We start from the raw sequence: 133401 nt of genomic DNA, 5'->3' as shown, positions 1-133401 counted from the left end.
CTTTTTATAGTAAGTTCGAGACCTTCAAAATTAAAGAGAAATCCAACAGTTCCCACAACAAGCAAGTTTATTGGCGACTGTGCAGAGAAAAAACTCTTTAACTGGAAATTTACCTCTGGCTGAACCAGACTCAATGTGGGCGGACATCTGCCTTGACCAGTTGGGCAGAGCAGAGAATAGTGACTGTGAAAAGATATCAAACTGGATTTGAACAATGTCATTGACTGAATATGATGACAGACATCATAGTATTAATTAGGTCTATGATGATGATGATGATGATAATGATGATGAAGATGCAAAACATGCCACATATTTCTGCACTCAATTCAGAGCATTTGACCCTTGACTCCATGTTCATTTTTAACCTGACAGTGAAAAAAGAGGTTTGACTCAATCACGCAGAGCTGGATGATGGCATCCGAGCTTTGGACCACACAGCAGCAGCGTAGCCAACATACTTCAGCATCACCTCTGACCAGTTCAAGGAGTGAGGGGTTTTTTTTTTGCAGACCAGGGCAGGTTTTGAGTCTAATGTCAAACTGGCATTTGCAGCAGCAGCAGCAGCGTTTCTGTAATACTTGTTCAGGCTGGACCTGCCGCTGGAGGCTGAGTCTTCCCAGGTTAGAGGTCGCTGACTGCTGACTGGGCTGCCCTGCCCAAAGTTCAGAGGCGGATACACCTGGCTAAAAACCATTATTTAAAACAGCAACATTTAAATCATAATAAATCAACTTCAATTTGAGTGTGCACCCCCCCTTGTAAAGGTCTTTGGTGTCTGGAAAACCACCAAAAATATTACTGTTTTCACAAAAAAGACATATATTGATCTCCTCATCAAAATATAAAAAATTAAAAATAAACATTTTAGAGCGTTTCTCCATTTTGTAACAAACATTGTTTTGCACAAGGGCTTAGGTTTGGTTTTGTCCTTGCTAAAGACATCTTTTGTCAGATTCTCTATGTGTTCACCAAATGTGCTCATAAAGAGTCTGACTCTGCAGAAAGTTCACTTGAATTGAAAATGCTTTTGCTGATGTGGACATGGAAATAGACGCATAGAACCCCACAGGTTCTGTGCTACTCTGAACCATATTCTGTGAACCATACACAAATCTCATTTTGTTCTGGGAACATTCATTTACGTTTTCAATTCTGTGACATCTGAAACCTTTAACCTATGAATATTGAGCGTTTACGAGCATTTGATCGCTTGTGGAGGCTGAATATAGTCCTGCCAGTAGCCTAACCGATTCTGAGAAGACTTAGGTATTCAGTTCAAACATGCTCTAAGACAGGACTTGTGAAGACTTTGTCTAATTGGAAAATTACCAAAGATAAGGTTTGTAGAGTCCAAGTTACAACAGGCCTTTGGAAGTGAGAGCTGGAACCAAATGTCTCAAGTGAGAATTGTCTCAAACCGCAGGAGGAAGGAGAAAAACATTCATTTAAGGGTCACAGTACAGTACTTTTTATCCAGAGATGCTGTTCCATATTCTTTTTGGCCAATCCAGACTCCGCACCACAAAATATTAGACCCTTACCACCACTGACCCACAGAGAGTTGCAATGTGAATCCTAAACATGTGCTGATGCTTCTTCACAGCATAAAAAACAGTGTCAAAAGTTTGTGATCGACAACATAAAAAAAATCTCCTTTCAAATTCATCAAAATAAAAAGCTCTCTAATGACAAAAGATACTTTATCTGAGCCTCAAAAACAGTGATCGGTGGGAGACTGACAGAAAGGCCCATAGAAAGGGAGATAAACAGGGGTTCAACACAAACGTCCAGATAACTGGACAGATTGAGGTTGATCTGGTAGGTAAACAATGGACCCCCTGACCTCCCACCATCTCCCTCCTCAGTACCAGCTTAGCCTGCCTGAGTCAGGGCCACATTCCTAGCAGCTTTTAGCAGATAGTTGCTAAGAGTCCAGTGGGTAGTCTGAGCTCTGGGTGAGAAATATTTCCAGAGCGTGTGCTATGTACCTTTGTCCAACTGCAGGACCTGTACAATGTGCTATAGTTCTTTAAAACACACAATGATCTAGAATGGCACTGAGTAGAGCACATACCTCCACCAGGGCCCAAAGAAAATCACATTTAGATTCAATTGATTTATTCTGTTTTACACACACTCCCCTAAAGATGCCAGATTTCATTATTCTTTGTGAAATAAAGGTAAATGTTCAAAAATGCCCTATCTCGCAATTTTAAAGAAAGTGATAAAGAAAGTCCTGGATCCGTCCCTTGATCTGGATCAGCACCACAATTGAATGGGGTTCTCCCTGAGCCCATACTGCATCCCTCCTATACAGTAGTTTTTGTGTAATCCTGCTAACTAACAAATACACAAACGCAGATGAAACCTTTAGAGAAATCGCCTTTCTAATGAACTATGAGGTTGTTTTTTTTACTGAAGAAATAGACTCCTTTGGTTTTCCACATGACTGACACCAGACACTCATTGATTGAGCCCGAGACCCAGCACATACATTTCCATTACTACACATGACGTGAGTGTGATGTGCAGGCAAATTCCAATTAAAATCCGAGTCGATCCATTTATCTCGTGCCAGTAATTTGTCTGCTTCCATTAACCAGGAGGGTTTCATAAATTAGGCTGATAATGATTAATGTAAGGAAAATAGATGACCCCTTGTTTTTCAGGTTGGTGTTAACACATCATTGCTGCCAAAAAGTGCAACACATACATATGGATAAGTGGTTAGAAACAAACCACAGGTGACGTTTGGCAGGAGATGAATTATTACAAACTTTGTGGAAGGAAACAAATCTTGAAAGTATTTCCGTTTCCTCTATTTTAGTTTTAGTTTCTTGTATCTTTTAGTTATTGTCTCAAATTCCTCAATCTCGTTTACAGTATTGGAGTTTGGTCTTACAAATAGGAAGTATCTTTCTCCCTCTGCAGGTCAGTCTGTGCTGATAAATGCTGGGGGGACTTTTCTTGTCTTTTCATCCCTGACAGGGAGCGAGTGAAGTGAACATGTCATCACCTTATTTTAGGCCCTGGTGAGTCGCTGTGAGACCCTTATTAATCCTCAGGAGGAGCTGATAAGCGTTGAGGATTAGAGACCCTGAGATGGGCTTTCCATTGAATCTGCCTCCGGTCTGCTCCTTGTGACTGAAACATGCCAGGACAGGATAACAGGCTGACTGCGAGGGAGAAATATGCATTTAGGGTTTCAGGAGGAAGAGGCAAGTGACTCTTCCAGCTTGCCAAAAAGTTGATTGATGTACGTTTAAAAGGAAAAATGCCTTTCTTCTCTGCGGCCTTTGTGAAATCACCACCACACAAATCGCACACCGCCGCTTCCTAATGGGCTCGTGATGTCATTCGGTTGGATATTATACGATAAACTTTGTTATTACTTTCTGTCATTGAGATATAATGATAAAATGATGTTTGTGTATCTGAGTTTGGGGTTCGTGTGTGGTGGAGTCCGACAGCCAATCTGTTATCACTTCATTTTCATTTTTATAGCAGAATTATCACTGAACCACAGATGTTTGTTTGATTTCCAATGTTTGTCTGCAATGCGTGTCACAGTGGTCTCCGCACTAATGGGAGGGAAATAAAATGCACGATGATGTAAAAATGCGGCAAGAAAATGAGAACAATTGCCCATTTGTGCATATTCCAGTAAAACCCCTGATCTGTGACAGCTCCTCAGGAGAAATGGAACTGTGCCACCCACTGAGTGCTGGTGAGAGTATCCCAATAAATCATACAGCATGTGCTCTTACATCAGAGCTCTCACCAAACCACACCTTCAGATGAAAAACCAGCCTACGACTGGAATTCTGGGCATACCTGTTCCATGAGTGCGGAGTGTGCACATTAGATGGAGTACAGTTGCTTGGTATTTCATCATTGCATTGCATGAATCTTATCCCAGTAGTTTTTAAACTTTCTTTCTGCCGCCCGTTCGAAGCCGAAAATGGTTCATACCCCCCCCCCCCCCCCCCCCCCCCCCCCCCCCCACCTCCCCATTTTTATCAGAAGGATACTGAGGGATCCAAGCAGAATTTCAGAGAAATACAGGTCAGCACAATTGCAGCAGTATACTCCTCTTTGTGTATCGTCCTGACATAAATCAAATTCATTCACTCAATATTTTTCCCCTGCTCGTCGGTTTCTTAACCACTGCTTCAACCAGTTTTGGTGTTCTGGGGGGGGGGGGGGGAAACGAGCTTTATACTTCAGTTCTGCTGAAAGGAGCAAGATCCCTATCGGAACTGGATCTGTGCAGGGATTGGATGCCGAGCTGCACTATCAGACATATTCCTCCACACAGCCAGTTGTAATTAAGTTGCTAAACCAGAAATGGGAGCCTCCACAGGAAGGCATACAGAAATGTTCCCTTTTCCACTGCGCCAGTGAGGGGTGGGGGGGGAACTGCCAGTCTGGTGATAATTATAATCATTAGAGATGACGGGAGACTCAGCTAATTAACATCTAAGGACCATGTCTGTTAAATGAAGTGCTCAAACAAACAGACTAAATAAAGTCAACCGGCGGCCACACTCGAGCTCTACCCTGCAGTGCAGCCTCCTTCACTGTTGGTTTACAGCACGAAGCAGCGGGATTGTGTTTTGTTCTCCAAATGGCAAGGCAATGCAGTTGATCAGTGGTGTTTGCAGGGGGGGGGGGGGGGGGGGGGGGGGAGGGGGCACTTAACGGTAAAGCAGGTGACTCCAAATATGATTCTTTAAACTTCAAAACACGTGTGGAAGCCATTTAAAAAGTAATGCAAATGTGATAGAAAATAGTTAAAGTGTATTTTACGGTTACGGCTATAGAGTGCATGACAACTTTGAGAGTATAAGCGAAGGATTTGGTCGGAGGAGTTCTGCAGCAGGGTGCCACAGTGCCAGAGTTCTCCTGCATGGGGATCTGTTTGGGTGCTTTGTTTGCCTGAGATCGGATGAAGCTGGCACGACGCCGCCGTCTCTTTGCTTTCTGTTTTCACACTGCCCTCTGAATAACCTACAACTTCTTTAAGTTTCATGAAGAAATCTAGTGCCAGAAAAATCTTTGCCTCCAAACTACAATCCGAATGTCCCTGTCTGACTGACTGATGCTTTTCAACGGACATGCGCCTGAGAATGTACGAATGACAAGCTGTCACTTTATGCATGTTTCTAATAATGCCATTCACTGGTTGTCCACTGGCCTCAAAGCTCTCTCTGTGGAGTGTTCATTATGTGTGGTCTGCAGCTACAGCAATCATTTTTCACTCCTCTCTTTTGGTGTGGCTCGTGGGCCACTCTTGTAGCACTTTATCTCAATTAACAGTGTTCTCTCTCTCTCTCTCTCTCTCTCTCTCTCTCTCTCTCTCTCTCTCTCTTTCTTTCTCTCTGTGTGCGGCTGCAGAACCACTAAAACCCTCTCCCAGCTCACTGCTTTCTGAGTCTTTGCGCCCATTCTCTCTCTGCTTTTAAGTCTCCCAGCCGCCCACCGACCCCCAGCTCCCCTATCCCTCTGTCCCTTTCTTCGCCTCTATTCTCATGAAGTTTACATTCCACACCTCCTCTGCAGACTACACACAAAAGAGCAGAAAGCGCCACTCCTGACCTGCGGCAAACATTCCAGTCTCTCTCCGCCAGAGTCCCTTGTCCCTCCAGTAGCATCAGCCACTCTGTCTGGATTGCTAGTGCATGAAGAGGGCACTAACAGGAGCATTAAAACAAGTGGGTGATATATGCAGTGGAATAATTGTGAAATTGTACAAATTAGTATATATACATTTTTTATATTTTGAATTAATAAAAACAAAAAATACTAATATATATACTATAATAAATGACTAATGCTTAATTGATTCTCTATCTAATCACACCATCCATCATTTAATTAGGATGACTCAGAACAGACACTGACTTCATAAAAATCAGCTGGACAAGCAGACCAGGACCATCTGCTCGTGCATCTTTAAAGTCAGGACACAGGAAATTGTCTATTAAGCTATAAAAGTGGGTTGGGGGGGTGTGATTTTATATTACTTGGACTTTTATAAAGAGCTTAGAGATGCATTGGGCCCAGGGCACATCAGCTGGAGAATTCTCAGAGATGTCAAAGAGAACAGGCCAAAAGTTTTAGGCGGATGCTGAAAATGGTTTTCTACTGGGAGGATTGGGTGGGGAACGAAGAGGAGAGAGATTGAGGTGAGAAAGAGGAGTGTTTACAACAGGGGTTTTGAAAGCGGAGAGAGCACGTGGCATGAAACTAAACATGCATGGGCTTGTATTTTCCTTTTCTCTTTGTCTCTCTCCTCACTCCTTCTTGTGTCTCAGTTCCCCAAAACCTCAGGAATTCCACAGCAATAGCTCGGAGGCGGGTAGACGTCTCTGGCTATACCCAGCACACCTCCACGCCTCCGTCCACACCTGCATGGCCACTTTCTCTGGAGGCACAGGGGGGAAAGCACGCAAGGAACGCCCCTGATCACTTACGCCTCCGATTTACACCAGCCCATTTAGCACCGTATCCAGCAGTGGACTGACCATCTGGACTTTCAGCAGATTTCCTGCTGGGTCATAATTGGGTTGATGTAAGTTTGTGCTTTCTTGTTTTGTGTCACAATATATAATTAGGGGCCAAATAAGTTAAATCAACACTGACTTCAAACACAGGATTTGGTTGCAAAATAGCCAAAGGGTTTTTCCTCCCTCTCTGGCTGCTGGCTCAGTGTTGGTGGGCTGGTCCGGGTCAAAGGCTCACGGCCTTTTCTTTTCATTCCCTGTCCCTGACCATGACATTTGCTCAGTCAACCTCAGACCCTCTGACCTCCAACAGAAATGCACATTAGTGGAAATCTATAAATGCGACAAATTCACTGCGCAGTCTCACGAATTGGGAACAGACTTAAAGGCACTGCTTTTCATTTTGGGTGCTTTTGATTGTGGTTATCTATTCCGCCTTAGAGCGTCAGCCAAACATAAATATACCGACTCAAATGTCACCGCAGTGCAAGTTGTGCACGCTGTCGGTGATAATGCAAATCATCCTTTTGTTATCTCATTGTTAACTTCTGCTCTCCAGTGAGAGAAATGGGTCATGGTTTAGAGATGTTCTAAATAAGCAGACTTCGGCTTCGCGAGGCAGCAAGAGGAAATTGGGTCTGAACTCAGTGTTTCCTCTGCTGTCAGCGTAATGCACAGTTTATCACAAGCAGAGGTAATTGGAAGTCTATGAAATTGATTTTTTTCATTGTGTTTCCTCATATGCTGAGATACAAATGGATCATATGCTTGAGGATGATTTTTTGGCCTGGCTTGGTTACTGGCTGCTCAGATAAGTCCTCCCTATATGAAAGAATCTCTCCTTTCAAAGTTGTGTTGGGAATGACAAACTGCTCCGTCCTTACATCACCTCAGTTTACCTTTAACTGGCTAGAAACCTACAAACTGTTTTCTCCAACTCTTCTTCTGCTGATCTGTGAGTGAGAACCAGTGTGCTCTGCTCTCACCTTTCCTCCTGTCCTTTCCAATGCCGTGCATTTGATGCTCTACACTGAGTTAAAATGGGAACAGGGTTACAGGGGTTACCCAAACCGGAGGATTAAAACATGTCATCATTGTGTGCTTGTGTTCACAGCTTTGTTTAAAAGTGCAGAAACTGTTTTGTGTCATTAAATAATCCAAAATGATGTGTTAGTTTTGGTTACAGCAGCAGAATCAGGTTTAAAACTGAGATGTGCCACTCGTGGACCTTAGCCACATGTATAATTATTATCTTAACAACAATTATAAAATGTCATAACAAAGTATAGTGTCTTATCCACCTGAGCTATTTCCAAACAGGAAACAACAACAGGCCACCATGTTATTCCACCATGTAATGATCACATTAAATTCATTATACACTGTGTTTTAAAACATTAAACATTAAAAATTTATACATAGTAAAAAAAAAAGGAAGGGGGTCAAAAATCTAATCACAAAATGTCCTTAATCGGGTGAACCAGCATTTGTGTTTGAAATGTCCATTTTGTAAAGGTGACAGGGCATTTGACGTGTAGATATGTCCTCGGTCAAAGTGAGGTAAAAGAGGAGGATATCAATCTCATATTTCTTTCAACACATCATTCAGTTAATAATCACTCCGGACTGCTCTTTGGGCCGTGCACTCATCCCTGGTTTTAGAGCCAGCGATAAACTTTAACTTGCTGTTGCTCTTCTGAACCTTTTAGTTCACACTGGGTTGCATCACATTTACCAACAAGTCCCAACACGGCACTCTTGCACTATGGCCTTTAATGAAAGAAAAAGAAACAAGTCGGGTTCCAGATCTTATCTCAGGCACTTTGACCTCTTACAACATCCATCAAGGACAGGGTCCACTACTCATCAGAACAGCTGACGGACTCCAACACAGCTGATAAGCTCAGACCACTGTTCTTATATTCCTCTACGTGTGTTACACTGATGTAATTAGTCTTATTTAGTTGATGAAATATTATCCTCTGAGTAAGCCTGAATGGTTTTTAAGTGTGTGGCACTTTTCTTTAACACCAGATGGCAGTACAATGCAGCGTATTAAGTTACTATAAACAACACCTCCCAAAATAAAGGTAAGCAGACTTATAAATAAATCTGGAGAGAGAGAAGGTTTACAGTCTGGACAACATGGAGCAATAGAGAGCATATTAGAATGAGGGTGAATAATAATAACAGTTTAGATCTCGTGTAAAATATTGTGTTAAAAAGTAGTCAGAGAATGAAAGGTGATTTAATTATTAATTGTTCACTAATAGTAAAATAAATAAAAGGTACGCTACCATAAATAATATATCATAAAACTATAAGTCATGTTTTTATTACTATTATTAACAATTCAATAATAGTATTTAATAATAACCAGCATCATCATCATCCCCATTTAACATCTTGTGTTAATCAATCAGATAATTAAATGTGATTTAATTCTAAAATGTAGACAACCATTAATGATATGTTATAAAACTATAAGTCATATTATCATTCATAAAATATGAATTAACTGTACTATTGGAGTGAGCCGGAAGTGACATCTGACAAATGAGTGAGTGATTACTGTCTTTAGCCTGATATTTGTTGTTGTGGGGGGGGGTCACCAGCTCAGAAATCAAATAAGCACTGCCCCCCCCCCCCACCCCACAACAACACGCACGTGAACGCATGCACGGCCACACATTATGAAGGAACTAACGTGGTTTTGTAAGCAGGCGGCTCCAATCAAGTTTAAAATCTGTGTGCGCGGAGGTCTGCGTTCGATGCCACGTCTGTTCCCCGGCCCCTGATTCTATCGAACATGTGACTGAATTAGACGCTCACATGGCCGCCGCGGCTGCATGATCCGCTTTACTTTTTTAAAAGTCCGGTGATCGGTAGCTCCCCTCGCCAGCGACCACACGGAGCAGAGGACCGCCGCAAAGCACAGCGCCTACAGCGGACAACATCATGGCGAACAGCGGGCAGAAAGTTGTGCTGATCACCGGCTGCTCCTCCGGCATCGGGTTACGAATCGCCGTCACGCTGGCCAAAGATGAGAAGAAGCGGTACCATGGTAAATTGCACTTTCTTCTACATTATTCACGTCATCGAACCCGAGCAGCGGAGCCTGCGTTAGTGCGGTTCGCCTGCACGAAAACACTCCGCCGCCACCGCCGCCGCACCGAGCCTCCTTTTACGCACCAAGTTCGGTTGAGTTTCATGCGCAACGCTGCGTCTTAACGCAAAGTACGCGGTTTTCGTGTAGTTGTCCACTGCGACAGCGAACCCGAGTGATATCGGATCCATATCCCCTTTTGTGAGCGCCGGCATTCAGCGGCTCCTCTGGGTCAACAATTATCATGTGAAAGCACCAGTTTCCAGTGTCGGTGCTCTGCGAGGATGCCGCTTGCCAGGCGGAATCATAAAGGGAGTCTTGTCAGTTCTCTTTCAAGTGACTTCTCCTGCACAAAGGCCCCTTTTATCGCACTGAATTGTAGACCGCCTGCTCCGGTTTAGTGCCGTGTCTAATGTGCCTATAGTCCCCTCAGTGGAGCGACTGTTGAAAGGGGGACAAAGTTTGAGACCTGTACAAGCAGGGTTCACTCTGAAGCAAGGGCCTTGTTTGAAGTCTTCATTGATGCACAGTGGACTTAGTCGGGCTGTCCCATTTCAACATTGTCGGTCGGTGCGTCTCGTCTCCGGCTTCCCAGCCATCATTAATGTCACTCCAGGAGCTGGGCCCTTTCCACGTCATGGAGCCGGAGAAAGAATAACATTAGGCCACCTTCCCACCCCCCACCCCTGTTGGTAGGAGTTTGCCTGCATCCCCCCCCCCTCCAATAAACCGGTTTCTGTTGTTAAACGTGACTGCCTGCAGAATCACTCATTCGCTGTTGGTCTACAGTGAGTTCATAACCTTTTCCCCTTTATCATCCTATGTAATACACTCATTTTAATCCTAAAGCATTAGAGTCATTTTCCTACTTCAAGATCAACTGCAAAGTGAAGTTAAAATCTTCTTTTTCCTTCAGGGGCCTAACTGTGTCGACCAAACAATGAAATAGATGCGGAAAAACAAAAGCGATTAGCTGCTCCCTCAACTCTGGTTTGAGCAGATCTTCTTTTTTTTTTCACGTTCATTGTGACCTGCTTTCAATAAGGCCACCTCTGAGCAACGAAGCTGATTCGCTCCTTTCCTGGGGTTTTAGGAAAATCCGGCAGAGATTAAATATTGCATTGTGCATAAAGTAATAATTAGTTGCAGTATAACATGCTCCAAATTCGGAGAAATCCCCAAAAGACCTCTGTGTAATGCAGTGTGTGGTTCATTCAAGAATGTTTTAAGCTGCCCAAGAGTAATTCCTGTAGGAGCCAGTGGAACAATGGATCTCTTGTTCCCTGCTCTACCAATACGTAAATCTCTTTGTTGCTCCATGGACGAGCGGTCCTCAAATCATAAGATAAGACTTAAATAGAGTTCACAAGACATTGTTAGTTTACGGTGAGTGTGTTTGAGTAGCCTACTTGCAAAGACAAGTTGCATGACAAGCAACATTTTCTTAAAGAATGAATCTACTTTCATCGCTATTCAACATGAAACGTTACATCAGTAACATTTTCCAGCAATGCAAAAACTCAGCAGCACCTCGGCCCCTCTTCCACTCGCTCTTATCCAGCCCCCGTCTTTGTTCAGACAAGAACAAAGTGAGAGTTTACTTTTATCTCGTCGAGGACATCAAGTAGATTTAGGTGAATGTGTGAATAAGAGGTTGATTACTCCTGCTGATTTCCATTGTGCAGGAGCACTGTCTCTCTTCCCCCCCCCGCAAGATAACGTCACTCAGCAGAACACACAACGCGAAGGAAACCATGAAAGCCAAGCCAACGCTGTGCTGATAGCTGCTGTCACTGGCCATGATAGATTAAAGTGGCCTGTGTAGGTTAATGTTGCCCAGCGTGTAAAGTTCAGAGGGAATCAATTCTGTGTCCTGTAAACCGACAGGCGTGGACTTTTCTGTGAACTCTGACCCGTACGTTTGATTCTGTCTCAACTCTGAGTGCTTGTGTGTGTGTGTGTGTGTGTGTGTGTGTGTGTGTGTGTGTGTGTGTGTGTGTGTGTGTGTGTGTGTGTGTGTGTGTGTGTGTGTGTGTGTGTGTGTGTGTGTGTGTGTGTGTGTGTGTGTGTGTGTGTGTGTGTGTGTGTGTGTGTGCTACTTTCTGTCGCCTCTTTAGGACCCTTTCCTACATAAACACATTAGACCTCATGGGGACTAAAGCCTGGTCCCAATAATTTCTGACGTCCTGGTTAAGGTTAGGGTTAGGCATGAGTTTGTCATGGTCAAGGTAAGGGTTAGGTTTGGGTTAGGCTGTCCACAACGAATGGAAGTCCATGCAAAGTCCTATGTTTCACAGTGTTACCTCATCAATGTGGCCGTGTCAAGTTAAATGTGATCTCATTGCTGATGATTTAACGTGTTCCACATCGTACAAGTTTGATGATGTCTCCCTCTCCTCTGTCTCTCCAGTTATCGCCACCATGCGGGACCTGAGGAAGAAGGACAAGCTGGTGGAGGCAGCAGGAGACGTGTACGGCAAGACCTTGATGTTGCTTCCACTGGACGTGTGCAGTGACGAGTCGGTCAAGCAGTGCATCAGCAATATTCAGGACCGCCATATTGATATCCTGAGTGAGTGGGACACACCTGAACTTGACCTATATCTGGTTTATAACAACAATAATAATATTAGTAGTAATAATATAATAATTTATATCTATAGCCCTTATCTTTGCAAGTGCTTTACAAAATACATGCAAGTTAAACAACACAAAACAAAAGTAAGAAGGATAACATGAGATATTAAATACAAACTTTAGTTAAAACCAGTTAAAAATCAGGCATTAAAAGGCTTTCCTATAAAAATGGGTTTTAAACAACAATTTAAAAACAGGTAAAGTGCTAGTAAGTCTAATCTCCTCAGGCACGGAGCTCCAGAGCCTCGGGGTCCTGATGGCAAATGCCTGGTCACCCTTAGTTACCAGCCTTAGTTACCAGCCTTGACATAGAAACTATACTAGCAAGTGTTGGTTTGAAGATCTTATTATGGCTTGGAGCGAAGGGAGTTGGCAGCCCCATAATATAACAGGGGCAAGTCTGTGTGGAGCTTTAAAAGTTATTAAATAATCTTAAGATTAATTAACTGGCAGCCAAATCACAAGCTTTGAATGAAACCTATCCCCTATGTAGACAAGTGTCTTATATTTTAGAACAGTCAGAAGTTTTTGTATTAAAGAAAAACCTAAATCTTTACGTAATGGTATACTCAGTTTCCTAACTCTGCGTAGGAATGATAACCAAACACAATCCTCTACAGTCGCCTTACAGTCACAGTAATATTGTGCTTTTAATGAGAGAGCAACAGTAAGAACCTTACACACATATCAAGAGAAAAAGTAAAGTATCATACCACAGTTGAATTACTGTACTTATTCACCTTCAGGTCAAAAGGTTCAGAGGATTCATAACAGAACTGTCTTGAAAACAGCGGTGACTCTATTGCAGCACTGGCCTCTGTGGTTTTGCAGTTGACACTGAGAGTGGGGGAGGTGGGGGAGGAGAGTGGGAGAGTCTTGAAATTCCAGTGGGCAAATAGATTCTGCAAGAGAACAGAGAGGAGCGACATGCTAAAGTCCTAAACATGTTAAATATGGCTGAAGCCAGCCCTGCAGCTCCATCTGCCCCCAACAACCTCTTTTGCATGTTGTTTATTTAAGGTTGGGATCATCACAGTTTTTTTTATTCAGGCCCCGATATCTCACCACATCACCAACATTTCACTGGGCCCATGGTACTGATCACTCTATAAAAGCCTTTAAGTCATTTTACAGCCTTTGTCGGCTTAATTACATGTCGCCGGTTGAATAACCTCAGGAGAAGGTGACCTCTCAAGCTCTTGTGTTGAAACCTTTAGTCCGGATAATAGGTTCTACTTGTGAAACTCTCCATCTCACTAAATCCAACGTTGCATCCCCCTTCACCTAATTACTCAAGACCCAGAGGCCCTTTAACATGGAGAGGTGTTACATCACACCTCTCTGTTGTAGCCACATACTGACATCTGGTGGCAAAACTAAGTAATACATCTGTCATGTGTTCTTATGGTCTTATCTCATGCAGACGGGAGAAGTAAACAGACTGAGCGAAATGAGCAGTTATCAGTTCATACTGAGTCAACAGCATCTTAACAGTTTAGAAGTCGTGATAGTTGCAGCATTGGAGAAACAAGCAGGGTGTCATCTGCATATCTGTGTGTGTGTGTCCTGTCAGTCAACAATGCAGGCGTGGGCTTGCTCGGACCAGTGGAGAGCATCAGCATCGAGGAGATGAAAAGGGTGTTCGAGACCAACTTCTTCGGTGTGGTCCGCATGATTAAAGAGGTGATGCCTGACATGAAGAAGAGGCGTTCGGGACACATCGTGGTCATGAGCAGCGTCATGGGTCTGCAAGGTATGACATGTGTGTGATTATCAAAAAACGGAGAAGAAAAAGCTGCTCAAGCTTCACGCAGACTGTGAAAACACATGTTTAAAGAGCACCGCACTCAGATAAAGTCAAGTCAAGTGTCAGAGTTTATCTGCGTGGATGGAAAGCAGGAGAGTTTAATTTTAAATGTCTTCACGCGGAGAAAACATCTGACGTGACGTGTGCTCTTTGCTTGATGGTGAAACTGAATAAAGGGAGTGTCCGAAATTTGAATTCATAATACTTTTCAATGCAAAACAATTCAATTTCTTTTAGTTTCATGTTTCCAAGCAGAAGTGTGCAGAATGTTTACAAGCAGTTTTAGGTTAAAGGTTCTTCAGAATAAAAAATATTGTAGTGAAATCTGAACTCGTTTTATTTATTCACTAATGGTCTGTGCTTTTGCATTTCTAGTAAAGGTCTGGTCATGTGACCTTGGTCAAATAATATTAATTTCTCTTCCAGGAAATTCTTAGTGTTTGTTTTTGCTTGTTTGACGTGCCAGGTGGGTGGGGTACACTAAACCGATTCCATATCTGTTCTGACTTTGTGTAAATCATGTTTCATTGGTATCTGCTGATTATTGGAGCTTGACAGCACAGTGCAGTGATGTTGTCCTCGATCTCCCTGCTTTTGCTCTCGCTTTTCAGGAGTGGTGTTCAATGATGTTTACACGGCCTCTAAGTTCGCCATGGAGGGATTCTGTGAGAGTATGGCCGTGCAGCTGATGAAGTTCAATATCCGGTAGATTACCCTCTTCCCCCCCTGTTCTTCCCTCACATCTGTCTTTGCTTTGTGTTGTACATGCTCCCTCACGGGCCTTTGTTTGCCCCACTCCCCCCAGGTTGTCCATGATCGAGCCCGGCCCGGTGCACACTGAGTTTGAGACGAAGATGATGGAGGATGTGGCCAAGATGGAGTTTCCAGGAGTAGATGCAGACACAATTCGTTATTTTAAAGATGTTTACCTTCCATCGTCCATAGATATTTTTGAAGCCATGGGCCAGACACCGGAGGACATAGCCAAAGTAAGGGAAACGTTTTCTGACTCACATTTCTCTGAATCTATCTCAGGTTAGAAGAAATCACTGTCCTGTTTCTCTGATCGCTAACTGCCTCAAACAGCCTTTACAGTGATGGAATCAATCAACAACTCTTCTGTTTCTCATCTCTCCCAGTGCACTAAAAAGGTTATTGAGTCGAGCAGCCCTCGCTTTAGGAATCTGACCAACAGCCTCTACACACCCATTGTTGCCTTAAAGTATGCAGATGAGACTGGCGGCCTGTCTGTCAACACCTTCTACAACCTTCTCTTCAATTTCGGCCCTCTCATGCACATAACCATGAGCATCCTCAAGTGCCTGACGTGCAACTGCCTGCGTAGACGCACAATCTCGCCAAACTGAAGTGGGTGTCCGAATCGTGTCCCTGACCCTTACCCTCTCCAGTTTGTTGACCCCAGTCGGTTCCTCTGTGCCTTTTTTCCCCCGTGAGGTTTTGGGTGAAGCAGGTAGACCAGAGCCAGTAGCCTGGAGCCAGGAGGCGCCTTTCTGTTCTAAGCCACCTCCACGATAAGCTTTGCCGGACAACATGCACAATTGCACAAGTTTGTCAGAGAGATGCAGGATGACCTCGCATACTCTCACAGAAACACAAAAGTACAAACGTCACACACCAGATTATTGTACATACATTTTATAAAAAGATAGATTGCTATAGATAGGTGGATATAGATGTCTATTTCGTTTGAAAGAGAACCTACATACAGAAACGTGAGATACAAGTCCCGTGGACAGACAGCAAAGCACAAAAATGAACAGAGAGAAACACTAGAATCTGAATAGAGATGATAATGCTATACTTTGTAGCCTAGATAATCTGACACTCAGGCTGACTAGAGTTATAACATGGAAGACAGAGTCAAGAAGAATATATCTGCTTTTATTGTGTTGTGCCCTTAATTTCATGTTCGCATTAAATAGTGTTCTCATGGTCATAACTGCTGTTGAATCATGTTTTTCAACTTCTTTTGATAAACTGAATGTGTTTTTAAAGGTTTGTGAAGGGGTGGGTCAGCTATTTTTAATCCAGCAACTTGATTTAGAAATAAACTGAATTATGATTTACTCTCAAGGGTTTTGTTTGTGTTTGTACCGTATTGATAAGAAAATGTGACCAATTTGACTCAGTCGTTCTCTGCGAGGTGTTTCTTTCTGTCTGCAATACCCCTCTGCTACCAAGAGGGGGTGGTATTTCATTATCTTTTTCCCTTGGATCCAACTTGTGGATTTCCCAGGATCAGCAGCGACCAGAGTGTAATGTAAAGGAATTTGTCCTCAGTGGTCTGAGACGGACAAGTGCAATAGAATTTGTTAGTTTGAATCTTTAGTTTGTGATCATACTTTGTTGCAGGCACATACAATCATGTTTACATCATATGCATGTAAAATGTGTGTGTTTTTAACAGTATATGTTTCAATCGCACACCAGTTTAAATCAATTCCTACTGATGATTATTCAAGGTTAAAGTGGAACCATAGATATTCCTTTGTGGAAATCACTTTAGAAACAGTCAATAGACTTGCTGCTGTGCCCATATTCAGGTGAAGACGTAAAATTGAACACGACTGCGGACCTCGTACTTGTATTTGAATACGCATTTTGTGAGTGTGCATGTCTGTACACATACACACACATTAGCATGTGTTTGCATGCATGCGTGTGCGTGTGAATGTGTTGTATGAGCATGTCTATGGGCCAAGTTAGTGATCTGTTGATGGATATAAAGAGGTCATGGCCTGCTCCCCATCAAAACCCCTCCCTTGAACCCCCACCCCTCTGGCACACACACCCTGCTTTGTGCCGTGTGAGAGAATGTGACCTGGTTCCCATCCCTGAGGAGGGGTGAACCCTAATGACGGCCTCCTCAGACACATTGCGCAGCCCCGAGCCTCCCTCTCCAGCTGGCCCCCTCAGCTCATCGGGCCGGGACCCCCTGGTCCACACTGGAAGAGGCCTGAAGTCTGGCTTGGATGGAGTTTGTCTGGTGTTGGCATCCTGTCCCATCCCACCCTGCCGTGTCCAGGCCAGTTACATTCACCTGCCTCGAATGCATCACCAGAGGACAGTGCAACTGGTCGCGGACCTGTGGTTTCTGTGCAATGTACAATGAGCACAGTGCCTCAGCTCCGTGTTTGTGTCTTCATCAGAGGCGACAGCTCCACACAATGGAACAAAGACGCTGTCAATCACAATCAAATGGGTGTGTGTGCAGGGGGTGTAGGGGAAGGGGGAGGGGGGGTGGGGTCCGAGGAGGTCGGGGGAGGAGTTTGTGTGTCCTGAATGTTTTGGGGGATCCCAAGACCCAATGTGGGACGCTGAAGGCTAAGGGCAGGGGGTGGACTGGAGGGTCCAGGCAGCAAGGGGTGGGGGTGTGTCGCATTTGGGAAAATGAGAATTGGGGTGCCCGGGCCTGAATGGAAGACCTGTTTACTAATTGAATGAAAACAGGAGTTACAGCAAAGTCTCACTAAACAAGAGGTCTTATCAAACCATTGTGATGCACCTTTGTTTCACAATCAAGAACATAATTACAATATAATGAGGGCAGCATGATGTGGTTAGGTCTTCCCTGAATTGCAACCCTGTCATACTTACTGAACCACTAAACATACATACGCTCTTCCTGCATTCAGACTCACTGTGCACTGACTCACATGCAGGGCTGGGTCCGATTACTTGGAAATGTAGACACTCATAGTACAGATTAGATCATTTGTAGCATTAACCATTGGATTACAAAAGACCAAACATTGAAGATATTGCTTCTCATCCTATATTTATGGACCCAGCCTCAAATTTCGTAAAAATTCCACATTTATTGCCTCTTGAAACATCTCAAAACCTACTTGATACAAATTTGCATATTCAGCATATTGAGACATGGCTATTATAAAAGTCAAGCTAATTATATTTACTTCCTTCTTCCATGTAATCCATTTCAACCCCGCCCTGCTGATGTTCCACTGGTATTTTTGGATAGTGAAAGAGCAAAGAGAAAAAAGGAAAACTTCAATACTTATCTTAGCAGGATGCCTTGAAAGCCCTCTGCCTGCTATGTTGCTGGGTAATCATCAGCAGAAACCACGCGTACGCCTGACGCAGAGAGCGATGAGATAGACTGTGGAGTCAGACATCAAAAACAAAAGGGAGCTGCGGAGGTCTGTAAATTCTTCCACAGACAAGATGAGAGGGAAAGCGTGAAAGAAACATATTAAGCAAAAGAAAAAGAGAGAGCGGTTGTGTGGGGACGCTGGCATTAAGTGGCGCTGATGTCTAGACAGGGTGCTTCAGCCTGATCCCAGGTCAGGATGGATCTAAATCAGCCTCCTCTCAGCTGTTTCTGTCGTTGCTTCTCCCGCTATCGAGGATCCATTGTGGATAATTGTGAGGAGTGTCACAGAATGGTAAACAGGTTCTAAGTACGACAAGATCTGTGGATCAGAAATATATCCGAGGCATAACAAGACTCGTGAAAGCTTCAAAAACAAGGTTGGAGGTCAGACACCATTTAACGTGGCTACATGTGACTGGAGATGTAGCCACATGGGACGTATTACTATCCAAAGAGCCAACCTTGGATCTGAGGGCAGCTATCAATCTTTATATAGTCAAAACAGGAGAAGCCCTAGTTGCCCTGTGGCGGCCAAGTCCAAAAGGGCAGCAGAGGCCACGGGGGAGAAACAAATACACAACCTCTATCTCTCCTTCACCCTCCCTCTCTGGCTATTCCCTTTCTCCTCCTTTCTCACTCTCTCTCTGAGGCCCACTATCTGTCTGCCCTCTCCTCCGTCCATCTTCGTAACTCCGCTGTGCAGTGACCTCTCGCAGACCCAACGTGGGTCACTTGTTTATTCACCCACCCAGGGGGGGGGGGGTGGTGGTCATCATCCCTCGTTCTGAGTAGAGCTGCTTGTTTGCAGGACCGTTCCTGGATCGTTCGGAGGTCGGAACATAAATCAAAAGAATCTTGGCTCTCGCTTGCCAGTCATACACATTGTTTTACAGACACAGACCCGCTATTGTCACCATCGTTACAACATTAGCGCTGTCCCCTTTTCCCCCACTGCTCTTCCAGCACATAAACAATCCAGCGGGAATTTCCAGACTGGGTCTCAGTTTGCCCACTGCTGTGTTGCTGCGTTCCGCTCTGTTCACTCTCTCAAAACTACCAGTTCCACTGACTGTGAAACTCTGTGATTAGAGGATTGGATCTGTGTACAAGGATTATAAATCTCAAACAAGGGGTTGGTGGGTGATTGCGCTGGGCTTAGGGATGATGTAATCGTAGCTGGGGTAACACGATCCTCTTGTTTTTATTGTGGACAATGAGGTACGATTGGTGTTATAGTCCACAAGAATGAGTCTGACAGCAAAGCCCCTGATATCAATGCACAGATTTCAGTCAAAACCTGAAACTCCTGTTTCTGAGCAAGGCGAGCCGAGAGGTAGGGCAGAGTTTAGAAAGCATAAAAAAAAGTTGTTAGACAGATAAGGGAGAAAACAACACACTGGTACACTGGGTGCACCAGTGCATGTTAAGTGGGCATGCCCATAAACAAATTGCACTTTTCTCACCATTCTGTGCACTCACATTTCTTCCTCTAGCATATCATCTTTCCTTTGGGTTCTAACCTCTTCCACCACCGATCAGTTGTTTCTCTCTTTCAATCTTGTAATTAGAAGTCTGGGAATCTTCAGCGCAGAGAAGCATTTATATTTTTGATTCATGAAAAATTTACGAAAGGCTTCGCTCTCTGGTGTGACCGACGCCAAGGAAGGGATATTTTTGTCCTTTTAATTTGTTTCCCAAGGACGGATGTGTTTTTCTTATACTTCAGGCGGCTTGTGAGTGTGTTGATGAGTAAGAGGACTGTAAGACAGACAGACAGACAGACAGACAGGGAGACGGTTAGGATTTGTGTGAAAGAGAGAGACCTCATCAGAGAGTCTATCATTATCGAAGTTTGTCCTCTCCCTGGCAACCCTGGCTGCGTCCCAGCTTCAGTTCCCTGCCAGAGAGAGAAAACCTCGCTGTGGACCCCACCAGCGCCACCATGGATCTGATCTATTCACTGTCGCCAACCATAAAGATGAGAATCCAGAGAGGCTGCGGTCACACCCATGCCAGGAAGCCTGTCTCAGCCCAAAGAGACCTCATCATTGTTTGTTCAGCTTGAGTGCATCACACATCTTGGCAGCTTGGGTGCGAGTGAATATTCACAATGTCGATTCCCAGCGTGGCTCACTTAGGCATAAGGAAAAATAAAAATGGCTCCTGTGCACACTTTCTCGCCCGAGACTCTAAAACCAGCAAGTATTTTTGGTCATCTGCTTCAAGAGCAAAGGAACGGTAAACTTTGTGCTGCATTCATGGATCCACTCCGGGCTGATTATTCCCCCCCACCACCCCCCCCAATCAAAACAAAAGAATGCCTCTGTGCCTCTATTGACCGTGAAAAGATGTTCGTAGATTTGTCCCCAGTGAAGAGATGTCTTTGTTGGTTATCTCCATTGGTGAGCCGCCTCCATTTGGCTCAGACTAATCAGAACACAAACACGCCTCTGTCATTTGGCTGCTCTCCCTCTCTCCCCCCCCCCCCCCCCAGCTCTCCCCCACTGTCACTCTACCTCTGATTAACTAACATTATAAATTCGATTCTATGTTTATCTCTCCCCTCCCTTCATTTTCAACTGAACTTTTTTTTTTATGCCCCCTGTCATTCTAACACTTATGTTTGTGCCATAGAAATACTGTTATTAACTCTGACCCTCTTCCTCCCACCTTGGCCTCAGATTTATTTTCCTTCTTTCATCTTCCTGCTATCTAATCTGATCATCTGGGTGGTGTGTGTCTCTCCCCGAGGCACACACACTGGGACCTGGCATGGATTAACTCTGCTTGTCTGTGCACAGCCTGGTTTCGGTTGCTGGAAGGGAAGTGTTGCGATGTAAAGAGAGTCCCTCAGGGAGAAGTCTTTCGCTGGATTCCTGGTGAGGTGGTCACATCCTGAATATGTTTCAGGTTTACTTTCTTCACCCAGAGGAGCTGCGTACGTACTGTACTGCTCGCGTACAGTTGAAAGGAACGCTACAAAACCTGAATCAGCACCAGAACTAAATCCGTTTTACCTGCAGTTCAGCAAAAGTTTAGCATTAGAAGTTTAATATCCCATGCACAAATGTTTGAGACTAAATCGCAGACACATTGAACCTGTGTAACAAATGAAGTCATGCCTGTAGAAGTGCACAAAAGCACGTCATTTGAAATACTACACTGCAAAGTGCAGCATGTGGCTATCGTCCGGCACATTTTACTGTAACAGGCCTAGAAGAGTTCCATTCAGTGTTTGAAGTGAAATGACTGCCAACCCATTGCACACAATGTAGTGTGGTCATATTGATGTGGGCCCTATCCACATCTGAAAGCCTCACTCCATGTTCTGCATAGTGTCGCTGGGTCTCATGGGAGGAATGATTGATTTTTTTCTGTACAACCCACAGCTTATTCTCTATTTACTGTCCTAATCGTTTGTCCTTTTATTGTACACGTTTTGTTTTACAGCTTTGTGTTTGTGCGTTTAGAGCACATGCATTGTGTATAGGTCCTGGGTAGAAACCCAACTGGGGCCTGTATGTGTGGAGTATTCATGCTCTCCATGTGTTCTCATCAGTTTCCTCCAGATGCTCCAGTTTCCAACCACCATAAAAATCCTTTAATATGTATCCTCCTGCCACTGCCCTGATCTGCCACTGGCTGCAGAGCTGGAATTGGTCCCAGGACGATTTGCAGTGGCTGCCAACTGCTCAAATAGCTTAGGCCCAACGCTGAAGACGAGCATGGTCACAGGAATGAATAAGTAATAACGGAAGATACCGTTTTTCAATTATACTTTTCAATTACTGTAGTTTTAATCTATATGTTTTTGAACAACTCTAAACAACATCTTGTGACAGATGCTGCATGTTTCTGTACCAAACATGTATGACCGGGTGTAACCAATACAGAATGTTATTCAGCCCATAGCATTTAATGTGACAGCTGAAATTCAAATACACAATGAGATGCTCCTGTGAGCACTAAATAGATAAGATTTTCCGTCCTCAGCTAATCCACAGCATTAATTTAGAATAAGAGATCAGTTTCGACAACGCTCTTCATCCTGAAAATGACTTGAACAGCGTATGAGTTGAAAACCTTATAGTGAATACGAATAGGAAATATCCTATCAATCTTTTTTATAAAAGATATTAGTTACTCCAATATTATCTCATTATTCAGGAAGAAACCTGCGGTATAATTCAACTCATCAACCCACCTGCCTGTTTGGAATGGGTTGTTCGTTTGGCCTGTGGTGATGCCGGTTGCAGCTTTCTTTCTGAAACTGTAAAAGTGACCTGCAGTAATTTAGCCACGGCAAGTAAAGACCTCCTGCAGGACTCAGTTCACAGAACCTGGAATCCGCTCCACCGCTGCAGCACAAAGAGCTGTTCACCTGTTTATTCAAAGTTCAGTGAAGCTCAACTCAGTACGCGGAACCCCGAACTGGAGAATCGGTTGTTGCTGCATTTGTCGTGAATATCGTGAATTTTGTCTTGATCGACAACGTCACTTTAGTTGATAAGTTCCAGCCGCTGCTACAGAGGGCTGGTCGCCTGAACGCTTCTCGAGATATGCAAGCCACATACAGAGATTTCTGGAATTATTAGAGAGATGTTACACTGTGCATATCTTGTGTCATGCAGTCATGAATGCTGTTGAATGTAAAAATATTTTTGATGTAATAAAACCCAAAGGTTTCGATGCCATATCACAGAAACCAGTCCATTCTCCGACTCCAGGCCCTCTTCATATTTCCCCTGACCTGTGGAGAATGGCCTAACTGTGGCATTTGCTGAAGGTCAAGTCCGCCATGTGTACTGGGCAGGACCCCACTCATGTGATCGCCCACTTACTTGGATCCTTTCCAGGAAAGAACAGAGTGGTGTGTCTGGTCCACGGTGGGAAAAGCATCCCTTGGAATGTGACTTTGAGGGGACTGTGTGGGACTGGCGAGAGGGTCTTCCCTTTCCCAGTGAAAAGGTCTCTCCTCCTGAGGCTGTGGGATGGTCGGAGGTCAGATGTACCCAGTGCCCACTCTGTGTAGCACACAAAACCCACAGCTGATGCTGCTGCTCCGTTCAAAAAGCCCCTCAGGGCAGCGGTGAAAAAAGATTGGCTACACAGCGAGCACCGAAAAACAATTCTTGTTAAACTCAGTCTGCCGAAAAACAAAGTGCATTTGAGACTGTCACAGGGAACGTTATAAACAAATATGTTATTTTGGGTTTTACACATTCATCTTGACTAAACATGTGATACCTCCCAACGGATGAGTAATGGCCACTCAGTCATGTGACACTAGTTCAAACCTACAGCCGAACTAAGGAGGACGTGATGTAAGCTAGGATATTCTTGCATGTCCATTATGCACAGTGTGTGTGTGTGTTCTTCAGTATTCAACGCCTTTCTTTTGTAGCTTTGTTTTCTGTGTTGTTGCCCGAGGTAGTGTCCTCCTCCAATGTTCTCTCCCTGACATAAAGTGAACCAACTAGTGAAGCAACACAGGGACATTGCAAAACCACTTTCCCCAAACTCCAAACCTAGTAGGGTAACATAAACAAGATTCTAACCAGTATCTGCCCCAGAGGACGCATGTTTCCCATTTTTTATTCAAGACTTATTCAGAAACACATCATTCCAGTCTCGGGAGGCATTAGTCAATGAAACATGGGAGAATATTCCATTTTGACCTCCATACCCTGGCCTCCCCCCCCTTCCCCCTCTTACAACACAAGTCCTCACAGGAAAATAATAAACAGATGAGTAGGATGGGAACCGCTGTGAGCAAGAGCAGCCAGGCACTAACGCAAGCAGGCATCGCAGCTCTGGTTCCCAGGCTGGAGGGAAGAGGGCAGGCCTCAGCTTGACTGCCCCAGTCCCTGAGCAGAACCAGAAAAACCGGACAGAAATCAGTTACCTGTCACTTTTCATCCCCCGACCTACCCACTGCACGCACTTCCCTCGCACAAGTCAGGACACACAAACTGAGAGTGAAACAACAATTTCTACGTCGAAACCATCACTTGTTCGGTCTTGTGCACCGTGTGTGATTTTGTGACACAAACCTCACTGTGATTGGGTGCTATCGTGACGTAATGTGCTCACAGTCGGGTTAAAACAGCAGAAAAACACACTCTGTTAACGATTCAGTTTCACAGTAACACCCCTCCCTCTACGCTCCCTTTCTGCATCCTCGCAAAACAAACCCACTTACTGGAAAATACAGTAGGTGCACAACTTTTTTCCACGGGCAGACAGAACCACAAGAAGTTTCTCAAAAGCAGCCACATACACAAAAGGCCGTATCATCCTCAAGAGAGTTCAGCCACACAGGTCTGCTTGGCACTTAAACACAGAGAAAAGTACTGGCTTCATTTCCCCCCCACTCCCTCTGTCTCCTTCATTCTCTTTCTGTATTCTGGCAAGGTCCGCTTTTGCAAATTAAACACAGATCTCCCATAGATGCTCGTCTGACAGTCCCAGCTACGTGCCAACACTGCTAAATATCTGGAGGTCAGCGGGCCTAGAAACACAGGATTATCCCCTCTGACTCCCATGAGCCAGACGAGTATTTCCCTTGGCTTTGACTGTATATGTTTTGTGTCACTTGGATCCATCTGTTAGCCATTTGACAGATAGAATAATAGGCTTACGACGTTCGCAACAGCATTGACATCATATAAATATTGAATGACACGAGGCTGTAAAAACACATATTCACACACACACACACAAATCACACACACTGTAGCCACACAGTGTATATGTGTGCCTGATAAGTGAGCGCAGACCCATATTGTAGGGCGGTGCAGCGACATCAAGGCAAGCGTGAAGTGATGAAATCAAGGGTGTCTGGACTTGATCAGTGTGCACTTGTTTGTTTGCATCGATGAGTCATTCTATTGTCTAAATGTCTGGCGTGTAGGAGTCTCCTCCTCAGATTAGTTCTTAAAGACGTATTTCCACTATCAGGAAACCGATACCATGCCTGACTGTATGTCACTGTGTGTGTGTGTGTGCGTGTGTGTGTGTGCGCGTGTGTGTGTGTGTGTGTGTGTGTGTGTGTGTGTGTGTGTGTGTGTGTGTGTGTGTGTGTGTGTGTGTGTGTGTGTGTGTGTGTGTGTGTGTGGGGGTGTGTGTGTGTACTTGTATCTTTGTGAGAACCATTTTGAGCATAGACCTTTTTGATTGAGGAATAAGGTTTAGTGTGGTTTAGGTTAGGGGAAGAGTGTGTGTGTGTGTGTGTGTGTGTGTGTGTGTGTGTGTGTGTGTGTGTGTGTGTGTGTGTGTGTGTGTGTGTGTGTGTGTGTGTGTGTGTGTGTGTGTGTGTGTGTGTGTGTGTGTGTGTGTGTGTATTGAACTGAAACCCAGGTTATAACCCCATTCTTGGCCCTCTGCAGTGGGGTTGTGAGGGAGGAGTTTCTTTCCCCGGGGTCCTCATAACCTAAGTCTATTGGAGCAACTTCATCCATTGGGAGCCAGGAACATACAGTATATGTATTGAATGCAGGAAAAAAAAGAATAGAATGGCACTCAGCAGAGTGAATACCTCCTCCAAGGCCCCAGTCCCCTTAGATTCACATTAAATTTCATAGTGTGGTGTGGTTGAGTATTTTGAATTATTCTCTGGAGAATCTGGGAAAATGATGCAACATCAGAGACAGTGATTAAAAAAAATCCTGGATCAGCTCCTTTGTCCGGATCCATCCCAAAATTCAATGGGTTTTTTTCTTGGCCCATCTCCCGACTTTCTACACAGTTTCTTGGAGTAATTTTTGCATAATCTTGCTGTAAAGAAAACAAACACACAAACAAACAGACAAACAGACAGGGAGGAAAACATAACCCTCCTTGGCGTAGGTAAAAAATTGGACCTCCCTTCACATGTGGCTGCATGTGCATCCAGTGTTCGCACACAACGAGAGAGAATGCCACACAACACAAGCACACAGAAAATGCCACAGGAGTCTAGTCCACATGACAGCAGGCTGGTTACTGTGGCGAGCGTGGTGGAGGGTTTTCGGCGCGGAGTTGGGTGCAGAGAACAGGACCTTGTATGGTGAAAAGATGCAGCCCTTCATTCCTATGGCCTCATGAAAGACTATTTTTGGGGCATTTTGAACTCTCCCACGCAAGCACAACAATTTCAGGCTTAGTTCATTTATTTATCTTTTGTGTTTTTCCATCTAATGAAGCCCAAGGGAGAGGACATGTCGAGTTGTTCTTGGCCTTTAAGTCAGGGAGAAGAGGAGGGGGGGTGTGAGTGTGTCTGCGTGCCTGCGTGTGTGACTGTAGCCTGAACAAATATTGCGTTCGACACTTTAGCGCCTTACACCAAAGCGCCGCCGCTGCTATGACTCAGCTTTCCGATATGTAGCTTATTGCAAAAGGTGTTTCTGTTCTGAAACAATGCTGAGCCAAACGCTGTTAATGTGACAGAGTGAATTTTTGTAGCTCTGTTCCGGCTGACGCTGGATGTGCCTGTGATTTATGGTCATTCTCGTATACCGAGCAGGGAAAGGGGGGAATGGGGTAGAAATGGCGTGGGACCCTGGGGAAAGAAACTCCTCTCTCACAACCCCACTGCAGAGGGCCAAGAGTGGGGTTATAACCTGGGTTTCAGCTCAATACAAACACACACACACACACACATTAAGAAAAACAAGGGAAATGAGTAAAAGAATAGTACATCGTTGTGGCTAGACCTCTTTTATTTTGAAAATCATAACTTTCAAATTTGTCTACAGATATCGACTGGCTTCAAAAACATGGAAATGCTAAGTGGCCCCACATTTTAGAGATTATAACTTTTTATTTTTCTACCACAAGTTGTTGCTACAGCTATGACGAGTGCTCTATTATTGTTGTAAACACTGTCATACACTATTCTTGACATATTTATTTGCAGTGCTCAGTTTTAAACGAGACACTGCTGCGTGAACTCTCTGCTACTAATCTGCAGAGCGATAAATAAACTTCACCCAGAAAATAAATCAAAGATTAAAAAAGAGTACACATCATTTCCCATCACTTCTTTTCCTCTAATGGAGTCTGATGTCATCGTGATAGTGTGCACAGTGCATTTATGTCGTTAGGCACGAAGTTGAAAGGGTCACTATGGGCCATTTGGATTGTGAGTTATGGGCCATGACGGACTTTATCAAATATTTCTGTTACGACTAAGACCCTCATGGAGTTGTGTGTGTTTTTGAAACAGTCAGCCACATGAGACGAGAGGCTTTCAGCGGCAGCAGGGTGTGTGACAGGCCGTCATCGCGGCTGCTGAAAGTTCTGCTGTTGCTACAAACTCTGACAGAATATTTCCAGTCGAACTTATAAATATAATGCACATGTTCATATTCTTATCCTGCTAGATGTATTAACCATGGACTGTTCAGTTTCGGGTTTTTTCATTTTAGATCGGAAAGAATTTGATAAATTACATATTGTCCGTGGTGGAATAAATGTATTTGTTGCCTGAGGTTGTAAGAAATTTCCCCTTTTAATATCTCATTCATTGATATTTGTGTGGTGGTTGTAATTTCCCACTTGTGGCCCACCCTTTCTTACAGGGATGGTCATATATAAGCATATGTACTGCGTAGAAAAGGTATAAACGTATTATTACCAAAATTTACTTCAAATATCCTAAAGAAAATCAGGTTTCATTAGTTACACTGTTACTGGATTATTACTGATGTATTCATGTTGAATTGCATGTTACTGTGGGTTCAGGAGATCATATTAATGTTTAATGCAATTGGATATTCCAGGGCATCATATTTTGACCTCATCCGTATCTGAAAATTAATCAGTTTGTAAAACTGTCAGGTTATTGCAGTATTTTAAACATTTAATATTGTTGTCTAACTTGTAGATAATTAGAAGTGGCATGACACAGAAATACTTAAAATCAAATTTGTACTTGAGTAAATGTACTAACTTACATTCCAGCACTGCTTATTCATATTTCTTATAGTTAATCTGAAACAATTAAGAACCAGGACTTATCCAGCTCTACGCTGATCTTGCTCTTGACTATGAAATCCTCATCTTCCTCCTTACCCTATTCTTCGTTAATGTAAACTTCAACACACTTCCATGAACCCTGATGTGGGCCTTCTTCATGGTACGAGAGCTAAGACTGCGGGTTGTAGTGAAGTCTTTCTGATGTCAACTTTATCAGAGAGGCCCCATGAATGGGCCGGCATAGTTTCACTGAAAGTGCAACAATAACACACCTATCAAACTCCATTCGCCCTCTCTCTCGCTCTCTCTCTGCTGGATGAGTGTGAAGGATAAACTGTCAGGCTATCTCACAGAGATCAGGTTCCATTCCACACCATCAAGCCTAAAAAAAAAACTCTCCGAGCAAGATAAAGCTTGCACTGTACATACATCTACAAAGGGAAAGAAATGACTCTGTAATATCTGCACAAAGTCAATGTTCGCGGGAAGACTAATTGCTCGTGAAGTGACAGCCAAGCTCCGCAAAAATGTTTATTCAAGCTTTATATCCCAAGCAACGTATGCAAAGATAAGTTTCTTCTCTCCCGCTGCGCAACGCTCTCACCAAAGTTCTTACCACCCCGCAAACACTGACAGGAAGTGATTACACTAAGTGGATCTATTTCATTCTGCGGAGGAGTCAAACTCACACATCCTCAGGGAACAGACCCCTGACCTCTTTGTGCAGTCAGCCAGGAGACTCCTTCTCCTCGCTCTCTTCTTCTCTCTCTTTCTCCAGCCCGCTTGTTTTCTCCCTGAAACCCCCAACTCTGTATGCATCCCACAGAACAACATTTCTGGCTTTTCTCAGAGTGTTGCCGTGTTGTTGATGGAGAGAATGACAGGTGAAATGGGAAAAGCGGCAAATGTTCTCACTGGAGAATTGGATTTTCCAACTTTTCCCAGTGTTGAGGACCCTCGATAGGAGTGTAAGAGCGTGTGTGGGAGGAGAAGCAGAGAGACAACTTATGGTTGTAATTTGAAAAGATGCTTTTTTTAGTCACCCTTAAATGTGGGAAATTCAATGTCAAAGTCATTGAGCTTGGGGCGTCTGTGGGAAGCCAAGCTTGGGATCTGGGAAAAAGGGAAGTTTACATCTCCTGGTGGAATTCTCTCACTTTCAACTAAGGGGGGGGGGGGGGGGGGGGGGGGCTTTTGGTTTTCGGGGGGGCCATAGGTTTTGTTGAAAGTCGGGAATGCTTATTTACATTAGATTGATTCAGTCTGTCAGAGTAAAGAGGGGAGGCATACAAAGTTAATCTGCAGGAAACGGAACAAGCAGCCCACACCACATGCAGTTCTCTCTAATGTGGGAATCGGGAACCACATGACGCTGCAAATGCTGGAAGGCGGCCTGGAGCAGAACCACAGATTATAGTTTAACCAGGGGGTAAAAGTCAAAAACTCAGTGCAATTTGGTGTCATCTTGCTGTGTTTTTGTGTGTGAAAGAGAAAGAGAAAGAGAGAACAGCGAGAAAGGGAGGGAGAAAATAAGAGCGACAGACGGAGTTTGTGTGTGAAGGAGAGTGAGATAGGAGCGAGCGGGAAAGAAAATAAGAGAGAGAGAGAGACCACGCATAGGCTTGTAATGGAGTAAAGTTCATCTTAGCCTTTCTCGCTGGTTCCCAGAGTCTGAGCCAGCTGGATGGTAACTGTTGAGTCTTTGCTGCACAGCTGCCCTCCAAACTGATTAGAGAGAGCTGGCTTCCTTCTCCAGCAACCATTGTGCCCTTCTATCCAATGTGAGGTTGAGGAGGAATGTGAAAATACAAGACAGATTACTCTGGTGCAGTTTTTCGCTCTCTATTGTACCTTGACGATATCAGATGTGCCCAGACGACCTGGCTTTGACGTCCTCGTGAGCGATTCCCGTCTGTGAAATCAGAATACCACAAATTTGTAAACGGGGGGGGGGGGGATTCATGTGAAAAATGATGCAGAGAGATTAAAATTGTGAACGTGCATATTCTTAAAATCCAACTTCAAAAAGAATTTAGCTGACAGATGTGACGGTTGACCAATGACATTGCTGAGGTACATCTGTTATGCGCATTTTTGTTTTTTAAAGTGGCTGAAACGCAATCTGCCCATCTGTACCAGGGGCCACAGCAGTCTGCTCTCGCCGGAACACAGCACGGTGAAAAACGGCATCAAATTGGCGTGTTAATTCACAGTAAATCCTCTTAAAAGACTCCGTTCCTTGCTGTCACTCACACACACACAAGGGTCACAACCTCCGGAGTGTATGGCTACAGAAGTAAAAAAAAAGAAAACCAGAACGAAAATGTCACAGTCCAGCCACAGGCCCTAAGCTTGAGCATGAGAAATAAGATACCCACAAAATGGACCTGCTGCGGAAGAAATAAAACACAAAGGGGGAGGAGGGGTTCAAAGAGACAGGCATACAGATGAGGAGTCTGAGAGGAGTCAAGTTGAGTGGGGAACGTGAGTTGGACTGATGTGGACGTCACACAGGCTTTGTTGTTCGAGGAGCCAAACCTGGGCTGGACTGGGTGGTGGCAGGTGGTGAGCAGATTTTGTTACCTGGTCATGATTTCAAAGTGCAGTTGGCTGAAATCATCACCAATTAACATGAAGGAATTGAACTTGACGTATTTCTCCTTACAAATGACTCTCCGTGTCTTTCAAGTTTGTCTGATAAATAATTAAAACTTTTAACCTCATGCAGGGCGGAAAGAAACTCACATAAAAACTATTTTCAAATGCCACTCACGCCTACATTAGAAAGAAAATCACAAAACAGAATCGTGTGACTCTTCCCGTTGCTCCTTCATTATGTGGCCACGGATGATTACTTGTGTTGCAGGAATCTAATTTACAGGCCGAAGCTCTGAGTCTTTCCATGACTGTGTCCAGCGCTGCCACTATCAGTGTGCATGGTTGGTTTCAACTTGGCTAATCAGATTCAGTGTTGGTCAAGTTGTGTTATCGGGCCTGCCACGGTCCACCAGTCCGCCCATTCTGTGAGCTCTTAGTGGGAGTGCAGTTTCCATGCAGTCATGAACTATAAAGGGGAAGTCGCGCTGGCCTCCTGCAGCACTGTGGGAAAGTGCAGCTCCTGCTTCCTCTGCTTATTTGGACCAATCTGGTTATAAATGGACATTCACAAGCAGGCGGCCCTGCAAGGACAGCCCAGGGCCCACTGCTCACATTAGCCTCTCAAATATATCTCAGGGGACCAGTGCTCTGTGGAGGCGCTGCGGACCATGCATTTTTCCATTCAGCACAGCAGAAAAAACTGTTTTGTTTTTCTATAACTTTCTTTAATATTGCAAGATAGGTTTTTCATCATTTTCACTTATTTTCAATTTTCACTTATTATAGGAATACTTCATGGATCTTGATGAAAAAAATCAGGCATCTTTAGAGAACTGATATCTATGAGTGTGTGTAATTTGGTGCAGGTTGATTGAAATGAAGGTGACTGTTGGGCCTTGGCGGAGGTATGCGCTCTTCTGAGTTTATTCTCGTTCTCCTCTGTATGTTCAGCATATAGAGATAAATGAAGGATGTGGAAGATAATTAAGTGAATCAGATACAAGATTTAATCAGATGCTCGGCCTGTTGCTCATTTGTAAAGTCTTACAGTGCAACTGCGTAAGACTGAAACCAAGCATTCTTGTGCAAGTTGCATTCCTGGAGCTACTACATCACCACAGACATATTCCATATCATTAGATTACAGGCTTGCTGAGGTCAGGGCATCCACAGAGGAGCTTCATTGTTATATGTGGTGTCAGATCTGAAGCCAGTGGGAGGAGACGAACTAGGTTCTGGCCTGTGTTCCCGAGGTTCCGATTGGACCCACAGCTGCATGGGCAGGGGTCCTGCAGAACCCTGGGCCTGAGCTGAGCCCTGACAGGTGCCGCATTAAAACCGCTGTGAAACCGCTCTCTTTGGCTTAACGCTGATCCTCTCATGCAGTCGCACGCAGAGTGGCACTCTCTTTGGCCTGCTGTTAAACCGAATGCCGATCTGTGACGAAAGCACTGGCCAGCATAACATCAGGCCTGGAGACGGCCACTATAGGAAAGAGGAAGAGGATTGGACAGAAGTGAAGCAAAATATGAAAGATTCAGAAGAAAAAACGGACACTGGAGAGAAGGAACACCCTCACTCCATTTTCCTGCCTCATTTTTGGCTGAATTACGGAGCATTCTTCCTCACTCTGATTTATTTCATTCAGACAATCCCTATTGTCTCCTCCCCTCCCTTTCCTGTCTTCACTTACACAGTCTAATTTACTCCAAAAATCTGACACCACACAACAAAACAACACCACAGCTCTGCACTGAGAAAGGGAACAGAGTAGAATCCCCCGGTCCTCTGGAGAAGTTGTCTCTGTGTTCCTAGAACCCCTCAGTTGGACGTGGTAGCAGCAGCTGTCACTGTCCCTCTCTCTCCAGGCTGGCGCAGAACAGCATTATACTTTTAATGGGTGATTAGTGTCAGATATCTGGCTGTTGCTGCCTGAGCCTCAACTGTGGGAAATAGTCGTGCTGGTTGCACCTGATCCAGGGCTCAGTTTAGAGTTTCCTCCTGTCTAAAGAGGAACACAGGGATCCGGCACACACACAAAACCCGACTTAAAAGATCGACTCTACAAAATGGTATTTCATCAGGATAAGTACAACTTTGACACTCTGCTGGAGATTCTCCAGCCATCGCCGGGCCAAGGGGCAGAGAACACAAGTTAACCCAAGTATTTTTCAGCCCCAAATCCCTCTTTTCATTACACAATAAGAATGTTTGGCCTGTATACTCTGTGGCACTGAAGAGGATACTGACAGTTATTGTGTGCAAACATTAGGGTCAGGTCAGGTGAGTTATTTGGTCTGGTTAGTCACAGCTAATGTTCCTGGTGTACGAAACCTAAAAATCAAGACTTGGAATGCACTGATTTTGGTCTGTAAGTAATAAGCAAGGGAACTAGAATAGAATAAAAAGAAACATTGAAACCTCTTTTGGCAAAATTGTATTATATCTGTAACGAGTATTGTTACAATGTGTCTGTTTCCTTTAAAACTTGCATCCCACTGCAGATAAAACAAAGGGATCTCATTGGTTTTTTTTTTTTAAAGTTCTGTGTTTCGAGGGGATCATGGTCTAAAAGAACAATAGCTCAGATATTCTGGTTCCACTTATCTATAATATCAAATTTACTGGATTTGGCCTCCTCCCTTTGTGTGTTTCGCAAGGATTTGGAAACTCGGACCCCCGGTGTCTCCCCAGCAGCAGCGGGCTGAATCGATTACAGCTCTGAAAGAGAACTGCCACCTAATCACCTGCACGTTGCACAATGGCAGCTGTTCAGGGAACATTGTAGTGAAGAAAACTAGCAGAAATACTGATATTTACATTTGCAGGCTATTTTATCTGCCCCTTCATTTCTCCCCCATTTTCAATCCACCTCTTTGTCTCTCTCTCTCTCTCCTTCTGACTCCACTGGCACAGCAGCATGTGAATGATGTCCCTCGCCGCAGCTGAGAGCAGCGAGTAGACGGCAGTCTGTGTGACGGCTGCGGTATCCTCTCTAAGACAAAGGGAACTTGGCAGGCTGCTGCGCTGCGGCTGGATCAAACAGGCCCTGTTTATTGGACCTCTCCCTCTTTGCTCGCTGCTCATCAGCGGCTGTGTGTGCGACTGCAGTTTGAAGTGTCTGAGAGATCTGCTCACTCCTCGAAGACGGGAACCACTCAGACCACACACAGGGTCGCTTCAGCCACCACAAAGGAGGGCCAGGACAGAGGCCGACACACTCACTGTTCATATGCTGTCTTTATGACTTCTTTAAGGCACCCAGTTTGTATCTGTATTGCTTTGAAACAGCCTCGAGGAAGAATTTATTTCTCTCACTCCTGACCTTTTCTTTAGTTTTGGCCTGTGGTGTTTTACAATCTTATTTTTTCTCTCCCCCCCTCCCTCTCTCTCTCTCTCTCTCTCTCTCTCTCTCTCTCTCTCTCTCTCTCTCTCTCTCAACTCCCCTCAACAACCCCCTGCCTTTCTCTCTTTCTGTCCTAACACTCACTACGGTAACAATGTCCCACTCCTAGATTGCATTTTCCCATGGTGCTAGCCCTGGAATGTGTGCCTGTCGAAGGTGATACATATTTGCTTTCGGGCAGAGAGGGAAGGCCCTTATTACCGTGTGATGCAGATAGAAGGGAGCAGTCGAGGCTGAACACAAATTCCCAGAATCATTATTCAGCAGCAGCCTTCACTCTGCCAGCAGGAATGACATCTGAGATTCGTGCAGTTAAGTCTCCCAGTGGTAAATCTTATAACAACATGACAGCAGCGGGCAGAGGGTGCAATAAAGTGTGATAAGGATCAGCTTGACAAGTTTGAATGTAATATTTATATGGAAAATCACGTATGAACAGGTCGCTGTTTTATCCTTGCATCTACCGTTGGGTTCCCATAGACACACTGGCAGTCATTGCTGACGCATGTACAACACAAAGGATATTAAATTAGAGTGACGAACTTCCCTATATCCTGGCCCCTCTCCTCTAAATGTGAAAAGAGTTCTTATCCTCCCATATCTTCCTATATCTCTGGCCTTGATTCCCACACTAAGCTTCATCACTGATGGGAAAGATCCAACGACACAGGAACACCCAAAATATTCCTTCCTGTATTATATAATCTGTCGCACGATCTTAAAATGGGGTAAGAAAGACTGCAAAAAAAGTTTTTCAGGCTTAAAATCTTGTGTTGACAAAACAAATTCCTTTGTTTTGAAGGTAGATTGCAGTGATTTATATTTTGTAAAATTTTATTATACGATTGTATAGCAAATGAACTGTAAAGAAAATCTGTGTCATTAATGCACAGCAACACCTTTGATTTAGCTTTCTTCATAAAACCTGTTTTATGAGAATTTCAAAGTGGGTAAAGGCCAAGTGTGTGTGTATTTATCCTATATCTGCTTACTTTCTAATTCTGTTGGACAACTTTCTTCTAAAGCACTTTCCACATCATTCAGCAAAATATAGAAGTCTCATGAAACTGGCATCCATGATGTTTTTATTTCTGTGAAGCGTCAGTGGCAAGTTCTTTACAACTTACCCCCGTGGAAGAAGGTGCTGACAGAAACATCGAGGCTCCTCCAGCAGAGTTTTGTAACTTTGTACGAATGGGAATAACGAAATAGTGGATATTGCACTTTTGGAACCGCGGCACAATTGTTTGGTTTCACAAGACTCTGATTACACCGCACAAGCTGTTTGTTGTAGGTTTATGGGATTTTTGGACCTCGACTGACCACATCTGCTGTTTTGGAGAAGGATAGAATAAAGCAGCTGCAAAATCGCTGTATATAAGTCACTCTGACCAGTTATGTGGGTTATACATGGCAAAATTGTCATTTTTATCTGATCCGTTCTACAGTCTAAATTCTGTCCTATTTTCTGTGGCAAAGTGAGCCATTCTCAGGGTGACCCTCTGCCGCTCATATTATGGAGACTTTGCAAAGTAGGGAAGAAGTTCTCACACAAGAAAATGATTTTCATGCATGCTCAAGCAAGGCCACTGAGCACTCTTATCTCTCCCTCATCGATCCCAGCCATGGAGAGCAGCTTTTCCCACACAGAGTCCCCTCACCCAGCAGCATAAACAAATACACACAGCCTGCCATCTGCATGTGAACCAGCAGAGCCGAGCTGAGACACACTGAGGCCTCATTTACCGAAACATCAGGGCTACCGAAACCTGAACATAGTAACCTGACCGTGACATGTCTGGTAAGGACAGGGGGTTTAAAGATGAGAGTCTCGTGAGAGTAATGGTCACAGGAGGACGAAGCGAGCTGGACGTGACTGACTGGGGGAAAACATCTGAATGTGCAGGTTGCCAGGCTGAGTCACTTTGGCCCATAAAGCCACACAGAGCATGTGTTTCTGTCATCAGGAGGATTGTATGCCTCGAAAGCATGTCACTTTGGGAGTTCTCGTTGCTTTGAACACGCCAGCGTTCGGGCCTCAGCCCCCATCAGGACAGAGAGATGAAACACATTTTAACCTTGTTAAAGCAGTGCTATAGATCTTGTGTGAGCCACACGTGTGTGGACGAGACTAAACATCCAAGTACATTTAAATCCAGAGTGTGTAACAATGAAAGCTCCACCTGTTCAAAGGTTTCACTCAGCTCAGTCAAGGTCGAGCCTGTTCCCTCCAAATATCACATTATTTAAAGTCTTAAGCGGAACAATTTGGATTTTGAGTAATACATTTCAGTGCTATTTCCAAAAAGTAAAAGCAGGATAAGGAAAAGAACCCATTTTGGATCAGATCCAGATCAGGGGGGAATCCCGGATTCTTTTTTTGATTTATTTAACAAGATAGAGCATTTTTCAACCTTTTATTCGATTTCTCAGAGAGTGTTAAGGGACTAATATTTATGAGTGTGTGCAATTTTGGGCAGATCCAAATAAAATTCTGGTTCTAGTGTATATAAATGTGGTTTTGCAAGGAGACTGTTGGACCTTGGTGGAGGTATGTGCTCTACTGAGGGCTTTTAAGATAAGAAGTCCTTTATTAGTCCCACAATGGGAAAATGTGCTAGTTATATTTGTAGAGTTGCAAAAACCAGGCCTTGTACATTTCATCCTGCAACATTCATAATCACTCACTAAGACTAAGACTTCTAAGACATGACATGATGGAAAATGTATTATTTGCGAGGGCTGTGCCGAAAAGGAAATCCAGGCATTAGTCACTCGGGCCCCTTCAGTTGCAGAAGGGACTTTCTCAAAGTAAATGAAAGGATTCCTAAGGAGTTGCCACATTTTGGTCTTCTTTGATGTATCCTCGCTGACGATCACATGTGATCATTATTTAAACAGTGTCCCACATTCATTCATTTAGCCATGATTCCAGCAACAGCCGCAGCGGCGGCGGTGTTGAAATGGAGTGTGATGAATGTGGAATCGTAACCGATCCAGAAAGTTTCTTTACACTTTTCTTATACTGTGTTTTAAAATTTGCTTACTTTGCAGATCCCTCCTACACACTGTCACCGGGACCAGCATCACACATGGAAACATTAGAGTTGAGGGTAGAAGCAGCATGCTCAGAGGAATGAGATCTTAACCAAGGACTTCAAACGGTCTGCGGCTGAAGGCCAGTTTGCGTAAAAACCACAAAATGAGTCAGACCCCATGTGAAGGGGAGAAATTCCCTAGTATATGAGGGCGTGGGTTACCCATTTCCGTTGTTTGCGACCCCCTCACTCCTGAGCCTCAAGCCCTACTGTGATTGCACTGACCCTCTTCCTCCTTGTGCCCCTGAGGCTGCTCTTATTGTAGCAATGTGGGGCTTCGGTGCTTCCTCCTCCCTGTTTGTCCTCCAGGAGCTCGGAGAGACGGGGGAATTAGAACAAGCTGTCGAAACAGCACTTCCGTGGGAGTGCCGGTCAGGGAGACCCCAAAGATGGCCTTTCTCACATATGTGAAATCTACTTCCCAAGCCCATGCTAAGGAGGAAGGAGTCTGCGTGCCGTATTTTCACAGAGATTCAAACTAAATGTTTAGGTTACAACAGCCCAACAAGGACGGTGGGGCAACTCAATGAAAACTTTGAATGAGGCGCTGGGTTGGCACAGCAAAATAAATTACCGCATTAGTGACGAGACAAACATTTTGTGTTGTGTGAGTGGCACGGCCGGCGCTGTTTACTCTGTGTGGAGTGTGTTATTGTAGAAGCATGACTGAGTGCATGCATGTGCAATGCAGACCGGGGAAGGAAATAAATCAAATGGCATCCACCAGAGTCACAGAACGATTCCCAGTAATTATGTCCCATGACAGAGCCAATAGTGTAATTAGGGGTTAGTACAGAGCAGAGTGTGGACCACATCTGGGCTCCCTCAGGGACTTCACGTCTCAACATGCTCACAAGAGTGTGAGAACCTCAGCCCATGAGTACACCTATATAGTCCGGGTTGCTCCGAATACAAAAACGATTAATATCAAATCAAATTGTAATAATAGTCTGTTTTAAGCGCGGCTCCCTCCCATGTGTCAGGAGGAAGCCGAGAGGTCCCCCACACATGAGATGTCATGACATGCAGTCATCTCGCTTTGTTTTGACTTCAGAAATATGACTGAACAAGCAACAGGTTCATTCCGGTTTTTCTCCTTAAAGCTGCATGGGCCTGCCACAGTCCAAACCACACCGGCAGGAGCTTTGACTTTTCAGGGTGAGCGAACCACATAAGCTGCGTTCAGACATGCACTGAACTCTGGATACAGGGTGGCTGTATTTGTGTACATAACCGGGTCGGGTGCCATACATGGTAGAGCACGGCAAAGAAGATGTCAACATGGAAAGATAAAGAGATCAGAGAACCAGTGGTGATAAGGGCCCACACGGTGTTGATGTGCTGTGATTTCTGCAGCGAAATGTACACATCATGTGCTGCCTCCTCCTCCCTCTTCCCTGGTGCCAAGCCTCGCCTGAAGGCTCCGGACATTTTCCTGATGTTGTCGATGCATCTGACGTCTGACCCGAACAATTTCCTGCTGCGTTTTTTCAAAGGTGATGAGAAATATATAAATACCAATTTTGCTGACTTTAAATGCCAAAATGAACAAAAGCCTGATTCTATCAGTTAAATAACTTCTTTTTTTACCTATGGGGTCTGCATTTCCTCTTTCCTGTAATCCCACCTTCATTTTACCTGCCTTCTGTTGAGACTCTGTGCCACACCCTTGGAAAGATAGTGGACATTGGTTGCCCTCACCCGCCTCCACCTCCTCACCCTGCCTTGATAGTTGAGGGTTTGCAGGGCCTGACAGCTGCCTCTTAAATTAGAGGGTAGGAGAGAACACAACAGAACCCAGGAATGTCTCGAGTGTCTGGATGGCCTTTCTCTTCCGCTGAACCCTGGGAAGATGGCTGCAGCTATGTCCAATATCGGTCAGGATGCTGGGTAATCCAGTACATCGTATCTATGCATAATGCATTCCTGACCTCATATTCTGAAAATTCCTCTGGAATTGCCAGCTGGTCTCAGAAGCATCAGGGGGTTACATGGGCGGGCAACGAATATTAGAAGATTAACAAAACTGAGCAGCAGGGACAGACAGACGAATTGAACATGTTAGTTATTTGTGAAAGGCTGATGGTGTCTGCCCTCGGCCCAATAGTCACACCATCCTGAGGTGAAACCTCCTCTATCATGCATTATCACAGTCCCTTCATTAGTTGCTGGGGAGACAGTGACCAGGTCACTGGGGTCAGTGCTGCCAGAGGCACGGTTGTAAAATTGCCTAGACAATAAAGGCAGCCTCAATAATGGTGTAGTAGCCATTCAGGAGAGATTAGCACGACACAGCCGGGATCCACCCAGGAACACACGCTTTACCTAAAGCTGCAGGGACACCCAGAGCAAACACAGGACAAGACAGGCGGTAAGGGAGGAGCATCACAGAGTTTCCAGACGGCAAAATCAGTGGAGTTGTGAGGGGCTCACATGAGGTGGATGAAGATACTGAAGATAGTGAGGCATGAGACAGGAAATGGAGGAAGAAGAGATTGATAGAGTGGGGGGCGAGGAGGATGGGTGGGATAGAACAAATGAAGACAGAGAGATTAAAGGAGAGGGTTGAGAAGTGAAGGCTGGACAGCTGTTTGAGCAGCAGTGGACGGAGGCGGCGTAGGACGATGATGGAGAAAGGAAGAAAAATAGGAAGGAGGGCCTTGAGAGGAAAGATGAAACATTCATGGAAGCTTAGAGGCACAGGCTTCCAGATAGTGAGAAGGAGGTTGGATCCATCCGTCATGGTGATTTTTTCCCCTCCTCCTGCCATACACCAGCATGATGTTTTTCTTCAATATGTTTAATAAAAGTGGAATTACTGCAAGCCCTCCTCTCTCCTCTGGCCCTGGGTGGTGTGGTGTGGAATGTCTGCTGCTGTCAGCCTGCCCTTCCACACACTCTACCTCACAATCAAGCCTCTCATGAAAAGCTACTTGCTTCAAACATACGCTTAACCTATGTGACCCATATCTACAGAGCAAACTGATGACAGAAGAACAGGAGAACAGTCAGCTGCCTTTAAGATGTGCTATGTTTCATCTCGGCATCACAGCATCAAAGCAATGGAATTAGGATTGTCCTCGTACAGACAACAATTCGCAGCTCTCTCGAGGAGAGAAGCTAGGAAGGCCTTGTCACAAGAGATAATCTAATGGGGTCGTGTCTGCATGGGTGAGCAAGGATGGTTTGGAATAAACAACGAAAACAGTGGTCAACAGTCCTTTAAGAGATTCCTTTTCAAAGCATGGTAGTCATCCCTCAAGGTACAGAGCACTTGAGCCATATCTACCCCAAACACTTCTTCCTTGACCCACCCTGTCTCATACCACTGCTCCCTTCCTTATCACCAAAGTGTGCCTCTAGTCCAGCCATCGCCTGAGGGAGGAATGTTGCATGAGCTTTTCAATCTGTGTCTGGTAAACCTGCCATCTCCCAAATTCACCCCTTTTTTTCTTGAATTGATCCTTTCACTCCCCGTGCTGACCGCGGCGCATCATCAGCCTCTTTTTTTTTAATGTCCACCAGCTGCTGCGGCGTGTCTGCGTCAGATAACATATTTGACTGAATCTATTTCTGCTCCTGCTCCTCCACAACCAATCGAGAATGATGAGGAGGAAAAAAGGTGGGGGTAATAACCACACATGTAATCTCACACCGCTGTAGTGGGTTTGGACAAACGGGGCTGGCGGCTTCCTTGGCATACTTTGCGATCAGAGACCGCCCGGCAGACGAAGTGAACAGGAGTGTTGATTTTGGCGGGGAATCGGTCTCACGTGAGACAGTGTTAGAGAGACTCATGCTAGCCACAGACAAATGGCTGCCGTCCATCTACAACGCCATAATATCACAGCAAAACCTGTTAGGTCAACTTAGCAAAAGAAAAGAAAAAAAACATCAACAATGCAACAAGGCAATGTTATCTTGATGTAAACAAAGATTGATGTGATTGTGGGAGAAAGCCATTAGAAGCCATGTCCATGTTTAGATGAAGCAGGAGATAGGTTTGGGGGTATAAAGACAGGTACGGGCCAATTATCCCGTTCTTGGTTTCTTTAGTAGTAATTATACCTTAGAATTGTTATTCACTGGCTGTTGTTTTGATTGCGCACTAGCTGGGCTTAGTGTTTTCTCCCCGTTCTTTTTCTTAAGGAACATCCAAGCTCAGTCGGGCTCTGCTGGGACTTGCAGAGGCACAGGTGGGGCTGTGGGTGTAGCCTGTCTCACCTCAGTGTGTAAGTGTGGGAACCACTCAGCCACAAGTAGTGCATGAGTAACAAGGACCCTGAGGGAGTGCGGCGTAATCTCCTCTAACGCTTCTCTTTCTCTCACTCAGCCAAACACACACACACATTTACTGAGAGGAAGGAGTTCGCTCATGCATTTATCTCAATCAGCGCACATTAGCAAACAGCAATCTTCAAATGAAAGCTCAATGTGAAATCACACAGACACAGACCTGTTTGTGTTGTAAATACAGTCACGGCCAGGTAAGTCATAGCCTGCGTTGATACCATTGTTGGGCCTAATTACTGAACCATGCTGAGGAAGCTTGCATGACAAAATGCATCGCACAAATTCATCATGTGGACAAGTATGTTACATATGGTTAAGTTGTAGCTAAGCCATTCTTATCTCGCCTGAACATGTTAACGCCATGCAGAGTTACAATGCATTTCACATTTTCAAAAAGTATACATGCAATGTCAAAGTTTCTTGAATATCACCCCAACATATCAACTTTTGCCTAAGTATATATATATATATATATATATATATAGAGAGAGAGAGAGAGAGAGAGAGGAGAGAGAGAGAGAGAGAGAGAGAGAGAGAGAGGAGAGAGAGAGAGAGAGAGAGAGATTGATTCATGGATAGATTCAAAAAAATACTTGTTTGTGATGAATGAGGATGTGATGACCATGGAAACAATGATCTAATAATCCTTGTCATGATTCCCCTCAGTGTGGCCTCCTAGATTTAGCAAGGATTTCTATATTTCAGATGGGGGAGAGTAAGTATCATTAAGGATTATTGTAATTTATACTAATCACCAGGTCATTAAGCCTTATTTTCATCAGCACACTATCATCTTCAGCTCTGGGAAGAGTGCTGGAACATGGCTTCAAAACAACTCAGCCACCCCACTGAGAGAAAAATTACATAATTGCTATACAAGTGCAAGCAAAAATGAATGACATTTACCCTAAATGAATAACACTAGCAAAACACACACCGCAGAAAACTACATACATGAATTTTTAATACTTTTTCACCCGAGAACATTGTTCTCGGGTGAAAATGTAAAGTGCTCATCTTTGTGAAGGAATGCAAAGGAATGACAATAACTTGCTGCTCTAATACAGATTTTATTGAGCTGTGTTGGTGGGGCAGTTGGGGGCAGTGGGCTGGCAGCTGTTGCTGCTGTGCAGGGGCCCTCAGGTCTCGGCCTACTCCTAATGGCCAGACCAGCTGTCGGAGTTCTGTCTGTAGGGGCGCGGTGGCTTCAGGAGGCGGGTGAGGGCATGAGAACTTCCACCCCCCCTGTCCTTGGGGGCGGATCCCTGCCTTGTTCTGCCCTCCTCTGAAAGGGGGTGATTGATGGCGCAGGGTTGACACCATGCTTCTCCAACAATTGACTCAGGAGGGACAGAGGATGAACAGAGAGCTCGGGACCCCTCCACGTCTTTCTCCTCTGGTTTTCAGAGGCAAATGTGGGATCAGTCGCAGTTATAATTCAGTCATTTTTCTCAATATGTCTTTTATTTGACATTTTTAGTGGCGCATATGCCACTGGAAACACTTTTCAAGGCTGTCACTGCAATAATTCTGCTGACAACCTCGAGTTATTTTCTGCTTTATATGTCAGATTACATGGATTTGAACACATTTTTGTCAAATAGCTTAAATGACCTTCTGCCTTTCGTTAAGATAAGCCTTCTTGTTGCAGCATGCCTCCATTGCCCTCTTCCTTACACCGGATCAATTAATCCTGCCAACAAAGTGAAGATCCATAGTGGTGGACAGCGCCCCAGCCTTAAGTGTGAGTGTTGGGTCATCAGCGGGTACCGGCTCAGAGACTCGGCACCGCGGCCTGCTAACACAGACCTGACCTTTAGCACTAAACCCCGGGATTCTCCCTGGATCCCTTTCAGCAAGTCGCCAGCACCTCCGTTCTCCTTCAAGATTTACTGCCCCGTGGAGGGAGAGGAGGAGGAAGGGGACGGGTGGGTGGTTGGTGGTGGGGGGGTGGCACTGTCCGGCAGCTGTTCACAGTGGTCTTAAGTAGCTATTTCACACGGAAACAGTGTCATAGCTTTCTGAATTCCTCCAGCTGGCCAGTCTCCAGCTCTGTCTGTAATACATTCCTGCACAGAGATGTCTATTGCACTCTCCATTCTCACTGCTCTGTGAATGCAAATGCTTCCAGACTCTCCACTGAGTGTCAGTCAACCCCTCTGTTGATTTATATCATGGAAGGGAAGGGAAAAATTCTTCAATTTTTATTAATGACAGCGGAGGCTGATCTTGGATAGAAGGATATCATTCGTACAAATTCCAGAAGACCTCTGTCTGTCAGTTTTCTGGGACAGCACTTCAGCAAGAAACACAGACAGTGAGAAAAGGTATAGAGAATTAAAAAATACCATACGTACAAAATTATATTTCCGTCCTCGTCTCTGTCCCTGTACTCGACAGGAACAAGACGTGTGCACACATAAAGGATTTAATAGCCGTTTGGAGAGCTTGTGTGAAAGTCAAACACTTTTTCCCACAATCCAAAGAAAGATCCATCATTCACATGTGTTTACTTTAGGTAAAAAGCTCCAGTCACTCTGTGTGTATATACGTGTGTGCATGTGTGCATGTGTGCATGTGTGCATGTGTGCATGTGTGCGTGTGTGTGAGTGTGTGAGTGTGTGTGTGGTCCAGGTATTACTCATGTTGTGGGGACCTAAACCTGTTTACACAGTCCCATTATAGGGACTTGTCTTCCTCATGGGGAAAAAAAGAAAGCCCCTGAAACGGAAATCATAATATTTTAGGGTGAAGGCATGTTTTACGGTTAGGTTCATGTTTAAGTTAGGTTTAGGTTAAGAATTAGGGCAAGTAGTAATATGGTTAAGAAAAGAGTAAGTCTCCAGAAAATCAATATTAGTTCATGTAATGTTCTTTAAAGTCATGGAGACATGACTGTGTGTGTGTGTGTGTGTGTGTGTGTGTGTGTGTGTGTGTGTGTGTGTGTGTGTGTGTGTGTGTGTGTGCGTGTGTGCTTGCGTGCATGTACACACCTTTAGTTATGAAAATTATTAGAGAGATGTTGTGACTTTCTAGATGACAAAGTGATGATCAGGACAAACAAAACCAAGAATTACATTGTGTGAATCTAATTCTATAAACACAAACTTTTCATGATAATGTCACAAGGTAAATATCCAAATACTATACTGTGTTAATAAATGAGTCTCGATACCACATTAATATTTCCTGCTGCTTCTTTGCTTTGTGTTTTCTTTAACAAAGTGAAACACTTTGTTAAAGAAAACAAAGGAACTGTGGGGAGGGAGCTAAACAAACAAGAGCACAGGATCCTGGCAAGAGCTGAGATGTTCCTTTCCTGATTGGAGCCTCCGGCATTGCACAACAGAGCGAAAGATTGGTTATCTCATCAAGTCATCTTATCACTTTGAGATGCAGTTGATTGTGTGTGTGTTGTGTGTGAATGTGTGCATGGGGGTGATGCTTGTGCCTCTGTCACACACATCAGGAGTGTGCCTGTAGCGTCTCTTCAAATCTCAGAAGCCCACTTCACTTAAAGCTGAAGTGCTTATACCCGCGATCCCTGAATTGATCCTAAAATACAAGACATCACACAATTCTGAAGCAGCAGGATCATCAGCTTCAACGCTGCCCTGCAATTGGCCCTCTTTTCTGTCCGTAGGGGGTCTCAGCTGCTGATTGGCCGTGACCAGTTTTGAAGAGGGGCTTCTAATCCTCTCCACACTCTCTGTGGGTGCTCGCGGGGCTTTTCCCACATAAATCAGTCTGGCCTGGGTGGTAAAGTCATCACGTCCACTGGGTCCACTCATACTGCCTGTTAGCACCCGTATCACATGGAGCGTGCTACCTCTGAAAGGCCACCGAGCATGAAAGGAGGGAGCTGACCATAACTGTGTATGTAGACTACGCTTGACACTGCGCTGCTGTTCTAATCAGAGACAGTACGCAAAGGCAAAATCCTGAAAGGCAAACACAAGCGTTATCCCTCAGGAGTACGCCATGCCAAACTAAATTGTTAAAGACATGTGATGTTTTATTGACCTGAGTGACCCCTGCAGTGTACGGACACACTCCCCCGCTGTGTGAGTGCAAAGTAAGCCTGTGTTCTCAAGGGTAGGGATAACATGAGCACACCATTTTACCTCTCATCCATGGGTGGTCCCAGAGTTAGTTAGTTTTCCCTCCTGACAATGCAGTCGTACAGTACCATTCACATGCAGTTCTGGATAAAAGCTGCTCTGTCAGGAATGTGTCACAATAGAGCGCGTTATCCCAAGGTATCAAATGCTCAATGGGAGGAATCACTGGGTAATTTGTATCAAAGGTGCTCGTACAAGGGCATTAAATGTGTACACGAGGACGTCCTGATTGAACGTAGCCTGCTATTTCCTCATAGTCACGTCGACCGACTATGAGCTAACAACTGTTCAAAGAGGAGCCTCAATCTCTGTCCAACAGAGAGCAGAGTTATAAATCCTGACCCTGTCACATCTCTGTTTGTGTGATTGGAGATTCCCCCTGAGTCCCGTGCGAGAATTTTGTCGCCAGGGCTTCTACTCTCACACTTTCTCTCCAATACAAACAAACCCGTGATTTATTTGTCCTGTGTGTGTGTGTGTGTGTGTGTGTGTGTGTGTGTGTGTGTGTGTGTGTGTGTGTGTGTGGGTGTGTGTGTGTGTGTGTGTGTGTAAAGAACGAGTGAAAGTGGACGAGAGACATAAAAGTTAACTAGGTTAACAAGACATTACATATTAAAGACTAGAACAAAAAACGTCCCTTTAAGAAACCAGAAGCCGCCGTTGTTCAGGCAAGAATTAGTTCTTTCATTTCTTAAACAATCGAGGAGAGGTCGTATTTCCAGAGGGACGTGCCGAAGCAGCCACTTCCACTGATGAGGAAGAAGGTGAACTGTAATTTTCTTATTGGCTCTTTATTTTCTCGAGTCAAGCAGCATAGATGTTAATCCTCTCAAACAAAGCATTCTAATTTGGGAGCGACGACACTTGGAAGTCTCGCGGGCCAATCAGCAGCAGGCTTCCAAAGTCTGAGGACACAGGGAGGTTGATTCATTAACAGGAAAATGCAGCTTTACTGGAATACCCGAGTTGTCAAGAGAATTAAAAAAAAAGCTATTTAAGGTTCCATCAAAACACGTTTTAAAAGCTGTTCTGTTTCCCTGTCTGTTCCTGCATTAGTAAGCACCAATAATGACATTTGTATATTCAATACATTCTTGTGTTCATTGACAACAGCCTTGTGATATTCTGTTGTTAAAAGCTTGTTAGACACAATGATGCCAGCAGCTGTTTCCACGGAACGACCGAGACCTCTACGTTTTCCAGAGGGATGAGCTACGCGAGGCATCTGTGGACTCTGAGTGCCGAGATAGGAGCATACTGTAAATACAACCTGTCTGCCCCTGAGCACACTGAGAAATCTCTCCCTGGGACGTCCTCCAACTGGAAGTCAGTCAAGATACTGCCAGCACCTGTCAGACTGAGGCATGAGTGCATCTCCCACATCCCCACGGGGCGAAAGCCATGATTCACAGCCAGATGAAAACACAAAAAAATCTGCTTATTACACCTATTTGTGAGTTAGATTAACTCCATCACACCTTCCTCCTTTGCCTCAAGCTTTCACACACAGCCAGACACACAGTGAGACACGCACACGTAGCCTATATATTATCTTGGATACGAGCCCGCGTGAGATTTCAAAGGGGAGCTGCGGCAATATCCAAATGCACAGAAAGAATACAGAGGCAGTCTAATCATGTCATTGTGCACAAAAAAAACTCAATCAAGCCATTGAAAAACTTTGCACTGCCCCAACTTTCATCACACGGTTGGTGCCAAGGGAAGCAGGTGTCTGTGAGGCCTAAGAAGCTCTTTTCACTGACCCCTATAGATGACGTCACACGCACTAACGAACTTCACTCCAAACCAGCCTGCTACATTCATGGCCCTACCCATGTCTGTAATTTATTCAAGGCCAGGAGCAGGAATAGTGTGACGGGGAGACGGTGGGGTGGCAGCAGTGTGCTTGAATATTAGTGTGCAACCCTCCCCTGCAGAGAGAAACTGTGTCATAATGCCGGACTCCTTTTATGATTCAAATCAAGGCTATTGTCTCTGTAAGCAACCGGCTCCGCTCTGTGTTCTGCAGAACAACTGAGGCACTATACACCGGCTGCAGAAAATGAGTCCACTGCCATAGGCTGAGGAGGCGCAGGCTCTGAGAGCAGGACTGAGACTCGGTACATGGGCCACGGGGATAATAGGAATGTTGTCTGCCATGTAAACACAATTCACTCGCTTATCTGCAATTCATCAACTGTAAACACGCAAACAAGCAAGTGAGCTCGCACGGGGTCAGAGAAACTGCAGTCTGCCACTAGAAAACTGAGGCGCTACTTCACGGGCATGATGTGAGGCTTTGTTGTCTGGATTATAGATTTCAAACGAATGCAATTTTAATAAGTAATTGCCGTTAAAAGCACTTGCAAGAGCACCACCCTACATTTGGACAAACCTGTTTAGTTTTATTCATGTGGTCATAGTGTTGATTTCGAAACAGACTTTCTCTGGTTCAGGACTGGCATTTTTCACAAGGTACCTGATCACACTGAATAACTAAAATCTGTTTCCAACTTGAAAAACCTACTGAGAAACACATTTTTGTGAAAGTTATCAATTGTGTCAATAAAACGTATTTAGTTTTAATAAAGATAAACTTAATTTTACCAGCTGAAGTGTTTTTTTAAAAGTTGGTCCTACAGTTTCTCTGTTTTTTAGCACAGCTTTTTTTTCGAGATTTCTGACTCTCCTATAAGATCCTTGTCAATACTGTGGGTCCAGCAGTTTAACCATTACTTTCCCACAGACTGTCATTTGTAACCCACAGAAATCAACTGTGCAGATTTTGAAGCAAGGGTCAAATCTGCTATGGCAGTTAATCTGCGTTTATTATAAAGCAGGAAAGAGCCCATTTGTTTTGATAGATTTGTCCCAGAGCAGCTCGATGATGTGTGGAACTGTGGTCTCTGTATTTTCCTGTCCCAACTTTTGTATAATATTCAGGGAGTGGAACACATCAAACTTTTCAGTGTGTGTGGGGTTGTGTGAATGTGTGTCTGTGTGTGTGTGTGTGATGGGGGTGTGGGGGTGATGGCGCTGGGACGATCCAGTGTGGAGGAGAGAGAGAAAGAGAAAGAGAGAGAGAGAGAGAGACAGAGGGGGCGGGGACAGGAGACGCTGGGACACATCGGGCAGGAAAAGTTTAGCAGAAGTTTCAGGAGGCGAACCGAGACTCACAGCAGCCGTGGCCGAGCTGCGGAGGATAACACGGGATTGGGAACTAACGCTACTCTTTCCGGCTGACTTTATGAGAAACCCCCCATCGACTTTGGAGCCGTTGTTTTTCTGTGAACTTAACAAAGGATGTATTTCTACTGAAAGAGCCAACTTGAAACGCTGGAAACTTTTCCACCGAAATGGAAGGGAATATTCCATGGATTATTCTGTCATTTTTATTTTTCCTGCATATTTGTGATGGTAAGTTTGTTTTGTTATTAAAGTCTATTCAAACTTGTAGGGTGTGAACTGGACACTCCATTCAATGCCCAGTGTCCCGGTCCAAAAAGGCAAAAGATGACTTGACTGGCTACCACTGACATCTTTGTGCCAAATTTGATTTTACGTTTACTTTTAATGTTCTGTTTTATGCTGCAGTTTGAGTTAAATTTATCAAAAAATCATCAGAGTTTTCCAAAGAATAATTAAAGAGCAACAGATAACAGATTTTTTACGCACATCACGTGTCAAAATATTACGCACAGAGGCACACGCAGTTTTTTGTGGATACATCTGAATACTGTATAGCATCTTGTAGTCCACAGGTATTTTTATCTAAAAACAAATGACCTCGGATCTAAGCGCAGTGATTGGTTTTCCTCTGTGGGAAAAAAGTGGGATGACTCTGTTCTGTGCTGCTCCGCCGAGTGAACTAAACCCTGAACGAGGTTCCTCTGACACCAGCAGCCCTGTTAACGTTTGGCTGAGACGCGTGGACTTGAGCGATGAGGATGTTTAACCTCACAAGTTTCCAAAAGTGCATTTACTGTAGGCCCCGTTCAGGAGGAGGGAAGGAAGGCGAACATTTGTTTAACCTAAAGCAGCGGGCGATGAGCCGGAGTCCCCCGAGCTCTGTGTGAACAAAGGCCTTTCTAAGCAACTGGATATCTGTTCCCACGAAGCGGCTGAGCAGTGACTGTCAGATAAATGAAGGTTCCTAAGACAAAATGTTTTCCAAGCAGGGATGAATCTCAGCATCATCTCAGCATGTATCTCCATGCAGGAAACACAAAGGTGTATCTGCTTTTGACTAAGTAAACAACAAACATGCGGGTGTGTCTGCAAGATGCCACAAGTGGCCAAGGCCTGATGTCTGTGCTTTAAAATGTATCAGGGACAATAAAGGAGCATTTCCACCATCTTTTACTGAAAACAAAGATTTCCCACACAGACACTGACCCTGATAATGGGGCTTTTTTTTCTACTTTTGCTGTAATTTACTGTCAGAAAAAAGTGGATTCCATCAAATCATTCGTCAATTGTTTGCTTCTCTAACAGTTTTTTCCCAATTTCCACAGGGTTCCGTTGCGTGGATCAATACAGACCCTGTGAAAACGGAGGGACATGCATAGATTCACCTGCTCGATGCATGTAAGTGAAACATCATGTAAAGTTGTACCAGGATAACACTTGTGGGCCAATGTTTCTCCTTCCTCAATACTTCATATTCTCAGTTTATTAAAGGCTTTTGACGAAAGCAGAGGCCTTGTGTGTAAATGTGTGTTCACTTGCTGCCATTTGTTACTCGGCTGTGGAAGGTTTCCCGGTAAAGTTTCGTTCCCAGTTTCACAATCAGTCTCATATCCTACTGGATGTTAATTTACAACATTCACATAAGCGTGGTGAAAGACAGGCACGAATTGATTAGGCCGCCCACAGATGAGCATCAGCACGCCTCGACGTGTTTGGCTGCCACACTCATCTCCTGCACCTGTTACGGAGCTTTGTCAGACATAAATCACGTCACTATGCTGCACATGAGTAAAGCGTGGTGTTTATCTTTGTTGCAGACTTTTCCTTCTACAAGCAACATGAGTTCATTTCAAAGGTTTTTTAACTAATTGTTTTCTGTGCTTTCTTTCGTTTCCCGCCTGCTTTGGGCATTTTTGAGCTCTTGCATCTTTTGGCAGTGATGCGGCTTTTGTTTTCCGAATTTGAAGGGGGGGGGGGTTGTGTGGGAACCTAGTACAATACTCCAGTTAAATAGCCTACAGTGTCTTGCCTGGGGGTCATTTGCCCTTTTTTAAAGAACCTTTTAGCTTAGGAAACAGCCCCCAGTGTTTCAGATGAGGCGATACAGTCATCTCTAGAACAAAAAAAACTCAGTGGTTGCCAGCTGCTTCCCTCCAAAAATGGCAGATTTATTATTTTATTGGTGTGGGCCAGCAATTTACCCTACAGTAGGGGTCAAAGTTGGGCCATTACCATGAATGCACTTTTCACAAGCAAATAATAAGACATAAGAATTTATATATGCACTAGCCAATGTGTAACTAGAATCTGAGTCTAACTAGAGTCCCTGAAACAAGTAACCACCACCCTCATTTTTTTCAATCATTAGCCAAGATGAGCGAGTAAATGTGTAATTTTATGGAGAATGTCAGACACAATTTGTCTGAGGGTGTATAGATATACAATTTTTCTCCTTTTAGCGAGAGCCACATTATAATCTAATGTTTTGTTTAGTTTCTCCATTATTTACAGATTTAATGTCGTCACAGGGAATAATTTTTGGCAGATGCTTTGATTCATTCATCTTTTGTGCTGTGTACACGTGTTGTGTGGTACATAGGAGTTGGTAGTCACTATGCTGGTCCAGTGCCAAGAAAAAGAAGCCCTTTAAGTGCAAAGCGAGAGGTTTTCGTATGGAAGGGGACAAATGTCATAGCACACACTGAAGAAAGAGTCCCATAGCAGGGCCGAGCAGTGGAGCAGAGCGTGGCCACATTAGAGTGGTCAGACCAGTCCGACACTGAGGTGAGCGGTGGAGCCACCCCACCCCTTCCACTGGGAGCCCACGGAAACAGGAGATTCAAAACAGCAGAAAAGATCCTTTCTTTCACCAGATACCTGGCTGTAACCCTGCACCATCAGAACAGAGCCGAGCAGGGAGCGAATAAAGGCCCCAGCGAAACAAGGCCAGTGCGGAATAGAAACACAGAAACTAATGCATATACAGATACACGTTTTGGCATTTGACAGGAATTTGGAGAACCAGTGAAAAAAACAACCTTGCTAGAAATCACCACAGTTGCACAGAAGCACACACACATTGTTCTGTGCAATGAATGGTCATCTGCTCCTGCTTCCTTCTCAGCCACTGTGTTATTACATTTTTCTTATGGCTTGTAACTTCACAAGTGACAGTAATACCATGTGGATGGGAGGTAGGCTGCTATTGTTACTGTCCCAGATACCGATGTATCCTCTGTCTTGTTGGCAAACACAGCTATAATACAACACTACGGCTGTAACATGAAAGAAATCCCAGGGTTCTCATAGTAGTCTGTCTCGTCAGTTTCTGTGTCTGCCTCCTCCTCACTCCCTCCTCAAGTGACTGGGTAAAAGTTACAGTCCAGAGTTGCTAATAGGGGATTACAATAGTAATCCTCTGGAAACTGTTCAAGTGAACAAACTTTCTGATGCCCATGTCATCTGTTTCAGTGACCCGGTAAAGCTTAGTTAATGCTTCTAGTCTGAAAGGGTTGATTGCTCCAACCAGGCTCCATGACTCTGCTCCCAGTGCAGGCACTAACTGGCTGTAGTTGCTGCCTGCAACTGCAAGTCAGCGATTAATTCCTTCACTTGTGATTGCAAAAGACCACGAATAAGTGGTTGCATTCACTTTTACTAAAGTGTTCAAATTAAAAAAAGCAACTTTGCACAAAAATCATCTCCACATGCTGGTTCCAATTGGAAACCGTATAAACCAGGATCACTGCAGCATCATCAAAAGAGAAATGGTGTAATTAAGGTAAAATAAGTTTGATAAAGCATTTCCTAACTGTGAGTATTGTGCTCCGAACCTCTCAGTGTCTGAGTCTGTGAACATGTTTGTGTGCACTAGTGGGACGGTTGCTTTTACCAAACCAGGCTGTGTTTGATGCCTTCAGATAAGTACAACATGTAAGTGAGATTTTGAGGTTCTGCACGTCTGCTCTGGAGATGAAGTTGCTCGGATGCACCTGATCTGCAAATCCCAGCTTCACTGGTTTTCCAGTTCCAAAGTACAACCTATCTTTGTAATGTGAGGTTTTCTTTGCATTGTACGACACTGTAGTACTTGATGCACCATTAATATTTTTTAAGTATATTCTCTGTGAGCTTAGTGTGACCCAGAGTTTTGAACTTGGCAGTGAAGGATTAATCGTCAGGAAGTCCTGTTGAAGTGTCTTTGGCCCCTCAGCGCTGCCCTGTGAGCAGAACGTGCGGTGTAGAGAGGGCCACGGCGGCGTGGCCAGAGGAGAGATAATTAGGCAGATTGAGAGGGTGTCATTCAGAGAGGATCCAGCTGGAGGGATCCGACTGGGGGTAGGGACCGGGTGGAGGGAGGCTGGGTAGGAAGCAGGGGGGTGGGGGGGGGGGGGGGGGTGAGGCTGCGTAGAGGACAGCTGGTGGATGTTGTGATGGTAATCCAGTGAAGTCAGATCTTGACAAAGGGGAAGCATAGGGCCAGGTGCTGCCATTGAGCAGTCAGCTGCCCCCATACTGTGAGAGACAAGCTCGTGGTGGAATGAAGCTGGTAGCTCTCAGCCCCTCTTGCACATGTTGCTTCTCTCACAGTGCAGCAGCGAACACGTCCACTCTCTCTCTCTCTGCGTGTTGTCCCAGCTATGGCGGCTCATCCTGTGCCCCCCCCCCCCCCCCCCCCCCCCCCCCCCCCCCCCCCCCCCCCCCCCCCCCCCCCCCCCCCCCCCCCCCCCCCCCCCCCCCCCCCCCCCCCCCCCCCCCCCCCCCCCCCCCCCCCCCCCCCCAACACAGTGGCAGATTATGAGTAACCCTTTCCTCTCAGATCCCCTAAAACCGAATGGGGAAATAAATGTGAGGCTTCTCTGCTGTGCGAGGTCCACGGATGGATACAGTGGTCCTCTTTATGAATGCTCTGCCCTTGGCTCTCAGTAGCAGAGTCACCATATAAATAGTGAGTGTTTTGTCATGACCCTGACTCCCAGCCTCTTAGAACATGATTAAAGAGACAGATTTGTGACTCTGATGGGGAGCAGCCTGTCCAGACATTGTCCAGTGCTGTTTTTCCAGTAAAATGTTTTTATCTACCCACTTCATGAAAAAACACACACTCTCAGAATAACACGTTCCCAGGAGAGATTGCAATTTCGCAAATGCAGCACAACCTAACGGCGATTGGACTCTTTTATCAAAATCAGATGAAGAATGCATTTCTGAAAAACACAGCTCACTAAGAAGTGGGAATCTACACACATGCCAAGGCACAGAGAAACACATTAGATTGTTAGCTTAGCGGAGAGAACCTCAGGGCTGGTGTTTTCTTTGGCATCTTTATGGTGGATTAGAAAGGAATGCTTACTAAGATTCCTCCTGCCCCACTGGTGCTTTCAGGTTATTGTCCATACCTCTCATCCATTCACCCTGGTAGCCCCTTCAGGAATGCCTCTAACAATACTGTCAGCCTAGTCTCATTGAAAAGGGGATGTTTAGAATGACTTGTTTGATTTGCAATTAGTTACTCTGCATTTTTGCGAGGCTATACGTAGCCTATATCACTCCCGCTGCCCTGACAGACGGATGGAGCCATTGCCGTGCCATTATCCAGGCAAAGTGATGCTTTGCAGACCCAGTAGTTACAATAAATGTATATGACAGTGGACAGTGGTCATGTCCATGTGGAGATGAGTGCTATCCGGCCAAGAGGTTACACCATCATAGGGAGGATGCTTTGGTTTTGTTGTGGCTTCTTCTCTCTGGGTCATGACTGGAGACTCGGAGCTGTGGTTCCCAGGCTCCATCACAGGAAGTGGTGCCTTCTGACCTCCCTGCTACGCACATCCTGTCTTATCAAAGCTTATGCAGCTTAGTGTGTGCACCCTGGGTCTCCATGCTTCTCAACTTTTCGCTTCTACTTCTTAATTTTATATTATCCCACCTCTCACCACATGGCTACATGGTGCTGAAATTGCTTCATCCTTTATTACTTGGAAGTCACAGATCAAAGTATGTGGGAATTTAAAAGAAAGTGTGTGCTCACTCACATGTCACATCAGGAAACTCATCCTGTGTGATAAAAAACGTCAGTTTTGCTATTATTGTGAGTTGGCACAGGAACCTTCAGTTGGAATTTGTGCGTTATTATTCTTTCTGGAGTCAATGTATGTCTGAACCACATACTTATGTAGGGATAAGCTCTGTCTCTGAAGTCTCATCCCCTGGCTGTTCGTTCTGATCCGGGAGACTGTGACCTCTGAGGAGACATTCAGGCAGACCTGATTGGAATAACTGAGGTCTGTCAGCAGAATTTCCAGAGTCTCTCCCTCAGTTTAGAAGAGGAAGGGATGGGTCCGTCATTAAATAATTCAGGAAAAGGCATCCACTTTTCCACTAAGCACACTTTCCACAGACATCTTGATTTTAACCAGGCAGTATTTTGCCTGTGTTAACATGTCTTAATGAAAAACTTTCATTTTAATACATTGCCACAATTATTAACTTTATTTATAGATTACTATCTTTGCAAGGGCTGCAAAATAAAACAGAGCACACTCAAAAATTAAGGAATCACAAATATTAAAAGACAGAATTCATTTAAAAGAACTCTAAAAGACATTGAATTCCTTAAATCAATAAAAAAAATTGAATTCATATATAAAATAGAAGGTAAAATCAGTAAAGGCTCACTGATAAAATTATGTTTTAACAAGGGATTTAAAAGAGATCACTGACTCAGCTGACCTGATTTCCTCAAGCAGATCAAATAACTAAAGCAACAATGCTATATTATTGTAACTAGTTTTAGATTTATGAAATGTTTCATTGGTACACTGGCCCACACCCTTGTAAAACATCTCTAGTACTTTCTTGAGTGACAGCAGTTGAGATAATGGACATTCTCTGGCTCTTTTCCTGGCGTTCAACTTAACTTATCACTAAGAACCTTTGCCAGTGCCCCATAAACAAATCTTATTCTTTTAGCATGTGAGAGTCTACTGGTCTCAGTCAGACTGTAGACGTATCCTGTCAACATGATTAAACTGGAGTGTGGTTTATCAGATATTGTTGTAGTTCTATTTAATCCACACTCATTGTGCAGCAAATGTTTGCCGTGACACGAATAGCAAGTCATTAGAGGCCCTGAGATATTTCTGTCACATTGAGTTTTTTTTTTTTGTTAAGGCAACTTGAGAGAAAACGTTGGACTGGAAATTGTAGTTGGTCTTTCATGCTCGGTTTGGGATAGGGTCTTTTTAAATTTCAATTTCAAAGTTGCACAGAAATCTGGTTTAGTTTAGGTGGCTGGGTGTGGTTATTGTGGTGGAGTTCAGAGGAGAATGAAAGCTTTGAAAGACCCCGACTCTGGGACTCATGCAATGTGGTCATGGGCAAATGCATATGAAAAATGTCAGGGAGGAATCTTCCAAAAATGTGTTAGACACTAGAGGCGAATTTGTCCGGATAGTATATAAACTACAAACGTAAAAATGACATGCTGTTGTTCGGCCTTTTTACAGCAGTATAACCGAGCACTTAGCAACAAGTTTCATTCTCTTCCTGCGGCGGAGCTCCGCAGTTCCCACTGCCAAGGAAATGCTCCACATTTCTATTCTTCGTTTATATCCTTATACATGTAGATCTGAGCATTGAGGGGCTATCAGAGGTGAGAAGGATGCACTGACAGCCTTCCTTGCCTTTTGGCCAGATTCATTACTGCTTTTCATCCGGAGAAAGTTAAATGTCCTTGTATTCACATGTTTAATATTCATGCTCAGGGGGTGCTCTGGAAACCTCCCTCTGGAGATTTCAATACCTCCATTGTGTGTCTTAGCACAATTGTTGAAACAAACTTTGCACTGTGAAACACACATCCTTTTAGACGTGATTGTACTCAATTACCAGACTGAATTGGCCGCGGACAGTGCTCAGTGCTACCTGCGTATGTAGGGGATCAGTCCTCCGATGTGCTCCAACTGTCCTTACGAAACCCTGTCCCTCATCACCCCTTTTCTCTCACTCTGGTTCTCTCTCACCATGGGTTACTGTTGCCAGGCTACAGCCCAGGCCTGTTGGTCCGTGTAAGCTCGGGCCTGAAAGACTAGCTGTTTGGGTCACTGCCCCCCCTCCAACCTCCCCCCCCCCCAAACACTTTTATACAAAGGAGTTCTGACTACTTTAGCTCTTTTATTTGGGCCACAAAACACTCCCCAACCCCCAATCTGGCTCTTTGCTGAGAAAGGGAGAGCCAAGCTGAGGAGAGCAGAGGAGGCTGTTGCAAGGGGTGGGTGGGGGGTGGATGGGCTTCTGTTGGCAGTGTGGTGTCAGTGCGGACTCAAATAAAGCAGTAGAACTGATTCTTGGTCGCCTGTGGAAGGACAGGGGGGTGGTAGGGACAAGAGGGTTGTGTTGAGAGAAAGATACGCTTTTGAAAGGATTTCCAAGATCCCAATATTTTTCTTTTCTAGCAGCATCAGGCTTGACAGAATTTCCTAGAAGTTCTCATGCAAAACAGAAGTGGAAATTAAAAAGATGGGAGTTGTGTTGTCACTCCTCCCCTCTGTTTGTCTTAGGAAATGCCCTGTGAGATAGGAAGACTCCTTTATACTTGTTGCTTTGTGGACCATGACAGTGTGTATGAACCATGTCAGAGATTACAGACTCTTTGTTCGCAGGTGAGTCGCCCTCTGACCTCTGGCAGAGTAGCGGCTATTGTATAGGAGAGGATGAGCTCAGGTTACCCTGCTTCAGTGACCCAGAAAGCAGGAAAACTGGCATTGTGTTACACACGTACAGGTGACAGACCTCACTTATACATAAATCAAATGGTCAGGGGGAATCCTCCTACTTGATGCAGAACTGAGAAATGTCACATGTCGATAATGTTTTATAATATCATTTGCTCTTTAAACTCTGCTTCATCAAATGTTTGACAGCATTTTATAATTTCCTCAATGGATCTCTTCTTTTATGGGTTCACAGTCCTACCTTTCCTCAGACGCTGAGGATGGTTGTAAGTCTCTTTTCTTTGTGTCTGGGTGTGCAGTGATTGTTGCATGTGTTTGCTTTGTTGCAGTGGTGCCGTTGCGTAACAATCTTTAAAAGTGTGTTAAGAGGAACTGTTAATGCATGTGTTTGTGGCGGATGACCACATCTCCAGAGTGGTGTGAAATGTTCCTTGTGTGAGAGCGTGGGTGTGTTGGTTGCTGGACTAGTCCCATGGGCAACACGGCACAGTTGCTTTGGCTTAAAAGTCTGGCAGGGGAGGTAAATGCCAGACACCCAGAGGTGCCCTGACAGATGTGGACAGATGCATGGCAGCAGCTGGCCCAACCGCTCATATGTGTTGACGCGGAGAGATTACCCACCCTCGCCATCCCTCCGCTGCACCCAAAGACCTCCCCCTCATCTGCTGCACTCTCTTCCTCAAAGGTCAGAAGTCAACACTCACTAAATATGACTCAGGGGCCCGTTGCACAACAGCAGCCCGCACCTGCTTTGTACATCCGCCACAACTAAGGCTGGGCCAAGGCGAAGGCACAGGTCCTGCCCTGCTGTTCCCAGAGGGTGCGGAATCCACAAGGTTGTAAAGAGCCTGATAAGGAGGCTCTCATGTGCACCAGGACCAAGTTTCGCGTCTCTCACAGTCTCTGCACTGATACCACTGTGATTTGTGTGTTATGGGAGTAGCATGCTGGCAGTTAGTCAGGTCTAGACAAAAGAATGTGTGTTTTGGCTTCTCAGTTCACTGTGAATTTGTAAGGGTGGACAAATAATTTATCAGACATAACTACTATTGTCGTTCTTACCCACCCACACACATGCACACACATCATCTAATGCACACAAATATTTACCAACACTATTAATTCTCATAGCTGAGCCAGTATTTTAGTTTCTGTAGTGCCACATCAACATGCACTTGGACACACAGTACTTCATGGAATGAGTGGTAAGTTATTCTCTGTCCACATAGAGTCACAACAGCCTGAGTGATGAAAAATATAGACTGTATAGAAAAACCTGTAGCTCTATGGCTTTCATCAGCAAATGTCCACAGTGCAGATCAGCTCCAGAAGAATTTGACTGTCAGTTGATTGTATTTTCTATAAAAGCAACTTCTTTTCAAAGCCTTCTTTGTGCCACATTTGTGTTTCATTTTTAGTGATACCCTAGATTCCAGACATAGTTAATTTGCCTCTAAATAAACCCAGCCAAGCCATGACAAATAGCCATGGGGACCACGGGTGGGTGGTGAGGGGAAGGGGTGATTGGTTGGGTGTCAGGCCTGCTTGTTCGTCTGCGAGGTTGCTAGGGCAACAGAGATCGTGCATTAGGAGCGCATGCAGTGTTTTTAGAGCAGGGGACGAGGGATTACAGGAAATATGACATGACATTCTTGCTGGACTAGACCGCTCTCTCTCCTCCTCTCCGTCGCCCTCTCCACCAATTCCACCTTCTAAAGACATTCCCTCCAGCAGAGCAGCCCCACCCCACTCTCCCTGCAGCCGTGACATTATCATCACAATCAGACGGGGGACCTCTGACATCTGACCTCTCAGCACGTGAGAGGAGGGGGTTGTTAGGGGGAAAGGCAAGCTGGCGTTCAGGGGGGCTTTAGAAGATGGAGGAGTAGCTGTAGTAACTGTGCAAACTCTCCCCCAACATGCCAGCTCTAGTGTTGCTTAACTTTAGTGTCCAAACCAAGTTTCAACACTGTAGTGAGGTCCTTGTACTATAGCCATGGTCATGGGAAATTCATCTTTCCCTATGGCATTTATAGCTGTTATGTTTAATTAATTATTATATACCAACAAATTACTACTTTGGAGACATTTGACTTTTTTGCACAGTTTCTGTGTATATGCACATTCTTGTGGATATGCCTGTGTGTCTGGCTCCTTCATGCTTAGTCTTGTGGCTCCTCTATTTCATTATTGACTTTGTAAAGCTGGAAAAAAAGCCAAACAAAACTGAGCAGTCTCCATTTTTCCTGAGGCAGAGCATTCTAGTCAGAAAGAAAACAGGCTATTTCAGTGAAAAGCCAGATCTGGATCTGTTCATCCTCTTTAGCCGACCTGAAGCCGTTTCAGCCTCCGCCTGGGGCAAGTGCCAGAAAACTATTTTAGCTTTGTTTTAGCTTCTTTTTTTTTTTAAAAGGGAGGGAAAATCCAAAAAGTAAAAGATGAACTGATACCAGAGTAGTGGTAATGCTCCTGTTCAGGAGAAAAGATGAAAACCCATTGTTGATCCTGCCCAGGGGTTCCTCTCCAAAGAATGAGAGGACAGAGCCCAAGGGTGGGCCAAAACCCAGCCGTCACTGCTCTGTCATCAGCATCAAACAGCCTGTTTGAAGAAGGGGTTTGTCCGCAGCCAGGGGCTCCACTGTGGGTGTAGAGTTACCAGCTCATAGTGACCTCCTGAGTAAGTCCAACCCTTACCTAAACTCCCATAAGGCCCCTGATGAGAGCTATAGGAAGCCCTGTTTATATGTTTATCTCTCTTTATATGTTTATCCTCTTTTAGAGGAGCAGGTTTAGGTCCAGCCTGCACAATGTCTTTACAGCCCATGAAGCTTCAAGTTAGCAGAGCAGCAGCAGCAGCTCCAGTGCTCCACCTGTGTCTACACAGAATGTGTTCAGGCACAGTATTGAGTTTAAGTCACCTGGGTTTTGAAAGCACTCAAGAGGCTAATTCATAATCATTGTAACACATACTAATTAAGTCGTTTCACACCTGCATAGTTAAAGTACATAATAAGACTAAAACAGTAGCATCGTGTAGAAACCACCATGTGTGAAGACTGTCAAGATAATGCAGATAATCAGATTTTCTATCAAAAAACTGTTACTGATAGGAGTATGTGTTGTTTCATTCAAAAACTCTATCTGGTTCTCCTATTCGCTTTATGCATGTACTGTGTGGAGTCCCCATTTTTCTCATGTCCACATTTGTTGGCAATTGTTAAGTTTCCAGACTGCTGTTTCTGGGTGTGTTCTTACAAGAACAGAAACAAAAGCTGAGGTGCGGAAAAAACTGTAATAGTGCAGGAATGTTTGCCGCCATGGAGAAAACTGAAGCTTTCCAGCTGGAAAGTGTTTGCTTCTTGAGACACAGAAAGATGGCCTCCCTCCATCTTCATATTTTGAAGTTTGTTTGTGAGTGTACTGGATGTGCATCTCATTTCATGAACAATTCATTGCATGGTTATTACTTGTTGCTGTTTTAATACAAATGCATCCCAGGGCCCAGAAGCATTGTTCATGCCAAGGCATGAGTCAGGTCACAGGCCTTGCCAGGGTGTCATTGAGCCTTGATTGTTAAACCTAGACGATGATGGCTCCACTAGAGTTAGAGTGTCACAGCTTTCTTTAATAGCTTAGTGTGTCAGCTTTTGACCAGTTTCCTTGTTTTTATGTGTGTAAATGTGTTTGTTCAGATGTCGTCCCGGCTTCATTGGTCCTCTCTGTCAGCACCTGGATCCCTGCCATCGATCACAATGTCTGAATGGAGCCGCTTGCAAGAGCCAGGTGGTTAATGGTCTCCCACAATACTCCTGTGTCTGCCAGAGAGGGTTCAGAGGTACAGAATTTGTTTTCATTATGAAGATCATATTTGACAATAGAAATTAAACGTACCTTAATTGACTGAACACAATTCTCTATTTACTCTCCAGGCCAAGAATGCGGAAACATTGATGCCTGTGCCACCAGCCCCTGTGCCAACGGGGCCCGTTGTGCCAACTGGAATAACCACTACAACTGTTCCTGCCCACCTGGCTTCCAGGGAAAGAACTGCCGCAATGACATTGATGAGTGCCGCAAGCCTGGCGTGTGCCTCAACAGGGGTCTCTGCATTAATACCCAAGGGTCCTTCCGCTGTCAGTGCCAACCTGGATACAGTGGGCGCACGTGTGAGGTGTCCACCCTGCCCTGTGCCCCATCTCAATGCCTTAATGGAGGCACCTGTCGACAGACCAGTGACCATTCTTATGAGTGTGCTTGCCTACCAGGTAAGACAGCTCTCTGCAGCATAATAAAACATGCACATACACACTAACTCAAAGTCAGTTAGCAGACCCACGGTTTTCCCAGGCCCTCAGCATGGGGCTAAAGGCATACAGGTTTTCTCAGCCTGATGACGTAGCTGTTAGTGCTTAACGCTTTCTGTCCCAGGTCAGCTTCCTGTCTGCTATTAATAGCTGCTGATGGGAGATGGGATGGTGGGAGAGTTGAAGAGGCAGCCCGCCTGTACTCCTACTCTACATTACTCTGTTCACAACAGAAGGAATTTACTTTATGGGCCTCCTGGTTTCCCACTGGGGAGCTGGCAGGAAATGTCTCTTGCCGGAGAGGAAGTCATTGAAACTGTGAGAGATTATAAAACAAGCAAACACTGCAGGGAGTGTAGACCTCTGAAGCAGTCAGGAGTCACGGCTGCTACTGGCATCGTATGGGAACCGTCATGTGAAGATGTAAACAATCAGACACCCCTGAACCTTTTACTGCCCACGTTGCCCCTCACTTCATATACTGTGGGAAAAATGACTCAAGGCTATCAGTAGAAATGTTTGAACTCTAGAGCAGGGGCCATTGATGTTTAATAAACTGAAAAATCGTTGTTACTGTGTGTGTTGTAACTCCTCTCTCTCTCTCTCTCTCCATCTGTCTCAGGGTTTGAGGGACACAACTGTGAGAATAATGTGGATGACTGTCCAGCACACAAGTGTATGAATGGAGGGATATGTGTGGATGGAGTCAATACCTACAATTGCCAGTGCCTACCAGAATGGACAGGTACAGATCTTTTTATCAAATGAACTTGAACAAATATGTACGGTGGTAAGTCTGTGTGACATTATTTGTCATGTTACAACTCCAGGGCAATACTGTGCTGAGGACGTCAACGAGTGTCTCATGCAACCAAACGCCTGTCATAACGGGGGCACATGCTTCAACACCATCGGTGGCCATACCTGTGTCTGCGTTAATGGTTGGACTGGAGACGACTGCAGCGAGAACATTGATGACTGCGCCATAGCCGTCTGCTTCAACGGTGCCACCTGCCACGACCGTGTAGCTTCCTTCTTCTGCGAGTGCCCAGTTGGAAAGACGGGTAAGTGGGTTTGTCAAAATGTCCCTCTTATTCCTGGCAGCTAAGTTGTTGGGTAACTGACATGGATTTTGTCCCCGTGCTTCCACCTCAGGTTTGCTGTGCCATCTTGATGATGCATGTGTGAGCAATCCCTGCAATGAGGGGGCAGTGTGTGACACAAACCCGCTCAACGGCCGTGCCATTTGCACCTGTCCTGCTGGTTTCGTAGGTGGTGCCTGCAACCAGGACATGGATGAGTGTTCTATTGGTGAGTCATTTGTCAGTGCCAGGGTAATTTACTCTTGCTTCAGCTTTCTTTTGAGTGTTAAGGTTAAGGCTTCTTTATTGTCTCCTGTGGGAGAAATTAGTTTTGAACTACTGGGGATGCTGAATCTAACCAGACATTGAGTAAAAACATTAAATATATTAAATAAAGGGATACCATTTATGAGACAAAAGAGAGCCGTTTAATTAGTGTTGGTCATGTACTAATCCTCAGCCTTCTGCCCACAGGTGCCAACCCGTGTGAGCACTTTGGTAAATGTGTGAACACTGAGGGCTCCTTCCAGTGTCAGTGCGGTCGGGGATATGCTGGTCCCCGTTGTGAGATCGACATCAACGAATGCCTGTCCATGCCCTGTCAGAACGACGCCACCTGCCTGGACCGGATCGGAGAGTTCACCTGTATCTGTATGCCAGGTAAACAGACCCATCCAATTTCAGCAGCGCCAACAAAACAATTTGGAAAGCCTCAATTCACCCTGGTGTCATTCACATGGGACAGCCCGAGACCAATGGAACCACTGATTATTTAAACCTGACCTTCTAAAGAAGCATTATCTGCAGCGCTGCCATACTGACTGCCAGTGTAGACTGTTATGTAATACATTCTCATTAACATTTGGGGTATGGGGGCACTTCTCTACACTCAATGCACTGTACAGCCAGACAGGGTCTTAGCTTGGACTAAGTGATGGTTTGGACACTCGGTAACAAAAACACAGTAAAACTCTCACGCACAGTCCTACATGCATCCTGGGGTTTTGGGAACTATACAAATTAGAGCTGGGAGTTGTGTCTATAGGACTGGATGTGAGAGAGGGCGAGCAGTTAGGGGGAGGAGTGTGCTGTGAATACTAATGAGGGGTAGAGTGGTGGGAATGGAGGGGAACAATAGGGCCCCTCTGTGCTCCACTTTGCACCCCTCATACACACAGAGAGGGAAAGAGGCCTTTTCCCAGAGCCTCTCCCCCTCCCCCTTCATTTCCAGAGACAGGCCCTTCCTCTTCACCCTCCTCTTCATCAACCAGCCTGGCAAAGCTCATGTGGAGCGGCTGATTATTTCTGATTCCACGCTAGCCTCTCCCCAGGGGCAGCACTCTGATCCACACTCTGCTTAACCTCAATGAAGGAGCCCTCCATAGTTTGCTGACAAAGAATGTATAACATGCATCTGGTGAATGGGACACTGACCTAGAGAGGGGTTATGCCCTATGGACAGTAGGGTGTGGTGACTTTAGGTCATATGAGTGGGAACAGTAGGGATGCTCTCGGGATCTTTTCCACGTCGCAAAGTGTATACACAACCGCATACACACCATACAGGCTTAAATGATGTGCTGTACATAACTGTCTCGTGTTCAGCTGCAAGAGCCTATGCTGATTCAGTTGGAACTTCTGTCCTCCAGGCTACATGGGGACTTACTGCGAGATTGACGTGGATGACTGTGAGAGCAACCCGTGTGTGAATGATGGCATCTGTCGGGACATGGTCAACGGCTTCACCTGCACCTGCCAGCCAGGTGAGCCCTTTTCTGACTCCTTTTTTCTATTCCAGTGTGTTTATTTCTATCCCTGTTAACAACTCTGTTTCTGCGTCGGCAATAGTTGTAAGAACACAAAGCCAAAGTTTAAATGTCCCCAGAACCAGAGGAGGGAGGGTCACCCTTGCTACTTTTGCCTTCTGGTGTTTAGAGCCACCACTGTTATAAAAAAAGCCAGACCAAAAAGGCTGCCTATCCTCTTGCCTGAACAAAGACACTATTGTGACCCCCGCTCCCCTCTTCTGTGGAATGTGGAAGGGACAGCAGTCTCCCTCATCCTACCCTGGTGGTGGGGGGGAACAGCAGTCCTGCTAATGAGATTCTTTTCCAGGTCCGCAATTTACATCTGGGACAGACGTGCCCCCTCCACCCCCCATCTAGCTATTGAGCCAGTGGAGCTGATGCAGGAAGGAGGGGGTGTTCTCCAAAAGAGAAAACAATCCCACTGTCTCCTCCAACCCCCTCCTTAGCACCCCAAGCACCAACACACAGACCATCCTGACACTGTTAATCAACTGAGCGGTGTGCTACCAATGCACCAATTCACCCATGTCTGGGCACCGTGCCCACTGATTTCAAGCCTGTTTAGTTTCTCAAGCTTTTCAAGCTAGTAGATTTGACATAATAATAACAATAACTAATAATGTTTCTCCACACATTCCATGTAATTTTATATCACACAGTGTCGGGCCACTCCAGTGTAGGGTAGGAATTGTGCAGACACTCTGAAATGTGCCATAACCTGATCGGAGCTGAAGCCGAATAAGTTGCATTTGGCTGTCCAGACACTCCACGCCACAATAATGGTGTTATTCATTTATTTTCAAATCTACATTATGTGCACATCATCAAGGTCACAGTTTTTCTATTGCATTTTGTAGTGGTCATCCCAGCGCTGGTCCAAGTGCACAGATGACATCCTTAACCAGTCGAGACGCTCAATTCCAACCTTAGCCAGACGTCACTAACCTTGTCAAAGACCTCTGCCCTTCTAAGAAGAGATAGAACTGTCCTCTGACCTGAGTGTGGCCTCTTCCTCTGGACTTTCTTTCTGACCCTTCACCTATGTGTTTGCATGTCCCAGGGTTTACTGGCACCATGTGTCAGATCGACATAGATGAGTGCGCCAGCACACCCTGCCAGAATGGAGCAAAATGCTACGACCGGCCCAATGGATTTGAGTGCCGCTGTGCTGAAGGTAAGGACTTCTGTACTTCATAGTTGTAAGTGGAGATTTGTTAGACAGAACAAAGCTCAAGACGTCTTCTCAGACAGATGGGCAGATGCGCCTTAAACACTTGTTGGGCCTTGTTTGGTCTTTGTTAAGTGTTCAGTGTTTTTGGGGGGGTCAGCTATTTCTCTGGATGTCTGCTGGCAAAGCAGACTGACTTGAGGCCCCTAATCCCCCACTTTCCCTCATCGGCTCTCAGGATCATGGGGTCACTGAGGACCAGCAGTTGCTAAGAAAAAATCCTTGGTCATCACCTCGACATCTGTTCATCTGCTAAACCCCCACACACCCCCTTATGCTGCATCTTCACACTCATTCCTTCACATCCATCCATGTCCATGTATAAAACCTAAATAAAACGAGATAAAATAAAGTTTGTCACATAGTCTGCATGTCTGAGCTGCATTTGTATATTTATATATTCATATATATTGATATTTAGCATGTTTGTTTGGACCTGTGCCTACGGAGGAGCCTGCTTCATTGTTTCAGTGGCCAGCTGCTTGGTATTCCCAGTGTTTGTGGGCCCCTTGTGTTGAGTGAAGTGGCCCTGTTTGACGTGGTGCAGTCCATTGTTACTTCCACCACTGAGAACAAAAGCAGAATTGGGAGGCCTGTGTAGGGCCCTTCTTTACAGCTCTGCCCAACTCAGCACTGGGCTGCACACATGCCACACAAACCAACACTTAGCACACAGACACCGTCGACATGGAAACCACAGTGATCAGACCCCAAAACTTAGGTTTTATTACTTAGGTTTTATTAAGAAAAACTGGAAGATAGATAGATAGATAGATAGATACTTTATTGATCCCAAGGGGAATTTAGTAAACAGACAGAGGAAGTAAAAATTTATTTTATAAATAATCTGGGGGGAAAGAGGAACATTTAAAATTCTTGGAAAACGTTTTCCTTAATACACTTCAAAACTGTATGACTGCTGGTGAATAATCCTCTTTTCTCTACTTGTGCCACTAATTTAAAATGTAAAAAAGTGATATGCAACAACAAACTGCAAATACTAATTCCCCAAAACATAATTGAAGAAATTTATAAGAGAGCAATGGAATAAATGATTAGTAAATTAAATGAAAACTTTCAGATATAGCTGCCAGTTACTAATGTATGTACAAACTAATCCAGGGCAAGATCAGCAAAATAACTGGGCTGAACACTTGAATATTCAGTTATTGTGCAACTGACAATTATCCATATTTCTGGCAGTGCGTCTCACCACAGCAGTGTTGTGAAATGGTCTGTACAGCTTCCATCAGGCAATTTAAGAAATTCTGCAATGTTAGCACCAATGTGCCATTCAAACAGGGGGCGGGTTTGCAGGACGTAGCCAGTCGTCTCCCAGCTCTCCCTCATAATGAGCGCTAGATATACTGTAGCTCAGGACTATAGAAACTGCAGGATGGTTTCAATGAAGTTGCCATTTGCTTTAGTTATTTCTAGCTTGTTCGCTGTTCTGTGGGAATGGGAAAGAAATTATTACAGCAGTGTAGTTTTTTTGTTTGGTCTAGTGACAGTTTTCCCGTCCTTTTCCTTTGTTATATCTTTATGGTAGAAACATGCTCATACCATCTTTACAGGCTTCATCGTGTCAGCAACATTTTCATAATTTCCCCCATATTTTGCAGGAAAGCCCAAAATACTGTCACACCCTTAACTTAAATGCAGGTGGAGCACTTTCTATCCTCTATCTGCCGTCTTTAAGGAGTGTAGGACCCAGGATACTGTTTATACGACAAAGGCAATTACGCCCTCTGCAGTACAAAGTATGGAATAGGATGGTTATATAATTATGTTATCATTTTAATATAAAAAGTTGTCAAGGTAATGGGACAACATGATATATATTGCGAAATAAATAAATACATTTTGGGTCTTCAATTTGTGATGATATGAAATTTCAATACATTTTCCCATCCCTACTTAACATCAATCTCCGTTTATGCTTTTTTCCTCTTTAAGGTTATGAAGGAACACTCTGTAAGAGTAATATTAATAACTGCGAGCCCGACCCATGCCACCATGGTACATGCGAAGATGGCATTGCCAGCTACAGCTGTAACTGCGATGCTGGCTACACAGGCTATCGCTGTGAGAACCAGCTCAATGAGTGCCATAGCAACCCTTGTCAGAACGGAGGCAAGTGTGTTGACCTGGTCAACAAGTACATCTGCCAGTGCCAACATGGAACCTCAGGTAACAGGAAAAACTCCATATACACATGGTTGGATATTTTTTATTTAAAGCTAATTTACTACAACTCCAGGCCAAAGTCTGTTGTATGCTCACAATGCTGTTGAGGGTAATACCAGTATTTGGACTGATTATATCATTATGTTGTAATTTCACATTTTCTCCACTGAAGACGTTTTCTGCCAATTCTAAATGTTTAAAATTATCCTGCACATTTTCTTTGTCAACACAGGCACAAACTGCGAGATAAACTTTGATGATTGTGCCAGTAACCCATGTGACTATGGCATCTGCAAAGATGGCATCAACCACTATGACTGTGTTTGCAAACCTGGCTTCACTGGTAAGACACTCTGAAAATGGAAGTACAAATGCGAGATGAAAAAAATAAATCCTTGTTGGAAAGGGTGAGAAACACTTTTTGATTGTGTCTATGATCTCTTCTGCCAGGTTCCAAGTGTAATGTGGAGATAGATGAGTGTGCCTCTAGCCCCTGTAGGAATGGGGGGACATGTGTGGATGAGGAGAATGGATTTCACTGCCAGTGTCCTGCTGGCTTTAAGCCCCCTTACTGTTACTCCCAGGTGGACGAGTGTGGCAGCAGCCCATGTGTCCATGGCTCTTGCAGGGATGACATCAATGGGTATGAACTGTTACAGCTTTCGTTACAGTCTCACATAGCTGCGTGATATCAAGCAGAAACTTTGGCATGACCATCTTGCAAGCTTGTAGCTGATCCTACAGGTTTATTTCTCTTTTGGGATTATTAACTGTTCCTGTATTTCCAGTTACCGCTGTGACTGTGAGCCGGGATGGGTGGGAAAGAACTGTGACCTGGACCGAAACGACTGTTTGCCAAGTCCCTGCCAGAATGCTGGCACATGCATCGACCAGCTCAATGGCTTCACCTGCAAGTGTCGTCAAGGCTTCAGAGGTGAGAGGGTGGCGTAGTAGCATAACACCCCGCTGGAGCCATTCACATCACAATGTTCGGCACAAAGACAGGAATAAATGTGCAACACAGAAAGTTATGATGGTGTATCTTAAAGGCCAAGTGTTTTATTGTCTCTTCCTCTCGCCAACAGGTAACCTATGCCAGGTGAACATCAACGAGTGTTCTTCCAGTCCCTGTCTTAACAAGGGCACTTGTGTGGATGGGGTGGCAAGTTTCACCTGTCTGTGTGAGCTTCCTTACAGTGGACCCACTTGTGCTGAGGTCCTCACCCCTTGTTCCCCTAACCCCTGTGCCAATCATGCTGTCTGCACCAACACAGCAGACTACATGGGGTATCAATGCAACTGCCTGTCAGGATGGCAAGGTTAGCAAATTTAGCAAAAGATCGCATAATTTCAGTGCCTGTTCATCTATCGTGAAGTCATCTGTGTGGAAGCCTAGAGAAACATATGCATCCACCAATAATCTTGAGCATAACCTTATTGCCCATGTCTTTTGCATTTGCAGGTCAGTTGTGTAATTTAGATGTGAACGAATGCATTTCGAACCCCTGCAAGAACCGTGGGACTTGCGCAAACACAGTTGGAGGCTTTGTGTGCTCCTGCAGAGCTGGATATACAGGGCTAACCTGTGAAACGGACATCAATGACTGTGATCCTAGTGAGTGGCCATGCAATCTAAATGCACCCTATTACTGTAATTGTCTGTTCATATCATGACAATACCAGGTCCATGTAGATCTTCTGTTCTTGACAAAGTCTTCCTCTCATTTCCTTCCAACAGATCCATGCCTAAATGGGGGTTCCTGCACCGATGGTATGAACTCCTTCCACTGCAGCTGTCTGCCAGGCTTCACTGGGCCCCGTTGTGCTTTGGAAACCAATGAATGCCAGAGTTCCCCCTGCAAAAATATAGGCACATGCACAGACTATGTTAACTCCTACACCTGCACCTGCAGGCCTGGCTTTACTGGCATTTACTGCGAAACCAACATCCCTGATTGTACTGAAAGGTCAGTGTGTTTTTGTGCAATGGAAATATATGATGATGTATTTTTTTGCTTACATACACGTTTGTCTTTTGAGTGTGACAATCAAATTTGAAGATTCCAATCATATTTTTACTCCACAGCTCTTGCTTCAATGGAGGGACATGCACGGACAAAATCAACGGCTATCTGTGTTCCTGCCGCTCAGGTTTCACCGGCTCCCACTGTCAATATGAGGTCAATGAGTGTGACTCCCAGCCATGCCTAAACGGAGGCGTCTGTCAAGATGCTCTCGAGTCCTTCCGTTGCTCCTGCCCCAAGGGCTATACTGGCAACCGCTGCCAGGTACACGCACACTTGTTGACTCTGTGTAAAGGGCATGTTAAGGCCTCTAGTCTACCTATAGATTTTCTAGAACAATAAATGCTGATCATTTCTCCATCTTCCCCTTGTCTACTCAGACACCAGTCGACTGGTGCAGACGCTCATCTCCCTGCCAAAATGGAGGACGCTGTCGCCAAAAAGATGCTTCCTTCATCTGTGAATGTGCTAATGGGTGGTCTGGACGCTACTGTGACATCTCTAGGGTATCCTGTGAGACAGCTGCTCGCCAAAGAGGTATTTTTATGTCAATTGTGAATTTTTAATGCATGATGACATTTGCCCTCGTGGCCTGTTAGTGTTGCGATGGAGTAAAGTTCATTGTTCCCCCAAATCTTTCTCATCAGGGCTCCAGACAGATGAGCTATGTCACCATGGTGGTCACTGTGTCAACACTGGGAATACACACTATTGTAAATGTCCTGCTGACTACACTGGAAGCTATTGCAAAAGCCAAGTGGACCACTGTGAAGACAAACCCTGCCGCAATGGCGCCACCTGCAGAGGATATGTTGGCGGGTACCAGTGTGACGTGAGTCCATTGCTTTTCCAGTGTTGTGTGCATCTATTTGATATTTCAGTTAAGTCAGTATTCACACAGTTCTACATATGCATTTATGATCTGAATGTCATTACAGTGTATGCCAGGATTTACTGGGCAGAACTGCGAGATAGAGATCAATGAGTGCCAGTCCCATCCTTGCCAGAACGGAGGCACTTGCATTGATCTGGTGGGACATTACATCTGCTCCTGCCCCCCCGGCACACTGGGTAAGCAAGCACATTCAACAGAAACCCACTGTTAATTACTGAGGAGTGACTAAATCATATTAAATATATATTCTTCTCCCGTAAAGGGGTTCTCTGTGAGATCAATGAAGATGACTGTGCTCCACCTCTGAGGCTGCGCAGTGCTCCTCCTAAGTGCCTGAACAATGGCACCTGTGTGGATCGAGTGGGCGGATACCGCTGCAATTGTCCTCCTGGATTCACCGGAGAAAGATGTGAGGGAGACATAAACGAGTGTCTCTCTAACCCCTGCACTCCCTCCAACAGTCTTGACTGCATCCAGCTGCCCAATGACTACCAGTGTATCTGCAAGCCTGGCTTCACAGGTTAGAAAACTGCCAGCAGGTCCCCCCTGGCCTCTGAACATGGATTCTCTTTGTGTAAAACACATAGTGTGGAGCTTTAACATCAATGTGTTGCTTTCAGGTCGGAGGTGCCAGAGCAGGTTCAGTGCATGCGAGTCTCATCCTTGTCAGAATGGAGGAGCCTGTTCTTTATCAAGCAGCTCTGCACTGGGATACACCTGCACGTGTCAGCTCGTAAGTTAACATTAATGATTTAAACACCTTATATCCTTTTGCACTTCATGCATCACATTATTTTATTTTGTGAATTGAAATATTGCATTCAAGTGCCTAAATGATGTCTGTCTTTAGGGTTATACTGGGCCCAACTGTGACAGAAGCATGTCTTGTCGGGAGCTGTCCTGCTACAATGGAGGTAGCTGTGCACCTACCACAAGGGGGGCACGTTGCTCCTGCCCTCCAGGTTACGGCGGGACCCAGTGTCAGCATCGTAGTAAGGACGGATGCTCCTCCCAGCCCTGTCGGAATGGAGGGTTGTGCACTGAAGAGACCAGCTTCCCCTTTTTTCACTGCCAGTGTCTCGGCAGCTGGACAGGTAAACGATGCGAGCAGACTAGCAGAGCCCCTGAACTCCCAGCAGTCCTGTGCCCTCGAGCAGACTGTCAAGGCAAAGCCAATGATGGTGTTTGTGACAAGGAGTGCAACACATTCCCTTGCCACTGGGATGGTGGCGACTGTTCACTGGCAGCACAGCCCTGGGGTAGTTGCACAGACCCTCGCTGCTGGCGTGTCTTCAATAACAGCCAGTGTGATGAATCCTGCAAAACCGCAGACTGTCTGTACGACAACTTTGACTGCAAAGCCAAGGAGAAAGTCTGCAAGTAAGTAACAAGTGGTTACATTACATAAAAGTTGTTTTTATTCTGCACTGTCTCGAAAAATATTTGCTGATCCTTGCGTTTGTGTTTTTTCCAGTCCAATATATGAAACCTACTGCATCGACCACTATGCTAATGGGCGTTGTGACCAGGGCTGCAACTCAGAGGAATGTGGCTGGGATGGCTTGGATTGTGCAGGGAATGTTCCTGAAGACCTCGCTGATGGAGTCTTAGTTTTGGTAGTCCTGCTGCCTCCAGAGGAGCTCCTCCGCACCAGCAGAGCTTTTCTGCAGAAATTAAGCGCTATCCTACACACTACGCTGCGTTTCCGGCTCGACCACAATGGAGAAGCCATGATCCGCCCCTACACTCGCCAAGAGGCACGGCTCAAGAGGGAGTTACAGCCTCATCATGAGGTCATCGGGTAAGTCAGTCACTCAACATAAAACAGAAGTCTTTCCACCAGATTGTACATTACACTAAACATCTGGCTCTCTGCTATTCCTGTAGCTCCAAAGTGTACTTGGAAATGGACAACCGTCTATGCGTTCAGGATTCTGGGGAATGTTTCACCACAGCCGACGGTGCTGCAAAGTACCTGGGAGCCCTCTCCGCTGTAGAAATGCTCCGTTTCCCTTATCCCATCAAAGAAGCGCGTGGTGAGTTGGGATACATAGTGAACACAAGAAAAATGTAAGACTAATGGGATACAATTATCTGATCACAACCTCTCTTTTCACTGCAGGTGAAGTACCATTTAATCCTGAACCTATACCTCAATGGGCCAAGCTGATGCTGGTGGGAATAGCTTCTCTTTTCCTTTTAGTCATCCTTGTGATAGGCATGTTGATTGCTCGTAGGAAGAGGGAACACAGCACCCTTTGGTTCCCCGAGGGCTTCTTCCTCAAAAAGGAACCCAGCAGCAACAAGAACCGCAGGGAACCTGTTGGCCAGGATGCTCTGGGAATGAAGTAAGTTATTTCTCTTTAAATGTTGACACCACTAACATTTGGAATTGTTTTAGGGCTTTGTATTCGAAAATTGAATTTGTTTCCTGGGTTTAACATTGTATCACACTTTCATATGTAAACAGAAATATGCCAAAAACTGTGGAGGAATCTCTCCTTGGAGATCACAGCGACCAGTGGATGGACTCAGACTGCCCAGAGCCAAAAAGGATCAAGGTCAGTTCCACAACTTCTACACATTTACATACACACAAGCAGGAGAATGTGCTTGTGAATTTTACAGTAACGTGTCATCCTACAATTAAACTAAGTGATGAAACCGGGTTTTGTCTTTCTGCAATCCAGGTTGAGGAGCCAAGCATGCTCTCAGACAGTGAAGATGCAGTGGACAGCAGACAGTGGACACAGCATCACCTTGCAGCTGCAGACATCCGTGTGCCTCCCACCATGGCTCTCACCCCACCTCAAGGAGAATTTGAAAGCGACTGTATGGATGTTAATGTCAGAGGACCAGGTTGGTAGTGATGTCAAGTTTTGGATTGATTTGTGTATTTATACCTCTTTCTACTTTCTTTGAATGATTTGTTGTCTTGAGCATGTCTGTTTTTTTTTTTATCTCCTACCAGATGGTTTTACACCTCTGATGCTGGCATCCTTCTGCGGAGGCGGCTTGGAGCCTGAGATAACCGAGGAGGAGGAGAGTGAGGAGTGTTCAGCCAATATCATTTCTGACCTAATCTACCAGGGCGCATCCCTTGCTGCCCAAACAGACCGGACTGGTGAGACAGCGCTCCACCTGGCTGCACGTTACGCTCGTGCTGATGCAGCAAAGAGACTGCTGGACGCCGGGGCAGACGCAAATGCTCAGGACAACACAGGACGTTCCCCACTACATGCTGCAGTGGCTGCAGATGCACAGGGCGTCTTCCAGGTAAACAAACACACACTCTTTATTTCTCACATCAGAGGTAGAAATGCATAAAACTCAATTTAGCCCATGTATTATATAAGTCATAATGTTGAACCCATCCTCCTAGATTCTGATCCGAAACCGGTCTACGGATCTCGACTCCCGTATGTATGATGGCTCTAGTGCACTGATCCTGGCTGCACGGCTGGCAGTAGAGGGCATGGTAGAGGAACTCATCACTTGTCATGCTGATGTCAATGCCGTCGATGAATTGGGTAAGTGTGGGGAATTTTTTCACTCAAGCCAATGTCCCGATGCAGATTTTCCTGTGTTGTTGATATTTACTGAAACCATTGATTTTTAATCTCATTGTTTTTCATCTCTTTTAGGTAAATCTGCTTTACACTGGGCTGCTGCGGTTAATAATTTGGAAGCCACTGTTGCCCTGCTGAAGAATGGTGCAAACAAAGATATGCAAGATCTCAAGGTACAACATCTCCTTGCACTGTAACCAGCATTCTGCATTATCTTTAATAGAAACATATTTGTGTGTAACATAGCTTCTCTTCTGTTTTTCTTTCCAGGAGGAGACCCCTCTGTTCCTTGCTGCTCGTGAGGGCAGCTGTGAGGCTGTGAAAATGCTTCTAGCTCACTTTGCAAACAGAGAGATCACAGATCATATGGACAGATTGCCAAGGGACATTGCTCAGGAGCGCATGCACCACGACATTGTTCAGCTTCTTGATGAGTACAATACAGTAAGAAGTCCCCAGAGCCATGGAGGACACCACCTTGCTGGGGGACACACCCTGTCTCCTCTCATGTGCCCTCCTAGTGCCTTCCTGCCGAGTCTGAAGAACACCCCACAGGGCAAGAAGAATCGTCGGCCTGGAGCCAAGGGTTCTAGCCTGGGAGGCCAACATGCTGCCAGTCTGAAGGAGTCGGTAAAGGCTCGCAATAAGAAGCTGACCTTGGACATGCAGAGTGCCTTACTAGAGAGCTCAGTGACCCTGTCCCCAGTTGACTCACTGGACTCACCCCACGGGGGAACGAGCAATGCTGGCTACATCACCAACCCCACTTCTCCTGTGGCCATGCAGTCACCAGGGCTCTACCACTCATCCATGTCAGTTCCAAACACTCCGATGGTACATAGTAGCATGTTGGAGGGAGGTGGCCCTTTTGCAGTGTCTCTAGCACAGCTCAATGACCTGGGAGCTGGAGGAATGTCCTTGCAGGGACGCATCGCCATGGCCTCTGATGTCAATCATGGCTATGTGCTGAGTTCAGGCCAGATGGGGATCAACATGGGCATGGTCAGTCCTGTCAGTGTGCCCTTTGACTGGCACAGCCGGATGACCCCCTCGTCCCAGTGTGGTCAGCAGGTGGTGAATCTTGTGCAGAGTAGCCAGGCAGGCATGCACCCACAGAGCCCAGCCATGCAGCAGCAGAATATGCTGATGCACCAACAGCAGATTTTCCGTAATTCAATGCTGCAGCCCACGCCTGTTACCTCCACACCCACTATCAGCCCAGTCAAGCTGCCCTCCATCGCTGAGCAGCAGCAGCAGCAACAACAGCAGCAGCAGCAGCTCATCAACCACACGATCAGCAACCAGCACCGCATGAGCACCTCCACCCCACCGACACCCCAGACCTCCCAGCCTCCGCCATCTTTCTTTCAACAGCAGCAGATGCCTCAGCAATCTTCTCAGCCCCAGCCTCCTACTCAGCCCTCAAAGGCAGCCACGCCAGCAGCACAGCCCCCTCAGGCTCTGCCCTCCCAACCAAGTAGCAGCACTGCAGGAACGGAGGATTACCCAACCCCTCCCTCTCAGCACAGCTATTCCTCCACACTAGATGCCACGCCCAAGCATTACCTCCGTTTGCCCAGTGAGCACCCATATCTGACCCCCTCTCCAGAATCTCCTGAGCCCTGGTCCAGCCCCTCTCCTCACTGCGTCTCCGATTGGTCAGATTCCACACCCAGTCCAGCAGTTGCTGGCCCTGCCCAGACCCAAATTACTCAAATCCCAGAGGCCAATGGCAAGATGCAGGTGTTTGCATGAAGGTCCAGTTGCCTCTGATTGAAAAGGGACCTGAGGTAAATGAATTTGACGACTGGCTCTTGGGCCTGTCTTTGTTTAATGTGTCAGCCAGTTTCCAAGATTTTCATTGGATTTGGATTGACCGTGTATCACGAGGACCGTCTGCTAGTGATTTTTGCAGAGAAAAAAAAGTAAAGGGAAATGTGTGTTGTCTGAAAAAAACAGCAGACAATTTAATGAAGTAATTCTGTCACAGATGGACTTGTTTTTTATTATAAAAAAAAAAGTATATGAAGAAAACCAAGTCTTTCATTTCAAAGACTTAGGGATGCTCTCCTGAAAACTAACAAACATTTAAAAAGTAGATAAGAGAAAAAAAGTAAAATGTTGAAGGGAATTCTTTTATTTTTATTTATTGTTTTTATCTCTCTGAACAGATTATTTTCTTTAGGTTTTTATCACCCTCTTTCTGTCCTGTGCCACTCACTCATGTTATATACAGACCGCCTACATTTCTATTTAGCCAGTGTGGCAGGTTCATTATTTAGACCAGTTAACAGACAGAGAGAGGAATGTTCACCTCTTGACTTATATTTATTCAGGCCAACAACAGCTGGTAAAGATGATAAACTGGTACTTGCAAATATATATTGAGAGATGCTCAGCAGTAGTAATGTGTTCTGATTTGATTGATTTGTGATTATTTTCCATATGAGTATTATGAATAAGAATGTAGATGAGTGTTTCTGAAGCACTTCAAGTGAACAGCTTCGTAGGGCACGTGTGGGTAAAATACAACATTTAACTACAATGGATATTTATAATGCATGGGCAGCCTTTAATTTATGGTAATTTTACTTCACTCTCAAACTAAAAGAGCAGAGTAAAATTGCAGGTTTAATGCTCCCATTTCAACTGTAGCTTCTCACTGACTTTATCGTTGGGTTTGCCGCAGTAGTCAGTGTGACTGGTGTTCAGGCACCTACCGATTACATAACTTGCCCAGCGGCCCCATCGTCTGTTTCATTTTTTTATAGACATAAAACATTTTTTTTTTTTAATTTTTATCAGTGGTAGTGTCCAAATTCATCAAATAAAAAATCTCTAATTTGTAACATACTAGTTACTAATAGTTAGTCTGACGCTGCAGTTAAAAACTGAAACTTTCTGCCCCGTGCAGCAGCAGAGTCACATCACAGAGTCTTGAGCGAGTGACAGCGGTGCAGTGAAATGCCGTAAAAGCAGTGAAATCCAACGTTACAGAGCTCAGTGAGCGCCCTACGGATCCTGAGCCAACACGTGTTGTCACAAGATTATTACCCAGTTGCCACACCATGGCATCCCCACTTTATAGGACTCCTGCCTTCAGTTTTTAAGCTTCATTTCATTCACTTGAAGATACTGCCTAAATTCAGCCTCTCACTGCCCTTTTTAGTTTATGTATTAATTTCTTTTGTTTGTTTCTCAAATTGTTTTATACTCTGTATATTTGTGGAAACCATGGATACCTGTTTTAATACATCACTTCAGATGTACAAAGCTATGCTTATCAGCTGCTATTTTATATCACTTATCCCTGCAAACATTCCTACATTTTGCCTGTCTCGTCGAGTCTGGACGCCATGCACTTCAGCAGCGCCCAACGCAGAACACAACCAGATGACACACGCAGGTGGAATTTAAATTACCCGAGGTCACGTCACGTCCTCCGCTGGACTCGATGGAAACATTCCTGGACTATCTGGGGTCAGTGTGAGGGTGTGGCTGCTGGGCTGTGACTCCTGTGCCCTGTCACTCCTCAGGGAGGTGTTTTATGGCATGCAGTGGGACAGTTCCCCTGCATCTACAGTAGCTTCCAGTCCAGGGGCGTGGGGTTGCATCTTAAGATGATTGTTAGAAGAGGCTGAAGTTAAAAACACTACTATGTAGTGCTGCACCCTTTAACTTTTTTACAAAATTCTGAGAGGACACTCCCAGTCATCCAACTAACACCTTGTGTAATGTTTGACCAACTCCTTATCCTGACGTAACCTGAGTGTGTAGAATAGAGGTCATCCTGTACTTTACATACGAAGGACATATGAGAATTAAGTCAATGGATGATAATAGAATTTTGATAAAGTAACTTTTACATTTTATCCTGTAACACCATGAACAGAAGCTACCAGACAGCCACTCTGAGCTTTTACTTTTGTGGTGAGGAGCTCCTTGTTGTGTCATAATCTTGATAACATTTCATGAATGGTTTGATCCTATTTACCATGGGCTTTGCCACTGACAGACCTTGGAAACGTGTTGTTTTTCACAGTCCGATTCAAATTTTACTCACCAGGAAAACAGTTTTTTATTTTTTTATATATATATATATCTGGTCTCTTTGATTTCCCTACCAGGTCGCACTAAGTGTTTTGAACATGTCAACCTCCCAACTTGTGTTTGTAAATATGTTTGCTCTGGGTAGATCTTTGCTTGAGAAGTCTTATGTTTCTAAAAATGATTGTTATGTACTAAAAAGGACAAAAATAAAGTGTACTTCATTTAGCATTATTTTAAGCTGAGGCTGTGACTGATATTTTATTGGTCTTGTGTTATTAGAACAGTCATAGATATTTTCCATAATTATTAATTTCAATACTTGTTTAAAAGTAGTTCAAAATCATTGTACATAAAACTTTTCCACAGTTTTTCCTTTCTACAGTCAAAAGTTGTAAAATAAGTTACTTATAATAAAAACTGTAGGAAACTACATTTTTGTGTCTTCGTGTTCAGTGATTGTTTCAAAACTATGAGATGTGTTTAAGGTGATTTAGCAGTTTTGTATTTACCTCCTCCAAGGAGGTGTTGTTTTCATTTGTGTTTGTTTGCTAGTTCGCAGGATCTCTCCAAAGCTCAGAGACGAATTCATGGATCTTATTGAATAAAACAGGCCCGTTTAAAGGACTGATACTGAGTGTGTGAAATTTGGTGCAGAGCCAAATAAAAAAATCTGGATCTATTTCATTCAAATGTGGTTTCACAAGGAAGTGTTGGGCCATGTTTGGTGGAGGTACACACTCTACTGAGTGACATTCTTGTCTGAAATGTTACTTGGTCAGTCCAACACAACAGCCCTAACCCTACGAAAAATAATATATTGGTGATTTTTCGTTTTAGATTTTTGAACTTAATATAATGTTGGACTGCTTTATATTCTAAGTTCCCTTGTGTTTTAGGTTTCAAATTCAAGCTGCAGCCTAAACAGTTACAACAATCAGACACCTCTTCGATTGACCGACTGATAAAAATTATAAGTCTCACAATGTTAATATTAGTTTAATTGTTATTATATTACATTAGGAAGGATATGCAGGTGGCTGGAATCTTGTCTCCATGTTCATTAAATGTACCTGTTTTCTATATTATTAATTCAAAATGAAGATAGAGAGGGAGGGTTAAAAATAACCTACTCACATGCCTCTTTCTGAATATGTACAGACTCTCATCTTATTTTTAGAGTGACCAGCTGCTGACATTAGTCATTTCACAATACCCTGAAATCCAATAACACTTCAATGTGTTCGAGGATTTGCACAGAGACAGGTCTCCTCTGTTTACTCTATGTAACAACCAGAAGATTCAGGATTACCGCAAAATAACTGCATTAGAGCAATAATGGTGAGTTCTGTGTGACTGATGCAATGACGTTTTTAATGAAAATATTAGGAGTGTAAAACATTGTTTCGCTGGTGCTCAGAGCAGGTTTTGTGTTTTGATTGCAGGGTTTTATTGTTTTACTTCTTCTGATCCCAGCTGCGATCTGCTCACCAGTGTTACTTCCAGTTGACTGCAATGACGTGTACAACAAAGGTTTTGGTAATAGTGGGGTGTACAGCATCTTCCCAGGAGGACCGCTCTCCCCTGTCCAGGTCTACTGTGACATGGGCTGTCAGGACAAACCTGATGGTGGTAAATGGACAGTATGTGGGTTTGTTATTTATCATTTAAGTGCTGTTCAGCTAATATTTTTGATGCACTAACAACTTGGTTTATTTAAACATTGTTTGCAATGCAGGATTATCTCATAGCACTTGGTGTTATAGCCTTAAAAATGTTAATTTATTTGATATCTATATCAAAAATTTAGAAAATTGGTTGTTTTTCTGTGATTTAAAAAACATTTAATGTGAGATTAGCCAAGTTACCACAAACATTCAGCCAATGGAGCAGCAGGTCGTACTAAAAGTGACATAAATATAGACATAAATGAAGAAAATATTAAGTCAGGACGACACACAAACTACTGGAAGGATTATCATGAAACATGGTGGAATAAAATTAAATTTTGGTCTGGATCTGGATCTAAGGGTTGTATCCAGGAAATGTATTTTCATTTTATTTAACATTGCAAGATTTATGTGTGAATCTTGATGGAAAAAATCTGACATATTTTGGTATTAATGATTAAATCAAAATCTGGATTTAGTGGATTTAAATGTGGTTTCAAAGGGTTATAGTCTTTTTCAGCCACTGTATGATAACAAATGGGGCTGCAAACCTGTAACTAACAATGTTTAGCAGAGAAATGTAATGTTGTCTTATTATAAAGCCGGTTTTATTTTAGGGGGACGATTGCAATTCTAGTTTGTAGCTAAAATCACTCACAAGTTCAGCAGTTTTATAGATTGCTATGATTTGAACAAGATGCATTGACTCACAGTGAAATTATATGTTTTATATTATATTTCCTGTTTAAAGCATAGCTGTGACAGATTATATTAGAGCACTGACCCTAACAACAGATTCCAATCCAGATCCTCCAGAGAAGAAAGGATGGCACCATCAACTTTTATCGTGGATGGGACCAGTACAGAACTGGATTTGGACAAGCATCTGGAGAATACTGGTTGGGTGAGAGTTAAGCTGATGATTCAGACTTTGGTATAATTTCTATTTCTATTGCTTCAATCAAATGAATTCAAATGTCGCTATGCATATGCTACTGCTTCTTCCAGGTCTGGAGAACATCTATCTCCTAACTCTAAGTAAGAGCTATGAGCTGAGGATAGAAATGGAAGACTTTGAAGGGGCAAAGGCTTTCGTCCACTATTCCTCATTCACGGTGGGTCCAGAGCACGAGGGCTACACGCTCACCTTCAGTGGCTTCAAAGATGGAGGAGCTGGTGAGTGAAACGACAGCCTCAGCTTCTGTGACACTAGTCGAAGGCTCAGTGCGCTGTATTCTTTTTCTTTTATCCACTTATTTTTTTCAGGAAATTCCCTGAGTTCACATAACGGTCAGAAGTTTTCTACATTTGACAAGGACCAGGACACTTATTCTTCAAACTGTGCCAAGACCTACTTCGGCGGATGGTGGTACGGAGAATGTCACGCCGTTAATCCTAATGGTCTTTACTTGTGGGGCAGCTCAGCCTTTGGGATAGGAATCAATTGGCATTCTTGGAAAGGATATGAGTACTCATTGAAAGAAATTGCAATGAAGATAAAACCCAAACTGTAATATTAATAATGAACTAATAACTCTTTGATCATGTGTGGTATGACCCAAGGAAAAATCCATGACATTTTGGTGTGGATCCGTATCCGGATTTCTTTTTCGCTTTCTCTTTGGAACAGATAGAACTTAGAGAGTGAGTTTAGATATGGTTTCATTAGGGGACTGTTGGGCCTTGGTGGAGTAACATTCTAGTTTGTCATAATGTTTTGCTCATATATTTCTTTGTTTGTTTGCCAGCCTGTCTGCTAATAGGATAGATCATATGTATTCCTTAGTTAACCGGTTTTGCAATAACATTATAACAAATCGTCTATTCAATTAATGAGAGTAGAAAATCATGCAAAAGAGTGCATGTACTTCACTTTTCTGTCATTACACAGTAATTAATTTTTACTAGTTTGCAGAAAGTTTGAAAGCTTTATAATATTGCTCAGTGAGAAATGCTTCATGTACACACTCACAGTACACATCAAATTACTATTATCACTGTAGTTACTGTCTCACACAGATAACAGAAACATGTTCATTCACCTCACAGCTGGACGTCATTCTCAAAGAATAGCGACAACAAGTTGTGTGTACAGTCAGCCACTGTTTCCTTCGGAATAACATCCATAGTGTTTGCAACCCGACAGCCAAGTTATTCATTTGTCTCCTCCTCTTCGCTGCAGCATTCGAAGCAAGGCCAGAGTAGCATTGAGCACCCGGTCGTGTTTAAAGATCAACTTGTGAAAGGTTTCCAGAGGCAGGCGACCGGTTGGATCTGCATGTTTCAGTGCAGTCATGGGCATGTACAGGCGGTTGGTCTGGTGGCGCAGAGGAGGTTCCTTGGCCGTGATGACTTTAACTGTTTGCTGCAGGATAATAATACAAATATTTGACACACATGACATAACACACATGATGCATTTTCACCTGCAAAACTTGTTTTCGTGACTATTAAAAACCAAATAGAAAAACAATTACATCGCCGTACATCACTTGCCTCGGCCACTTCTGCCGGTGTCTGGCCTAATGAGGCAAAGACCTTTTTCGAGTATGGCAGGTAGACTTCATGGAAGATTTTGGCCGTCTCCTCGTCTGTCCCTGATAGATCCATCTCCTCGGCATCTTTGTACACTTTTCTTTCAAACTCCGTCACCACAGGGCCAGGTTCCACAAGAGTCGTCCTTGTGACAGTGAAATTTCAAAATACGCATATTTTACCGCTGCTTTTAACATTGTCAGCTTACTGATGACTTAAGGTTTGGATGAGTGTGTGCATTAAACATGAGGACATGTGATTACTTGATGTTAAACTTCATTGCCTGCACTGCCAGACTTTCACAAAATCCTTCCACAGCAAATTTAGAGGCAGAGTAGACGTCATTGAACAGAAGCCCTGTGTAGAAACAGAAATAAAGAAACCTTTTATCCACCGCCTTGTTTCCGTCTTCTGTAATTTCACAGACACCAAAAGAAACGCACCCTGTATTCCCATGACGCTGCTCATCACAACGATATGGCCGCTCTGCCGTCGCTTCATGTCGGGCAGCACCTCTTTCACTAGCCGCGCCAGCCCGAAGAAGTTTGTGTCGAAGAGCTCCTTCATGGCAGCAATACTTTGGCACTCCAGTGGCCCGATCATGCCAACACCTGCATTATTCACTATAAAGGCATGATATCTCACATTATTATACTGTAGGCTTGTTTAAAGAGCTTAAATTGCGTATATATGAGAAGGGACAGACCAAGAATATCCACCCTTCTATCCGGCAGGCTGTTGACACACTCTCTGATGGAGGCTTCACAACAGACATCCAGCTGTTTGATTTCCAGGGTCTTGTTTAAGGAAGCTCCTGCCGCCTTTTCCAAGGGCCCCCGTTTTCCGAGATCCCTCATTGTGGCCACCACTGTCACAGATAAACGATGAACACACGGGCTGTCGGTAGCTGTGGCTATTTCTATCATCTACTGTAGAGTTGAAGAGAGGGAGTGGCTGACCTTTAAACCGTCTCAGCTCATCTTTAGCCAGCCGTGCGGCCACAGCCAAGCCAATGCCGGAGGAGCATCCAGTCACCAGCACCCTCCTGGTCCCCATGACTCTTTGACCTCTGACCTCAAGGCTCAGCAGGATCCTGATTGCTCAGTCAAAAAATGCTGTAAACAGGGAAATGTCATTCAAAGGATATTCCTCTCACAATATGATGTCATCTCTATTCGCCATTCTGTGCAGGGATGATGTCATTTTGTGTCTTTTTCATTAAATGTGCCACATGTACATGAGGTTCAGTGGTTCGGTTTCTAACGATGCCTTGAATGCTTTTTAAACTGTTGATGAACATTATAAGTTTTTAAAAAAAACTTTTGATGAGGGTGTCGGTGAATTTAGCAGGTCCAAGAATTTCTGGATAATAAAAATCTAAAATAGGAGTGGATGTGCAAAAACACAACAAAAATATGTTGCATTGGATTATGGTTCAAACGACATTACTGTAAGTGGAGCAACTGGTATCACGGCTTTTCTTTTATTAGCTCTTATCTCTATTTGTTAATTTGTTTACTTGTTTGCTTGCAGGAGTACGTGGAAAATACTCATCTGATTTCCATGACATTTTGTGGAGGGGTGGAGCATTACTCAAACATTTTCATTTTTTTCTTTTTCATTGATGGAATAAATCATGGATCTTGTTGATATGAAATCAGGCATGTTTAGGGGACTGAATTAGGATTGTTTGCAATTTGGTGCAGATCCAAAGAAAAATCTGGATCGAGTGGATCTAAATGTGATTTGATCTCTACTGAGAGTCATTCTAGTTTCTTCATGATTTTCATTTCTCCCAGTATGATCACTGAATCCTCTAAATCCTCTAAAGCGTTATGGTAGTTATTTGCATTGTGGTTCCATTGTGCCTCCACTGCAAATATCTCAGAGTCAGTGTTAAGTTTTTGCTCTACTCAGTTAATTTAAATCATAATTCAACAAATGAAGTCAATGGATCTGTGAACCAAGTTTGTTCAGAGATTATATTGGCTCTCATCTGATTAACTGGAATGTTGAGCCGTCTGCCACAGCCTCAGGAGTCCTTGGTCCACACAAGTCCTGACAACAAACTGCAGCTGTAACACAAACACAGTGGGGGAACAATTAGTAAAATACAAATGGAGGACGAATGAAAGAAAGACCATGATGGTGGTGGTGGCCAGCATCTAATTCCAAAATTTTACAGCCTATAGTTGTTCAGTTGGGATAAGTCATATCCCCCTCACACTGTTCCAACACGTGAAGCGCAGTGACCCCTCACGCCCTGTGGAGGGGGGTATTGTCCTCCTTTCTTTACATGTAAGATTTCCCAACGAAATACAATGACGTAGAAATAGAGCATTAAATAATATAAGTACTTCAACATTGTGGCTGGGCAATGCACTGGAGTTACTTCCCACCATAATACACACAGAAAACAATAATAGTAAATATTTAATTATTATTATTATTATTATTATTAATAATAAATAATACTGTATTATTAATAATGATAATAATCATTCTCATTATTATTATTATTATTATTATTATTATTGGTGTTGCAATTGTTATTAATAACGGGTGCTGCTATCGTTGAACATCATTACATCTATAAATATAATTCTCTTGTCAAAGCCTAAATATGACGGTTACACAACTACCCACTTCTCCACTCTCTCTCTCTCTCTCTCTCTCTCTCTCTCTCTCTCTCTCTCCTCTCCTCTCCTCTCCTCAATTTTCCACCCACCTTTCCTCTCTTCCCCATTAATCTCTGCTCCACCCAACCAGTGGGCAGACGGTCGCCCACATCGACTCTGGTTTTGGTTTATTCTTGCTTCATTGGAACCGTTTGAGTTTCCCTACAATTGTTTTTGAGGTATCGACCTCATTGTGTAAAGTGCATTGAGATAATGTATGTTATGCTTTGACGCTGTACACAAATAAAAGTGAATTGAAATAAATCGCGGTGACACCATAGGGTCACCGTAAACCCAGAGTGCTGCAGACGCTTGTAGTTTGAATCCCGGCAGGTGGAGTTAAAGGGATAGTTCACCCAAAAATGAAAATGCACTCATTATACTCACCACTATGCTGATGCTGATGTTTTAAAGTTGAATGTCTGGGTTTACGGACACTTGGATGACACCAACATTGTCTTCAAATGTATTGGATTTGGCTGCAATGCTGTTTACCCCTGAAACTCCCAAAGGGTTTTGTGGACTCGAACACTTTTTTCGGTGAACTATCCCTTTAAACTCATGTACAGAGTCTGCGGTGCTGTCATCTACCAACCTGCAGAGCGAGCAGCCTCCTCCACAGCGCCGAATAATCACAGTTATTGATATAAAAACATCCCGCTACCGACGTTACTGCAGCTTTCAGAGAGAACAGGACGCGACCAGGTCACACTGCGCCTACAATAATCCAGGGATTACCTAAATGGGTTACAGGGACTGACTCAGTGTGTGGGAGTTGTAGTTCTTTAAGCCACAACAGCCTTCAAACTACAACGAGAACAACTCAGTAGTATTAGTTGTATAAGACTCTCTTAAAGACATATTTATACAGGTGTGCTTTCTCCTAGACATTGTATCATGTTTGACCTTGTTTTTACTCTTTTATCATCTATAACACTTTTTTATTTCTGTATCTGAACTCTTATTATTATTAGTAGTAGTAGAAGTAGAAGTAGTAGTAATATATTCTAAATTTTAAGTTTAAATATTTAAACTTGAATAGATTTATTTAAATTAATTATTATTTTGAATAAATAGTTGATAAAAGCTTAATTTTATCTGTTTTTCGATATCTGAGAAACAATATATATATATATACATCGAAATATATTGTTAAGATATTGATATTTTACAGTTAAACCAAAAAGGTAATGTCAAAAATTATAAATAAAAATCACAAATACAACCACATATATAGAACTTGAATTAACAAAGAAAAAGTAAAATATAAATATAAATGCACATCGTTTCTGCAACCTTTATTCTGTAAGATCATTTTTTATATCAGCAAACATAAATGCAGATACTGATATGTCTGTGAAAGGCTCATTGACATTAAGTTAGTATTACTGGTCATACAACCCTAAAGTATATTATCAGTATAAGTATATTTATACCATTATATACTTAGCCCATCAGTTTAAATGTATTTATATAGATGTATAGACCATATTAATCCCTTCATAAACTCGCTCTTGGCCTGATTACTCTCCAAAAATCCTTGTTGGCTTCCGATGATGCCAAATATTCTAATCACTGTTGTTCCAACAGCCAGGAGCACTAACAAACAAGTGGAATCAATGGAGGTTAAATACCTGGGACTCCCCCGAGCAGGCAGTCAAAACTGAAGAAGCCTTAATTGGATGAGTGGGAAAAGGTCTTCAAGTACAAGTCCAGTTTCCTCAAACTCAACTCTTCATAGATATACAATGTATGTGTACTGTATATACTGTAAATCTGCCAATTTCCAAAATATTTCTATCAGCATGCTTTAGGACTAACTTCAGATTAACCAATTTAATGTGATTCTCACTGTGAACACGGGAGGGCTAACGCACATTTGGTCCGAATCAGGAGTTCTGATTGACAGTGGTCCTCCCCTCAGACAAAGCCTGGAACAAAGTGCCCCCCCACCCCATCTTAGATTACCTGCTGAGTTTCGCTCACTACCTGAAGGGCTCTGTGGCCAGGATTGGTGTATTTGTTCCCATAGACACTCAACCATTGAGCAAAAAAGACAATATCGTTTGACACAACCTTAGACTGCAGTAAATGTCTTTTTCAAAAACTACTTGGGGAGGCCCACCTCAAATCTCCAAAAACATTCAGAAAATTGCCCAAAATGTTACCCAAAATTTTTTATGAATACTCTACATAGTACCCCCCAAAATCATAATATTTATAATTGTCCTATGTGAGTCCAGTATTTAACTATATTAAGATGGAAACAAAACACAAAATGTACCCGCTGTTTTAAAACAACCACAGAAAAGAATGTTTGTATAGTTGGTTGTTTTCTTTATTTTAACAATCTTCCACTGCTACTACTACTTACTGTCACCATCTTTATCAATATCCTTTATTAGGTAACCTTCTTGTCTATTGTGCATATGGGTGTTACTGGGCCTTTTGTTTTGTAGCTGAATGCATGTTGTTAAAATGGGAACACACACGGGAACATGGTGTTATGCATGTACAAAGAAATAAACATAGCGTATCATGTGACCTGTGCCGACATTACGGACAATAGACATCTCGTGTGAACTAGACGTGTCCCCTTACGTTACAAGAGTTAACAAAACGACCCCAAACATGCTATAATCTTCTGTCACGTTTTGTGCCTCCTGATGTGGCTGTCCTGTTAAATAAGCTACTCTGTGTGCAGATTATTTATTCGTTTATTTCCTTATCCTAATTTTGAAGAGAAAACAAGTCATTTTAAATATATGTTATACTCGCAAGTTTAATTATTTTGACTTGCTTTTTTCCCAGTGTGGTATCACCAGTATCAGAGTATTGCTGTGAGAGGGGACATTAATTACAAACTGGAGCGGAGAGCAACATGTTGTATCTTTCTTTGTTTAAGGTTGACTACAGAAGAGTACAAGGGTCAAGCATGAGGATAAAAATGAGAGGAGGAATGAGAGGAGTTTTTCCTTTTACGTTTACGAGAATATGGTGTAAATGTTGATAATAAAGTCAAACTAAATCCGAGGAAGGGAGATTTTTCTGGTTATTAAAACTGATTCTAAAGTTCAATTTAAAAAAAATCATCTACAAGAGGCATTTAGTTGAAAGTCACATGTATTTACATAAGTAGTTTGATATGTTCTTAATGGTTTGACTTTAATCTTAAAAATTCCAAGTTTATTCTCGACAAATCAACTTTAGTCTCAGTATTAAAAATTTGAAAATACTCTAATAAAATACTTTAGTTTCACTTTATTCTTGACATTTCCACTTAAGTTTTGAAAAGCAAAATGAAAATCCACCTCGCCTCTTTTCTTTCTCTTAACTCTTCTTCCATAGTTTCCTGTTATCAAACAGTTTTCCCAAAGGACAATGATTTCAGAGGTCTATTATTAAGCCCCCTTTATTCTTCCCAGACGATCTTGTTTCTGCTTTGGTTCCTCATTGGTCTTTACCGTCCACAGGGAGTGGTCAGATTTTCTTTCATAACCAGAAAGTGAATAAATAGCTGCTTTCGACCAGGTGGCAAATATTCCATTTTTGGATGCCCAGAACTCAACACTCTACCATAATGTAAGTACAGTTTTAATTTCTAGATTGTCTTGGATGGAAATCAATACATATTTCTGATTGTATGAGCTGAGCTGTTGTGTAACGGTCCCTTTTTCTCTGAATAAACAAAATCAATCTTGTAAAGTCTGAATGAAAACACTCGACCTGTGTGTGTCCCAGGATGCTTCTTCCAGGGCTTGTGGGCCTCCTGCTGGTGCTGACAGCTGAGGCCAGAGTTGGGTAAGAAACCTGGATTAAGTTAAAGATAGTTAAGATTTAAGATTTAGTTGGTTAGTTAAATTATTGCCTCATCTTGTACTCCTCTTCATGTCTGCGGCATGTAAATAGTTTCCCTTCTATTTTCTTACAGAGACTCCTCTCAGTTACAATTCTGCACTGAGACAGAGGAGTGTCTGCTGTTTGATCCTATTTGTCAGATTAATGACTTGGAGGTGAGTGTCTCTGAGCAAGAGAGAAACATTTGAGTATTTCAGATGCCAGAAAGTAAAAGATAAAAGAATAAAAAAACCCTCCATGTTTTCTCATGTCCCTCAGGTCCGTAACTACAGCTCCGTGAAGTGGGTTTCAACTAGCGAGTCATCCATGTTAATGGAATTTGCTGCAATGAACATGTTCAGACGACTATTTGACTACATCAGAGGTTCTAACGATCAAGGTTTGTGTGTGTGTGTGTGTGTGTGTGTGTGTGTGTGTGTGTGTGTGTGTGTGTGTGTGTGTGTGTGTGTGTGTGTGTGTGTGTGTGTGAGACTAAATCGAATGCCGGTTTTTCCTGACCTCTGCTGGAGCTTGACGTACTACAACTTCAACTATTCTGTGACACAATTTAATAATTTCTGTGCTTAACTGTCATCGGAGAGAAGAGATACTATTAAATATTCAAGTCAGAACAACAATGCATATGTTTATATATTTTATCATGCCTCCTGCGTGCATTTAATCATTGTTATATAATTTGTGGCATTTCTAAACATGTGTTTTGTGCTCTCCCTTTAGGAGTGGTAATTGACATGACATCTCCGGTTCTTATGAATATGCCTCAAAAGAGTTGGTGGCAAACGGGTGTCTTCACAATGAGTTTCTTGCTGCCAGATAAATATCAGAAAAGCCCCCCCAAACCCACCGACGGCAAGGTAAGCATCTGTAGCCCACAAAAGAATGAATACTGACTTGGTTATCGGTCAATAAGCCCTGGCAGATAATGAGAGTTGACTTGCAGGTGAAAGTCCATGACACGCCTGACATGACAGTGTATGTACTGAGCTACAGTGGATGGATGACGACCTCTTCTATCAACAATGCCTTTGGCCAGCTGTTCACTCAACTGGACGCCATTGGTGCAAAATACAGAAAAGACACCCGATATGCTGCGGGATACAACAGGTAAACAGACGACCATTATTTTCTCGATGATTGGCAAAAAGAATAATGACAACAGCATAAAGGAAAACTATGTGTGTGTGTGTGTGTGTGTGTGTGTGTGTGTGTGTGTGTGTGTGTGTGTGTGTGTGTGTGTGTGTGTGTGTGTGTGTGTGTGTGTGTGTGTGTGTGTGTGTTTGTTTGCAGTCCAATGACCATAATGGACAGGCACAATGAGGTGATGGTTGTTGTTGAGGGGAAGCCAGCGTGTCCCAGCCAGGACTGAACAGCTGGACCTTCACAGCAACTTCAAGTCCTATTGCGTCACATAAAGAAGCTTGTGGAGACAGCCCGGACTTGGAAAATAAAATTCAAAATTTAAATCCACCTCGTGATGAGGTTTTTCTGTTAAATTCAATAAAATTACCTTCCTAAACTGATTTGTTTGTGTTTTTTCTTGATTCATCCAAATGTGTTAACCAATTCTGAAATATGTCTAAGTCAGCTGGTTTAGGAATTTGCACCTTTCAACAATTCCACCAGATGACACTATTACACCATACACATACAGCCCAGCACTTCCGGGTATTCAGTAATATACATTAGGGACATTGTTTATCATTGTTTATCTTCATTCAAATATAATTTTCATTTTAGAAATTAATATTTTAAAAAATATGCGTTTTTTTATCGACACTGCAAAATATTCATAAGATATAGTCAAGTGAGGGAAATATTCCTCTCAATTCTTACTCAGCATGTCAATTCTCAAATAATCGAGTTTTTACCTGCAGAGATAAATTGCAGGTGAGATTTAGGAGAAAATAATAACGACAAAATGTCTCTAATTGCATAAAATGATGAAGTATTGATAGTTTGTATCTAAAAGGTTAAAGGTCAACTTCACTATGACATCATCATGTTCATTACATTTGAAATTTTGTAAATTTGAATTGAATAAATAAAACACGTCCAGTTGCCAGCAATTCAAATGTTTTATATACTGTGAAAAAAACTTTCTGACAGTGTCAAATGTATTTCCACTGAGGAATTGAATGTGTTGCAGTCTCTCACTATGAAGATGGGACGTCAGTTAAAACCCTTTCTTTTCTCTAGCACACAGACAAGTGATGAACCTGTAAAGATGAAGTGGTGTTTCCAATATTCTGTTCATTCTATTGTGTGTGTACAAATCTGGAAAAACACACTAATAAATGTATAATATAGACTGTAGTAGCATAAGATGGCTGTTGCGGATATACAGTGTATGCTACATTTCCTCTAGTGGGTTAACTGCTGGTAAAACATTAATTACAAAAACATTTTTTTTTATTATCGATAATGACTTGATAATGATTGTATCAATATTACATTGAGTAATGAGGTTACGAGACTGTCTGTCTGTCTGTCTGTCTGTAGGATTAGTCAAACACTAATGAAACAATATCCCAGATTTTGTAGCAGACACCAAAAAATAAAATACTGTTTGCATTGACCCGAGGCCTGAACATCTCAGTCCAGGATGTTTAACTTAGCTTAGCTCAAACACTGTGCTATTGGGGAAAGTTACAAGCTGCAACAAATAGAAAAGTAAATACACACAAGCAGTTCCAACACACTTAGCTGTTGTTGTACTGTTAAATTACTCTGATGCTGGTTCACAAAACATTGATAATGAAGTTGTTTGTGGAGCTTAAACAGTTTTATAAAACCAGTTCTTTCAATATGATATTATATGAAGTAGTTAGTGGTTATATTATAATTCATGTGAAGCAGAATTTGCTTATAATAGAAAGTCAAACCTGAGATGACTCAGAGAGTTCACCCTTCTGGGAGTTTCCTCAGGATATTTGACTTGAAATAAAACATTTTGTTCTAACTTTAAGAAGATTGAAAATGTGTTTGTTCTAAATATGATTTGTTAATGTCCTTAAATAATATGTAAAACTTGAATTAAATATTAAACAGCAAAGCAGGTTTTCTTGAGAGGTTGTCACCTTGTATCTGTCCAAATGAAATTCAGCAGTGCTAACAGTCAACTCTCTTCAGGACAGGAGGTCTGCAGATCCTCAAATGTCAAATGTTTAACTTTTAGTCATGCTTCATATTTATGTTATTCAAAAAGGAAATGTTTCCGTTATCCAAATGTATCCATTGATAAAACAAATATTATAACTTTTAGTCATGCTTCATATTTAAGTTAATATCAATGTAAGATTTGCATCTTATTTGAGTTTAACAGGTTTAAATGTATAAATAACACTTATACTTGTTCATACCACCTTCAGCCAACATCAGTGTCAATATTTCTTATTCACTTAATTATAATAGTGATTTAACTCAGATTGGAAATGTATCTGTTATCCAAACGTATCCATTGATAAAACAAATATTATGAAGATTGTAATTTAAATGATGGATTTTCTATCTACTCCTTTAAGTTTGTAACAGCTGAAATGATCCTTGTGGCCTGACAGATCACCAGGGCTTCCTCGTCTATATGGGTGTGATTGTAGAGGAACCAGGAAAAGAAATCAGGTCACTCTAAGAGATATATTACACCTGCAAGTGACAAGAGCGAAACAAAGGTTGACATTTAGATTATTAAACCTTATGACATTATTTTCTTATTTGGTGTCATGTATAGTAGCAGAGTACTGGACAGGTGAGGTGTGCATAGGTGACAAACAGTGAGCAACATGTTGTATCAAAGTCAAAGTGAACAAACACGTCATTCTTTGTCTGAGGTTTACTGTTATCAAACCTGAAGAGTAAAAACACTATTCCGTACAAAACATAAAAGAATAGCTGCCAGTATTTAGGAAAGTACAATATGGACAGAAGATGTTTTAAAAGAAGAAAATCTTAGTGTTTTCCCATAGTGACTTCAGAAACCAGCATGGATACAGAACTTGCAGCATACTGCAGTGTGTCAGATTAGGATAACGTGTTTCTCATTTTATGTAGAGTACAGACATGACCTTTATTCGATGTAAGTAAAAGTCAATACATCACAAGTCTCCAGCTTTCTCAACCAGAACTGAGTATTACAACTGCCTGATGTTCAATGTTGAATCCCTGGAACGACACTGGTCGTGACAAGAGCGAAACAAAGGTTGACATTTAGATTATTAAACCTTATGACAATATTTTCTTATTTGGTGTCATGTATAGTAGCAGAGTACTGGACAGATGAGGTGTGCATAGGTGACAAACAGTGAGCAACATGTTGTATCAAAGTCAAAGTGAACAAACACCTCATTCTTTGTCTGAGGTTTACTGTTATTAAACCTGAAGAGTAAAAACACTATTCTTTGATGAATGACAAGTCTCCAGCTTTCTCAACCAGAACTGAGTATTACAACTGCCTGATGTTCAATGTTCAATCCCTGGAACTACACTGGTCCCTGGCACAGAGTATTGATCAAACCAGCTCTTCTTTGAGCTCATCTACAAATATCAGAATGATGATTGTGTGGTTTGTGTTGTTGGTTCAGGGAGTGGCGACATTTCATTTCATCACCAGAAAGTGAATAAATAGCTGCTTTGGACCGGGCTGCAAAGATCCAGTTTTCAGATGAACCAGTCTGCCATGATGTAAGTACGGATTAAATCATTAAACAGAGATTTCTGGTTGTATGAGTCGAGCTTGAATGTTGTGTGAAGACTTTTTTCACTGGATGAACAAAATCAGGATGTTGATTCTGAATGAAAACACTGTGTGTGTCCCAGGATGCTTCTTTCAGGGCTTGTTGGCCTCCTGCTGGTGCTGACAGCTGAGGCCAGAGTCGGGTAAGAAACCTGGATTAAATCCCCTTTTAGCAGAAGTCTGCAGAAAGCAAAAGCTGCAGAGTGAAAACTGGAGGATAAATGAGGAATTGAAGATTTTTAGCATCGTCTTATATATATCCAAATGTCTTTGCTTTCTAATTTCACAGATACTCCTCTGAGTCATACCTCTGTTATGAGACAGAGCAGTGTCTGCATTTCGATCTGATTTGTCAGACTGAGGATTTTGAGGTGAGTGACTCTGGACAAGAAAGAAACAAATTTCATATTTCAGATGCCAGAAACTTAAAATAAACAATAATCCTCTCCACCATGTTTGCTCATGTCGCTCAGGTCCGTCACATTGAATCTGTGAATTGGGTTTCAACACACGAGATGGACTATTCCATTGACACTGCGGCATTGAAAGGATTCAAACGATTGTATAAATATATCAATGGTGCCAATCAAAATGGTGTGTATGTGTGTGAGTCTTGAAATATCTAGTTCAGATCAAGATTTCTCTTTCAAGTGATATCTGTGCCCCAAATAAATACAGTATAAGCTTGGACAGGCAGAAAATACCATAATTAATAAAAAAATGTGTCAATATTAAAGTCACACAACAACATATACCTTCCTGTATTTTCGAATGCTTTTTGTGTACGTTTGATGTTTGTTAAGAACTTTTAGTTTGTGGTCGTGATTTCTAAAAAAAACAGTTGTTTCCTTAATGTCTTCCTCTAGGAACAACAATGGACATAGTAACTCCTGTTGTTGTGAGAGTACCTCAAAAGACTTCTTGGGAAATGGGTGTCTACATTGTGCATTTGTTGCTCCCAGCTGAATATCAGGACAACCCCCCCACTCCTACTGATGATAATGTAAGCTGCTACAGCAAAAAAAAACTGTCAAGGATAATGGCCTTGATCCTGTTTGAAGTGATTTTTTGACGTCTCCATGAACTCCAGCAGATAATGACAGTTTCTTTGCAGGTGTACATCCTTCGCTCACCTGATATGAATTTGTATATACGGGGCTATGATGGATGGTTAACTGCCAAGTCTGACAATGACACAGCACAAAGTTTGGCCAGTGACCTCGACTCAGTTGGTGCAAACTACAAAAAGAACTTCCACTTTGCTAATACATACAGCAGGTAAACAAATCAACTTCATTTTCTCAGTAATAATGGTTAGAAATAGCCCAAAGGAAAACTTGAGGATTTTGCTGCACTAAATTTGTGTGTGTGTTGCGTGTGTGTGTGTGTGTGTGTGTGTGTGTGTGGGTGTGTGTGTGTGTGTGTGTGTGTGTGTGGGTGTGTGTGTGTTTTTTTTTCCTGCAGTCCACTGTCCCTCACTAGCAGGCGCAGTGAGGTGATGTTTGTTGATCTGGGTGAGCCCGTGTGTATCTGAAGTGGATCCATGACAACATCAATGTTGCAGCTTAGATTTTGCTTCACTATTGCTTCAAGTCATTAAGTGTCATTTCATATAATTACAATGACATCCCACATTTAAAATGTATATGAACAGAATTCACCATGATGGTTTCAAGCCAGCTTCTGTGATGGTTTTCTGTTATGTTCAATAAAGGCTCCTTCCTGCAGTGATTTCTGATGCTGTTCTTATTTGATCAAACTTTTTGGACTAATCATAAAATGTGTCTTAAACAGCAAAGTCAGTAATAAATAATAATATCTATTTTCTATCCAGTGTGGATCAGAACAATTCCAGAATAAAACCAAATGACGCGACTATATTCAACAAGACCATTATTTCCAGGATTACAGTCCACTTCTCTTCACCTCATGAATAAAATGAAGATAAACTCTGTTATATTTTGGGAGATTTCACATTTTCTCAATACTTTTTACTCTAGTTACTTTTTCCTCTTATTATTAAATCTACAGGACTTAAACTAAATTCAGCAACTTTGATCGATGACATGTTAACTTACTCTTTGAGTGAAGCAATGAAATCAGACCTGTCAAAGTGTTTTTCTATATTCTCTCACTCTGTCATCAAGGTTAATGGAGAAATACATAACAAGAAAAAATGCATAAAATCATTAGAGGAAAACAAACATTTCTATATTAAAAATATTCATAGAAGTATGTCATGGGATGATCGATGCTAAAATAATGATGATTGAAATGTTATGAATGCTTATAGCTTTCATCAAAATAAATGCTTTCCAATCTGCATTTCTTCAAAATGAATATAGTCAATATAACAACCACTTGCCTGCATCTTGTCTTTGACAACAGGCATTGTGCTGGACGACTGAAAAGTGGCTACAGTTATTTCTGTGTTAAAGCAGATGCTCTGTGTTGCTTCAATAGTTATAGACTCATACCTTATGACATGATTTTCAAGAATATCATGAAGAAATCATTCACTAATTTAAACGTTTTATTCAATAATATAATTATTACCAAGAAATACACTTTTTTGTTATATATATAATTTTATTTAGTGTTGCAGTTCCTCTCTGTGACTTTAGAGGACACTGAACATGTCAGTTGCACTTGATGTTGTGACATAAACAACAAGTGCTGATATATTTTAATAAAGCAACTAAAACAAAGATCATCTCTGTTAAGAAATAACCTCAGTAACAAGATAAAATACATTTGAATTGACCCGAGGTTTGAACATCTCAGTCCAGGATGTTTAACTTAGCTTAGCTCAAACACTGTGCTATTGGGGAAAGTTACAAGCTGCAACAAATAGAAAAGTAAATACACACAAGCAGCTCCAACACACTTAGCTGTTGTTGTACTGTTAAATTACTCTGATGCTGGTTCACAAAACACTGATAATGAAGTTGTTTGTGGAGCTTAAACAGTTTTATAAAACCAGTTCTTTCAATATGAGATTATATGAAGTAGTTAGTGGTTATATTATAATTCATGTGAAGCAGAATTTGCTTATAATAGAAAGTCAAACCTGAGATGACTCAGAGAGTTCACCCTTCTGGGAGTTTCCTCAGGATATATGACTTGAAATAAAACATTTTGTTCTAACTTTAAGAAGATTGAAAATGAGTTTGTTCTAAATATGATTTGTTAATGTCCTTAAATAATATGTAAAACTTGAATTAAATATTAAACAGCAAAGCAGGTTTTCTTGAAAGGTTGTCACCTTGTATCTGTCCAAATGAAATTCAGCAGTGCTAACAGTCAACTCTCTTCAGGACAGGAGGTCTGCAGATCCTCAAATGTCAAATGTTTAACCTTTAGTCATGCTTCATATTTATGTTATTCAAAAAGGAAATGTTTCCGTTATCCAAATGTATCCATTGATAAAACAAATATTATGAAGATTGTAATTTAAACGATGGACTTTCAATCTACTCCTTTAAGTTTATAACAGCTGAAATGATCCTTGTGGCCTGACAGATCACCAGGGCTTCCTCGTCAGTAATAAATAATAATATCTATTTTCTATCCAGTGTGGATCAGAACAATTCCAGAATAAAACCAAATGACGTGACTACTTTCAACAAGACCATTATTTCCAGGATTACAGTCCACTTCTCTTCACCTCATGAATAAAATGAAGATAAACTCTGTTATATTTTGGGAGATTTCACATTTTCTCAATACTTTTTACTCTAGTTACTTTTTACTCTTATTATTAAATCTACAGGACTTAAACTAAATTCAGCAACTTTGATCGATGACATGTTAACTTACTCTTTGAGTGAAGCAATGAAATCAGACCTGTCAAAGTGTTTTTCTATATTCTCTCACTCTGTCATCAAGGTTAATGGAGAAATACATGACAAGAAAAAATGCACAAAATCATTAGAGGAAAACAAACATTTCTATATTAAAAATATTCATAGAAGTATGTCATGGGATGATCGATACTAAAATAATGATGATTGAAATGTTATGAATGCTTATAGCTTTCATCAAAATAAATGCTTTCACATCTGCATTTCTTCAAAATGAATATAGTCAATATAACAACCACTTGCCCACATCTTGTCTTTGACAACAGGCATTGTGCTGGACGACTAAAAAGTGGCTACAGTTATTTCTGTGTTAAAGCAGATGCTCTGTGTTGCTTCAATAGTTATAGACTCATACCTTATGACATGATTTTCAAGAATATCATGAAGAAATCATTCACTAATTTAAACGTTTTATTCAATAATATAATTATTACCAAGAAATACACTTTTTTGTTATGTATATAATTGTATTTAGTGTTGCAGTTCCTCTCTTTAGAGGACACTGAACATGTCAGTTGCATTTGATGTTGTGACATAAACAACAAGTGCTGATATATTTTAATAAAGCAACTAAATCAAAGATTATCTCTGTTAAGAAATAACCTCAGTAACAAGATAAAATACATTTGAATTGACCCGAGGTTTGAACATCTCAGTCCAGGATGTTTAACTTAGCTTAGCTCAAACACTGTGCTATTGGGGAAAGTTACAAGCTGCAACAAATAGAAAAGTAAATACACACAAGCAGCTCCAACACACTTAGCTGTTGTTGTACTGTTAAATTACTCTGATGCTGGTTCACAAAACACTGAAAATGAAGTTGTTTGTGGAGCTTAAACAGTTTTATAAAACCAGTTCTTTCAATATGAGATTATATGAAGTAGTTAGTGGTTATATTATAATTCATGTGAAGCAGAATTTGCTTATAATAGAAAGTCAAACCTGAGATGACTCAGAGAGTTCACCCTTCTGGGAGTTTCCTCAGGATATTTGACTTGAAATAAAACATTTTGTTCTAACTTTAAGAAGATTGAAAATATGTTTGTTCTAAATATGATTTGTTAATGTCCTTAAATAATATGTAAAACTTGAATTAAATATTAAACAGCAAAGCAGGTTTTCTTGAAAGGTTGTCACCTTGTATCTGTCCAAATGAAATTCAGCAGTGCTAACAGTCAACTCTCTTCAGGACAGGAGGTCTGCAGATCCTCAAATGTCAAATGTTTAACCTTTAGTCATGCTTCATATTTATGTTATTCAAAAAGGAAATGTTTCCGTTATCCAAATGTATCCATTGATAAAACAAATATTATGAAGATTGTAATTTAAACGATGGACTTTCAATCTACTCCTTTAAGTTTATAACAGCTGAAATGATCCTTGTGGCCTGACAGATCACCAGGGCTTCCTCGTCTATATGGGTGTGATTGTAGAGGAACCAGGAAAAGAAATCAGGTCACTCTAAGAGATAAATTACACCTGCAAGTGACAAGAGCGAAACAAAGGTTGACATTTAGATTATTAAACCTTATGATAATATTTTCCTATTTGGTGTCATGTATAGTAGCAGAGTACTGGACAGGTGAGGTGTGCATAGGTGACAAACAGTGAGCAACATGTTGTATCAAAGTCAAAGTGAACAAACACCTCATTCTTTGTCTGAGGTTTACTGTTATTAAACCTGAAGAGTAAAAACACTATTCTGTGATGAATGACAAGTCTCCAGCTTTCTCAACCAGAACTGAGTATTAAAACTGCCTGATGTTCAATGTTCAATCCCTGGAACGACACTGGTCCCTGGCACAGAGTATTGATCAAACCAGTTCTTCTTTGAGCTCATCTACAAATATCAGAATGATGATTGTGTGGTTTGTGTTGTTGGTTCAGGGAGTGGCGACATTTCATTTCATCACCAGAAAGTGAATAAATAGCTGCTTTGGACCAGGCTGCAAAGATCCAGTTTCAGATGAACCAGTCTGCCATGATGTAAGTACGGATTAAATCATTAAACAGAGATTTCTGGTTGTATGAGTTGAGCTTGAATGTTGTGTGAAGACTTTTTTCACTGGATGAACAAAATCAGGATGTTGATTCTGAATGAAAACACTGTGTGTGTCCCAGGATGCTTCTTTCAGGGCTTGTTGGCCTCCTGCTGGTGCTGACAGCTGAGGCCAGAGTCGGGTAAGAAACCTGGATTTAATCCCCTTTTAGCAGAAGTCTGCAGAAAGTAAAAGCTGCAGAGTGAAAACTGGAGGATAAATGAAGTTACGAATTACATTGCAGGTGATTTTTACCATCATTTTATAAATCTCTTAATGTCTTTGCTCTATAATTTCACAGATACTCCTCCAGGTCAGGCGTCTGTTCTGAGACAGAGCAGTGTCTTCTGTTTGATCTGATTTGTAAGACTGAGGATTTCGAGGTGAGTGACTCTGAACAAGAAAGAAACATTTTCGTATTTCAGATGCCAGAAACTAAAAAAAACTAAACAATCCTCTGGCTCTTGTCCCTCAGGTCCGTCACTATGAATCTGCAAAGTGGGCTTCAACTATTGAGACAGCCTCTTCCATTGGCACTGCATTTGTTAACGGATTCAAACGAGTAGATGAATATTTCAATGGTGCCAATGAAAATGGTACGTATCTGAGTGATGTTTTATTTATTACTATTTAGAGAGTATCAAAGTATTGATATGTCTAGTTGAGATCAAGATTTTACTTTCAAGTGAGATCTGAGCACAAAATAATTAGAGTATAAGCTTGGACAAGTAGAAAATACATTAATTCATGCATGTATTTGCACTTAAATACCCATTAAAGAAATATAAGTATGAAGTAAATAATTTACTTGCTAAATCTTTTGCAACTATTTCCATTTGTAGAGTTGTATTTAATAGCACTTTTGTTTGACCCTGTGGTAAAACTCAAATATGCTGTGAAGTGACATTATAATTACTGGACTTTGTGATCAGAGAGCAGATATGCTTGAACATTTCTAAAATCAATATTCAAGTCATACAACTACATATATGTTCATGTATTTTTTATGCTTTTTGTGTACATTTGATGTTTGTTATGTAATTCCAATTAGTGACATTTCAAAAAAATGAATTTCCTTAATGTCTTTCTCTTAAGGAGCAAAAATTCACATGCCAGAACACGTTGGCATTAGAATCCCTAATGAGACTACTTGGGAAACGGCTGTCTACGATGTGATTGGGTTGCTCCCACTTGAATATCAGGAAACCTCCCCCCCGACTCCGACCGATGATAATGTAAGCTGCTACAGCACAAAAACTGTCAAGACAGAAAATCCATCATCACCTTGATCCTGTTTGAAGTGATTTTGTGACGTCTCCATAAACTCCAGCAGATAATGAAGGATTTCTTGCAGATTTACATCGTTGACTCAGCTGAAAGTAACGTGTATGTACGGGGCTTTGATGGATTGGTAACTTCCCAGTCTGAAAGGGACACAGCACAAAGTTTGGCCAGTGACCTGGACTCAGTTGGTGCAAACTACGAAAAGAGCTCCTACTTTGTTGCTACATATGGCAGGTAAACAAATCACCTTGGTTTTCTCACTCATAATCAGAAAGAGTGACGATGAGAAAAGCCCAAAGGAAACTATTTTTTGTTAATGTTATATTCTGCACTAAATTAGTGCGCATGTATGAAAATACCTACCTGTTCAATCTGGCTTTTATGTAGTGTTTTATTTTAATATTTTCGATTTTTCAATTTAGAAATAAAAAATATATTATTTTAGGATAATTTGTAAATTTCTTATCATTATTACACACTGTGTGTGTGTGTGTGTGTGTGTGTGTGTGTGTGTGTGTGTGTGTGTGTGTGTGTGTGTGTTGCGTGTGTGTGTGTGTTTTTTTCCTGCAGTCCTCTGTCGCTCGCTGACAGTCGCAGTGAGGTGTTGTTTTTTGCTCTGGGTGAGCCCGTGTGTATCTGAAGTGGATCCATGACAACATCAATGTTGCAGCTTGGATTTTGCTTCACTATTGCTTCAAGTCATAAAGTGTCATTTCATATAATTACAATGACATCCCACATTTAAAATGTATATGAACAGAATTCACCATGATGGTTTCAAGCCAGCTTCTGTGATGGTTTTCTGTTATGTTCAATAAAGGCTCCTTCCTGCAGTGATTTCTGATGCTGTTCTTATTTGATCAAACTCTTTGGACTAATCATAAAATGTGTCTTAAGCAGCAAAGTCAGTAATAAATAATAATATCTATTTTCTATCCAGTGTGGATCAGATCAATTCCAGAATAAAACCAAATGACGCGACTACTTTCAACAAGACCATTATTTCCAGGATTACAGTCCACTTCTCTTCACCTCATGAATAAAATGAAGATAAACTCTGTTATATTTTGGGAGATTTCACATCTTCTCAATACTTTTTACTCTAGTTACTTTTTCCTCTTATTATTAAATCTACAGGACTTAAACTAAATTCAGCAACTTTGATCGATGACATGTTAACTTACTCTTTGAGTGAAGCAATGAAATCAGACCTGTCAAAGTGTTTTTCTATATTCTCTCACTCTGTCATCAAGGTTGATGGAGAAATACATAACAAGAAAAAATGCAGAAAATAATAACAGGAAAACAAACATTTCTATATTAAAAATATTCATAAAGGTATGTCATGGGATGATCTATACTAAAATAGTGATGATTGAAATGTTGTGAATGCTTATAGCTTTCATCAAAATAAATGCTTTCCAATCTGCATTTCTTCAAAATGAATATAGTCAATATAACAACCACTTGCCCACATCTTGTCTTTGACAACAGGCATTGTGCTGGACGACTGAAAAGGGGCTACAGTTATTTCTGTGTTAAAGCAGATGCTCTGTGTTGCTTCAATAGTTATAGACTCATACCTTATGACATGATTTTCAAGAATATCATGAAGAAATCATTCACTAATTTAAACGTTTTATTCAATAATATAATTATTACCAAGAAATACACTTTTTTGTTATATATATAATTTTATTTAGTGTTGCGGTTCCTCTCTGTGACTTTAGAGGACACTGAACATGTCAGTTGCATTTGATGTTGTGACATAAACAACAAGTGCTGATATATTTTAATAAAGCAACTAAATCAAAGATTATCTCTGTTAAGAAATAACCTCAGTAACAAGATAAAATACATTTGAATTGACCCGAGGTTTGAACATCTCAGTCCAGGATGTTTAACTTAGCTTAGCTCAAACACTGTGCTATTGGGGAAAGTTACAAGCTGCAACAAATAGAAAAGTAAATACACACAAGCAGCTCCAACACACTTAGCTGTTGTTGTACTGTTAAATTACTCTGATGCTTGTTCACAAAACATTGATAATGAAGTTGTTTGTGGAGCTTAAACAGTTTTATAAAACCACTTCTTTCAATATGATATTATATGAAGTAGTTAGTGGTTATATTATAATTCATGTGAAGCAGAATTTGCTTATAATAGAAAGTCAAACCTGAGATGACTCAGAGAGTTCACCCTTCTGGGAGTTTCCTCAGGATATTTGACTTGAAATAAAACATTTTGTTCTAACTTTAAGAAGATTGAAAATGTGTTTGTTCTAAATATGATTTATTAATGTCCTTAAATAATATGTAAAACTTGAATTAAATATTAAACAGCAAAGCAGGTTTTCTTGAGAGGTTGTCACCTTGTATCTGTCCAAATGAAATTCAGCAGTGCTAACAGTCAACTCTCTTCAGGACAGGAGGTCTGCAGATCCTCAAATGTCAAATGTTTAACTTTTAGTCATGCTTCATATTTATGTTATTCAAAAAGGAAATGTTTCCGTTATCCAAATGTATCCATTGATAAAACAAATATTATGAAGATTGTAATTTAAACGATGGACTTTCAATCTACTCCTTTAAGTTTATAACAGCTGAAATGATCCTTGTGGCCTGACAGATCACCAGGGCTTCCTCATCTATATGGGTGTGATTGTAGAGGAACCAGGAAAATAAATCAGGTCACTCTAAGAGATATATTACACCTGCAAGTGACAAGAGCGAAACAAAGGTTGACATTTAGATTATTAAACCTTATGACAATATTTTCTTATTTGGTGTCATGTATAGTAGCAGAGTACTGGACAGGTGAGGTGGGCATAGGTGACAAACAGTGAGCAACATGTTGTATCAAAGTCAAAGTGAACAAACACGTCATTCTTTGTCTGAGGTTTACTGTTATCAAACCTGAAGAGTAAAAACACTATTCTGTGATGAATGACAAGTCTCCAGCTTTCTCTACCAGAACTGAGTATTAAAACTGTCTGATGTTCAATGTTCAATTCCTGGAACTACACTGGTCCCTGGCACAGAGTATTGATCAAACCAGCTCTTCTTTGAGCTCATCTACAAATATCAGAATGATGATTGTGTGGTTTGTGTTGTTGGTTCAGGGAGTGGCGACATTTCATTTCATCACCAGAAAGTGAATAAATAGCTGCTTTGGACCGGGCTGCAAAGATCCAGTTTCAGATGAACCAGTCTGCCATGATGTAAGTACGGATTAAATCATTAAACAGAGATTTCTGGTTGTATGAGTTGAGCTTGAATGTTGTGTGAAGACTTTTTTCACTGGATGAACAAAATCAGGATGTTGATTCTGAATGAAAACACTGTGTGTGTCCCAGGATGCTTCTTTCAGGGCTTGTTGGCCTCCTGCTGGTGCTGACAGCTGAGGCCAGAGTCGGGTAAGAAACCTGGATTAAATCCCCTTTTAGCAGAGTTCTGCAGAAAACAAAAGCTGCAAAGGGAAAACTGGAGGATAAATGAGGAATTGAAGATTTTTAGCATCATCTTATATATATCCAAATGTCTTTGCTTTCTAATTTCACAGATACTCCTCTGAGTCATACCTCTGTTATGAGACAGAGCAGTGTCTGCATTTCGATCTGATTTGTCAGACTGAGGATTTTGAGGTGAGTGACTCTGGACAAGAAAGAAACAAATTTCATATTTCAGATGCCAGAAACTTAAAATAAACAATAATCCTCTCCACCATGTTTGCTCATGTCGCTCAGGTCCGTCACATTGAATCTGTGAATTGGGTTTCAACACACGAGATGGACTATTCCATTGACACTGCGGCATTGAAAGGATTCAAACGATTGTATAAATATATCAATGGTGCCAATCAAAATGGTGTGTATGTGTGTGAGTCTTGAAATATCTAGTTCAGATCAAGATTTCTCTTTCAAGTGATATCTGTGCCCCAAATAAATACAGTATAAGCTTGGACAGGCAGAAAATACCATAATTAATTAATGTTTTTTGTCAATATTAAAGTCACACAATATACCTTCCTGTATTTTCGAATGCTTTTTGTGTACGTTTGATGTTTGTTAAGAACTTTTAGTTTGTGGTCGTGATTTCTAAAAAAAACAGTTGTTTCCTTAATGTCTTCCTCTAGGAACAACAATGGACATAGTAACTCCTGTTGTTGTGAGAGTACCTCAAAAGACTTCTTGGGAAATGGGTGTCTACATTGTGCATTTGTTGCTCCCAGCTGAATATCAGGACAACCCCCCCACTCCTACTGATGATAATGTAAGCTGCTACAGCAAAAAAAAACTGTCAAGGATAATGGCCTTGATCCTGTTTGAAGTGATTTTTTGACGTCTCCATGAACTCCAGCAGATAATGACAGTTTCTTTGCAGGTGTACATCCTTCGCTCACCTGATATGAATTTGTATATACGGGGCTATGATGGATGGTTAACTGCCAAGTCTGACAATGACACAGCACAAAGTTTGGCCAGTGACCTTGACTCAGTTGGTGCAAACTACAAAAAGAACTTCCACTTTGCTAATACATACAGCAGGTAAACAAATCAACTTCATTTTCTCAGTAATAATGGTAAGAAAAAGCCCAAAGGAAAACTTGAGGATTTTGCTGCACTAAATTTGTGTGTGTGTGTGTGTGTGTTGCGTGTGTGCGTGTGTGTGTGTGTGTGTGTGTGTGTGTGTGTGTGTGTGTGTGTGTGTGTGTGTGTGTGTGTGTGTGTGTGTGTTGCGTGTGTGTGTTTTTTTCCTGCAGTCCACTGTCCCTCACTAGCAGGCGCAGTGAGGTGATGTTTGTTGATCTGGGTGAGCCCGTGTGTATCTGAAGTGGATCCATGACAACATCAATGTTGCAGCTTAGATTTTGCTTCACTATTGCTTCAAGTCATAAAGTGTCATTTCATATAATTACAATGACATCCCACATTTAAAATGTATATGAACAGAATTCACCATGATGGTTTCAAGCCAGCTTCTGTGATGGTTTTCTGTTATGTTCAATAAAGGCTCCTTCCTGCAGTGATTTCTGATGCTGTTCTTATTTGATCAAACTCTTTGGACTAATCATAAAATGTGTCTTAAGCAGCAAAGTCAGTAATAAATAATAATATCTATTTTCTATCCAGTGTGGATCAGAACAATTCCAGAATAAAACCAAATGACGTGACTACTTTCAACAAGACCATTATTTCCAGGATTACAGTCCACTTCTCTTCACCTCATGAATAAAATGAAGATAAACTCTGTTATATTTTGGGAGATTTCACATCTTCTCAATACTTTTTACTCTAGTTACTTTTTCCTCTTATTATTAAATCTACAGGACTTAAACTAAATTCAGCAACTTTGATCGATGACATGTTAACTTACTCTTTGAGTGAAGCAATGAAATCCGACCTCTCAAAGTGTTTTTCTATATTCTCTCACTCTGTCATCAAGGTTAATGGAGAAATACATAACAAGAAAAAATGCACAAAATCATTAGAGGAAAACAAACATTTCTATATTAAAAATATTCATAAAAGTATGTCATGGGATGATCGATGCTAAAATAATGATGATTGAAATGTTATGAATGCTTATAGCTTTCATCAAAATAAATGCGTTCCAATCTGCATTTCTTCAAAATGAATATAGTCAATATAACAACCACTTGCCCACATCTTGTCTTTGACAACAGGCATTGTGCTGGACGACTGAAAAGTGGCTACAGTTATTTCTGTGTTAAAGCAGATGCTCTGTGTTGCTTCAATAGTTATAGACTCATACCTTATGACATGATTTTCAAGAATATCATAAAGAAATCATTCACTAATTTAAACGTTTTATTCAATAATATAATTATTACCAAGAAATACACTTTTTTGTTATGTATATAATTGTATTTAGTGTTGCAGTTCCTCTCTTTAGAGGACACTGAACATGTCAGTTGCACTTGATGTTGTGACATAAACAACAAGTGCTGATATATTTTAATAAAGCAACTAAATCAAAGATTATCTCTGTTAAGAAATAACCTCAGTAACAAGATAAAATACATTTGAATTGACCCGAGGTTTGAACATCTCAGTCCAGGATGTTTAACTTAGCTTAGCTCAAACACTGTGCTATTGGGGAAAGTTACAAGCTGCAACAAATAGAAAAGTAAATACACACAAGCAGCTCCAACACACTTAGCTGTTGTTGTACTGTTAAATTACTCTGATGCTGGTTCACAAAACACTGATAATGAAGTTGTTTGTGGAGCTTAAACAGTTTTATAAAACCAGTTCTTTCAATATGATATTATATGAAGTAGTTAGTGGTTATATTATAATTCATGTGAAGCAGAATTTGCTTATAATAGAAAGTCAAACCTGAGATGACTCAGAGAGTTCACCCTTCTGGGAGTTTCCTCAGGATATTTGACTTGAAATAAAACATTTTGTTCTAACTTTAAGAAGATTGAAAATGTGTTTGTTCTAAATATGATTTGTTAATGTTCTTAAATAATATGTAAAACTTGAATTAAATATTAAACAGCAAAGCAGGTTTTCTTGAGAGGTTGTCACCTTGTATCTGTCCAAATGAAATTCAGCAGTGCTAACAGTCAACTCTCTTCAGGACAGGAGGTCTGCAGATCCTCAAATGTCAAATGTTTAACTTTTAGTCATGCTTCATATTTATGTTATTCAAAAAGGAAATGTTTCCGTTATCCAAATGTATCCATTGATAAAACAAATATTATGAAGATTGTAATTTAAACGATGGACTTTCAATCTACTCCTTTAAGTTTATAACAGCTGAAATGATCCTTGTGGCCTGACAGATCACCAGGGCTTCCTCGTCTATATGGGTGTGATTGTAGAGGAACCAGGAAAATAAATCAGGTCACTCTAAGAGATATATTACACCTGCAAGTGACAAGAGCGAAACAAAGGTTGACATTTAGATTATTAAACCTTATGACAATATTTTCTTATTTGGTGTCATGTATAGTAGCAGAGTACTGGACAGGTGAGGTGGGCATAGGTGACAAACAGTGAGCAACATGTTGTATCAAAGTCAAAGTGAACAAACACCTCATTCTTTCTCTGAGGTTTACTGTTATCAAACCTGAAGAGTAAAAACACTATTCTGTGATGAATGACAAGTCTCCAGCTTTCTCTACCAGAACTGAGTATTAAAACTGTCTGATGTTCAATGTTCAATTCCTGGAACTACACTGGTCCCTGGCACAGAGTATTGATCAAACCAGCTCTTCTTTGAGCTCATCTACAAATATCAGAATGATGATTGTGTGGTTTGTGTTGTTGGTTCAGGGAGTGGCGACATTTCATTTCATCACCAGAAAGTGAATAAATAGCTGCTTTGGACCAGGCTGCAAAGATCCAGTTTCAGATGAACCAGTCTGCCATGATGTAAGTACGGATTAAATCATTAAACAGAGATTTCTGGTTGTATGAGTTGAGCTTGAATGTTGTGTGAAGACTTTTTTCACTGGATGAACAAAATCAGGATGTTGATTCTGAATGAAAACACTGTGTGTGTCCCAGGATGCTTCTTTCAGGGCTTGTTGGCCTCCTGCTGGTGCTGACAGCTGAGGCCAGAGTCGGGTAAGAAACCTGGATTAAATCCCCTTTTAGCAGAGTTCTGCAGAAAGCAAAAGCTGCAGAGTGAAAACTGGAGGATAAATGAAGTTACGAATTACATTGCAGGTGATTTTTACCATCATTTTATAAATCTCTTAATGTCTTTGCTCTATAATTTCACAGATACTCCTCCAAGTCAGGCGTCTGTTCTGAGACAGAGCAGTGTCTTCTGTTTGATCTGATTTGTAAGACTGAGGATTTCGAGGTGAGTGACTCTGAACAAGAAAGAAACATTTTCATATTTCAGATGCCAGAAACTAAAAAAAACTAAACAATCCTCTGGCTCTTGTCCCTCAGGTCCGTCACTATGAATCTGCAAAGTGGGCTTCAACTATTGAGACAGCCTCTTCCATTGGCACTGCATTTGTTAACGGATTCAAACGAGTAGATGAATATTTCAATGGTGCCAATGAAAATGGTACGTATCTGAGTGATGTTTTATTTATTACTATTTAGAGAGTATCAAAGTATTGATATGTCTAGTTGAGATCAAGATTTTACTTTCAAGTGAGATCTGAGCACAAAATAATTAGAGTATAAGCTTGGACAAGTAGAAAATACATTAATTCATGCATGTATTTGCACTTAAATACCCATTAAAGAAATATAAGTATGAAGTAAATAATTTACTTGCTAAATCTTTTGCAACTATTTCCATTTGTAGAGTTGTATTTAATAGCACTTTTGTTTGACCCTGTGGTAAAACTCAAATATGCTGTGAAGTGACATTATAATTACTGGACTTTGTGATCAGAGAGCAGATATGCTTGAACATTTCTAAAATCAATATTCAAGTCATACAACTACATATATGTTCATGTATTTTTTATGCTTTTTGTGTACATTTGATGTTTGTTATGTAATTCCAATTAGTGACATTTCAAAAAAATGAATTTCCTTAATGTCTTTCTCTTAAGGAGCAAAAATTCACATGCCAGAACACGTTGGCATTAGAATCCCTAATGAGACTACTTGGGAAATGGCTGCCTACGATGTGATTGTGTTGCTCCCACTTGAATATCAGGAAACCTCCCCCCCGACTCCGACCGATGATAATGTAAGCTGCTACAGCACAAAAACTGTCAAGACAGAAAATCCATCATCACCTTGATCCTGTTTGAAGTGATTTTGTGACGTCTCCATAAACTCCAGCAGATAATGAAGGTTTTCTTGCAGATTTACATCGTTGACACAGCTGAAAGTAACGTGTATGTACGGGGCTTTGATGGATTGGTAACTTCCCAGTCTGAAAGGGACACAGCACAAAGTTTGGCCAGTGACCTGGACTCAGTTGGTGCAAACTACAAAAAGAACTTCCACTTTGCTAATACATACAGCAGGTAAACAAATCAACTTCATTTTCTCAGTAATAATGGTTAGAAAAAGCCCAAAAGAAAACTTGAGGATTTTGCTGCACTAAATTTGTGTGTGTGTGTGTGTGTGTGTGTGTGTGTGTGTGTGTGTTTGTGTGTGTGTGTGTGTGTGTGTGTGTTGCGTGTGTTTGTGTGTTTTTTTCCTGCAGTCCTCTGTCGCTCGCTGACAGTCGCAGTGAGGTGTTGTTTTTTGCTCTGGGTGAGCCCGTGTGTATCTGAAGTGGATCCATGACAACATCAATGTTGCAGCTTGGATTTTGCTTCACTATTGCTTCAAGTCATAAAGTGTCATTTCATATAATTACAATGACATCCCACATTTAAAATGTATATGAACAGAATTCACCATGATGGTTTCAAGCCAGCTTCTGTGATGGTTTTCTGTTATGTTCAATAAAGGCTCCTTCCTGCAGTGATTTCTGATGCTGTTCTTATTTGATCAAACTCTTTGGACTAATCATAAAATGTGTCTTAAGCAGCAAAGTCAGTAATAAATAATAATATCTATTTTCTATCCAGTGTGGATCAGATCAATTCCAGAATAAAACCAAATGACGCGACTACTTTCAACAAGACCATTATTTCCAGGATTACAGTCCACTTCTCTTCACCTCATGAATAAAATGAAGATAAACTCTGTTATATTTTGGGAGATTTCACATCTTCTCAATACTTTTTACTCTAGTTACTTTTTCCTCTTATTATTAAATCTACAGGACTTAAACTAAATTCAGCAACTTTGATCGATGACATGTTAACTTACTCTTTGAGTGAAGCAATGAAATCAGACCTGTCAAAGTGTTTTTCTATATTCTCTCACTCTGTCATCAAGGTTGATGGAGAAATACATAACAAGAAAAAATGCAGAAAATAATAACAGGAAAACAAACATTTCTATATTAAAAATATTCATAAAGGTATGTCATGGGATGATCTATACTAAAATAGTGATGATTGAAATGTTGTGAATGCTTATAGCTTTCATCAAAATAAATGCTTTCCAATCTGCATTTCTTCAAAATGAATATAGTCAATACAACAACCACTTGCCCACATCTTGTCTTTGACAACAGGCATTGTGCTGGACGACTGAAAAGGGGCTACAGTTATTTCTGTGTTAAAGCAGATGCTCTGTGTTGCTTCAATAGTTATAGACTCATACCTTATGACATGATTTTCAAGAATATCATGAAGAAATCATTCACTAATTTAAACGTTTTATTCAATAATATAATTATTACCAAGAAATACACTTTTTTGTTATGTATATAATTTTATTTAGTGTTGCAGTTCCTCTCTTTAGAGGACACTGAACATGTCAGTTGCACTTGATGTTGTGACATAAACAACAAGTGCTGATATATTTTAATAAAGCAACTAAAACAAAGATCATCTCTGTTAAGAAATAACCTCAGTAACAAGATAAAATACATTTGAATTGACCCGAGGTTTGAACATCTCAGTCCAGGATGTTTAACTTAGCTTAGCTCAAACACTGTGCTATTGGGGAAAGTTACAAGCTGCAACAAATAGAAAAGTAAATACACACAAGCAGCTCCAACACACTTAGCTGTTGTTGTACTGTTAAATTACTCTGATGCTGGTTCACAAAACACTGATAATGAAGTTGTTTGTGGAGCTTAAACAGTTTTATAAAACCACTTCTTTCAATATGATATTATATGAAGTAGTTAGTGGTTATATTATAATTCATGTGAAGCAGAATTTGCTTATAATAGAAAGTCAAACCTGAGATGACTCAGAGAGTTCACCCTTCTGGGAGTTTCCTCAGGATATATGACTTGAAATAAAACATTTTGTTCTAACTTTAAGAAGATTCAAAATGTGTTTGTTCTAAATATGATTTGTTAATGTCCTTAAATAATATGTAAAACTTGAATTAAATATTAAACAGCAAAGCAGGTTTTCTTGAGAGGTTGTCACCTTGTATCTGTCCAAATGAAATTTAGCAGTGCTAACAGTCAACTCTCTTCAGGACAGGAGGTCTGCAGATCCTCAAATGTCAAATGTTTAACTTTTAGTCATGCTTCATATTTATGTTATTCAAAAAGGAAATGTTTCCGTTATCCAAATGTATCCATTGATAAAACAAATATTATGAAGATTGTAATTTAAACGATGGACTTTCAATCTACTCCTTTAAGTTTATAACAGCTGAAATGATCCTTGTGGCCTGACAGATCACCAGGGCTTCCTCGTCTATATGGGTGTGATTGTAGAGGAACCAGGAAAATAAATCAGGTCACTCTAAGAGATATATTACACCTGCAAGTGACAAGAGCAAAACAAAGGTTGACATTTAGATTATTAAACCTTATGATAGTATTTTCCTATTTGGTGTCATGTATAGTAGCAGAGTACTGGACAGGTGAGGTGTGCATAGGTGACAAACAGTGAGCAACATGTTGTATCAAAGTCAAAGTGAACAAACACCTCATTCTTTGTCTGAGGTTTACTGTTATTAAACCTGAAGAGTAAAAACACTATTCTGTGATGAATGACAAGTCTCCAGCTTTCTCTACCAGAACTGAGTATTAAAACTGCCTGATGTTCAATGTTCAATCCCTGGAACTACACTGGTCCCTGGCACAGAGTATTGATCAAACCAGCTCTTCTTTGAGCTCATCTACAAATATCAGAATGACGATTGTGTGGTTTGTGTTGTTGGTTCAGGGAGTGGCGACATTTCATTTCATCACCAGAAAGTGAATAAATAGCTGCTTTGGACCAGGCTGCAAAGATCCAGTTTTCAGATGAACCAGTCTGCCATGATGTAAGTACGGATTAAATCATTAAACAGAGATTTCTGGTTGTATGAGTTGAGCTTGAATGTTGTGTGAAGACTTTTTTCACTGGATGAACAAAATCAGGATGTTGATTCTGAATGAAAACACTGTGTGTGTCCCAGGATGCTTCTTTCAGGGCTTGTTGGCCTCCTGCTGGTGCTGACAGCTGAGGCCAGAGTCGGGTAAGAAACCTGGATTAAATCCCCTTTTAGCAGAGTTCTGCAGAAAGCAAAAGCTGCAGAGTGAAAACTGGAGGATAAATGAAGTTACGAATTACATTGCAGGTGATTTTTACCATCATTTTATAAATCTCTTAATGTCTTTGCTCTATAATTTCACAGATACTCCTCCAAGTCAGGCGTCTGTTCTGAGACAGAGCAGTGTCTTCTGTTTGATCTGATTTGTAAGACTGAGGATTTCGAGGTGAGTGACTCTGAACAAGAAAGAAACATTTTCATATTTCAGATGCCAGAAACTAAAAAAAACTAAACAATCCTCTGGCTCTTGTCCCTCAGGTCCGTCACTATGAATCTGCAAAGTGGGCTTCAACTATTGAGACAGCCTCTTCCATTGGCACTGCATTTGTTAACGGATTCAAACGAGTAGATGAATATTTCAATGGTGCCAATGAAAATGGTACGTATCTGAGTGATGTTTTATTTATTACTATTTAGAGAGTATCAAAGTATTGATATGTCTAGTTGAGATCAAGATTTTACTTTCAAGTGAGATCTGAGCACAAAATAATTAGAGTATAAGCTTGGACAAGTAGAAAATACATTAATTCATGCATGTATTTGCACTTAAATACCCATTAAAGAAATATAAGTATGAAGTAAATAATTTACTTGCTAAATCTTTTGCAACTATTTCCATTTGTAGAGTTGTATTTAATAGCACTTTTGTTTGACCCTGTGGTAAAACTCAAATATGCTGTGAAGTGACATTATAATTACTGGACTTTGTGATCAGAGAGCAGATATGCTTGAACATTTCTAAAATCAATATTCAAGTCATACAACTACATATATGTTCATGTATTTTTTATGCTTTTTGTGTACATTTGATGTTTGTTATGTAATTCCAATTAGTGACATTTCAAAAAAATGAATTTCCTTAATGTCTTTCTCTTAAGGAGCAAAAATTCACATGCCAGAACACGTTGGCATTAGAATCCCTAATGAGACTACTTGGGAAATGGCTGCCTACGATGTGATTGTGTTGCTCCCACTTGAATATCAGGAAACCTCCCCCCCGACTCCGACCGATGATAATGTAAGCTGCTACAGCACAAAAACTGTCAAGACAGAAAATCCATCATCACCTTGATCCTGTTTGAAGTGATTTTGTGACGTCTCCATAAACTCCAGCAGATAATGAAGGTTTTCTTGCAGATTTACATCGTTGACACAGCTGAAAGTAACGTGTATGTACGGGGCTTTGATGGATTGGTAACTTCCCAGTCTGAAAGGGACACAGCACAAAGTTTGGCCAGTGACCTGGACTCAGTTGGTGCAAACTACAAAAAGAGCTCCTACTTTGTTGCTACATATGGCAGGTAAACAAATCACCTTGGTTTTCTCACTCATAATCAGAAAGAGTGACGATGAGAAAAGCCCAAAGGAAACAATTTTTTGTTAATGTTATATTCTGCACTAAATTAGTGCGCATGTATGAAAATACCTACCTGTTCAATCTGGCTTTTATGTAGTGTTTTATTTTAATATTTTCGATTTTTCAATTTAGAAATAAAAAATATATTATTTTATGATAATTTGTAAATTTCTTATCATTATTACACACTGTGTGTGTGTGTGTGTGTGTGTGTGTGTGTGTGTGTGTGTGTGTGTGTGTGTGTGTGTGTGTGTGTGTGTTATTTGTGTGTGTTTCTTTCCTGCAGTCCACTGTCCCTCACTAGCAGGCGCAGTGAGGTGATGTTTTTTGCTCTGGGTGAGCCTGTGTGTATCTGAAGTGGATCCATGACAACATCAATGTTGCAGCTTGGATTTTGCTTCACTATTGCTTCAAGTCATAAAGTGTCATTTCATATAATTACAATGACATCCCACATTTAAAATGTATATGAACAGAATTCACCATGATGGTTTCAAGCCAGCTTCTGTGATGGTTTTCTGTTATGTTCAATAAAGGCTCCTTCCTGCAGTGATTTCTGATGCTGTTCTTATTTGATCAAACTCTTTGGACTAATCATAAAATGTGTCTTAAGCAGCAAAGTCAGTAATAAATAATAATATCTATTTTCTATCCAGTGTGGATCAGAACAATTCCAGAATAAAACCAAATGACGTGACTACTTTCAACAAGACCATTATTTCCAGGATTACAGTCCACTTCTCTTCACCTCATGAATAAAATGAAGATAAACTCTGTTATATTTTGGGAGATTTCACATTTTCTCAATACTTTTTCCTCTTATTATTAAATCTACAGGACTTAAACTAAATTCAGCAACTTTGATCGATGACATGTTAACTTACTCTTTGAGTGAAGCAATGAAATCAGACCTGTCAAAGTGTTTTTCTATATTCTCTCACTCTGTCATCAAGGTTAATGGAGAAATACATGACAAGAAAAAATGCACAAAATCATTAGAGGAAAACAAACATTTCTATATTTAGAATATTCATAAAAGTATGTCATGGGATGATCTATACTAAAATAATGATGATTGAAATGTTATGAATGCTTATAGCTTTCATCAAAATAAATGCTTTCCAATCTGCATTTCTTCAAAATGAATATAGTCAATATAACAACCACTTGCCCACATCTTGTCTTTGACAACAGGCATTGTGCTGGACGACTGAAAAGTGGCTACAGTTATTTCTGTGTTAAAGCAGATGCTCTGTGTTGCTTCAATAGTTATAGACTCATACCTTATGACATGATTTTCAAAAATATCATGAAGAAATCATTCACTAATGTAAACGTTTTATTCAATAATATAATTATTACTAAGAAATACACTTTTTTGTTATATATATAATTTTATTTAGTGTTGCAGTTCCTCTCTGTGACTTTAGAGGACACTGAACATGTCAGTTGCACTTGATGTTGTGACATAAACAACAAGTGCTGATATATTTTAATAAAGCAACTAAAACAAAGATCATCTCTGTTAAGAAATAACCTCAGTAACAAGATAAAATACATTTGAATTGACCCGAGGTTTGAACATCTCAGTCCAGGATGTTTAACTTAGCTTAGCTCAAACACTGTGCTATTGGGGAAAGTTACAAGCTGCAACAAATAGAAAAGTAAATACACACAAGCAGCTCCAACACACTTAGCTGTTGTTGTACTATTAAATTACTCTGATGCTGGTTCACAAAACACTGAAAATGAAGTTGTTTGTGGAGCTTAAACAGTTTTATAAAACCAGTTCTTTCAATATGAGATTATCTGCAGTAGTTTGTTGTTATATCATTATCAAAGTTAATTTCAAACCCGAGATGACTCATCTAAGAATGCACAGAGAAATCATCCATCCAGATGTTTCGTGAGGATATTTGACTTGAGGTTTAGTGTTTTTTTCTAACTTTTGGAAAATGGAAAATTTGAGGTTTGTTTTAAACCTAATTAGCTCAAGTTAATTCTGTTAAAATATGTGCATGAAACAGTCAGTAAAACAAGTCTCCACACACAACTTAAAATTATACTTATACTGACATGCGTCAACATTTCTACTTAAACAGCAAATGATAAATAGTGAGGTTACTTTTTTTTTTTCATTAATAATTCTTTTTTTCCAAATACAAGTGTTTGCAAAAATAACGATTTCAACTTTTAGTTTAGTTGTAATTTTAACGATGATTTTGTCACATCCAAAATCTTTTGTGACACATTGGAGTCAACAATTTTACAATATAGGATTTTTCCCCCTTGTATTCTGATGGTCCTTTAAAGCTTTCTATTGTACATATAGGTGTTATTGTATTGACAGTCATTTTCTTTTCTATTTGGTATCATCTGAATTAGCGGCGTTTTGATGAATACAAACATATCACATGTCATCTCAACTAAAACTGAGTATTGAAGATGTGTTTAATTTGTTCTAGGGCTGTTAACTGCCATTATGTCCCTGTTTGTCTATTGTTTCTTTGTGTCTTTACGATCCATAGCGTGCTTTGGGCTATAGGTTAGGGGTGTGGCCAAATTAGTTTACATTACCAGAAAGTGTATAAAAAACTGAACATGGACCAGGCTTCTTAAATCCAGTTGATTGTTTTTTGGAGGGGATGCACGGAACACTTGTTACGAAGTAAGTAGTTTTATTTTCTAGATTTTCCTGATAGTCTGATAGAAATCATTAAATAGACATTTCTGGTTGTATGAACTCCGTTTAAATGTTGTGTGAAGATATTTTTTTATTTGAAGAATAAAATCAGGAATGAATGAAATGAACGAACTCTACCTGTCTGTGTCCCAGGATGCTTCTTTCAGGGCTTGTTGGCCTCCTGCTGGCGCTGACAGCTGACGCCAGATTCGGGTAAGAAACCTGGATTTAATCCTCTTTTTGCAGAGTTCTGCAGTCAATCACAGTTACAGAGTAAAAATCATAGGCATTGTTGCCTCCCCTGTTCTCTATAATTTCACAGCAACTCCTCTGACTTGCACTCCTGTCCTGAGACAGAGCAGTGTCTGCTCTTTGATGTGATTTGTGAGACTGATGATTTTGAGGTGAGTGTCTCCGAGCAGGAGAGAAACATTTTCACATTTCAGGTGCCAGAATTCAAAATGAAAAAAGAACCCTCTCCTCCATGTTTGTCCCTCAGGTCCGTCACTATGGCCCAGTGACACTTATTTCAACTGATGAGATGGCCAATAAATTGTCCGAGGCATTACAATGCGCATTGTCACGATTACATGAATATTTCAACGGTACAAATGAAAATGGTAGGTACTTTTTTGACTGTATACATTTATCCACTTATTTATGTTTAATTTAATAGTTTTTAGGAACAGGTAGTCTCATTGAGATCGACCTCTGAACAAAAAATTCAAACGCAAAACATTCATTAATTTCCCATTAAAGAAAATAGTTAAAACATTCAAGATGCTCAAGTATAATGTTTTATCAGCTAAAAGAATTAGAAGTTAATTTACTTTACAATATCTTTAGTTCTTTCCATTTGTTGCGGTGTATTTAATACCAGTTTTTCCAACCTCTCTCTTGACCCTGTGGTACCTAAGTCACTATTTATTTTCTCATGCTTTTTGTGTACATTAAATGTTTGTTATGAAATTCCAGTTGCTGACATTTGAAAACAAAATAGTTTTCTTGATTTCTTCTTTTAGGAACAAAAATCGACATGGCAATGCCAGCGATTTTTTATGCTAGTTCCTCATAACCTTACTCAGGAATCTGGTGTCTTCAGAGTGAGTGCGTTGTTGCCAGCTGAGTATCAAGAATTTCCCCCAAGTCCCACTGATGACAGGGTAAGTTTCTATAACACACAACAACTAAAAAACATTATCGCCTTTATCTTGTTAATCGCCTTGTTTGAAGAGATCATATTAAAGTGTTATTTTCACCATAAGCTCCAGCAACTGATGAACGTTTCCTTGTAGGTGTACATCTTTACCATGCCTGCCTTTAATGCGTACGTAGAGAGCTATCATGGACTGCTGACAAACAGTGCTGACAGAGAGAATGCAGTCACTCTGTCTGAAGACCTTGACTCAGTTCATGCAAATTACGCTCAGGACTTCCACATCTCTACTACATACAGCAGGTAAACAAATCGACTTCATAATAATCAAAAAAGATAATGATGAGAAAAGCCCAAAAGATGATTTGATATTTGACAATAAATCATTGTATGTGTGTGTGTGTGTGTGTGTGTGTGTGTGTGTATTTGTTTCTTGCAGACAACCGTTGACCCCGGAGCACACACACAATGAGGTGTGGTATGTTGTTCAGGGTGAGCCCGTGTGTATCTCCAGTGAAGAGTTGTAACCATGAACGGTGTGCAACGACAACATAAATGGGAAGACGTGGCTTGGATTTTCCTTCCCTATAGCTGCAAGTCATATATCATATAAATAACCCTAACCCTTGCAGTGACAATCTATATGAACGGATTGCATCACGTGGGCTATAACTTGATGGTTTTAGCTTGTGTGATGGTTTTCTGCATGCACAAAAGAATTGTAAGCACAGGATGACTAATTTATCATATACAGTGAGTACATCCTTCAGGGTTTTTCCTGGGGCTATTTAACTTGTATTAAAACACGTGAAAGTTGAAGTTGATGACTCACTGTGTACGGCCCGTCCCTGATTAAAGCAAAATGTGACAATAATCAAAATGTGACAAAATTCCTTGGTGGTGAGAGGCTTCAAAACATGAAAATTTAAGTTTGTTAAACTGTTACTGTTGACGACCCACAACATGAAATCATTGAGCCGCAAAGCAACGACAAGATCCAAAATAATTACAACAACCCCCCTCTGCTCTATGTGTGCATCCTGCTGTTTTTCACTTGAGGGGGAGACACACTGAAGTTTGCCTCCCTGTTTGGGGCAACATACCACTGATGGTAGATCTTTACTATTTCTCTCGAAAAGACTCTCTCACTTCTGCTAAAGACTGACTGACCCAAACCTGTAGCATCATCATCACTTTCATCTGACCCTCTGAGGATCTTTAATGATGTGGCTATTGATAGCAAAAATGTTCCTTAGCCTTGATTTTTGAGAACAAAGTACATAGGTAATATCAACTACTAAAACATATAGCTTTAACATTCATACCAAAATGTTACCTCTCAGTATTAGTAGTGTTAGGACTGTAATCCGTGGCATACAATACACTGTACTTAAACTTGTTCTCATACCTAACCTTTATATATATATTACAGTATTCCCTTAGCTTTATTCAACATCACACATACATGAATGTACTGTGCTCATTAAGAAACTGTGACCTATGCCTTAGAAAGAAATCAAGCAGCTGCCCCAGGTTCTGAAGGGCAGATAGGAAAGGCGTTGTCTTGTCTGAAAAACATGCATGCTTACGCACACAGAACATACAGCCGATAACGCAGGAACACAAGATTTCTCACTCCAATGAACAACAACACCGTATCTGCAAAACTACTGAAGACCCACAAGGCTTCAGCCGGGTCAAGGCTTGTTTGTAAAACACAAAACCAAACACTGTCAGAATGTGAAGATTTGCCCAGCTACTGTCAAAGGAGGGGCGAACCTGGGAGCGGCTCCTCATCATTGGCGGATTCCAGTGCCTAGAGGCTGGGACCATGCCTGTGCACCAGCAAGGGAGAGCCAGGGCAAAGCCACGGTGACTCCCCCTCGTTATTGACCAATGAAGTTCTACCTACTATTATAAGTATTGCACCCGCCGTCCGTTCGGCGCGACTCTTGACTACCCCGTGCTTCTAGAAAGCCGAGGCTGTGTATTGAGTGCCCATAGCTATGTGCACATAGTTATGCTGTACCTTTTCATTGCTTCTGAATAAATACTTGTTGAACCAAACCGAGACCGGCTCTTCTCATATCTCGGGACAAAAGAACACGACAGTAGTATGAGTCACACTAATACCTTTACATTTGACCAACCACTCTGACAACTTGTCCCAGCAGCCAGGAGCACTAGCAAACACTTACAAAGTGACGCCATGCTCTTGTCAACAACCTGAGGCTCCCGACCGGTAAGTGGCCTTTTAGAATATGGGACTAGATCTGACATGTCAAACTCAAGGCCAGGGGTACAATTATATACGGCCCGCGATAAAATATCATATATGTCTATCTTAACTGGCCCGCCGGTAAATAGGACGCACACTTTTTGAGTGAAAAAAACCCTCCATAGGCCGTGCCACGCTGCGCAATGGCCGGCTAGACGCACACAGAGCGTTCCTCTCCACTCCACTCGCTCGCCGAGTATTTGATGATATTAAATAATTTTTCCAGCGTAACCCCAAACATTAATGAACTGGCACCCAAGAATAGATGCCAAACATCTGGTTCTGGCACATGTACATACAAGTAAAATGTACCCTGCCCTCTCTGTGATTGAGTTTGACACCACTGGACTAGATGGTGAATATCCCATGTACATTTTAAGGGCTTCTGCAAAATTTAACATCCCAACCAACAGTAGATGTTAGCAGGTGTTACCAGCCGCCAGCGGATGTTAGGGACGTGACCTCAGTTGTGTGCCTTAGCCTCATCAAGTGTTTTGGCCTTGTAATCAACGATACAGGCCGAACTAGAGGGTGAGCTGAGGCTAAAGGTAAATCTGACTGGCCTTTGTATGTCAGTACTATGAAAGCCATGTGGCCTGCTCAGTAGATCAGACATCATTACCTCTATGACTTTTTAAACTAAACACTGTCCTTTCTTAGAACATAGGACAAGATGGAGAATATCCCTTGTATGTTTTACCGCACAAATTAATGCCTATACCACCAGTTGATGTTAGCGTATGTTAGTGACCACCAGGTGATGTTAGGGACACGTCTTCAGTTGTGTACCTTAGCATCATCAGGTGCCTCAGACTTTTAATCACAAGACACCCTCTTCTAAGGCAGGGCCACCGCAGGTTGATCAGACCTGGGTGCATGTCCCTAGCATCTTGGGGCCGAGTTGGGATCTTTCCTCCTGATGCAGAGCCATTGGCTGCATTGTTCTGCAGTGTGTGATGTTTCTTTTATGGTCTGGCACAGGGCTTGTCTGCGGATCCCCAGATCTTTGAGCAACCTGATGCAGGTGGATGCTGCTAGGAAAACCCTGCAGCCAATCTCCACAGGGCAAACTTGCTTTCCAACTACGTTGCTCTGCCTCAAATTGCATGTCTGAATACCGTATCCTTTTCCTCTCATTCACTTCATCAACAGCGTCTTCCCAGGGTACTGTCAATTCTACGAAGTAGACGACGCGCAGGGTGTTAGACCAAAGTATCAGGTGTGGTCGTAGGGTGGTAGTGACAATATGTGATAGGACTGTCCTTTGAACTGCGCTCGACATTTGGATGGCAAGGCAATGGTAGCAGTTCTCATTGTTTCACTTGTTGCTGCAAGCATTTGAGTACCTGGTTGTGTCTCAAGTATACCTACTATATATATATATATATATATGTATATATATATATATATATATATATATATTCTTTTTTCTTTTCTTTTTTTATAAATTGTTATTGCCTCAGTGACAATCATCAATCAATCAAATTTTATTTGTATAGCCCATATTCACAAATCACAATTTGTCTCATAGGGCTTTAACATGGTGTGACATCCTCTGCCCTTAACCCTCAACAAGAGTAAGGAAAAACTACTTAAAAACCCTTTTAACAGGGAAAAAAGAACGTAGAAACCTCAGAGAGAGCCACATGTGAGGGATCCCTCTCCCAGGACGGACAGAAGTGCAATGGATGTCAAGCTAAATTTGAGTTTGCATTGGCCCGGGGCTTGAACACACTGTTCCAGGATGTTAATTAAATAGTAGCTCAGCTTAAATGCTGCAAACAAAGGGAAACTTCACCAAAAAGAAAAGTAATGTAAAAGCTTACTGCGCTTAAACATTCTTTGCTGCTGTTGTTAAGTGTTCATAATGGAGTCCTTTAAGAAGGCAGTACTCAGTGGTAATATTATATTCAATGTGCAGAAGTATGTTCTTAGAGTAGAATTTCAAATGTTACAAAGCTTATATTAGATTGTGCAGAGTACATCCTTCATGGTGTTTCCTGTGGCTATAAATGAAAACAAATCTTTTGTCTCTCTGGAAATGTGAAATTTAAGGTTTAATTTTAAAAGTAATTTGAAATATTTGTACTGTTTGTATTGAGGGTTTAACATTAGTTCACACTGACAATATTTGTTGTAGTGTTTGTAGTTTGTTTAACAGGATAGTCAAAATTAAATCGTATTTGAACTCTTCTCTGTTTGTTATTTAAGCCCCCCCCATTTTGTCTTGTTCCTAATTTGGTTTTACCACAGGCATCTTATACTGTCTTTACAGTCTATAGTGTTGTTTAGGTTATTGGTTGAGGGAGTGGCCAGTTTTCCTTTTAAAAGCAGGAGGACCAGGCTGCAAAGAGACAGTCTTTTGAATGCAAGGAAAACAACCCTCAACACACAACATGATGTAAGTACAGTTTTACTTTTCAGATCGTCTTAGATAGAAATCAGTAAATAGACATTTCTGTCTGCATGAATTGAGCTTGAACTGTTCTTTTTTCACTGGATGAGAAAAGTCAGCTTGTTAAGTCTTAATGAAAACATTCTCTCTGTGTGTGTCCCAGGATGCTTCTTTCAGGCCTCGTTTGCTTCCTGGTGCTGACAGCTGAGGCCGGAGTTGGGTAAGAAACCGGCATTTATTCCCCTTTTAGCAGATTTCTGTAGTCAACCAAAGTTTCAGAGTGAAAAAAGTTGTTTTGAGATTTAATAATATAATAGTAATAACTTTATTTGAATAGCATATATCTAAACAGGGTGACAAAGTACTTCATAAAATCCATGGCAACAAATGAAGGAATACAAATAAAAGGTTACATTTTTAAGCCAAATCATAACATATTAAGGTCGAGACTTTTAAATTTAGAGAGAAACCCAACAGCTCCCACAATGAGAAGCACTTTGGCGACATTAACTGGAAGAAACCTTCAGCAGAACCAGACTCAATGTGGGCGGCCATCTGCCTCGACCGGTTGGGTATTAATATAACACAGTAGCACCAGGGTTACAAATCACAAGTTAAAAATGCTCTCCTATAAAAAGATGTTTTAATGCGTGATTTAAAGACAGGTAGTGAGTTGACGAGCCTCGCACACACTGCGCACACTGCGCACACTGCGCACACTGCGCACACAAGCTCTCGCCCAAGGGGACGCACAAAGTGCTACTTCCAGTAACAGTCATTTAGGCTAAAAACATGGTATATAATGTAGACTGGATGTAATTGTCGAGTTAAGGCAAGCGATGTTTGAATGCATGCGTTGTGTGTTACTCAAACTTCACTGATCAGCTAATGAAGTAAACTGATGGATAAATAAGAGATGGAAAATATTAATCACATTTTTACTCAGAGCCTGGCACAGGTAATTATTGCTATTGTCTGCACCAGTACCATTATAATAATGTTATTATTTCACAGGAACTCCTCTCAGCAGTCTCTGCCGTATGATCTGATGTCTCAGACTGGGGATTTTGAGGTGAGTGTCTCTGAACAAGCAAGAAACATTTTCACATTTCAGGTGCCAGAAACTTCTAAATAAAAACCCTCTCCTCCATGTTTGCTCGTGTCCATCAGGAACGAAACTATGGATCTGTGAAGTGGGCTTCAGCTAATGAGACGTCCTCCTCCATGGACTTTGCAACAATGAATTCATTCAAACTACTAAGTGAATACTTCAGTGGTGCCAACGGCAATGGTTCGTATGTGGAATCTATTTATTCATGTTTTATTTAATAGCTTTCATAAACAGGTAGTCTCATTGAGATCAAGATTTATTTTTCAAGAGAGATCTGTGAACAAAAAATAAAGAAAATGTAAGATTTAAGTGAGCTAACTTTTCCCATTAGTGGAATTATATTTCATAACTTTTTCATCCAGTCCTGCGGTACTGCCACAAATCAAAAGTGCTTTAAAGTGACATTATAATTACTGTACTTAGTTGTGATCAGAGATACTTTGGTTTATGTTTTCTTGTGCTTTTAGTTTTTTTGAGTTTGCTATATTATCCAAATTTGTGACATTTAAAAAAAAAAAAACTTGATGTGCTCTCTTACTGTCTTCCTTTAGGAACGACAATGGAAATGACATTTCCTATTCTTTTGAGAATACCTTTCAACATTTCTTCGGAAACTGCTGCCTCTATGATCAGTTTCTTGCTGCCAGCTAAATATCAGACAAACCCCCCCAATCCTCTGGATGATATGGTAAACATAAAAAACACATCAACAATCATTTGGCCATAATTATCCTTGATCGTGTTTGATCTGATTCTGTGACGTCGACCAAAAGCACTGGCAGTTAATGAGAGTTGACTTGCAGGTGTCCATCCATGGCATGCCCAACATGACAGTGTTCGCAAAGAGGTACAGTGGAATGATGACAGCCATGTCTGACAACACCACAACAGCAATCAATCTGTCCGCTATTCTCGACCTACTTGGTTTGGGACACGTGCAAAACTACTTCTATGCTGCTGTGTATGACAGGTAAACAAATCCAAATCATTTTCTCAGTGATAATCAGAAAGACAATAATATGAGAAAAGTTAATAGGCTTGAGTATTAGGTGATGGTTTTTTTGTGTGCATGTGTGTGTGTGTGTGTGTGTGTGTGTGTATTTGTTCCTTGCAGTACGGCGACTACCTCGCTCAATGAGATGTGGTTTGTTGCCCGGGCCATGTCGTCAAGATGCAGTAGGTGTGATAGTTCCAGCAGTTCCAGCAGTGAGGAAATGGGCTAGTCACCTGCCTGTCCAGATGTTGCAGCTGGACTTCTACTCAATGTCCACAAGTTATATTGCATCATCTGATGAAGCCTCTGATGAAAGCCCAGATTTAGATTTTGAATGAAATAAATACACCCTCCGTTAGATGGGATGAAGGTTTTAACCTGTTGTGTTTTCTGTTATATTCAATAAAGTCACCTTTTCACTGGGATTTCTTGCTGTTTGTCTTGATTGACCCTTCTCTTTCGACCAATATAACATATTAAATATTGAAAACTAGAAGAGCATACGTCCGCCCTATATCACCATGTTAAAGAAGGTGGGGAAAAAAATACTGGATGAACCTATTTATCTGGATCTGCTACCAAATGTATATGCAACTTTATTGAGACATGTCCCATAATTCCATAAAATTTCAAGGAGCTCTGCGAAGGCTAACGCCCTCTCTCGCCATGTTAAAGAAAGTGAAAAAAAATCCTGGATGTGCTTGTTAATCCTGAAAAATGTAATGGGATCTTCCTTTGGGCATGCTCCACCCCTCCAAAATATTTCATGGAAAGTGGTTCAAGACTTTTTGAGACTACCAAACAGCAATGAATCCCTCATGTAGCTTAAATAGACGGTGTCTTTGTTGCATTTTATGAAACAATACATTTGACTTTATGCACAGTAGTTTGTGGTAATACTATAATCAGGTGCAGCAGAATGCACGCACAAAAGAATTGTAAGCACAGGATGACTAATTTATCATATACAGTGAGTACATCCTTCAGGGTTTTTCCTGGGGCTATTTAACTTGTATTAAAACACGTGAAAGTTGAAGTTGATGACTCACTGTGTACGGCCCGTCCCTGATTAAAGCAAAATGTGACAATAATCAAAATGTGACAAAATTCCTTGGTGGTGAGAGGCTTCAAAACATGAAAATTTAAGTTTGTTAAACTGTTACTGTTGACGACCCACAACATGAAATCATTGAGCCACAAAGCAACGACAAGATCCAAAATAATTACAACAACCCCCCTCTGGTCTATGTGTGCATCCTGCTGTTTTTCACTTGAGGGGGAGACACACTGAAGTTTGCTTCCCTGTTTGGGGCAACATACCGCTGATGGTAAATCTTTACTATTTCTCTCGAAAAGACTCTCTCACTTCTGCTAACGACTGACTGACCCAAACCTGTTGCATCATCATCACTGTCATCTGACATCAGATGTTTACCGAACAGATGTAGTTTCAGCCAAAGCATTTGAGAAGTTACTGTGATATATGGGTTCAGTAATTAAGTGTGGCCCTCTGAGGATCTTTAATGATGTGGCTATTGATAGCAAAAAGGTTCCTTAGCCTTGATTTTTGAAAACAAAGTACATAGGTAATACCAACTACTAAAACATATAGCTTTAACATTCGTACCAAAATGTTACCTCTCAGTATTACATTACATTTCATTTAGCTGACGCTTTTATCCAAAGCGACTTACAATAAGTGCATTCAACCATGAGGGTACAAACCCAGAACAACAAGAATAGAGAAAGTACAATTTCTTCAAAAAAGCAAAACTACAAAGTGCTATAAGTAAGTGCCATTTTAAGTGCTACTAAATTGTTAGTTTTAAAAATGTTATTCAAGGTATAGTCGGAAGAGGTGTGTTTTTAGTTTGCGGCGGAAGATGTGTAAACTTTCTGATGTCCGGATGTCAATGGGGAGCTCATTCCACCATTTAGGAGCCAGGACAGCAAACAGTCGTGATTTTGATGAGTGTTTAGCTCGCAGTGAGGGAGCAACAAGCCGATTGGCCGAAGCAGAGCGGAGTGAACGGGCTGGGGTGTAACGTTTGACCATGTCCTGGATGTAGACTGGACCCGATCCGTTCGCAGCACGGTACGCAAGTACTAATGTTTTGAAACGGATGCGGGCAGCCACCGGTAACCAGTGAAGGGAGCGGAGGAGCGGAGTAGTGTGAGTGAATTTAGGTAGGTTAAAAACCAGTCGAGCTGCTGCATTCTGAATGAGCTGCAGAGGTCGGATGGCACTAGCAGGTAGACCTGCCAGGAGGGAGTTACAATAGTCTAGGCGTGAGATGACCAGGGCCTGGACCAGAACCTGCACCGCCTTCTGAGTGAGAAGGTGGCGTATTCTCCTGATGTTGTACAGCATGAATCGACAGGAACGTGTTGTTACAGTAATGTTGGCAGTAAGGGAGAGTTGGCTGTCGAGTGTCACACCCAGGTTCCTAGCAGTCTGAGTGGGGGTTAACACGGAGTTGTCAAAGTTAATAGTCAGGTCATGGGTGGGAGAGTCTTTCCCTGGAAGGAAAAGTAGTTCAGTCTTGTCAAGGTTAATTTTCAGGTGGTGTGCAGACATCCACTGAGAGATGTCAGTCAGACAGGCAGAGATTCGTGCTGCTACCTGTGTTTCAGATTGGGGAAAAGAGAGGATTAGTTGGGTGTCATCAGCATAGCTATGGTAGGAAAAGCCATGTGAGTGAATGACAGAGCCGAGAGAGTTGGTGTACAGAGAGAAGAGGAGGGGACCCAGGACGGAACCTTGAGGGACCCCAGTAGTGAGAGGACAAGGTTCCGACACAGATCCTCTCCAAGTTACCCGATAAGTGCGGTCGTTGAGGTAGGATGAGAGCAGGGAGAGAGCAGAGCCTGAGACACCCAGGTCCTGAAGGGAGGAAGTAAGGATCTGGTGGTTCACTGTGTCACATGCAGCAGAGAGGTCTAGAAAGATAAGGACAGAGGAGAGAGAGGCTGCACTAGCAGTGTGAAGTTGCTCAGAGACAGCAAGGAGGGCCGTCTCAGTTGAGTGGCCTGCCTTGAAACCAGACTGGTGAGGGTCAAGAAGGTTATTGTGGTTAAGATAAGAGGAGAGTTGATTAAAGATAGCGCACTCAAGAGTTTTGGAAACAAAGGGAAGAAGAGAGACAGGTCTGTAGTTATTTACATCAGACGGGTCGAGGGTGGTTTTTTTCAGGAGAGGATTTACTCTTGCCTCCTTCAGAGAGTTAGGGAAACAGCCAGTTGACAGGGAAGTGTTGATAAGATGGGTGAGAAAAGGAAGACGGTCAGGAACGATAGACTGGAGAATGTGAGATGGGATGGGGTCAAGGGGGCAGGTGGTCGGGCGGGCGGAGGTTACCAAGGTAAGAACTTGATTGGGAGACAGGGGGGTGAAAGAAGAAAGCGAAGGGGATGAAGATGAAGTTGATGGAAGTGTAGTTATAGAAGGAGGATTAGAAAATGAGGAGCGTATGTCATCTATCTTTTTTGTAAAGTAGTTGACAAAGTGGCTTGGTAGAAGGGAGGAAGGAGGAGGTGGACTGGGGGGTAAAGGAGGTTGGAAAAGATGGAGAAGAGTTTTTTGGGGTTAGAAAATGAGGATTGAATTCTAGTTAGGTAAAAAGAGCTTTTGGCTGTGGAAATAGAGGCAGAGAAAGAGGAGAGAAGAGACTGATAAGTGAGCAGGTCGTCCGGGTGTTTAGATTTCCGCCATTTCCTTTCTGATGCTCACATAGTGGCATTTGCGGGAGATGAGTAAACCTGTACCACCACCCCTACCAGTGGGTCTGGGTGTGTGGGTGAAAGAAAAGGCAGAGGAGAGAGCAGCTGGGGTGGATGTGTTGTCCGGTGTGATCCAAGTCTCAGTGAGAGCAAGGAAGTCAAGCGATTGCTGTGTAGCAAAGCCAGAGATGAAGTCTGTCTTGCGGGTAGCTGACTGGCAGTTCCATAGGCCCCCTGTGACAAGATGTTGGGTATGTGTGGAACGGGTGGGATAGATAAGAGAGGAAAGGTTACGGTATTGGTGTGAACGAGTGCAAGGCCTATAGTATCTACGAGTAGTAATGCGCACAGAAAGTATACACATATTAAAATAAAAAGAGACAGCAGCTTTATGCTCTGCCTCCCCCTCAGCCTCCCCCGAAGACTCCAACAAAAGACTCCTTTGTCTTTATCCTCTGAGTCTTCATACGAGTAGTATGAGTCACACTAATACCTTTACATTTGACCAACCACTCTGACAACTTGTCCCAGCAGCCAGGAGCACTAGCAAACACTTACAAAGTGACGCCATGCTCTTGTCAACAACCTGAGGCTCCCGACCGGTAAGTGGCCTTTTAGAATATAGGACTAGATCTGACATGTCTCTCAGGCTTGTCTCTCTCTCTTTTTCTGTCCGTCTTTCTCTCTCCATCTCGCTCCGGCCAGAAAGCCAGGTGGAGTGCACGGGCTCCATTGAACAAGCCACGGTGTGCATTGCCCGGCTAGACGCACACGGAGCGAGCGCCCCTCCTCACTTGCAGAGTATTTGGTGTTATTAAATAGTTTTTCCAGCGTTCCAGAGATCCCAGTGCCTGCCCCATCAAGTTCACCCACACGCTTTTCTCTGTGATGAAGATGAACAAAACCCCACACACGAGTCGTCTCACTGATGCACACCTTCACTCCATCTTGAGGGTTTCCACAGCACAGAGCCTGAACCCCAAACATTAATGAACTGGCAGCCAAGAAAAGATGCCAAACATCTGGCTCTGGCACATGTACATGAAAGTAGAATGTACCCTGCCTGAATATGTTTTCTTTCTGCACTTTATCCAATATCCTGTCTATCCTGTTTAATAAATGTTGAACCTGTTTGGCCCTCGACGTAGTCCCAGTTTTTGATTTTGGCCCTCTCTGTGATTGAGTTTGACACCACTGGACTAGATGGTGAATATCCGATGTACGTTTTAAGGGCTTCTGCAAAATTTAACATACCAACCAACAGTAGATGTTAGCAGGTGTTACCAGCCGCCAGCGGATGTTAGGGACGTGACCTCAGTTGAACTAGAGGGTGAGCTGAGGCTAAAGGTAAATCTGACTGGCTACTGGCTTGTATGTCAGTACTATGAAAGCCATGTGGCCTGCTCAGTAGATCAGACATCATTACCTCTATGACTTTTTAAACTAAACACTGTCCTTTCTTAGAACATAGGACAAGATGGAGAATATCCCTTGTATGTTCTACCGCACAAATTAATGCCTATACCACCAGTTGATGTTAGCGTATGTTAGTGACCACCAGGTGATGTTAGGGACACGTCTTCAGTTGTGTACCTTAGCATCATCAGGTGCCTCAGACTTTTAATCACAAGACACCCTCTTCTAAGGCAGGGCCACCGCAGGTTGATCAGACCTGGGTGCATGTCCCTAGCATCTTGGGGCCGAGTTGGGATCTTTCCTCCTGATGCAGAGCCATTGGCTGCAGTGTTCTGCAGTGTGTGATGTTTCTTTTATGGTCTGGCACAGGGCTTGTCTGCGGATCCCCAGATCTTTGAGCAACCTGATGCAGGTGGATGCTGCTAGGAAAACCCTGCAGCCAATCTCCACAGGGCAAACTTGCTTTCCAACCACGTTGCTCTGCCTGAAATTGCATGTCTGAATACCGTATCCTTTTCCTCTCATTCACTTCTGTAATGGCAGATTTTGTATTTGTGTAATGTTTAATAGAAGAACAGATATGTATTTAGAAGAAGTAGATAACAAATGTGTTTCTGTGACTTACAAAAGTTGCAGAGGAGAAGGAAGTGTTTATGGCCCCCACATGTGTGTCTTAGCAAATGCTTCACTGCAGGGGTTACTTAGTGTGTCTGATAGAGATGGGTGAGGGGAACTCTGCATTGTATACAGGACTGGGGTCTTTTGATGTTGGAAATCTAGATAGGGGATCTCGGAGACAGATTGTCTCACACCAGAAAGGCACACCAGGGGTCTGAGACGGAGATCTGAGACAGGAACTCTGCCCAACCTGGTCAGACATCAAGAGACTGAAGTATACCTTTTGGCTCCTCGCGGGGAGGGGCTTCTGATTGTATAAGTGAAGTGATTCTCCTGTGCTCTGTGCTCATTCTATACACGTCACACTAGGTGGCTGTGTGGGGTGAGCCCACCTGCAGGTGTTTTAGTTGAACTTTCCTAGAGACAATGTTATGTGTGTATTATTATACAATAGAGTATCATTATTCTACAGAAACTGCCACCACAATTTTGGCGTTGTTGGCAGGATCACTCGTGTGAGCAGACACTCTGGATCTCAACGCTGAGGAAAGTCTGGGACTCATACCTCAACAAAATGAGGGCCGAATGCTTGAGAGCCAGGAATGCACTCACTGAGGTGATCCAACGGACCTGGTTTGGAAAACAAGCATTGTCTCTCGGGTAAGTCTCTCAGGTCCAATGTTGTGATCTATTAGGAAAAGATCCACATTTGTTATGACCTTTAGGAAAAGGTCCAGGAAAAAGAGATTCACTCATTCATTGTATTGAGGGACAGACGTGTCTGCATGGCTAGGTTTTGGAAATCGGTGTAGGATCCATGAAGCTTCGTTTTGATCTTTAGGAGAAGGTCAAAAATATTATAAATAAGATTGGGCTCTGATGTCGGGCTCATGACTAGTAGTTATTATTAATATATAGTAATATTATTATTATTTTGCAATAGAGGTGTAGCTGGGACGGAAGGACCAAGGCCAGGTCCGGATCGTCTCAGTACAGCAATCTGTTGAAAATCTGGTAATTCCAGTACATTTTATACCTGCATGCGAGGTGCTAAAGAGAAGTGTGAATATGAGATTTCTCTAAGACATTATATCAGGCAGAGTATTTTAAAATGTATTAAGGAATCAAAAACGTAGGAACAATAATGGAGAAATTTGCCAAGTGATCAGGAATTACAAGAGGTAATTACAATTGACAACATTATATTGGAGATGGTTTTTATTGTTCCTTACAAAAGCATTTTTTGAAGGTTGGTTGAAGGTTTAAAGCATTTTGGTGTTGGTTGAAGGTTTAAGGTTACTAACACTAAAACACTAATAAACTAAAACTTAACAAATTTTGTTGATGATATGTGTGACTGTGAAAGAAGAAACATGTAGAATTTGATGAAACTAAACTGAGTATTTAAGCTGAGGATTTCAGCTGAGAAAGCAGAGGAGAAAAGAAAAAGAGAGGAGTGTGAGAATCCTCGAACTGGAGAAAAAGGTGAGTATATGTTTAAATATATTTGGGGTATAATTGGGTTTTAAAGGCTAATGGTAAAAGGAAAAATAAAAAAAACTCATAACAAATCTTAAAATAATTTTTTTTAAGAGATAGAAACGATTTGGTTAAAAAATTAAATTAAGAGACTTTTAAGTTCTTTTCCCATATAAGCAGAATTTTATTTTCCAAATTTCGTATTCTGCTGAACAAACCAGAGTTTAAATTTATAAAATGAGAGTCGGGTTCACAATTGCTGAGACAACCTATTTGAGAAAATAGGTTTAAAAATAGAGAGGATGACTGTGTCTTTTCCGAGCATGGGAAGTTTGAGTTTGAATTATCTTTGGTAATTCAAAACTAAACTGCGTGTGAAAAGAGAGAAATAAAAAGAATAAGAATGAAGTAGAGAGGACAAAGAAAAAGGAAAATGAAAGTAGGGATATTTGTGCTGGATTGAAGAGTGTATGGATGTTGTTTAACTGAAGTGAATATGCAGAAACTGAAATAATCTCCAGTCTCAGTGTTTCCGACTAGATTCTGATCTGGACTCAGCTCCACCAAGAGGTGGGCAAGAGAATGCCCTGGAAAGCAACGCACACAGTGCGATTGATTAGCGGTGAGCTGGGGACAGTGAAGGAATTCATCTGGTGAGGACACTGAGATGGAGAGAGAGAGTTTCAAGCACGTCACTAAAGTAAGAACACGGTTACACACACACCATGTG

General features: G+C 42.0%; 8 protein-coding genes and 1 long non-coding RNA gene across 20 annotated transcripts; 8 read left to right on the top strand and 1 right to left on the bottom strand.

Moving 5' to 3' along the window:
• The first annotated feature begins 9172 nt into the window (after nt 1-9172).
• On the top strand, nt 9173-16153 carry rdh8a (retinol dehydrogenase 8a). Its single transcript, XM_034593282.1, has 6 exons — nt 9173-9573; nt 12026-12187; nt 13826-14005; nt 14671-14764; nt 14865-15048; nt 15199-16153. The coding sequence occupies exons 1-6, from the start codon at nt 9468-9470 to the stop codon at nt 15424-15426; spliced, it is 954 nt and encodes a 317-aa protein (XP_034449173.1). The 5' UTR covers nt 9173-9467; the 3' UTR covers nt 15427-16153.
• Nucleotides 16154-48808: 32655 nt separating this feature from the next.
• notch3 (notch receptor 3) lies at nt 48809-79170 on the top strand. The gene is made up of 33 exons (XM_034592783.1): nt 48809-49084; nt 50182-50254; nt 61284-61426; nt 61521-61856; nt 62518-62640; nt 62726-62959; nt 63051-63206; nt 63452-63637; nt 64627-64740; nt 65846-65959; nt 67970-68203; nt 68433-68543; nt 68651-68843; nt 68989-69134; nt 69286-69519; nt 69663-69815; nt 69939-70167; nt 70287-70488; nt 70605-70761; nt 70872-71056; nt 71163-71295; nt 71382-71639; nt 71740-71852; nt 71970-72499; nt 72594-72920; nt 73007-73155; nt 73242-73467; nt 73590-73680; nt 73810-73978; nt 74091-74395; nt 74502-74649; nt 74764-74861; nt 74959-79170. The coding sequence occupies exons 1-33, from the start codon at nt 49024-49026 to the stop codon at nt 76441-76443; spliced, it is 7416 nt and encodes a 2471-aa protein (XP_034448674.1). The 5' UTR covers nt 48809-49023; the 3' UTR covers nt 76444-79170.
• Nucleotides 79171-79933: 763 nt separating this feature from the next.
• On the top strand, nt 79934-82424 carry LOC117766642 (microfibril-associated glycoprotein 4-like). 6 transcript variants are annotated; one of them, XM_034593888.1, is made up of 5 exons: nt 79934-80076; nt 80181-80378; nt 81213-81309; nt 81414-81581; nt 81672-82424. In XM_034593888.1, exons 1-5 carry the CDS (start codon nt 80074-80076, stop codon nt 81917-81919), a joined length of 714 nt encoding a protein of 237 aa, XP_034449779.1. In that variant the 5' UTR covers nt 79934-80073; the 3' UTR covers nt 81920-82424. The 6 variants fall into 6 exon arrangements, with proteins under 6 accessions (XP_034449779.1, XP_034449778.1, XP_034449783.1 ...); XM_034593887.1 differs by having other exon boundaries at nt 81201-81309; XM_034593892.1 differs by having other exon boundaries at nt 79950-80076; nt 80294-80378.
• On the bottom strand, nt 82424-86413 carry LOC117766641 (retinol dehydrogenase 8). Of its 4 annotated transcripts, XM_034593882.1 has the most exons (8): nt 86214-86413; nt 84946-85015; nt 83900-84055; nt 83647-83808; nt 83384-83563; nt 83204-83297; nt 82902-83085; nt 82424-82770 (listed from the first exon to the last, which is right to left on the bottom strand). In XM_034593882.1, exons 3-8 carry the CDS (start codon nt 83994-83996, stop codon nt 82561-82563), a joined length of 927 nt encoding a protein of 308 aa, XP_034449773.1. In that variant the 5' UTR covers nt 83997-84055; nt 84946-85015; nt 86214-86413; the 3' UTR covers nt 82424-82560. The 4 variants fall into 4 exon arrangements, with proteins under 4 accessions (XP_034449773.1, XP_034449776.1, XP_034449777.1 ...); XM_034593885.1 differs by lacking the exon at nt 86214-86413 and having other exon boundaries at nt 84946-85309; XM_034593886.1 differs by lacking the exons at nt 84946-85015; nt 86214-86413 and adding an exon at nt 84460-84695.
• A 2636-nt stretch (nt 86414-89049) lies between these two features.
• Nucleotides 89050-90994, top strand: LOC117766708 (heme-binding protein 2-like). 2 transcript variants are annotated; one of them, XM_034593991.1, is made up of 7 exons: nt 89050-89200; nt 89360-89419; nt 89550-89631; nt 89735-89855; nt 90194-90330; nt 90417-90580; nt 90764-90994. In XM_034593991.1, the coding sequence occupies exons 1-7, from the start codon at nt 89172-89174 to the stop codon at nt 90840-90842; spliced, it is 672 nt and encodes a 223-aa protein (XP_034449882.1). In that variant the 5' UTR covers nt 89050-89171; the 3' UTR covers nt 90843-90994. The 2 variants fall into 2 exon arrangements, with proteins under 2 accessions (XP_034449882.1, XP_034449883.1); XM_034593992.1 differs by having other exon boundaries at nt 89055-89200; nt 90194-90326; nt 90416-90580.
• Nucleotides 90995-94127: 3133 nt separating this feature from the next.
• LOC117766324 (heme-binding protein 2-like) lies at nt 94128-102254 on the top strand. Of its 3 annotated transcripts, XM_034593243.1 has the most exons (8): nt 94128-94153; nt 94289-94348; nt 94495-94576; nt 94679-94799; nt 95072-95208; nt 95320-95483; nt 95670-95690; nt 101983-102253. In XM_034593243.1, the coding sequence occupies exons 1-8, from the start codon at nt 94134-94136 to the stop codon at nt 102029-102031; spliced, it is 654 nt and encodes a 217-aa protein (XP_034449134.1). In that variant the 5' UTR covers nt 94128-94133; the 3' UTR covers nt 102032-102253. The 3 variants fall into 3 exon arrangements, with proteins under 3 accessions (XP_034449134.1, XP_034449133.1, XP_034449132.1); XM_034593242.1 differs by lacking the exon at nt 101983-102253 and having other exon boundaries at nt 95670-95938; XM_034593241.1 differs by lacking the exons at nt 94128-94153; nt 94289-94348; nt 94495-94576; ... (2 more) ...; nt 95320-95483; nt 95670-95690 and adding exons at nt 99967-100054; nt 100190-100249; nt 100409-100490; ... (1 more) ...; nt 101203-101342; nt 101462-101625 and having other exon boundaries at nt 101962-102254.
• Nucleotides 102255-104576: 2322 nt separating this feature from the next.
• LOC117766703 (heme-binding protein 2-like) lies at nt 104577-110841 on the top strand. Its single transcript, XM_034593988.1, has 8 exons — nt 104577-104611; nt 104747-104806; nt 104953-105034; nt 105137-105257; nt 105526-105662; nt 105774-105937; nt 106153-106173; nt 110571-110841. The coding sequence occupies exons 1-8, from the start codon at nt 104592-104594 to the stop codon at nt 110617-110619; spliced, it is 654 nt and encodes a 217-aa protein (XP_034449879.1). The 5' UTR covers nt 104577-104591; the 3' UTR covers nt 110620-110841.
• LOC117766702 (heme-binding protein 2-like) lies at nt 108718-115401 on the top strand. Its single transcript, XM_034593987.1, has 7 exons — nt 108718-108796; nt 108932-108991; nt 109151-109232; nt 109325-109445; nt 109945-110084; nt 110204-110367; nt 115108-115401. The coding sequence occupies exons 1-7, from the start codon at nt 108777-108779 to the stop codon at nt 115175-115177; spliced, it is 657 nt and encodes a 218-aa protein (XP_034449878.1). The 5' UTR covers nt 108718-108776; the 3' UTR covers nt 115178-115401.
• Nucleotides 115402-124832: 9431 nt separating this feature from the next.
• LOC117766704 lies at nt 124833-125863 on the top strand. The gene is made up of 3 exons (XR_004614736.1): nt 124833-125132; nt 125248-125414; nt 125559-125863. It is a non-coding gene; the product is annotated as an uncharacterized LOC117766704 (long non-coding RNA).
• The last annotated feature ends 7538 nt before the right edge of the window (nt 125864-133401 follow it).

The sequence above is a fragment of the Hippoglossus hippoglossus genome, chromosome 8 (assembly GCF_009819705.1).
Source record: "Hippoglossus hippoglossus isolate fHipHip1 chromosome 8, fHipHip1.pri, whole genome shotgun sequence".
Classification (NCBI taxonomy): Eukaryota; Metazoa; Chordata; class Actinopteri; order Pleuronectiformes; family Pleuronectidae; genus Hippoglossus; species Hippoglossus hippoglossus.
The sequence above is the reverse complement of the archived record's forward strand: the minus strand, read 5'-3'. Positions and strand labels throughout refer to the sequence as shown.

Bases quoted from the DNA above. Each gene is read 5' to 3' on its own strand.
- LOC117766703 (XM_034593988.1), top strand. From the start codon at position 104,592: ATGAACCAGTCTGCCATGAT. The intron at 105,035-105,136 runs GTGAGTGACTCT...CATGTCGCTCAG, and splicing joins GTCAGACTGAGGATTTTGAG to GTCCGTCACATTGAATCTGT. The intron at 105,938-106,152 runs GTAAACAAATCA...TTTTTCCTGCAG, and splicing joins TTTGCTAATACATACAGCAG to TCCACTGTCCCTCACTAGCA.
- rdh8a (XM_034593282.1), top strand. From the start codon at position 9,468: ATGGCGAACAGCGGGCAGAAAGTTGTGCTGATCACCGGCTGCTCCTCC. The intron at 9,574-12,025 runs GTAAATTGCACT...CTGTCTCTCCAG, and splicing joins TGAGAAGAAGCGGTACCATG to TTATCGCCACCATGCGGGAC. The intron at 14,765-14,864 runs GTAGATTACCCT...CACTCCCCCCAG, and splicing joins CTGATGAAGTTCAATATCCG to GTTGTCCATGATCGAGCCCG.
- LOC117766702 (XM_034593987.1), top strand. From the start codon at position 108,777: ATGAACCAGTCTGCCATGAT. The intron at 108,992-109,150 runs GTAAGAAACCTG...ATAATTTCACAG, and splicing joins ACAGCTGAGGCCAGAGTCGG to ATACTCCTCCAAGTCAGGCG. The intron at 110,085-110,203 runs GTAAGCTGCTAC...GTTTTCTTGCAG, and splicing joins CGACTCCGACCGATGATAAT to ATTTACATCGTTGACACAGC.
- LOC117766324 (XM_034593241.1), top strand. From the start codon at position 100,035: ATGAACCAGTCTGCCATGAT. The intron at 100,704-101,202 runs GTACGTATCTGA...CTTTCTCTTAAG, and splicing joins CAATGGTGCCAATGAAAATG to GAGCAAAAATTCACATGCCA. The intron at 101,343-101,461 runs GTAAGCTGCTAC...GATTTCTTGCAG, and splicing joins CGACTCCGACCGATGATAAT to ATTTACATCGTTGACTCAGC.
- LOC117766641 (XM_034593882.1), bottom strand. From the start codon at position 83,996: ATGGGGACCAGGAGGGTGCTGGTGACTGGATGCTCCTCCGGCATTGGC. The intron at 83,298-83,383 runs GTGCGTTTCTTT...GTTTCTACACAG, and splicing joins CAGCGTCATGGGAATACAGG to GGCTTCTGTTCAATGACGTC. The intron at 83,086-83,203 runs GTAATCACATGT...CACTGTCACAAG, and splicing joins GCAATGAAGTTTAACATCAA to GACGACTCTTGTGGAACCTG.
- LOC117766642 (XM_034593887.1), top strand. The intron at 80,379-81,200 runs GTATGTGGGTTT...CCCTAACAACAG, and splicing joins CTGATGGTGGTAAATGGACA to ATTCCAATCCAGATCCTCCA. The intron at 81,582-81,671 runs GTGAGTGAAACG...TATTTTTTTCAG, and splicing joins CTTCAAAGATGGAGGAGCTG to GAAATTCCCTGAGTTCACAT.
- LOC117766708 (XM_034593991.1), top strand. From the start codon at position 89,172: ATGCCCAGAACTCAACACTCTACCATAAT. The intron at 89,632-89,734 runs GTGAGTGTCTCT...CATGTCCCTCAG, and splicing joins GTCAGATTAATGACTTGGAG to GTCCGTAACTACAGCTCCGT. The intron at 90,581-90,763 runs GTAAACAGACGA...GTTTGTTTGCAG, and splicing joins TATGCTGCGGGATACAACAG to TCCAATGACCATAATGGACA.
- notch3 (XM_034592783.1), top strand. From the start codon at position 49,024: ATGGAAGGGAATATTCCATGGATTATTCTGTCATTTTTATTTTTCCTG. The intron at 73,156-73,241 runs GTGAGTTGGGAT...TTTTCACTGCAG, and splicing joins TCCCATCAAAGAAGCGCGTG to GTGAAGTACCATTTAATCCT. The intron at 74,396-74,501 runs GTAAACAAACAC...CCATCCTCCTAG, and splicing joins ATGCACAGGGCGTCTTCCAG to ATTCTGATCCGAAACCGGTC.